This window comes from Eleutherodactylus coqui, chromosome 1 (assembly GCF_035609145.1).
Source record: "Eleutherodactylus coqui strain aEleCoq1 chromosome 1, aEleCoq1.hap1, whole genome shotgun sequence".
NCBI classification, from domain to species: domain Eukaryota; kingdom Metazoa; phylum Chordata; class Amphibia; order Anura; family Eleutherodactylidae; genus Eleutherodactylus; species Eleutherodactylus coqui.
The window spans coordinates 332,359,786-332,481,681 of NC_089837.1; the positions used below are offsets into that span (position 1 = coordinate 332,359,786).

General features: G+C 54.6%; 1 protein-coding gene across 3 annotated transcripts; it reads right to left on the minus strand.

Moving 5' to 3' along the window:
* Positions 1 to 31,089: 31,089 nt before the first annotated feature.
* Positions 31,090 to 117,666, minus strand: LOC136576280 (protein kinase C theta type-like). Of its 3 annotated transcripts, XM_066575457.1 has the most exons (7): positions 117,555 to 117,666; positions 37,765 to 37,845; positions 32,967 to 33,220; positions 32,708 to 32,770; positions 31,998 to 32,552; positions 31,768 to 31,811; positions 31,090 to 31,221 (listed from the first exon to the last, which is right to left on the minus strand). In XM_066575457.1, the coding sequence occupies exons 1-6, from the start codon at positions 117,636 to 117,638 to the stop codon at positions 31,787 to 31,789; spliced, it is 1,062 nt and encodes a 353-aa protein (XP_066431554.1). In that variant the 5' UTR covers positions 117,639 to 117,666; the 3' UTR covers positions 31,090 to 31,221; positions 31,768 to 31,786. The 3 variants fall into 3 exon arrangements, with proteins under 3 accessions (XP_066431554.1, XP_066431561.1, XP_066431570.1); XM_066575464.1 differs by lacking the exon at positions 37,765 to 37,845 and having other exon boundaries at positions 117,555 to 117,665; XM_066575473.1 differs by lacking the exons at positions 37,765 to 37,845; positions 117,555 to 117,666 and adding an exon at positions 45,923 to 46,041.
* Positions 117,667 to 121,896: the final 4,230 nt, after the last annotated feature.

The window sequence follows — 121,896 nt, forward strand, 5'->3', positions numbered from 1 at the left end:
CTTTTTGGCGGGACCGGCCCTTTTTCTAGCGACGGTCCCCCGCTTCCGCCCGCATCCCTATTTGCTTTTTGGCGGGACCGGCCCCTTTTCTGGCGACGGTCCCCCGCTTCCACCCGCATCCGTCTTTGCTTTTTGGCGGGGCCGGCCCTTTTTCTGGCGACGGTCCCCCGCTTCCGTCCATAACCTTGGGGCTCTTTTGTGCTCAGATAAAACTGCCTTCTTTCACATCTTCTCTTTTTTTTGTGTCATGAATTTCTTTTCAGAGTCTATCCTTACAGAGTCTCTTCATAGAAATGCAGAGCCAGGTGGCCAAGTCTTTGCTCGACAATGAACTTCGTGATGGTGCTTATCCGGACCTGTGAGGAATATGGTCAAGCTACAGGAGCCAAAGTCAACTGCGGGAGGTTGGAGTCCATAGTACGTCCCCTTTCTCCATCCAGCTGGACTTTATGAAGATCCTGGGAGTCACATTCGGAAAAGATCATGCAGTCCTAGAGTATTGGCAAAATCTCTTGCCCAAAGTCAACGTAAAGATGGACTATGGAGCCTCAGACAGCTGACCCTCGAGGGAGAGACTCTTGTACTGCGCAATGATATCCTGCCTGTGTCCCATTACATGGCGGACGCCTGGTTAACCCATTTCATCGTCAGTCCTGGTGCTGTCCTGACAATCTTTTGCTTCAGTTTTGCAATTTCTTTGCAATTTCCTGTTCTTCAACTATAGGCACTATTTGGCCAAGACCCAGCATGCATTTTTCTGGAGTTTTTTAATACAGTTTTTCCGCTCTCTTGAGGCTTAATGCCTTATGGTGTTCAGGTTGAAAAATGCATGGATGAATTAAACACTATTGTATTACCCTAATTTCTCATGATGAATTTCTTCTCATAAATTACCAAGCACAGGCGTTTTCATCCTTTTTACCTAGGTATTGTAGATATTATTCATATAAATTGCATTAACTCCTCCCTTTTTCCTTTGTATTAAATTTTTTTTTCAATGAGACCGCTTATACAGCAGCTCCATCGCAGTGCCGTGATTTTCGAGCGGTGGCTGTTCTATTTTTGCCTGTTTAGCGCACCTCATCAATGGTGAGATATGTTAAACTCCGCTGTCAGCCGCAGCTCCCTGAGGCTAAAAGCGAAAGTAAAATTGCGGCAAACCACCGTGATTTAAATCGCGGTGCTTACCGGAACGCATGTGTGAGGGAGACCTTAGGCTGCGGTCACACAGGATGGAAATCCCGCGGAAATCTCACGCGAATTTCCGCAGTGGGACAGCACGGAAATTCCACAAGATTTCCGCAGCTTGAAGTCCAGCGGGTTTTCAAGCGGCTTATTCCTCTGCGGCCAGCTCTTCCCCATTAAGAAGAGAGTTGACCGCAGCGGAAACTGCAATAATATTGACATGCTGCGGCTTGGATTTCCGTGCGCCATGTTAATTTCAGCGCAGCTTGGCCGCAGCATGTGGACTAGAATTTTGCAAATCTCGTCCAATTTGCTGCTTCATCCCGGGATTAGAATTGCCAGTGGAATTTCCTTGCAGAAAGTCTGCACCGAAATTCTGCGGCAATTCTGGATTGTGTGAACCCAGCCATAGGGTACACGTAACAGAATCGATGCAGGTTTTCCACAGCGGAATATTTACATCACATTCTGCACCATTGTTGATTTTTTTTGTATTTTATTAAACAGATTTGCAACAGATTTCGCCCTTTGACTTGGCACCGCAGCAGATGTCACCCCTTTGAAGTCCACACCAATTGTGCGGTTTTTTTACATGGAATTTGATGCAGATTTTGGTCCAAATTCTCCTTCCGGAAAATCCGCACTGGTTCCACTACGTGTGAATGTCCACGGTAATTCTGCCTGAAAAGTACGCGTCTGTTTGACGCATTTTTCATGTGAATTCATATTCAGAATTTGCCACCATATATATATGGAGGATACACTGAAAAATATAGTACAATTGTTTTTGGCCACCATTATTATGGCCGTGAGAAGCGGCGCGCTGCACAACAACTACACAGTGATGTTTGTTTGCTGCGTGATGCCAATCTCCAAACATTATAGTGCATGCTGCAGTTCTCTTTCACGTGAATGATGTGTTTTTTCACACACCTAAGTATGAGTGGCCCAATAAAAATCAATGGGCTACTGACATTGCATGTTGCGCAAATCTTGGCCACTTTGGTGTTTAAGCTCGGCCTTAAGATTGCCGGCGGAATTTCTGCCCCATCTGAACCCAGCCTTACAGTACAATCCAGAGGCAGGAATTTTCAAAAATATTCACACGGTGCGGAAATTTTCTGCGACAAATCTGCAGAATGTCCATTTATGTTACAGAATTCAATTTTTGAACTACAGGGGTTAGGATCTGCAATAAAAAACTGCAGCCAAATGGGCACCATTTAGCTGTGGATGTGGTGTGAATTGTGTCATAACTCGGCATCTCCTTACACAATCACAATTTATGGGTAAGTCCCATGGAGTTTTTTCACTGCATAATACGCTGCGTTTGCCATCATGTGGCGTCTCTCACCAGCATATACATGTCATGTGCAACGCCCCGATCTGGTGGCCATAAGGCACTTGTTTCATGGGCCTTCTGCAATCATCACTGACCCCTTCCACTCTGTAGGCGCTGCGTCCGAACACCACAGAACTCTAGGCGTCGTCGATGTCACCAGCACAAGGGTGTCACACAAGAAATATGCGGCACTACTGTTACCTTGGGCTTCCTCATCCATAGGACCAACCTCTCCTGCTCCGTAGGAGACGTGTCCTTAGCAAACAGGATCCCCGATGCCGTGGACACCATTTCTATTGAGGTGTTTTCCTGCAAAACAACTTTCTTCTACCCCTGGATAACGGTGCAGCAGCTCCTGTGAGGTCTGATTGTACTGAAAGTGGAAGTCAGGTGACCACTGCAGCCAATCAGAGGTCACAGTTTGTATTTTTTATTATTTTATTGCATGGACAGCTGTTGAAAAAAAAATTAAAGCGGTTGCCCGGCTTTAAAAAAAAATTTAATTTTCAATCGACATAGCTGCCTCGAGGTGTTGTTTTTTGCAGGACAAGCTGTAGTTTTCTATGGTACAACTTATCGTACTGAAAAACTTGTAAATATTTCTCCGTGGTATGAAATGTAAAAAACCCTTGTGCTAGTTTGGGGGGCATCTTGTGTTTACGGCGTACCTGGTGCAGCTGACTTTATTCTGTGGGTCAGGACGAATAAAGCATAAATTTGATACGGCCATATTTTCTTTCACTACTTTCAAAAAAAATATTTTTTGTAAAGAAAAAAAAGTTACGTACTAAAAGTTTCATTGTCATCTTCTAACCCCGTGACTTTACTTTTCTGTCAATGAGGCTGTAGGAGGGCTCATTTGTTTGCAGCACATCCTGCAGTTTCTATTGGTATTATTTTCAGATACATCATGACTCTTTAAATGCTTCTTAAATCTTTTCTTCGAGACAGGATGACCAAAAACAACACAATTTTAGTGTTGTGTATTTCTTTTCACTGTGTGGGATAAATCTTTTTGTTTGTTTTACAAATTCATTGATAGGACTTTAATAAATCCAATGTTAAAAATGAGAAGGGGGGGTTGAAACTTTCCTTTTTTTTCTTAAGGTAAACAGATTTCTAATTTTTACATTTTTTTGTTTGTTCCCACAGGGAACTTTAAACTTGCAATCATTTGAATGCTTATAACATACTGCAATTTCTCAGTATCACAGTATATTGTATTTTTGCAGACATTCTATAGGTGAAAATCCATTGCAGCTCTCGGGCCTCCACAATGAATGGCACCCCGAGATCTCAGAGATCGGCAGACAGTGGGAGCCCCTTCTGTTGGGCCACTTAAATGCTGCTGCCAGTACTGACCACAAGATGTAAAGGCTAGAGATAAGTGAGCACGCTCGGTAAGGTCAGTTACTTGAGCGAGCCTTGCTCATCTCAAGTAACTGCCTTCTTCTCCGAGCGTGCTCGGTGAGGTAGCGGGGTCGGCAGGGAAGAGCGGAGGGGAGCGGGATGTCTCTCTCTTCCACCCCCACCCCCACCGCGCGCGCACGCTCGGAGGAGAGGGCAGTTAGTCGAGATGAGCGAGGCTCGCCTGAGTAACTGACCTTGCCAAGCGTGCTTGCTCATATCTAGTAAAGGCCCATTTAAACACAATTACTATCACTCAAAAGATGTCTTTTGAGCAATAATCGGGTTTCCATTTATAGCGCAAGGTGATTGCTCAAACGTTGAGCGATCACCTTGCGCTCCAAGCAGGGGATGCAGAAGACAAGCGGGGCTGCATGTCTTCTGCATCCAGCTGTTCCCTGCTCAGAGCGACCGGCTGTTATACAGCCAAGCGCTCCGAGTGGGGGATGAAGAACACAGCTGGACAGCTGTGTTCTTTATATTCCCCCGCCTGTCTTCAGAGAGCGGGATACAACTGAAACAATAGTATCAGTTGTATTCTGCTGTGAATGCCTGATAACTGATCGCTATCTTTCAGCATGCTGAAAGTTCAGCGACTGCTTAACGAAAACTGGACAATGTCAGTGCAATTAGACACAACGATTATCACTCAAAAGACGGCTTTTGAGCGATAATCGTTGTCTAAACGGGCCTTTACTTGTTAATAGCCAGATAGGGCCCACTTCATACAAAGCCCATGCATATCCGATGCACATCAGCTGTCAGCCAAAGGTTAAAACAAATCAATATTAGTGCCCAATATGTGATGACTAATGAAAATTTAAATTAATTTTAATACTCAACATGTACATTTACAGTACAAAATACTATACATATATGATTTCATACAGAGGGATGTGACGATCATGGTTTTCCCAATTCAGTCTCTGAGTCTCTTTTTGACTCCTTTCCAAACAACAGGTTTACTACAGGCTGCCTTATCATCCTCCTCCTCCTCACTCTCCTCTCCAGAGGCTTCATCACTTCCTTTCGCAGCATCACTACTACCCTCTTCTTCTTCCTCATCAGACGACTCTTCTTCATCACTTTCATCATTTGTTAATCTGAAAAATTACAAACATCTTTTTAAGACTGCATAGATACCAAATGCCGGTGACAACGGAATAGAAAAGGTCATTGCCAATTATACAGCTAAAGGCTACATTCCCTCATCGTAAAGCATTCCGCTCTGGATTTTGGTGCAAATCAGGCCAACTTTGTCATGGATTTCAACTCCATTTATGAAACGGTGAAATCAGCGCTAAGAATCCGCAGCATGGATTGACAAGATGCAGAATTAAAATCTGCACTGTAGGTTATTTTACGCGACGGATTTCCACTGCAGCGTTTGCTTGAGATTCCTTGAAGTCTCATCCACACTGCTGATTCTGTAAAATCCTGTGGATTTTCTGCAGCCAATTCTGCTGTGGAAGGTTTGCAGCCTTTTCACGATCTATCAGCATATTTGCATCAGTATTGCAATTATTTTCTATTGGACAAATGCCGACAACATTTGCCCAGTAGATCGCAAAAGGCAAATACTGATGACAAACGGCTGTCACGTCATCTAAAACAGGGGTCCCCAACCACCGGTCCGCAGACCGGGGCCGGGCCGTTAGGAGGTCAGCGCCGGTCCGCGGAACTTTTCTTCTAAACACAAGGCCTGCGGGCAAAATCGGGCCCGCTGCCTTGTGCTATGTGGCCCGCAGCGTGCCGACGCCGCTGACCACTGAGGCGATTACCAGCGGGGGCGCCCCAGCTCCCCGCTGGTAATCGCGCTGGTCCCGGCACACACTGACCTCCGTGTGCAACCAGGAACCTCCTCCCCGAGTTCCCTGCTCATGAGTTCCGCAGGAGAGGACTCGGGGAGGAAGCGTGCCGGGCTGCACACTGACGTCTGGGCAAGCAGAGAGGGACCGACGATGACAGCGGGGAGGTAAGTATATGGGTTGAAGGGGGGGGGGGGGTTCTGGTTATTACTGAGGGGTGGGGGCTGCTTACTACTGGGGGGGGCTGCCTGTTACTGGGGGGGGGCTGCTTACAACTGGGGGGGCTGTTTCTTACGGGGGGGCTGCTTACAACTGGGCAGGGGGGGCTGCCTATTACTAAGGGAGGGGGCTGCCTATTACTGGGGGGGGGGCTGCTTATTACTGAGGGGGGGGGCTACTTATTACAGGGAGAAGCGCTGCTAATTACTGGGGGGGCTGCTAATTACTGGGGGGGGGATAAATTATATGCTGCCCTATGTGTGTGCTGGGGGGGTGGGGAATAAATTATATGCTGCCCTATGTGTGTGCTGGAGGGGAGGGGGGGAGATAAATTATATGTTGCCCTATGTGTGTGCTGGGGGGGGGATAAATTATATGTTGCCCTATGTGTGTGCTGGGGGAGGGATAGATTATATACTGCCCTATGTGTGTACTGCCAGGACATTCTAAATGTCATAATTAAATAAGAATGCACTAAACTCCAACCCCCTTCATAACCCCGCCCCATATAACCAAAGCCCCGCCCATGTCCCGCCCAACCTTGCCAGGCCTTGTAAAAATGTTCTTGCTTGAAGCCGGTCCCTGGTGCCAAAAAGGTTGGGGACCACTGATCTAAAACATGTCCATAATGCCCATCAGTGAAGGCCATTTCCGCCTTTACAATCATAGCAATAAAATGGCGCAGCTCTACAAATGGTTAAAAATCTACACTTTTGCGATGACAGGACCCAAAAGTGCTAGTGGTACCTGAAAGGACCAGTGATCTGCAACTGTAATGTCGCAGGGTAAGGCAGTGCCAACCACAGCGTCAGAGCCTAAAGGAGCGCCAGTGAGAGGTTCACCTCCTCTTATCTGCTTAGGAGGAGGAGGAGATGGAAGTAGGGAGGTGAGGGGTGGTAGTGCCATACTTACGAATCCCGTTTACTCACCGTGTCTTTATTTTCTTCATTTCAGCTCCCAGCTAGGGGATAAGAGCAGAGACCTAGAGAGCAGGAAGGCCCGCCTGCTATGGGCCTGCAGGAGGGGTAAACTGTATCTCAGTGCCTGCAGGAGGGGTATAGCTAGTGGGAGGGACAAACTCTTATTGTGCTCTGTGTCCATCTCCTAGCGGTAGCAGCTTTACCCAATGACACAGACAAGTAATTGTCTGCGTGCTGTTCACTCCAAAAAACCTTTACAGCAGCACTTCTAGTATGATGTCACAAGCACATGGAGGGTCAATGTAAGCAGAATGGTCCCTGTACAAACAGTCAATTGGGAAGGCTTTGGCTCCACCACAGTGACTCCGAGGGCCCAAGTAACAGATTGCACATGCAGCTGTGAAGGTATGTTTTTGGGGTTGAATCAGACAATTGCAATTTTAATAACTACATATGTAGAATGCTTGTAAAAATTGCTAGACCATCATGCTCCCTGTTTATCTCAAAAACTGGTGACGGGTTCCCTTTAAAATTTGAAAGGGGGTGCTGTTGCATTTGTGTCTACAGCCAGCATTTGCAAAAAAGCAGTACTGTAAGTGACAGTTTGGCACAAACAATTGTGTATCGAGAGTTTAAAGAAGGCCGTTTACTTCTAATGATCTCTGCAGCATTATATAATGTACATATGATAATATGCTATGTATACTAGGAGCCTCTTTAAGATATATGCTATATGTGATCGACTATCTGCAGATGATTTCTATGTCTAATGCTATAATATTCTATAGGTCTTAGTGATCCCTTCGTCATCATTGAGCTCTGTCCCCATCATATTTTCCCAATGGTGAAAGGTCAACGAACACAAGTTAAAGCTAAAACTTTACACCCAGTGTATGATGAGCTGTTTTACTTGTAAGTATATGAGTAACAGTTTTCTTCTATTTTAAAGGGAAAATGTCACTAAACTATTATAATGTACTAGCTGATATACACGGCTTCGCCCGAGTTAATTTGGTACTGGTGTTTATCTGGTGTTCACACGGAAAATCTTATGTAGTTGTGGTTACTTTAGAGATACCGGAAAAACATATGTTCACCATTTTGCATAGTTCTCTTGCGTTACCCAGGAAACACCACGTGGAGGTAACCATGCAACGTTTCCTTTATATAAAATGACATCAGGAAGTGAGAGAATTAGATTTCATACGTAAAATTTGGACGCTAATTCTTTTACACTTAGAATTGAATAATTGATTTGGGACCCATTAGCTTTTCCTATTTATCACATAATCAATGCCCGTGCCAAATTTCACGTTTCTATGACACCGGAAAGTGAGAAAATTACATTCCGTATGTAAAATTTGGACGCTAATTCTTTTGTGCATAGAATTGAATAATCGAGTTGGGACCCATTAGCTTTTCCTATTTATGACATAATCAATGGTCGTGCCAAATTTCAGGTTTCTATGACATTGGTAAGTGAGAAAATTACATTCCGTACATAAAATTTGGACGCTAATTCTTTTGCGCATAGAATTGAACAATCAAGTTGGGACCCATTAGCTTTTCCTATTTATGACATAATCAATGCTCGTGCCAAATTTCACGTTTCTATGACACCGGAAAGTGAGAAAATTACATTCCGTACGTAGAATTTGGACGCTAATTCTTTGGTGCTTAGAATTGAATAACCGAGTTGGGACCCATTAGCTTTTCCTATTTATGACATAATCAATGCTCCTGCCAAATTTCGAGTTTCTATAACACCCAGAAGTGAGAGAATTAGATTCCGTACGTAAAATTTGGACGCTAATTCTTTTGCGCATAGATTGAATAATCGAGTTGTGACCCATTAACTTTTCCTATTTATGACATATTCAATGCTCGTGCCATTGGGACCCATTAGCTTTTCCTATTTATGACATAATCAATGCTCGTGCCAAATTTCACGTTTCTATGACACCGGAAAGTGAGAAAATTACATTCCGTACGTAGAATTTGGACGCTAATTCTTTGGTGCTTAGAATTGAATAATCGAGTTGGGACCCATTAGCTTTTCCTATTTATGACATAATCAATGCTCCTGCCAAATTTCGAGTTTCTATGACACCCGGAAGTGAGAGAATTAGATTCCGTACGTAAAATTTGGACGCTAATTCTTTTGCGCATAGATTGAATAATCGAGTTGTGACCCATTAACTTTTCCTATTTATGACATATTCAATGCTCGTGCCAAATTTTAAGTTTCTATGACATTGGGAAGTGAGAGATTTAGATTATGTACATTAAATTTCGATTCCAATTCTTTTGCGCTAGAATTGAATAATCGAGTTGGGACCCAATTACTTTTCCTATTTTGGAGATAATCTATGCTTGTGCCAAATTTCATGTTTTTACGACATCGGGAAGTTGGAGAACTTTTGGCGAGTCAGTGAGTCAGTGAGTGAGTCAGTGAGTGAGTCAGTGAGTCAGTGAGCGAGTCAGTCAGTGAGTGAGTCAGTCAGTGAGTGAGTCAGTGAGGGCTTTCGTCTTTATATATATAGATGGGTAGCTGAAGAGAGATAATTTCATTGATGTAATGATTATCTCTGAATTCACTTTCACTCCCCCCGCAGCAAGTCTGCAAATAGCCTGTGCACTGTATTCTAATGAAGCATCTAGGAGTCCCCTGTGGTGTTTGTCAGAGTTTAGGAGTCTGGGGGATATATTATAATGCAGAGCACAAATTGTTTGCAGGTTTACTGCGGGGAGTGAAAGTGAGTTCAGATATAATAATGACATGACTGGAATCTGGCTCTTCTGCTTTCTACTCATTATAGTAGTTGCAAGGGAGTTTTCATTGTTACACATTCTCTTTATGGACCATGTAAGGAGTCTAGAAGTGCTTACTCCATGACCCATGCTCCACCTACGTTATGGTTTACCCTAGATCTGAATCCCATAGGCTAAAGTGCAATGCGAGGCAGATGAGGGCTCTTAGAGAAAGCATGGTTTTATTTTTCATCTCAGCATTGTTCCCTTATGTAAATGTAGTTCCTGTTGCTTATATGGCAGCGATATATTCTTCAGCACTCCACACCCTTAGGAGGGTCCCTTTCTAATGGCACAGATAGGTTGTGCTCCTTTCCCGTGAAGCCACAACTCCTAACCGGAAAAGTATTGATTCTTTTCTTTTTAATTGCATCCACTGAAAAAAAAATCACATCATAAGTGTGCCGTGTGCCAATGGTAATGTGATATAGAAGTGGTGTTCAATGTCAAGACACTGGGTTACAAGCAGTACATACTCGCTGTAGCCTGACCACCTCTAGGTACAGTATCTGGGTCTTGCTGTAAGTTGAATGTAGAAAACGTCTAAACACTAATGTTTCCAGAGATCAGTATGACGACGTACAGTACATTTTACATGTGGGATTACAATGTTTTATATCTGTATTTTACACTGAATTAATAAAATGTGAAATAAAAGAAGTCTACGTCTCTGTATCCAATATACCGCACCATGAAGGTGACTTCAGTGCTTCGGGATGCAATCTGTTCCCATAGGTAATAAGCATATTGGACTTAAGAAACACTACAAGATTTTTCTTTTATTGGTCCAATTCCCTCTTCCTTACCCCCCACTTACCCGTATGCCTCAATGTGAGTTTCTCAGACCTGCATAGAGCCTAACTTCTGGTCCACATGGCAAACGCAGTGGGATTTGGGTGCAGAGTCATGTGATCTGCCAGCAGCCAGGACTGCAGTTTTTAACATTAGAAAGTCCCATCGACAATCGCGAGCAAAAAGTGGGTGTTTACCCTCAATAGTAAAAGTATACAGATCGCATTGCACATGCATCTGCAGAATCTGGGGACAGACACTGGCCCCAGATTCTACAAATCAAATCCGACCGTGTGCAGGAGCCCTTAATGTTAAAGTACGCTGCAGATTTTCTGCAGCCAATTCTGCTGTGGACATGCCGCACGTTTTGCCCCGTGTAAACACACCCAGAGGTTTTCCTGGATTGAAAAATAGTAAATAATGGGCAGGGAATAGTGGAAAGTAAAAAAGCCATACGCCTCTCACTTAAATGCTTCTTCCCTCGTCCAGTGTAGCCCCGGTCCCTGCCGCTTTAATTCTTGAAAAAGCTGCAGCTGAAGCCTGTGATTGGCTGAGAAACATACAATTAAATGGTACAAGTGCTGTAGCTTCTTCCAGAATGAAGGCAGCAGGTATCAGGGTGATTACGCTGGACAAGGGAGGGCATTTAAGAGGTGAGCATGACTTATTTTACACCTTTCCTTGCCCTTTAGATGTTTTCTTTCAGTCCTGGAAAACCCCTTTCCAGGTTAAAGGGGTTGTCCGGTCAGAAACATTACATCTCATTACTTCTGTTTGCCCATTTCCATGCACTTTTTAATATACATTGTGCATGGAAAATGATGCAAACAGAAGTTATTGACTTACCTTTAGGGGTGCCACCCCTGTGTTGCTCCTCCGTCGTCCATGGTTACGACAAGTCTTCTGTTCTTCTTGTCGGGCCGGCTCCATGTCTTGACGGGACGTCGGGGACGCGCTTCTTGCTTCCTTGTTGTTCTCTCTACTGCGCATGTGCAGTAGAGCTTCAGCGGCTGGGAAGCTCTGGTCTGCCTGCAGGGGACGTGCTGCTGCTTGATCTTCTTGGTAAGGTAAGAACCTGAAAGGGGGGTTTGGGGGGATGGGGGGTGCTGGTGGGGGCCGGGCTGTCAGATGCAGCGGGGGAAAGGGGGAGGGGGGGTGCTAGTAGTGCCGGCGGCCGGGCTGTCAGATGCCGAGTGGGAGGGGGGGGGGGTGCATTGTGTGTGGGCACTGTGAAGGGGGGGCTGTGGGGGGGGGGGACTGGAGGGGGACACTGTGGAGGGGGGGGCAGTGTGGAGGGGGCACTGTAAGGGGCGTGGGCGTGTGTGTGTGTGTGTGTGTGTGTGTGTGTGTGTGTGTGTGTGTGGGGGGGGCACTGTAAGGGGGGTGGGGGGGGGGGGGGCACGTTTGGTGCTACTTTCACTTTCAATAGCAGACCATCGTCTGCTATTGAAAATGCCGCTAGAGATCAGGATCTGCTCCTACTGCTGTGACAGGTGTAGCAGGAGATTTCTTCATCTCCCCAGCATGTCCCCTCATCACTGGACACTGGGACACTGTTGTCACAGTGTCCAGTGATGAGGGGACATGCCGGGGAGATGAAGGAAACTCTTGCTACTGCTGTCAGAGCAGTAGGAGCAGATCGCACTGCTCTCCCTGCCCTCTCATTACTTTGAATGGGGCCGGCCGGCTCCATTCAAAGCAGTGAAGCGTGCATGACACTGGTCCTCCAGTCATGTGACCGGTGTCATCGGGAGCGCGCACAGAGGAGAGAAAGGCAGCAGTGCATCATGGGAACTACCCAGCGGCGCTATCTTTGAAAAATCCTTCAGGCAAGCTTTATAAAGGGAAGGAAAGGAATAAAAAGGTGAGCAAAATATAGTTTTTTATGGGTAAAGCTGTAGTGTGTGATGCTTCTCCTCTACAGGGCATTCATGGGGGGAAAAAATCAGTTTCGGCGGCGGACAACCCCTTTAAGTTCTCATTAGCGGTTTTTCAATTGATATAGTTTTACTAAAAGGTGGAAGTGAAACAGAAATAAGCCGGAAGCATTCTTTCCACTCTTTGGGCAGATTTATAAAACAAATCCGTACAGAAAAAACCCCAAAACGGCTGGAATGCTTTTCGTTTATTTCCGTTTCACGGCTCTGTGGTTAGAATTGTTGCCTTGAAGTGCTGCAGGTCATAGGGGTTTTGAAAAACCGCATACAGATATTTCCATTGGTCAGGTTTGAACCTAGGATCCCGTGGCTGCAAGGTAAAAGTCCTAACGGCTGAGCCACCATGCTCGTTATTTCTTCTCTGAAGGTGGAGGATGAAGAGGAGAACAAGAAGAACATTCAAAATCCATACAGATGTTGCCCTTTATCAGATTTGAACCTAGAACTCCAGCACTGCAAGACAACAGTGCTAACCACTGAGCCACCAAGCTTCTTTTCCCTCTTATTTCTCATCCTCCTCTGGAGGAGAAGCAAGAGGAAGGAGGAGGAGGAGGAGGAAGAAGAAGGAAGAAAAAGCATGGTGGCTTAGTTGTTTGCACTGTTACCTTGCAGTTCTGAAGCTCCAGGTTCAGATCTGACCGAGGGTAACAAGTATGGATATGGAGGGAAAAGGCCTTAATAAAAATTAGAAATAAAACTCAAATAAACAAAACTAGATTAAAGGGGTTGTCCTGCGCCGAAACGGGTTTTTTTTTTTTCAACCCCCCCCCCCCCGTTCGGCGCGAGACAACCCCGATGCAGGGGTTAAAAAAGAACACCGCACAGCGCTTACCTGAATCCCTACGCTCCGGTGACTTCTTACTTACCTGCTGAAGATGGCCGCCGAGATCTTCTCCCTCGGTGGACCGCAGGGCTTCTGTGCGGTCCATTGCCGATTGCAGCCTCCTGATTGGCTGGAATCGGCACGTGACGGGGCGGAGCTACACGGAGCCCCATTGAGAAAAGGAGAAGACCCGGACTGCGCAAGCGCGTCTAATTTGGCCATTAGACGCTGAAAATTAGACGGGCACCATGGAGACGAGGACGCCAGCAACAGAACAGGTAAGTGAATAACTTTTGATAACTTCTGTATGGCTCATAATTAATGCACAATGTACATTACAAAGTGCATTAATATGGCCATACAGAAGTGTATAGACCCACTTTGTTTCGCGGGACAACCTCTTTAAGTTACTTTATTTATGTATAAAACAAAAACACACACTTTTCATATTAGTGGCACACAGAAAAGGGCAATGTACAAGCTGAAATAAAGTTATAGCAGAAGAAGCATTCTTCAGACAGATTTATTCGATTCCCTCTTGTTTATCCTTAATGGCAACCTAAAGAAAAGAAGACATGGCAAAACATAAATAATGGTGGAAAAGACATGAACATATGAAATTAGCAGTTTTAGGCCACCTGTCCACGGGCGGCTCAGACCCCGCATGGGGAATTCCGCAGCAGAGTTCGACACGATGCCCAGCTGGGGACCCCTGCGAACCTGTCCAGCATCTTCTCTGTATTGCGGATGTGCCGGCCTGTGCTTCGGCGTGCACTCACAGTACAGAGGATGCCACAACGCCTCTATAGCGATGACCCGGCTCCTGCAGCGATTCTGCAATGATTATTGCAGAATGGCCGTTGGACGGACTGCTTCCATTGACTTCAAAAGGAAGACGTCTGTGCATAGCCTGCACAAAATTACAGCATGCTGCAATTTCTTCTCCGCGAGCAGAGAAATTGCAAACCATTTCCGCTCGTGGGCACGAAATCATGTTTTTACATTGAATGCTATAGGGCTGGATTTGGTGCGGAGTCCAAAGGCGGAATCCGTCTACAATGCAAATCCGTCCGTGAACAGGAGCCCTTAGGCCTCCTTCCCACGAACGGATTTACGCCGCGTAAATTCGCGGCAAAAATCCGCTGCGTTGCCCCCTGCTATTAGGTTCTATTGAACCTAATAGCACAATGCTCACGGTGCGGAATTCCACCGCGGAATTTCGCACCGTGAGATCTCCCGTCCTCACCCGCAGCATGTTCTATTTGCCGCGGGTGTACGCGCTGACGGCTTCCATTGCAGTCAATGGAAGCCGTCCGTTCACGCTATCTCCCGCTGCAACCAGCGGAAGATAGCGTGAAAAAACGCTTCCCCGCCTACCGCCGCGTGTCATATGACGCGGCCGGCGCGTCATATGATGCGGCCGGCGCTTCACGTGACACGGCCGGCCGCGTCATGAGACGCGGTGGGCGTGTCACATGATGCGACGGCGGTGGGCGGGGAAGCGTCTTCATGCTATCTTCCGCTGGTAAGTATGGGGTCTCTGGGGGGCGCCGTGACGGGCTTCACTGCGGAATATTACGCAGCGGAGCCCGTCACGCTCGTGTGAAGCCGGCCTTAGGAGATTTTTCTCGTTTTTACGCCGCTGCCTTCTAAGAGCCACTACTTTTTAATTTTTCCATTAATATAGCTGTATGTGGGCTTGATTTTTGCGGGACAAGTTGTATTTTAGAATGTTACTATTTAAATGTACCATGTAATGTATGGAAAAACTTTTAAGTGGGGAGAAATGAAAAAATTGCAAGTGCGCCATTTTTGAAGGGTGTAGTTTTTATAGCGCTTACCATTCAATAAAAATGACATATGAACTTGGTTCTATGGGTCAGTATAATTACAGAAAGACAAAATTTATAACTTTTTAAAATGCTTTTACTGTTTTAAAATGTGAATTTAATTTTTTTTTTTTAAGCAATAAAAATTGCTTACCGGCACCATATTCTGAGACCCGTAGCTTTCTTATTTTTTGTTGTCGATTGGGCTGTGTGAGAGCTTGCTTTTTGCATGGTAAGCTATGGTCTTTATTAGTATCAGGGCTTATTCAGATAGGCGTATATCAGTCGGGTTTTCACGCCCGGACGATATACACTGCCCATCTCTGCAAGGGGAGGCGGGACGGGAGCAGTGCACTGAGCTCCCGCCCCCCTCGCCACTGTTTGCAAGAAGCGGGTCAAGGTTCGAAACGCGTTCTCCGTTTCATTGAATCCTCTTTTATATACCACAAGCACAATAAAGCAAGCACTCCTTTTTGTACAAGAATTCCAGCTCCTCATTCTTTGGAAAATTGCTGTCACTAAATTATAGTAGCCAAGGCCAATAGTCTCTGAGATAGGATTGACCGTATTTTCCGGCGTATAAGAGGACCCCCAACTTTTCCAGTTAAAATATACAGTAGTCTCATACGCCGGACTAACTACCTGTAGAAAAAAAATTGATACTCACCTTCCGCGGCGTTCTGCGATGATCTGGGGCCCTGCTGCAGGCTGATGCTCCCTCCTCCACGCCGACAGAGCATTGCTTTCTGGATGCAGAGCTTTTATTGACTGACGCCGCACTGAGTTAGCCAATCAGAGCATTAGCTTTCTGGAGGCGGGGCATTCAAGCCCCGCCTCCAGAAAGCAATGCTCTGTCGGCGTGGAGGAGGGAGCGACAGCCTGCAGTAACGCCCCAGATCATCGCAGAATGCAGAGGGAGGAGAGTATTGATTTTTTTTTCTACAGGTAGTTAGTCCGGCGTATAAGACGACCCCCGAGAAGATTTTCCTGGGGTAAGAAGTAGTCTTATACGCCGGAAAATACGGTATCTGAAATGAAAAAATAAATCAAAGAAAATAAATGATAAAAAGGCCAGCTGCCCTAATTCAATATATTAAGGTATCAAAATTAGGCTGCCTGTCCACAGGCGATTCTTCATTGTGTTTCCCGTGGCGATAATCCAACCGTGGGGAACACAGTGAACGCTTGGAAAGTGCAGCCCCTTGTCCACGAGTGGAGAATCACAGCGATTCTCCGCTCGCGGGCGGCAAGTCACAGCATGCTGCGATTCTCCGCGATTAACCTGTCAGATAAGCTCAGTGCGGAGAACAGTCAGCTGGCTTCTGCTTCCCTGCCATGGGATATCACAACGCCCATGGGCAGGCAGCCTTAGTTTGTGATATTTATGTCTTAGTGTTCGTCTAGGTACCCTATATATGTATTTTAATATTCTAATAATAAAAATGTACTTTAGTTGCTCTAGTCTGTGAAGGGCTTTTCTTTTTCGGACCAATTCTGCTCCAGCGAAAAGGTTAAAACAAAAAAAAAAAAACACCATTTATTTATTTTTACACTTTTATTAGACCTAGGAGCTTTCAGTAGGTTCCGGGTTGGCACGCTAGCTTCGGCACCCCTGATTGTGCTGCAGATGGTCCCCCCTCTTGCTGACCATTTAGATGCTGCGGTCAAAGCTGACCACACATCTAAACAGTTACCTGCCGCAATCACAGCTAGCTCTGATCGTGGCAGTTATTGGCGGCTGCCAGCAACAGCTGATAGCCGCCGGGTGTTCCGTGGTCTTGGCTTTTGAGCCATTCCATACACACTTCATGACTGCAAGATGTTTAAATGTATTCCGTGGTCCTGAAGAGGTTAAGATAACCGATCACAGTACTATTTACAGTGTTTCTTCTGCATTTTTATTCTATTTTACAGTATTTCATGCACTGCAGTCTGAAAACTAGTATTCTGCTGTTAGGAAGTCCAGGGATCTTCTGTAATGGGAGAGTGTAAAGGCCCTTTTAGGGTATGTTCACACTCTGGGGGTTTTGGTGTAAATCTGTGGCATATTTTACACTGTGAATTTTGGTGCGGATCCACATTAAGCACCACGTTTCAATCTGCACCATTTGATGTGGGTTTTGATGCGGATCTGCAGCAGATGTCACCCCTCCAAGTGAATTAAATTTATTGTGCACCAATAATGTACTGGTGCCCAGTGTGTACCGAAGTACAAACTGCACGGAAAAAATATGTATTGGGTGGGGGACCATAGTAATATGGTGTTTAATGGCTGAAAAAAGACCTATGTCTATCTAATGACAGGCGATCACTGGGTGGGTGACCAAAGAACAGACGATCAGTGGGATGGGGACACTGCAGAACCTTTTGTAAAATTGTATTTTTTACACTGATTAAATAAGAGTGAGCACAAACTAAACTAACAGGTCAGATGCTACACTAAGAGGATCGCTGTAAAATGACTCTCTCTCCACAGGGCTTCCTCACAATCTCGTTCTCTAATCACCGCTGACGCACTGCGATGGTTGGAGAGTGAGATTGTAATTGTTCTCCTCTTCTGCACTGTAATCGGTCTGTCAGCATTGACTGACCAATCACAGTGATTGCTGGGGCAGGATCGCTCTGATTGATCTGCCAGCAACTTGTAGTGATTGGCTGCTAATGACGTCAGAAGTCATCACTATAATGTCACCACGATCTACACCATTTTAAAGTTTTTTCACTTTGCATTTTGTTAACTAACGAAAATAAACTTTTAACACTTCTACCGTATTTTGAAAGCATTCCTACCTCGCAGCACTTTACAGACTAACTGTGCCTACATACGCCGCAGTACTGTGCCTACATACGCCGCAGTACTGTGCCTACATACGCCGCAGTACTGTGCCTACATACGCCGCAGTACTGTGCCTACATACGCCGCAGTACTGTGCCTACATACGCCGCAGTACTGTGCCTACATACGCCGCAGTACTGTGCCTACATACGCCGCAGTACTGTGCCTACATACGCCGCAGTACTGTGCCTAACATTTTGCACAGTACCGTAGTGTATATTCTATAATTCAGGTTTTGTGTTTGTCAAAACGTGTAAAAAGTGTCCTGGCAGCAAAAGAGTTAAACCAGATTTGGTTCCAGCAAAACACAGCAGCTTCTACAGCATTGTACGCAGGGGTAGTTCTATATGACTGGTAAGAAAGCAGAACAACTAAATACAAAAAAGGACTATAAAAAAGAAGAAATACACTAAAACAGAAAGAACCATTTCCAGTATCTACTTGGTTGAATACGTACTCGGAATCTTTCTTCCAACAGGGATAGCTCACTAATCAAGTCAGTGATGGCATTGGTGAAGGCCTCCTGCGGGCTGTACTCGGGGGTCGTCTGCACTCTTATAATAATTTTATGTTCCAGGGGATGTGGTACTTTGTACCCAGCAAACAGCACCTGGGGGTCCTTCAACAGCTGCCTGCAAAATACATAGAAAACGGCATACAGTCTTCAGAGGCATGATGGAATATACATATATAGTATACATACATTCTGATCTAGATCAGTGGAGGTCTACTAAAAGAGATGGTCCTTGCATGTACCACTAGTGCTCCTCCCATTACACACGACGGCTCCTGATGCAACCGATCAAACAGGGGCGATGGTTACAGGTGGGAAGACAACACGGAGCAGACTGCATGGTGCAGAACAACTACTGGTGTGTAAGAGCCAATTAAGACAACAATTATCACTCAAAATTCGCTCAAAAGCCATCTTTTGAGTGATAATCGTTGTGTGTAAATGTGCCCATCTTTCACTTCTCTGCAGAACAATGAATTTCAGTTCAGCATGAAATCCATTGTTCGGCAGAAGAGCTGATAAGCAGGACCGCATGCTGTGCTCTGCCTGGGGAGCGCTGATTACATTGTCTCAGCTGTCACCCTTGCCTGCAGAACAAAGAGAATTCATTCAGAGAACAGCGGGTGGTCTGTCCCCTGATTGCTGCTCACATGCTACTAATTGGTACTAATAGGCATTAGTACCAAGTAGTAGTTTATGCAAAATGATCGCTCAAAAGCCATCTTATGAGCGATCATCTTTGTGTCTAAATGCACCTTAAGAGCTGCACACTGAGATCTGTTGGGGACCTTCTTCAAAAGAAGCACAGCTAGCAGTAAATGTACATCAGCAGAGCACTGGCCAGCATCAGGGAGACATAAGTCACTGTACTGGGCAGACTACAAGTATACTGGATCCATAGCAATTACTTCTGTCTGCAGCGGTCGCAGGTATCAGCCCAGAAACAATCCGTCCGGTTTCACATCTGTCGGACCTGGAGGTTCCATCACACGAGGCTCACAATACCGGAAGAAAAAGGGCTGCAGGCGACGCTGTTTGTTCTGTCCAAAAGCCGGGCAGCCGGGCGAAAGTGAGCGGACCCCATAATAGTCAATGGGATGCACCCAATGCTGTTCAGTTCCATCCAGACACGGAGGCATTCGGCTGCTCCCAAACCAGGAAAGTAAAACCCTGAGGGCAGATGTGAGACCACCCTTACCTGCTAATGCACAATAATGCAGCCCACCAGTTTAACCCCTTTGATACCACATCAACATTTCAGATTTTCAAAACAACGACATGCAGAATATGTTGTTTACATCCAAGCCTGACCTATGACTATATAGCGGCATGCATTGGCGCCTTCTGCTAGGGGTGTGCCAGGTGACATACATCTCCAACAGAAGGCGTGAACGGTCTCTGATATACAACCTACTTTTATCAGATTTTCATGACTGAAATTTACGACTTAAAGGGGTTGTCCCACCGTGACAAATGGCCCTATATACTTCTGTATGGCTATTACAAAGCACTTTGTAATATAATGTGTGCTTTGTAAATACGCCATACAGAAGATATATACTTACCTGCCCCCCCCCCTTATATTTACCTGTCCGTTGCCTTGGCTCCGAGCAGGGGCGTACCTAAAGCCTAAGGGGCCCAGGTGCAAAAGTTCAGCTGGGCCCCCCTCCATCTGTACCCGTACCTATACCTAAACCGTGCTAATTTACAAACATGATCTAGCCCCTTGGTGTAAGCCTTCTCATTATGACTCCTTTCCTTGACTACAAAAAACCTGTTGGTAATGTCTTAGGCCGCTTTCACACGGCCGCACAAATTGCGTGAGATTTGTGCGTTGCAAGATGTACAAATCGCACATGAATATGAACCCCATTGTTTTGAATACAATCATACACAGGAGCGATGTTTTTTTTGTTTTTCTCTGCATCGCACGAGAATATGATGATGTGATGCGAGCTGGTTTTAACACAACAACCGCTCCCATCCGCGGGGACGACACACGTTGGTGAGTGTGATAGGGGGCAGAGTTTCACGGCCTGATATCAGACTCACTCCTGTGAAATTAGCCTAAGGCCGGCTGCACATGGCTGGATCTGCATTGCGGAATATGGAGCGGACATCCGCCTAGGGATTCCGCAGCATGTACTGCCCATAGCATGTTATGGAAAAGCCTTTTTTTCTCTACACGAGCGGAAAGAAATTGCGGTTTTCCACTCACGGAAGAAAAAGCATGGCGTGCTATATTTTAATGCATGTATATACCCAGGTTATACCAGCTATACATATATAATTATATACAGGAGAGGTATAACCTATACCAGCTGTACATATATAATTATATACAGTATATACCCAGGTTATACCAGCTATACATATATAATTATATACAGGAGAGGTATAACCTATACCAGCTATACATATATAATTATATACAGGAGAGGTATAACCTATACCAGCAGCACATATATAATTATATACAGGAGATACACAGGTTACACCAGCATGGTACATATAGCTATATACAGGATGTGTATCCCCCTGTATATAGTGGTATGCCCCATGCTGGTGTAACCTGTGTATCTACTGTATATAATTATATATACACAGGAGAGGTATATGTTATAGCAGCTGCACATATATAATTATATACAGTAGATACACAGGTTACACCAGCATGGTCCATATCACTATATACAGGATGTGTATCCCCCTGTATATAGTGGCATGTCCTATGCTGGTGTAACCTGTGTATTCCCTATATATAATTATATATATATATATATATACAGCTGGTATAACTTATACCAGCTATACATATATAATTATAATTCCTTCTCTACTCACCTCTGCAGCAGTCTCTGGGCAGCCTGTAATGGAAAGTCCCCCGTCTTTTGATCACATGACCAGGCTGATCATGTGATCTGCAGCCACAGGTCCTCTCCCAGGTCCTGTGCATACAGCGCTCTGGAGGTGAGTAGAGCCGCAGTAGCCCCTCCCCCTGGTAATCGCTGACCGGCAGAGACTGTTGGAGGGCCGCGCCGTGGGAGTCTGCAGCCTGTAACAGCCCTCCCCTCTGCTCTTGCCGACCTGCGGCGCTGCCTCCCGTCTCTCTCCTCAGCCATCATGCGGCCGACAGCGCCGATCCCCCGGACCCCCTCAGCTCAAGGGCCGGGTATATGCACTGATTGTGCATGTGGGTATGGCGGAGGGCGGCCACGGGGCCCCCTGAGCGCAGGGGCCGGGTCGCCATGGCGACCCCAGCACCCTCTGACGCTACGCCTATGGCTCCGAGCATTCCTTGGCTCTTCTCCCATCAGTCGGTCTCCTCCCATCAGTCGCGCAGGCGCTCTTCTTCTGGCTGCTCAGGTCCCTGTGAACGCGCCTGATGCAGGCGCATGCGCAGTCTTTACCTGGCTTCTCCGGCAGACAGAAGAGGAGTAGCTTCCCCCGCGGACCTTCCTTCTGGGCTGGGTAAGTCAATGAGAAGGGGGTGTGGTTGGGCTGTGGGAGGGGGGCGGCCTGTCACTTGTGGCTGGGGGGGGGGGGAGGTAGATCAGGAGTCGGCCTTGGGCTGTCACTTTGCGGGGAGAGGGGTGGTCGGTGCTGGAGTCGGGCCGGCTGTCACTTTGCGGGGAGGTGGGTGCGGGAGTCGGCGGGCCAGCTGTCACTTTGCGGGGAGGTGGGTGCGGGAGTCGGCGGGCCAGCTGTCACTTTGCAGGGGCTGTCTTGTGGGGTGGGTGTGCGGTCACATAGACTTCTGGCGGGGGTGGGTGTGCGGTCACATAGACTTCTGGTGGAGGTGGGTGTGCGGTCACATAGACTTCTGGTGGAGGTGGGTGTGCGGTCACATAGACTTCTGGCGGAGGTGGGTGTGCGGTCACATAGACTTCTGGCGGAGGTGGGTGTGTGGTCACATAGACTACTTGCGGGGTGGGTGTGCGGTCACAGACTTCTGGCGAAGGTGGGTGTGCAGTCACATAGACCTCTGGTGGAGGTGGGTGTGCGGACACATAGACTTCTAATGGGGTGGGTGTGCGGTCACATAGACTTCTCGGGGAGGTGGGTGTGCGGTCACATAGACTTCTTGTGGGGTGGGTGTGCGGTCACATAGACTTCTGGCAGGGGTGGGTGTGCGGTCACATAGACTTCTGGCGGGGGTGGGTGTGCGGTCACATAGACTTCTGGCGGGGGTGGGTGTGCGGTCACATAGACGTCTAGCGGAGGTGGATGTGCTTTCGCATAGACTTCTGGCGGAGGTGGGTGTGCGGTCACATAGACTTCTAATGGGGTGGGTGTGCGGACACATAGACTTCTGGCGGGGGTGGGTGTGCGGACACATAGACTTCTGGCGGAGGTGGGTGTGCGGTCACATAGACTTCTAATGGGGTGGGTGTGCGGTCACATAGACTTCTGGCGGAGGTGGGTGTGCGGTCACATAGACGTCTGGCGGAGGTGGATGTGCTTTCGCATAGACTTCTGGCGGAGGTGGATGTGCTGACACATAGACTTCTGGCAGAGGTGGATGCAAGAGTGCACTTTGGGGGGGACTGTGGGAGGGCATTGTGGCGGGGGACTGTGGGAGGGCATTGTGGTGGGTGACACTGGAGGGGGGAACTGTGGTGGGGGCATTGTGGGGGGTGCACTGTGGAGGGGCATGTTTGTGGTGGGGGCACTGAGGGGGTGTACTTTGGAGGGCACTGTGGGGAGGTCATTGTGGGGGGGGGTGCACTGTGTGGGCACTGGAGGGGGCACTGTGTGTGGGCACTGTGGGGGGGCACGTGTGTGTGTGGACACTGAAGGGGGACTGTGGGGGGGGGCGCACTGGAGGGGGGGACTGTGGGGGGGGCATGTGTGTGGGCACTGGAGGGTCACTGTGAGGGGGGGCATGTGTGTGTGTGTGTGTGTCATTCTTGGTGCTACTTTCACTTTCAATAAGCAGAGGATCGCGATCCTCTGCTTATTGAAAGTGCTGCTACAGATCAGGATCTCTTGCTACTGCTGTGACAGCTGTAGCAGGAGATTCCTTCATCTCCCCAGCATGTCCTCTCATCACTGGAGGCTGTGACACTGTTGTCCCAGTGTCCAGTGATGAGGAGACATGCCGGGGAGATGAAGGAATCTGCTAACAGCTGTCAGAGCAGTAGCAGGAGATCGCACTGCCCTCTCATTGCTTTGAATGGAGCCGCCGGCTGCCGGCTCCATTCACAGCAGTGAAGTGTGCGTCTCCATGACGCCGGTCCTCCAGTCATGTGACCGGCATCATCGAAAGCGCGCACGCTGAGGAGAGAGAGGCAGCAGTGCATGATGGGAACTACCCAGCGGCGCCGGCTTTAAAAAGTTCAGGCAAGCTTTTTATAAGGGGAAGAAAAGGAATAAAAAGGTGAGGAAAATATTGTTTTTTATGGGAAAGGCTGTTGTGTGTGATGCTTCTCCTCTACAGGGCATTCAAGGGGGAAAATAAATAGTTTTGGGGGCGGGATAACCCCTTTAATGATATTCCCGATAGTATGATCCTCCTTGTTGATGGTGAACAGGCAGGCGTTCGGCACTTTAGTGTCCGCGGTGATCGTTATTCTACACAGAGAGAAAAGAAATACAAACCGCATTACCATTCAGCGCCAAACATAAAACCAGATTACCGTTTGTCCTCCTGTTTCTGCGAGCGCCGCCTCCACGTACCGTGTTCCTATGGGCAAGCACAAAACGCTGTACGCAGGAAGGGGGGATTAAGTACTGATTTGTATCAGAAATCCAGTATAGTTGAACATTGCAGAACTTTATGTTGCATAGCAACAATTAGCAGAGTTATGAATGCAGCTCTTGAGGCAGCAGCTCGGACTGAGTACCAGATCACTGGCACGCTGATCACACCTGGGTTCACTGGAGTTTCCCCTACAAGCAGACCTATGTGAGCATGGAGTCCCTGGTACGTGAACACCCCATAATGAAGCCAGAGTGAGAGGCTGCGGTAACAGCGTCAGAAAGTGGGAGCCTGAGGTCCGGCGTGGACCAGATTAGGACCCATCGCATGTCTCAATGGGGAAGATGCCCTCTAGACACCCCTGGTGGGGATAGTGACGGGGACCCTGCAGTTTAAAACACTGAAATTGTATGACTTTGCAGCATCTTTTCACTCCTGCCTAAAACTTAATCCGGTGGCCCTGAGTCTTGATGCGTGTGGTGCCATCTATCTTGAATGGAGAAGAGGGCGATCCCAGAGAGCAAGTAACCCCCAGGTTGTCTGTTTGTGTATATGTGTGTGTATGTATATGTGTGTGTGTGTGTGTGTGTGTGTGTGTGTGTGTGTGTGTGTGTGTGTGTATATATATATATATATATATATATATATATATATATATATATATATATAGTAGTAATTACAGAAGCCTGAGCCTCGTGGAGGTATACATCAAGAAAGGAAATATTGTTTCAGATGGGCGCTACTGTATCCATGAACCCTGTAAAGCAGCACTTCAGGGAACTTTTATTTTCTGTGTTCCTTTCAGGTAAAGTGTGTATTAGTGCAGTTACCGCACTTACTGATCACTTTATTCATGAAAGATCTGACATGTTATCGCACATGACCTCTAGCCGAATCCACCAGCGCCTTTTGTATGGCCCAGAATCCCTTTCTCTGTTTGGGTTCTATCCTCTATGTTTTGTGTCCGTAGATTTTGTGTGCGCAAAAAAAGTAGTTTTGACTCTACTTTCTTGCACTTTGCGCAGTGAAACTGCCATAGAAGTCTATTACAGGTGCGTAACCATGTAAGGGGAAAGCTGAAATACTGCGCAAAATACAGCAAAAGAACAATGGACATTATTTGGCTTTAATAGTCAATCAACCCCATGAAAAGGCAGTGACCTGTGCGTGTGTGAACTGTCCCTGAGTGTGCAAGAAGTCCAAATAATATGAGCTGGGACGTGCATCACCCTGATTACCAGGCTCTTCAAACATCAATCAGGTGCAAGTACACGGCTCTGCTGCGACAGTATTTACGCTAACGCTCGTCTTAAACCGCCCTTCAGGCTTATTCACACGTCAGGATTTTTTATCAGTATTTGTCAGCCAAAACCAGGAAGACCTGAAAATCTCTCTATTATACTTTTTCTCCACTCCTGGTTTTGGCTCAAATACTGATGAACAATACTGTCCTGTGAATAAGCCCTCCAGAAGATTGATTTTGCGCAGGTTTTTGTGCACATAAAATCTGTGCACTCTAAACAGAGAAAAGAACTCATTGATCTCACTAGGTTTGTTCTCATAAGTATGTTTTGCACGCGCAAATTTTGCTTTCACAAACAAATATGTCCTCTTTTTCCTGTGTTTTACGCAGCGAAATTGCCATAGAAGTCCATGGCAGGCATGCAAATAAGCAAGAGGATGCGTGAAACACTGCAAGAAACGCAGGAAAACAAGACTGCCGGACCTCGTTAGGCTTTCAATGGTTTTGTTTTCATTATCGGGATTCTTGCGCGTTAATAGTACATGGGAAAAAAGATAGGACCTCCCGTACCTTTCTCACACATACTTAATATTAGGGCTTATTCAGACGTCCATATATCAGCCTGGTTTTCACACCCGACCGATATACGCTGTCTCGCTCTGCAGGGGGAGGAGGTGGGACGGGCTGGGAGCAGAGCAATGAGTCTAAAAAAAAATGTTCATGATCTAATACAGGCTCCACCCCTGCCCCGCCCACTCCCATTGCAAATTGTTTGGAGGGGAGGAGAGAGGGTAAAGAGTCGGTGAGGGGGAGGGAAGGAAGGTACTGCTCAGATGGAAGCGTAGATCGGCCGGCCATGAAAACACAACCGATATACACTTGTGTAAATAAGCCCTAAATCACAGCCATGTATTTAAGCCCTGAGGAATCATTATCAGATTTCCTGTCGGGCTCCTTTCAGAGGGACATGAAACAGGTTTCCGTTTTATAACCAGTAATATTGTCTGGTTTCTTCTTCATTTCACCGGGTTTCCATCGCCTGTTTATACCGATATGGCAGCATCCTTCCAAGCCAATATGTTTCCTTGTACAGCTGAGCCTGAACACACATGTCCCACTTTATTATAAAGCTGTTCCTATAGCTGGGCCGCCTTATAAAAGTGAGAACTGCACTTCAGTTGTCTGTGTGCTACACTAGGGGGCAGTGGTGCGCAGCCTGTGGCTGAATATCTGTTGGGAGGCATTCAGTACACCCCAAAAGCCTACATATAAGGGCCCCTAATTTGCTCCATGAACGATCGCTTTTTGTGCATTTTTGTACATACTCTTGGACTTTTTCACTTGTAGGTCCAGTTCACCCCCACTGTGCTTTTAACTCATTAAGGACCAGGCACAGTAAATTTACAGAGCCTGGTCCTGGGCTTAAAGCACCGCCAATAGTAAAATTATGGCGGCGCTTTAAGACTCCTGGCTCTGCAATCAATCAGAGGCAGAAACGGGTTATCAGTAGAGATGAGCGAATCTACTCGTTTCGAGTATTTACTCAATCGAGCACCGCGATTTTCGAGTACTTCAGTACTCGGGTGAAAAGATTCGGGGGGCTGGGGAAGGCGTGGCGGCGTGGGGGGTAGCAGCGGGGAACAGGGGGGAGCTCTCTCCCTCTCACCCCCACTCCCCGTTGCAACCCCCCACTCACTCACGGCGCCCCCCGAATCTTTTCGGCCGAGTACGGAAGTACTCGAAAATCGCGGTGCTCGGGCGAAAAAGGGGCGTGGCAGAGAAGGCTCGCTCATCTCTAGTTATCAGCTCTTAGTGACAGCTGAAAATCCAGAGAAGAAGGCAGGAGGGTTTTTTAACCCTTTCTGCCTTCTGCTTCTCCGAGTACACAGTGCTCAATGAGCACTGTGTACTGAAAGTGAAAGTGGAAGGGAAGGGGGGGGGGGTGCCGTATGCAGCCTGTAAACCAAAACCATACATACTATATATCAAAAGCAAATAGAGGAACCCGTTCCCATACTTTATTTTAGCATAAATATACTAAATAGAAAAAAAGATCTATAAATGTAAAAAAAAAATCTTTTTTTTTTAGCATTTTACCCCCAATAAGACTAAAAAATGGGAAAAAAAGTGAAAAAGATACTTTAAAAGTCGCCCTATTTGTCATGGAAAAAAAAAACGCAGTAAAAATAATTTTGGTAGTTAAAGGAAATAAAATAGAGCAGTAAAACCGCCACATGGGTAAAATCTCTAAAAAGTGTCTGGTCCTTAAGGTGCAAAACAGCTTGGTCCTTAAGGGGTTAAAGGCGAATTAGACTAACGAGTTCCAGATATGTTCCCTTTCCCCAGGAATTGTGCAGCGCATTGTGCAATTGTGCACCTCTCATAGACTTCTATGGTGATTTTTGATGTGCAAAAGTGCACAAATATAGAGCATACTGTGGTAATAAAAAAAGAGTATTGAGAATGAACCTATTGAAATCAATGGGTTTTATTCTCGGCATATTTTTGGCGCACAAATACGCTCATGTGAAGGCGCCCTTAGAGTTATAGTGCCAGAACATCTGGATTCTGCAGGTTGGGCTCTGCTTCTCCATTGTGTAGAGTGAACTAATCCCTACAGACAAATATCCGAACTACAGCTGGTCACTTAGGGCTGAAACAGACTGGCGCATGCACAAATACGCTCACCGCTATGGAGGGTATTAGCGCCAGAACAAGGTAAAATCCTTTGGTTTTTTAAACATTTTTAAATTTTGCGCTATTGTGCACGGTAAAAAAAAAGGAGGACAATAGGTCCGGCCTTGTCTTTTCTCACAATAAGAGCTACGTGTGAGAAAGATAGAGCAAGTGCCATCTTTCCTTATACGTAGTATTAACACGCCAGAATCTGGCTAGTCAAAATGAAGCCGTGGAAATCAATGGTTTCATTTCATAATGTTTTGTGGCCATGATTTTCATTCCCCAAAACATAAGGAAATCACAGCCATCTACTTCAGCCCTTATAAGACACCTTGAGGTAGAGGTACGACTACAATGAACCCATCCTAAATAAGAGCACATTCACACATTTGTCACAGTTTGGCCACAATTTCACAAACACATAGAAACTCCTGGCCAAAGTATGCTGTGCGAATATACTATAAAAAGAGGAATCGGGTTCAATTTCTAAAACTGGGTGTAAGGGCTTCTTTACACAGGCGTACCTTGTTCATGCTCCCCGCTACACAGTGCGCTTCAGCATGAATAGAAGTAGAAATATTTTGTTTTTTTAACCTTTTGAACTCTGCACTATTCTATGCGAGTTTGAAAAAAAAAAATCGTGAAGATAGGTCCTGCCCAATATTACTGACACATAGTATCAACGGGCGAGAATACTGCTAGTGAAAACAAAACTATGAACTCAATAGTTTCGTTTCGCCCCGTTATGTGGCCGTGATTATAATGGCTGCAAAACGGGACAAAATCATGGCCATCTGTCTAAGCCCTAAACAGAATCAGTGCCCAGGACAGCAGCAGCTGTAGAACAGACTGGACACGACCCATGGAAAGGCGCTGGTTTTGTGGAGAGCATATACCTGACTTTTGTAGTAGAAACCATCGGGGAGCTTGGCCCATTCATGGGAAAACTACATAGACTTCCAGTGGAAATAAAGACACGGACACAAAGATATAAGGGGGGAAAGAAGATTTTATTTCAAGTTATAGGCAATAGTAGATTTTAGAATGGGGAATTTAGAGGCTGAGTTGATCGAGAGGAAGGAAAAAAATCCCCTTGAGGTATGAGCCAATCTTTGTCAAAGGTATGTTCACACGTAGCAGAAATTTGGCGGATTTTCCTTGGCAGAAAATCCATGAAAAAATGTGCAGCATTTCCACATCAGCAAAATCTGCACCATTGCGAATTTAGACTCAGTTTTATCTGCAGCTGATTTCAGTCTGCAACACCGCCGCTCTTACCTCGGAATACTGAGCCCTCACCGTAATGCACATTCCTCACCCAGAAACCGCTACTGAGCGCTGCTGGTCAGGTGATGTGGGAGTGGGCGCACTCCCTGACCAACGGCGATGGTGGCGACGGGCTCAGTAGTGGTTGCTGTGTGAAGGATGTGACTGTAGTAAGAGCTCAGTATTCCAAGGTGAGAGGGGCGGCGTTAGAGATGGAAATCAGTGGGGGATCTGCAGCTCAAGTCGAGTCAGAATCCACACTAAGGGCTTAAGCAGAAAAATGCATGAGCAAATACACTCGCCGCTACGGAGCATATTTGCGAATGAAAAGTCCACGGCCTTTTTTTTTTAACAGTTTAAACTCTGCTCTATTGCACGCATAAAAAAAAGCAGAGAGATAGGGCAGGATCGATCTTTTTTTCCCATATATAAAAAATATGTGCCAGAAAGATAGGGTAAGTCCTATATTTTCTTGCGCAAGAAACACGCTCATGAAAACAAAACCATTTAAATCAATGGCTTCGCTTCATCACATTCTGTGGCCGTGAATTTCACGCTCACAAAACCTTCCGCAAACACGGTCGTCTGTCGAAGCCCTAATGATGTGGATTTTGATGCAGAAATGTTCCATATTTTTCCACTTCAGAATATCCACAGCATTTCTGTTACGTGTGAACGTACCCTAGGGGAAAAAATCCTTCCTGACCCCAAATATGGCGATCAGAACAAGTCCCAGGATCAAAGCCGATATTTGACTTTTTAAAGTATATTGTTTTCTAGTTATAGATTTGAATATATAATCTGTTCTTACTATTTACTGTATGTTTGTGTGAACTATAAAGTGTAGGAACTAAACCTACTTATAGACTGTGTTGATCCAAAGGAAGGCGAAAACCCCCTTGAGGAAAGAGCCAATTATCCTGTTTTAAGGGGGGAAAAATTCCTTCCTGACCCCAAATATGGCGATCAGAACAAGTCCCAGGATCAAAACCGCCATCTGACCTATCTGACTCTCCAAAATATTATATTATTATTGTTTTCATAAATCTAAATAAATAAATCTGTTATTACTATTTACTGTATGTTTGTGTGAACTATAAAGTGTAGGAACTAAACCTACTTATAGACTGTGTTGATCCAGAGGAAGGCAAAAACCCCCTTTAGGAAAGAGCCAATTATCCTGTTTTAAGGGGGAAAAAAATTCCTTCCTGACCCCAAATATGGCAATCAGAATAAATCTCAGGATCAAACGCCAGCAGCTCACCTCCCTGGTACATGTCGTGTTAGCTAGAAATTCTACAAAGCTAAAGTTCTTTATTATTTTTTATATGTATGTATTACGTTATATATGTGGCTACTTCCCTATAAATAAAAGCTAAACCTATTTAAGGCTGTGAGTTGATCCAGAGGAAGGCAAAAACCTCCTTGAGGTATGAGCCAATTGTCCACAAGTTGGAAAAATTCCTTCCTGACCCCAAATATGGCAATCAGAACAAGTCCCAGGATCAAAGCCGACATCTACGCCTATCTGAGTGTACTTGTGTCTATGTATCTGTTTGTGTCTATGTATGTGTTTGTGTCTATACTTGTGTCTAATCCTAATGTATGCGGTGTGGGCTACTTACCCGGCCTGTGCTGAGGTCTTACTAGCAACCAGGAGTTCAGGGATAATAGCCGCTCTGGCTATTTTTCCTGAACTCACCAGTTACCAATCAAGCACAGGCCGCTCCGGGGGTGTAGAGTGTCTTCAGGAGAGGATGATGTCCGATGCCAGCTGGAGGATGTCAAGATTCAGGGGTTGGTGGAAGTATGCATCATACAGTTGGTGGAGAGAGGATGTTTTGGGCAAGCCGAGGTCTTCTACAGCAGCAGAGTCTTGGGTTCAGGAGACAGTTGGCGTAGGCTCAGCCTACAAGACATGAGAGAAATGTTACTTTTACCTGCTGTGGATATAAACAAGTGAACTACTCTAACATGACGACTTATATCAGGATCTGATTTGAACCTGATATAAATAGGAGTGAATTTCTGTATTATGAGTTGATATTAGGGGTTTTGTAATTCTGGTAGCCATAATTGAGGCCACATAACTTGTCAACCAGAAGCTGGTGTAAATTATGCCAGAAATGTATGCCTGATTGTACCTGGCATACATTTCTCTGTACGAAAACAGAGGAGCTGAGAGGCACCTAATATATGAAGAACGATGTGCTTCTTCATATATTAGGAGCATCTAGCACCAGTGCTAATAACAAGACCGGCATTTCAAATGCCGGTCTTAATATTTTTCCCAAAGCCTTTTCTTATTTTAGAGGAAACGTTTTTTTAATATTAAACTTTCTAATGTATGTGAAGTTTTGTTACAATGTATGGCTATAATGGTAGATGTCTTATGCGTATAGGTATGTCTAGGTGTACAGATATGCATGTGTAGGTGTGTATAGAAGGTACTTACCAGATGGTTGTCGCTTCCTTCACAATCGGATTCTTCTCATCATCCTAAGAAGAAGCAGAGACATAGTTAATAATAATTAAGCTGAGGGGAGAGAAGACCCTGGAACTGACATGGGGACATGAATATAGATTATTATATGACCTCCTGTGCTGTCTGACACCAGAGGAACAATGATGATGAACACAGAGGTCAGACTGAAGAATATCATCCCTAGAGAAGGAAGATCTTACCGGGTCCAGCTTGGTGAAGTGTACGAGAATCCGTCTATGGGGTGAAGGGGTGTCTTATTTTCCGGCCACTGCAGGTTTCGATTCTCCAGAACTTTCCTGTATGGTTTGAATGGCGGCCGTGCTTTCTTCCATTCCAGTTCTTCCCAATCTATGGTGTTGAAGAAAGGGTGACCTCTGATGTTCTTATAGACACCCAGCCTCTTCTCAGGATTCTTTCGCAGCAGTCTCTCCAGAAGATGCTTCACATCAGCATCAAGCCAAGATGGAAATTTGGGCTGCTTTCTGGTGACGGATTTGATGAGCTTTCTTCTGATGGGGCCGTGGTAGAAAGGGGACTGTCCTGCCGCCATCCAGGATACAACAATCCCCAGGCTCCACCAGTCGACTGCTGCGTCGTACTCCTCTTCAAGAAGCACCTCTGGAGCCATATATTGAAATGTGCCCGTCATTCCGTTGATCTTATTAGACGAGGTGACGCCGTCTTGGGCCAGCCCCAAGTCAATCAGGCGGATATGTCCAGATCTGTCCAGCATGATGTTCTCTGGCTTTATATCTCTGCAATAAAGAAAAGATGCAAATCAGTTCAGTGATGCAGGAGACTTAGGGATGGACCGCAGCAAAACCAGTCCTAATTCCGGACTCTGGGAAAGCTGCGTCCATTATCTCCACCTGTGCAAGGAAGCAGAGAAATGTGGGAAAGTTGTGCTTACCGGTGGACGATGCTGCGTCGGTGCAGGAACTGGAGGACGCATACAATCTCCGCTGTGTAGAATCTGACGGAGAGAAGAGTGTAGTATCAATGACATGATATCAGTTCCATGACATCATGTCACCATCAAAGTGTCTGTCAGCACTAGAAGAGAGGAGGCGCTGTTTGTCGCAGCCTGTACGCCCTCCATTCTTCTATGTCTGACCTGTCATGTCACCCTCAGAGTTTCCCTCCCGTCTCCTGATTAGTCATTTACTCACCTCACATTGCTGATGTCCAAGCAGCCGCACATCTTGATCATTGCCCCCAGGCTTCCGCCGGACAGATACTCCGTGATGAAGTAGACTCGGCTGGCAGACTGCTGTGCGGCATACAGTTGGCATATGAAGGGGCAGTCTTGGGCCTTCAGGAGTATCCGTCTCTCTCTCATTAAGATGTGTTCTTCGCTTCTTTCCTTGTTGATAACCTTGATGGCCATGAAGGTGTTTCTTTCGGGGAATGATGCCAGGACCACCTGAGGAGAGCAAGTAGGAAAAGATCACTGACAGCGGCCAGAGGGGAAATCATATCCATGTAATACATGGGGGATTTATCAGTAGGGGCTTCTGGCTATTCCTCGCCTCAAGGCTAGGTTCACACAGCAAATGTGCGTCAAAACCTGAATGTACGTTTTTTTGACTATCCAAACTCTGCGCTAGTGCATGCAGGTATAAAAAATGTGGGAAGATAGGTGCTGCACCATTTTTCTCACATTTAGTATTAATGTAAAAGGTTCCTCCATCGGGATCATTTTAATTTCCACACAACTGCAAGTTTTCTAAAACTTGAGCAGTTTGTGATGAACTATGGGCACCGCTGCCATCCCAGACATGAAGTGCCATCCCTGCCCCACAATGGAAACTAAACCATTGATATTGATGGTTTTGTTTCCTCCCGTTATGCATCTGTGATTTTCATGGCCACATAACAGGACTAAAACACGCCCATTTTTTTGATCTTTTTTATCTATATGTAGCAGATGGGTGAAAAATTCTGAAAACTTTTCCTCTCCGTAATACCGTTTTAAGATATCATCTGATACTGTAGTTGCTGCTCATCATTACAGGTGACTGATTTACTGTAAAAAAAAGGGCCAGGTAGCCGCAGCATCAGCTGGTGTCTTAAACTGTTGGCTGGTGCCTCCCCTTCTCAGTCCTGACTGCGCCCAGGACACATGCCCACCTGCCCCCTCTAGCTACAGTATGCCATTGTTTATTGTGTGGGGGCAACAAGGAGGGCTAATTACTGTGCGGAAACCATAAAGGGGGCTAGTTACTGTGTAAGAGCTCCATTACTGTGTAAAAGACAATATGAAGTCTATGGGAGGTTCAAAAGGTGCAAGGGGAAGGGTATGACACTGCGCAAAATGCATAGCTACCTACAATAACTTTCCCCATACAAATGTAATAATAAAATAGACTGTTCACCTAATGGTACCGTATGCTGTTCAAATAATACCGCCACAATGTTCCCATGTAATACTGCTATACTATGTTAACTAATACCATCATACCATGCAGAAAAGACAGCGCTATCCATTGCTCAAATAACGCCACAATACATCCTTCAAATAATACTATTATACCACGCAAAGACTATCATCATACTGGATATTGTTGAAATAATATCCCAAGCAAACAGCATTGGCATTCTATAACCCAATAAGGCTGATTTCACATCATATTTGGGAGATCCACTTTCAAATCCTTTTTTTTTTTTTTTTTTTTAAGTCCAGCGAGAACGGTCAAGGAAGATGGGAAATGTAGATCTCACAAAAATGATATTAAATTGGCCAAAAACCACCATAAAGAGCCAAAATAATGGACATATGAATATATACTACTATGTACACTGTCTGATTTATACTGTCATACCAGCCTAAAGACAGCATATAGCATTGGCACAATATGCTAATTATACGCTTTAATGAAAGATATGTATATATTTTTGTGTGTTTAAACAGGGAGTTGTCCATCTATGAGCGACTACCTGTTTACTCTGAATGGATCTGAGTGGCTAGAAGAGATCCCCAGCGCGCTCCACCTACATTTAGTAATCGTTGAGACGGCTGTTGGGTGCTTAAGTGCTCGATAGTCGTCCTGTAAAACTACATTAATGTTATGTTCACATGTAGTGGAATTGGAGCGGATTTGGATGCGTTTTTTTGGTGTAGATCAACACCAAAATTCATAATGTGTGAATGTATCCTGAGCCTCTCTATGTGGATTAAATGGCTGGTAACTGAAAATAAAACTCACCTTGCTGAAGCTTCCTCTACCCAATATCTGAAGGGCGGTGAAGCAGCTGATGTCAAATCTGTGGTGTGATGGCGCAGGGTCCTGGCTGGTGCCCAGTCTTGGCTCCTCATCCTCAGGCCTATCCTCTCCGCTCTTCCTCTTCTTTATCTCTGTGAGTCCGCTCACGCTCTCTTCTTCTCGTTTACGTTTTTCGCCATATCCTCTGTGTCCAGTGGACGCCATTTTTCACAATCTGCAGTTTTCTATCCAATCGCTGCCGTTGACAGTTGGAAGGAAATGGCAGTTGGCCGAGTGGAGGTCAAAGGTCATTGAAGCCGATGTTGACATCAGCTTGCCAGTACCCTGCTCTGCCATATACATAGTAATGTGGGCACCATGAGTGATGGTCTAGTGCCCAGAGAAAATGAGAAATTCATGGCTGGTTCTGCTAGTGCCACATATTAGTAGATGGGGCAGGGATGGCACTTCATGTCTGGGTTGGCAGCAGTGCCCATAGTTCATCACAAACTGCTCAAGTTTTAGGAAACTTGCAGTTGTGTGACAATTAAAATGGTCCCCATGGAGGAACAAACCACAAATTGTACTAATATTAGGAATAATAAAGCCTTGTGTGGGTCATTATCTGCTCCATTCTATAAGTGTTCATTATCCAGATATATGATGTGTATTACCATAGGTTACAATGGGCAGTGCCCTCGCCAGCACAGATCTGGGTGTACAGGGGGAGATGCTTCTATGGAGGTTAGGGTTTAAACAGATGAGCGTGTTTTAGTCCCATTATACAGCTATGAAAACCATGGCTGCATAACGGAATGAAATGAAACCATTAATTTCACTGGTTTCATTTTCACTATCAGGATTCTTGCGCGTTAATACTACTTGCGAGAAAGATAAGGCCGGACCTATCTTCCCACTATCTTTTTTCAAACTTATGTGTGTGTGAATAGTCCAAAGGGAAAAAAAACAAACCCGTGGTTCATGCACTAATACGCTCGCCTCTACGGGCAGGCATGGAGGCATACAGGTTCATTATGGTATCCTACGGCATATCAGTCCACATTTGCTATAACTGAGCCTCTGGATCGTGCAAACTCATAGGCTGTTGAAGTTGGTGTTCCAGATGGTCCCAAACATGTTCTCTATGCTATAAATCTGGCAATCAGGAAGACCACAGAAGTGTGACAATGTTATGGAGGCATTCCTGTGACACCCTTGCTGTGTGCGGCTGAGCACTGTAGGTGCTGACCGGTGGTCCGCGCTCACTAGAGGCTGCCAAGGGGTCTGTTCTGGAGTGTCTATTTTGAGGGGGAGCGATGTAGCTACTAACGTCAGCTGTGGATATTTTCCAGATTGGAAAAGCTGCCCAATTTGCAGTGGAATTTTTTGCAACGGACACTCCACAGCGTTTCCACCCCATGTGAACGTACCTTTAGTGATTTACTACAGACTGAGGATGTGCAAGCAGAAGGTTACAGTCATGTCCAATAAGCTTGTGGAATACTCGTCACACATTTTTATATCATGTGCAAATAAAATTACTGCAAATTAAAAACCGTGTGAGACGATGAATCAGAAGAGGCAGTTTGAGTACTTGTAGGGCTGATGCTGGAAGAAGTAGTGGTAGAGATTACACTTGTTGGCTTAAGGCCCAATGTCTATGGGTTGACTTGATTTGCGGAAGATCTGCAATTCAAGCTGCCCATAGAAAAGCATTGGCGTCCACACCTGAATTAGAGCATGCGGATTTGTTTGGCGGATCTTTTGATGCGGAAAACAAATTGCAGCATGTTCCATTTCACTGCGTTTACCGCATGGACGGCTTTCATTGAAGTCAATGGAAGCAGTCCGATTCGCGACCCATCTGCGGGACAAAAATTTGTACTGCGCGTTTTTAACAGTGAGCTGTGTGGACCATCTGCAGTACAGATGTTCCAGAAGAATACAGGTCCGCGCAGTTGCTGCCTGCAGATATAGGTACGCAGGGTCACCGGCCGTGGGCAGGTTTGGATTACGCTGCAGGCTCCTACATACGGAATCCGACCCGCCCATGGACATGAGGCCTTAAGGCCTCGTTCAAACGGGCTACGAAAATCGTACGATTTTGTAGCAATTCGACATCACTTCAAAAGTCATGTATGTGAAGCCCATGGTTTCCAATGGGTTCTTTCACATGAGATGTTTTGTAGTCTGGAAACCATGAGCTTCTCATACATGCGTTTTGTAGTGATGTTGCATTGCTACAAAATCGTGCAATTTTTTAACCCATGTAAAACAGGCCTTATGGTGCCAGATAAGTCAAGATTTGAAAAGAAGTAGCAGAAGGGGTGTTCAGGTAAGAAAGACAAGAAGATGGAGGAATTGAGGGGAAAGACTACATAGAGGAATTAAAGGAAGCTCCAGAAGATTAAAGACTAAATTCGATTCCATATGTGGACCATTAGATCTAAGGGATCAGCTCTGAGGTTGTTTAATGAAAAGATGTCTATTACGAAACACAGGACTGGGATTCATGCCCACTGATGATGTTCTGGCAGATAACTCAATCTCAATACAATCCCAATAATCCATCTCATTTACATGACAGTTCGTTGAAAGTGCTTCCGCCTCCACATTCTGCTGCCCAGGTTGTTGTCATCCTGACTCTGGACGTGAATTGGCATGAGATGTACTGGTTGCTGGCGCTGTGTTCTTGATCTTCTTTGCAGGATGGCTGAAGAGGGTGATGGGCCGGGCTGCTCAAAATCCATACTCTGTGACTTACCATCCCTTCTTTCTTCTGATAAAACTCCCCCAACCTTCTTGTGATTGTTGTTGGCTGGCCTGTGGTATGTTGGGACCTGTTCTATAATTTAAATGATGTATAGGTTTTTTTTTTTAAATTTAATATTTTATCATTTTTGGATAGTCACACCTATAATCCCCCCTCTACTCTTCCCCTCCATACTGTCACCCACCATCTCCCGCTTTACTCCTTCTATCACCTCTGTCACCCACCATCCCCCCCACTACTACCCATCATCCACGATCTCTCCCTCTGTTCCCCCCCTACTCAGTCACCCACTATGCCCTCTACTCCTCCTCTCTCTTCCTTTTCTACTCCATCATCCACCATTTCCCCTCTACTTCTCTCCCTCGGTACCCCCATCTTATCCCTATCACCTACCAATTTCCCCTATACTCCCTGTCACCCACCATCCCCTCTCTACTCCTCCATTCCTTATTCTTCACGCTTATACCTTTTCTCCCTCTGACCCCCCTCTACTACTTCTCTCCTTCCTATCCCCTAAATTCCCTATCACCCACCATTCCCCTGTATATGTAGAGGCAATTTCATTCTGAGTCAGGACCTCACTGGGAAAACCCGGCCTCATTAGACTCTCAATGTCACACTGTTTCGTGTCGAGCTCGGCAGAACGGAAAAATGACGAATGCACTGTGCAATCCTCCTGCAGTGTCTTATAGCACATAAAACAAGGATTATACACCTCGACTTCCCCAGCACATATGTATTAAAATGCCCCAACTATTGCTGAGCTGGCCTGACAGATAGGACCTCAAGATTCCCGATGCTTCTATGAAGGTGCATTTTATAAAATATGCTGCAGATTTCTGCAGCGGAAATTTACATGCTGCGGTTTTACAAATTCGGTTGCGGATTGTTTCCGCAACATGTGAATGGTATTCCATAAAATACCATTCACTGTAGGACTTCTGTGCCCGTCCGGGTTCTTCTTTGTCTGTACTGCAGGAGCGTCTGCCGTCATGCTGGCACGCATGGGCAGTAGAGAAAAGGCTGTGCAGTCGCTAGGCGATTAGGCAGATCCCGCGACTCTACTGCAGTGCTCACTGTAAAAGGGCCGCGGGACTGAAAATCGCATGCTGCATTTTTCCTGCCACAAGCGGAAATTTCCGGTCATGCGCAGAAAGCAGCGGCTCTTCATAGAAGACAATTAGCGTTATTAGCTGGGGAATCTGGGGACAGACACTGGCCCCAGATTCTACAAATCAAATCCGACCGTGTGCAGGAGCCCTTAATGTTAAAGTACGCTGCAGATTTTCTGCAGCCAATTCTGCTGTGGACATGCCGCACGTTTTGCCCCATGTAAACACACCCAGAGGTTTTCCTGGATTGAATAATAGTATATAATGGGCAGGGAATAGTGGAAAGTAAAAAAAGCCATACGCCTCTCACTTAAATGCTTCTTTCCTCGTCCAGCGTAGCCCCCCCCCTGCCGCTTTAATTCCGGAAAAAGCTGCAGCTGAAGCCTGTGATTGGCTGACAAGCATACAATTAAATGGTACAAGTGCTGTAGCTTCTACCAGAATGAAAGCAACAGGTATCAGGGTGATTACGCTGGACAAGGGAGGGCATTTAAGAGGTGAGCATGACTTATTTTACACCTCTTCCTGAATGCCGCGAGCTAACTAAGGAGGCGGCACATGACTGGGAACAGGCACGGTAGGGGTTAAGCAGAGCGAGCATAAGGGGTGGAGTCAGGAGTCAAGCAGTGATGAGAGAAGGACAGAGCAGAGACAGCAGCATAAGAAGTTTTCAAGGAGAAAAAGAGGATTTTTGAAGCAGCGAGAGTGCAACAGAGAGAAGGAGCAGCGAGAAGAAGGGAGGCGCGGAAAAGAGTAACTGCAAGTGGGAAGAAAGGAGCACCATCAAGTCCGTGGGATCCAGAAGCCCCAAGATTCGAGGATGGCTGACCGGCGTGCGCAGATCCAGGAGGCGATTCATCGGGACGGCGCTGAGTGGCTGGAGGAAATAATGGCAAGTTGCCGATCGGGCTCGGAGTCGGGGAGGCCAGTCGGGCCGGCTGCAGGGCTTCCGGCGGCAAGCGGAGGAGCGGAGCAAACGGGGGATGCCGGGCGAGGCCGCCCGAAGAGAAGAAAAAACCCCCCAGCGAGGCTTAGCCCAAGCCCCGCAGCTAAGAGGGTCGGCCGCAGGAGCGGTCGCGGCGGCGGGACGCGCCACAAGGTGTGTGGCGGGAGATTCAAACCGTGCGGCAGTTGGAGCGCCCGCGGAGGAGCAGCGGGAACAGCCGATTGGCAGTCCGCAAGGCAGAAGAGGCACAGCGGCAGCATTAAGCGTAGGCTCCGCGTCCAGGAGCCAGCGCGCAGTCAGGCGCACGGCTGCAGCAGAACATAGCACGGAGCAATTGAGGAGGCACGAGACACGTGTGGAGGCATGGCGGGAAAGCAGGCCGTCTCAAGATGGCGGCACAGCGATGCGGCAGCGTCAGGTACCGGGGAGAAGGGGGGGAGGAGAAGCCCCAGGGGAGCAGGTGGCCAGGCCCTTAAACCCATTGCCCGGGAGGGGAAACACAGGGGGGGGGGAGGGATAGGGATTATAGCCCGGCCACCAGCTCTGCTAGTAGTGTAGGCACTAGGGCAGGGAGCGCACAGGGATGCAGGGAAAGTGGGGAGATATCAGGAGATAGTGGGACGTCCGGGGTGGCACTCATTACGGAGGGCCCCCCAATAGGGGCCTATGTCGGTCACTCCGCACATAGGCGGCGCCATAGCCAGCACGTACCATATATCACACCCGCTGGCACCGGGTACGCAGGCAGCACCCAGGGTCGCGAGCATAGCAGCCGTGTGGCTCGCAGACATAATTTTTTACAGCAGCAAGCAATCGCAGGCACTAGCACGCATAGGCGCCGCTATGTCAATCCATGTTTCGTGGTGGCCCCATCTTCCGGGGGGGGGGGGGGTGATTCATCGCAGGGGTACGCCAGTCGCGCTAGCGGCAATAGACAAGGTGTGGGTGCAGAACGTAGATAGCAAGAGAGAGCCAGGAGGGAGATACCAGAAAAGGCGCGAAAGCGAGCTTGCTAGATTAGGGGCAGAGGCAAGCGAAAAGAGGAGGAGACCAAGCGGAGAGGCTCTGGGCGAAGGGGCAAGGGATCCAGGTCAGCGGTATCACCAGGAAACCTACCGCCAAGCAGCACCTCCGTCACCTTATACAGCAAGTATGCACAATATACGCCACGCGAGGCAGGATACACCACAAGAACGGCCGGAGCAGGGCCACCTTTGTACAGCAAATGGTTCTGCAACGAGAGAAGCTCCGCATGTGAGTACGCGGCAGCCATCGTATAGCAGAGGCAGGAGCCCCGGAGAAAGGATGGCAGGGACCTTGCCCTTGGCGGTGCCGGAGGACAGTCATGCCGGTGAGTTACATTGTTTAAATGCATGGAAGAATGTTATGGATCCCGCTAAGGCAGCGGAGAAAAATGATTTGGTTTTGGTGTTGAAATAGGTGTTGAATGAAATGGATAAAAGTGATGTGTTATCGGTGTCCTGTGGATCCCCAGGGGGCTCGGGCCCGCCTGCGGGGCGGGAGGGTGGTGGCTTAGCAGCCAGTGGTGATGTTGACTCGTATATACAAAAAAAAAAAAAGTGTCTTATGGTCATCCGGGGAGACGAGACTCACCCGTGGTTGGTAATGTGGCTCACGCTCCCGGGACTCGTCAGCGGTGGCGAGCGGGAAAAGCGAAGAGTCGGTAAAAGATGGTTTACGCTTTCTGATCCAATTTTTGGTGGCGGGGAGCCGAGGCTCGCCCGTGGTTGGTAATTTAACTCACACGCCCGGGACTCGTCAGCGGTGGCGAGCGGGAAAAGCGAAGAGTCGGTAAAAGATGGTTTACGATTTCTGATCCAATTTTTTAGTGGCGGGGAGCCGAGGCTCGCCCGTGGTTGGTAATTTTCCCGTGGTTGGTAATTTAACTCACGCGCCCGGGACTCGTCAGCGGTGGCGAGCGGGAGAAGCGAAGAGTCGGTCAAGGATGGTTTATGGTTTTCAGATTCCTCGGGACTCGCCTGTGGGTCGTGTGGTGGCGCTATGACGAGGACTTTCGTCGGCGCGTTTCGGCGTATGGTTGCAACTCATCTTAGCGCAACGCCCTCTAAACCTACTTTTCAAGGGTGAGGAAGCAAGAATCCTTAGACAGGGTTTTACCTACGGTTTTTTAATCCCGTTTTCCTTTCAGGCGGCTTCCATTATGTGCGCAAATTTAAAATCGGCTTTAAAAAAAAAAAATATAGAGCTAGTGAAAGAAAAGGACAATAAAGAGACGAACCACCATTTGTGAATTTGCGGGTCTCCCCATTGGGGTTAGTCCCTAAGAAGGAGACAGGCAAGTTTCGACTGATACATCATCTATCCTTCCTAAAAGGGGAGTCGGTAGATGATGGCATTACAAAAGAACAAGCATCGGTGGTTTATGCGTCCTTTGACCAAGCGGTCGCTCTGGTTAGAGCAGCAGGTAAGCGGGCACATTTAGCTAAAGCCGACATTGAGTCGGTTTTTTTAGGCAGCTGCCGATTCATCCTGAGGGTTCCACTTGTTGGGATGCAAGGTAGATAACCAGTTCTTCTACGACATGTGCCTGCCGATAGGCTGTTCGATTTCATGCTATTACTTCGAGCTTTTCAGTTCCTTCCGGGAATGGAGGCTCAGGTTTGAAACGGGCATCACATCGGTGACCCATTACCTGGATGATTTCCTGTTTATCGGTACGGTATCATCGGGCACCTGGGTTTTTTTGTTGCATACTTTCCGGTCGCTGATGCATGAGGCGGGGGTCCCATTGTCAGAGAAAAAAACGATGGGCCCGGTGACTAGGCTGATTTTCCTAGGGATCGAGATAGACACCGAGGAAATGGTTTTTAGACTACCGATAGAAAAAATGGCCCGCCTTCGGTAGACGGTAAACGATGTCGTACAATGTAAAAAAGTTACGTTGCGTCACATGCAGGCTCATGGGTCCCGTTTTTCTAGAAGATTGTCTCTATAAAGGAGCCACATTACTTCATTAGAGTCACACCAGGGATACGAGGGGATTTACACATATGGAAAATCTTCTTGGAAGCCTTTAATGGGCAGGCGGTGTGCCTCAAAGAGGAGTGGTCGGATACAGGTCTTAGCCTGTCCGCGGACGCAGCGGGATCAACAAGTTTTTGGTGTAATTTTCCGGAATCACTGGTGCAGGGAACCTTGGCCGGTATCCTGGTTGGAGAAACGATGGAATCAAAACATTACTCTGTTGGAGGTTTTTCCTGTTGGTGGTGGCAAGGAGTTACAAGACCACAAGGTGTGTTTTTTTTGGTTCGATAATGCTTCAGTGGTGCAAATTATTAACCGGCAGTCATCATCTTCCCACCGGTGTTGGCGCTTGTGAGACATGTGGTTCTGAGATGTTTACAGCTTAATATATATTTACTGGCAAAACATGTACCGGGTTATAAAAACGTGGCAGCTGATGCGTTCTCTCGTTCGCAGATGGAGCAGTTCAGAGAGCGGCACCCACAGGCGGATGCATTGGGGGTACGCTGCCCGCATTTCTTGTGGTAACTGGTAGAGCAGAGCTGCTGAAGCTTGTCGAGTCATCCGTAGCGGTGGGGAACCTGGAAAATTATAACGCGGTGTGGCAAAAATGGTTGTTTTTTTTGTGGACGGTTCTGTGGCTGGGGGCGAGAAGGCCCGTTCAGCGACCCTGGATATGTTGGCGTCTCTGCGGGTGAGACGGGCGTCGGTAGATTCGGCAAAAAGCACCTCGCGGGCGTGGCATTTTTATTAAAGTTGCACGGTTTTAAGGACGTTACAACAGAGTTCGTTTTTCGCCAGATAGTGCGCAGGTGGAAGAAAGAAAAGGTCGGTTCAGATTCCCCATCGCCCGATTACGTATCAGTTGTTGTGTAAATTATTGGACTCTTTACAAGTCACGTGTTACAACGACCACGAGGCATTGCTGTTCAGGACGGCATTCTTACTGGCGTTTTTTGCGGCGCTCAGGATCGGCGAGTTAGTGCCGAAGAGCAAGTTGTTATGCCGGGAGGATTAATGGTTGACGACGTGGTAGCAGTGGATGACGGTTTACGCATCAGGATTAAAAAATCAAAAACCGACGTGTACGGCAGGGGTGAGTGGGTGCCGATCACTCGATTAGGCTCAGGATGGTGCTCAGTAGATACGGCAGCCAGTTACATGGCATCAAGGCCGGCAGGGGAGCAATTTCTGGTCCATGCGTCCGGCCTCCCCCTCACTCGTTTTCAAGTTTCGGCGGGGTTAAAATCGTCTTTGAGGACTATGGGCCTCGACCCGAAGGAATTCGGGACCCATTCTTTTAGAATTGGAGCGGCAACGTCGGCAGATGCGGGAGGGATGAACAAAGATGGTGTGAAACGGCTTGGGAGATGGAAGTCACAAAAATATAAGTCATATGTGCGACCCGATCTAACTGTGGGAGATTTAAGTTAGCACCCGGTATCCCGGTTTCTGTTTTAGCGGTAGGCTCGTGTGTTTTCAAGTTTTTGCCCTCGTTTGGTTTTCATTTGTTCGCAGCAGCTGAGCCGTGGAAAGTGCATATAATCGGTCACTCCTACATTTACTGGGCGGAAAGGAGGGCAGCCGTTCAGCCTTTAGGATCGGAGCTAGGCCTGACCGGAACATCCGTAACCTGGCACGGAGTCCGGGGGCTGATATGGCCCGACATGTGGAAGTTGGTGGTGGACATTGCCAGAAGTACCCCCCGGAGAGTGGTTTTGGTTGTTCACGCCGGGGGAAACGATCTCGGGAAAGTAAAGACTCGCGACCTGTTGGTCATTATGAAACAGGATTTGTTGCGTTTTCGGGAATGTTTTAATGGAGGCATCATTGTTTGGTCAGACATAGTGGCACGGAGACACTGGAATGGAGCAAGAAACCTGGAAGCGGTGGATAGAGCCAGGAGGCTGGTGAACAGGAAAATAGCTCAGTTTGTTCAGTCTATTGGAGGGGTGGCGGTTCGCCATTGGGAGTTGGAAGAGAAGGAGAAGGGGGCATTGAGGAGGGACGGTGTTCACCTCAACGAGTTGGGGTTCGATACGTTCCTATCCGGCTTGCAGGATGGGGTCGAGAAAGCTCTAGCTCGGGTTGGTGGGGTGGGGACGGAATGAGCCGCAGTAACGCGGCACATCCCGTGTGGCCCGGAATTTGTCCATGCTGTTAAGGAATAGAGGAAGGTTTGCAAGCCGAAGGAATGGGGCTTACAAACGTCCTCAGTGGACGGTTTACGAACTGCAAGAATTAACACGGACAGCATGGATAGTGATCGATTGTTAAATTAAGTTATCGTTGAGACCGTTTAATAAATAAAGCTGTGGCCTACCCCACAATTTCAGCAAGAAGTTGTAAGACATTGGTTATTTATTAGGTAAGTGAGCGGGTAAGTGATTGAGTGTTTCCAGTCCTGAATGCCGCGAGCTAACTAAGGAGGCGGCACATGACTGGGAACAGGCACGGTAGGGGTTAAGCAGAGCTAGCATAAGGGGTGGAGTTTAGACAGGAAAGAAGGGGGGGGGAGCGGAAGGAGCTTCAGTCAGGAGTCAAGCGGTGAAGAGAGAAGGACAGAGCAGAGACACCCGCCCATAAGGTCAGGGAGGGAGAGGAGGTGGGCTAGTTAGAGAGGACAGTCATCGGAAGTTGTCACAGCTGGTTTTGGCCCGGAATTTGTCCATGCTGTTAAGGAATAGAGGAAGGTTTGCAAGCCGAAGGAACGGGGCTTACAAACGTCCTCAGTGGACGGTTTACGAACTGTAAGAATTAACACGGACAGCATGGATAGTGATCGATCGTTAAATTAAGTTATCGTTGAGACCGTTTAATAAATAAAGCTGTGGCCTACCCCACAATTTCAGCAAGAAGTTGTAAGACATTGGTTATTTATTAGGTAAGTGAGCGGGTAAGTGATTGAGTGTTCCCAGTCTTGCCCTTTAGATGTTTTCTTTCAGTCCTGGAAAACCCCTTTCCAGGTTAAAGGGGTTGTCCGGCCAGAAACATTACATCTCATTACTTCTGTTTGCCCATTTCCATGCACTTTTTAATATACATTGTGCATGGAAAATAATGCAAACAGAAGTTATTGACTTACCTTTAGGGGTGCCCCCCGTGTTGCTCCTCCGTCGTCCATGGTTACGACAAGTCTTCTGTTCTTCTTGTCGGGCCGGCTCCATGTCTTGACGGGACGTCGGGGACGCGCTTCTTGCTTCCTGGTTGTTCTCTCTACTGCGCATGTGCAGTAGAGCTTCAGCGGCTGGGAAGCTCTGGTCTGCCTGCAGGGGACGTGCTGCTGCTTGATCTTCTTGGTAAGGTAAGAACCTGAAGGGGGGGGGGGGGTTTGGGGGGATGGGGGGTGCTGGTGGGGGCCGGGCTGTCAGATGCAGTGGGGAAAGGGGGAGGGGGGGGTGCTAGTAGTGCCGGCGGCCGGGCTGTCAGATGCCGAGTGTGTGTGTGTGGGGGGGGGGGTGCTGGTGGCACTGTGGGGAGGTCATTGTGGGGGGGTGCATTGTGTGTGGGCACTGTGAAGGGGGGGCTGTGGGGGGGGGGGAACTGGAGGGGGACACTGTGGTGGAGGGGGCACTGTAAGGGGGGTGGGCATATGTGTGTGTGTGTGTAGGGCATGTTTGGTGCTACTTTCACTTTCAATAGCAGACCATCGTCTGCTATTGAAAGTGCCGCTAGAGATCAGGATCTGCTCCTACTGCTGTGACAGGTGTAGCAGGAGATTTCTTCATCTCCCCAGCATGTCCCCTCATCACTGGACACCGGGACACTGTTGTCACAGTGTCCAGTGATGAGGGGACATGCCGGGGAGATGAAGGAAACTCTTGCTACTGCTGTCAGAGCAGTAGGAGCAGATCGCACTGCTCTCCCTGCCCTCTCATTACTTTGAATGGGGCCGGCCGGCTCCATTCAAAGCAGTGAAGCATGCATGACACTGGTCCTCCAGTCATGTGACCGGTGTCATCGGGAGCGCGCACTGAGGAGAGAAAGGCAGCAGTGCATCATGGGAACTACCCAGCGGCACCATCTTTGAAAAATCCTTCAGGCAAGCTTTATATAGGGAAGGAAAGGAATAAAAAGGTGAGCAAAATATAGTTTTTTATTGGTAAAGCTGTAGTGTGTGATGCTTCTCCTCTACAGGGCATTCATGGGGGGGGGGGGGGGGGGAATCAGTTTCGGCGGCGGACAACCCCTTTAAGAAGTCTGAGAACCAAATAGAAAACTTGAGTGAATGCTGTAAATGAGTCGGGAGTGCATACCCCACGGATGGTCTATCAGATAACTGAGACTGAAGACATCTAAACTTCGAGGGAAGAGTGTCTCTTAAAAAGCCTGTAACATTGAAGGTGTGGAAGAGAAGTGAATATCTGTAAAGAAGATTGTTATGTCTGCACAATACAATACGACTTGTTGGAGAATCCAAGCTGAAAAGTTGTGAGTAAAGTAGAACCATGTACCTCCGGTTGATTTTCTGGAAAACGTATTGTTGGACTGTGGACTCTTTATTTTGCACCGTATGAATACAGCCCTAAAAGAGGTGCTGGCGTCACGTGACATTCAATTCTTTAATACTAGGTTTATGTACAGCTAGGCCAAGCTGGCACCGCTAATGGGAGAGATCACAGAGCCACCTGTGACATTCCATCTTGTTTCCCCATGGTTGTTGCGGCGGGCCTCCCGCTCGGGTCACCACAATAGTCTATTACTACAATAAGTCATTTGTCCCCCATCTTTACTACCCGCAGCATCAGAGCGCAGAGCAGCATTGAGCAGATGCTGAGGAGGAGCTGCCGGCAACATCTTGTCTCATAGCTTTGGCCTTCCTGCAACTACACAGAGACTTGCCGATGAACGGGGCGCCAAATCAGGGTCCTTTTCACATGGAACGATTATTGTTCAAATAAGCGTTGAGTCATGCGAAAACGTCCGTGTTTACACTGCACAATTATTGTTCAACAATTGAATAATGAACCGTAATTCGTTCACATATTGTTCATTTTACGTAAACGTACAAATTATTTATCGTTTGCCAGTCTTTTTGTGTAAAAGGCTATCATTTAGTCGTTCCCAGACCATTCTCAGCAGAGGCGTAACTTGAAGCTCATGGGCCCCGATGCAAAACCTGTAACAGGGCCCCCAACTATAATGCTTTATTCATAGTACTGGGCTCCCTATATGGAGAGGAGAGGTCTTATGGGCCCCCTAAAGCTCCTGGGCCCGGGTGCAACCGCATCCCCTGCATCCTCTATATAGTTACGCCCCTGATTCTCAGCCATTCCCAGACTTCCCAGACAAGACCAACAATTGACTGAACAATTTATGACGAGAAAATTACAAAAAAATTTTTAACGATGATCTGCGCCTGTAAACAGATGTTTGAAAGCAAATAACTCGGTCGTCATTCACTCATTCCAGCTAATAATCGCTCCATATAAAAGTACGCCAAGTCACAGACACATCCTGCAATACACCAGACTCTGACATCTCGGTACGGTTAGGCTGCTTTTCACTCTTAAAAAAGTTAGCCCACTTCTAGCTGTTTAGCTGCAGGAAGCAGACCGCTCTGTACATTGTGCAGCGGCCTAAGTTGGTACTGCAGGATGAGCCCTATTGAAGTGAATGAGTCTCAACCTGCAGTACCTACCTGGGCCACTGTACAATGTATGGAGCAGTCTGCTTCCTGCAGCAAACAGCTAGAATTGGGAACAACCCCTTTAAAGGGAACCTGTCATTACATTTCAGTAAAGTAATCCAAGAGCAACTCTATAATATTGACAGTCCTCTGTTTTCCACAGTTATATATCTTAGTAATTGGAGTTTAGCCCCTTAACACCACAGGGGGCAAAACTCCAAGTTTCCACCCTGACAGAGTGGCAGTTAACGCGACAGGATGTAAACTCCCGTCCTGTGGATGGCACGGGTTCAGAAGTAATCCCGTGCCATACCACAGTGGCAGCAAGCTGTGACTAATAGCCAGCTTCCCACTGCTACAGCAGAAATTTATGAGAATACCAGTCTCTTCTCTTGCCACACAACCCCAACCTCCAACCCCTTGCATGCCACAATCAATGTACATTGTGGCATCTAAAGAGTTCAGTGGGAAAACGGAGGGCTGATGGGTTGCTATGGTAAACAAACACCATACTCTAGTGCCTGGGCCTTTCATGGACTGTGCTTGCTATTCAAGTACTGCAAAGCATTATCATAGTGATCAGAGCTTTTATAGCTCTTGTTCCCTGCAAGGGCATAAAAATATGTAAAAAAAAAAAGTTAAAAATAATGTAAAAAACGATTAAAAACACTCGGCAAAAAGCCTTTTTGCGCACTTTCCCATTTGCATAAAACAATAAATTTTACATATTTGGTATCATCATATCCATAATGACCTGTACAAAAACCATAAAAAAATGAGGCAAGATGCTTAGTTTGTTCATTTTGCCTTCCAAAAAACACAGTAAAAGTGGTCAGAAAAGCTGTTTGACCCCAAAATGGTACCAATGAAAAAACAAGCTGTGGGCTTATTCAGACGACTGTATATCGGCTGCGTATTCACGCCGGCCGATATACGGCGTCCCTCTCTGCAGGGGGAGGAGGCTGGAAGAGTTGGGAGCAGTGCACTGAGCTCCCGCCCCCTCTCCACCAACTCTCCACCCCCTCTACGCCCCTCTGCAGTATTTGCAATGAGGGGAGGTGGGGCAGGGGTGGAGCTAATTCCCAGAGAGGAAGTAGAGAGGGGGCGGGAGCTCAGAGCACTGCTGCCGACTCTTCCAGCCTCCTCCACCTGCAGAGAGAGATGCCGTTTTTCGGCCAGCGTGAATACCCGGCCAATATACGGTCGTCTAAATAAGCCCTGTCACAGACCTCCGTCCATGGAAAATAAAAAAGTTATGGGACTCTGAATGCAACAAGGTAAAAAAAATGCAAAAGTGGAAAAACAAAACATAATAATTTTGGTATCTTTGTAATCGTGGACAGGTTTGTGTTACTCATTGCGCATGTACTGGTTAAAACCTCATGGTGCACTTGAGTGCCAGATCGAAGAATTGCAGCATGTCCTATTATGGGGCGATTCCACTGCTCATGCTTTTCTATGGGAGCGTGAAAAAAAAAGCATTACACTCACATGCTATGTTATTTGCATGTGAGTGCAATGCTTTTTTCCCATTTTAGCTATTTGAACACGTTGGTTTTTTTTTTTCACATGCTTAAAAACGTACGTGCAGTGATGCGATTATCAAATTTCTAACATGGAAACGTATCACAGAAGCCTGAAAATCACAGGTTTACTATTGAGATATAGATTTGATTTTCTCTGACCTATATCGCACTCGCCTGTGTAAATACAGTGTAAAGTACGTGGTGCGGAGCGCTGTGTGTAAGGGTATATTCACACCAAATCTGAGAATCCCATCAGTTTCACCGCAGATGTGAGACGTGGTTTTGGCCAAATAATTTTTACAGGTGAAACCAAAAGTAAATGATGACATCGCGAAACCACAGCAAAACTACACGCGGTCGTTGATGTGGTTCTCAGCCGCACTGTGACTGCGACATGTGAAGACACGTTAAGGACGCTTTTACACCAGCATAATAAAGGTGCATTTTCAGTGACATTTTTCTGGGTGATTTTTGCCATAAAACCTTGTGGCCGGATGTTAGCAGCAGATCAACAGCGAAGTATGGAACACCATAAAGAATACAGGGATCCTCTGTTGGGGTTTTTCTTCTTTAGTCATATGTTTCTTGGGTCAGAGGCTTTATTTTGTAATCGCAGCATCCTGCAGGTTTGGCCATTACTGCGGGTCGCCGCATCGTATGCGGGTATGTGGGCACCATAGTCGGGTTGTTCAATCCCAGGAATAAAGGACAGTCTACAATGGTGTAAAATAACAAGAGGATTAATACCCGCCGCTCCTCTGCCAATACGTCCCTTGTCCCCGGCCATTCTCTATTACTCTTACAGCATAGATGCAGAGGTCACGCGTGCTGTGGACATGTCACCAGTACAGCATGTATGCAGAGGACACATGTGGTGCAGACATGTTACCGCTACAGCATGGATGCAGAGGTCACGTGTGGTACGGACATGTCACCGCTACAGCATGGATGCAGAGGTCTTGTGTGGTGCAGACATGTTACCACTACAGCATGGATGCAGAGGACACGTGTGATATGGACATGTCACCGCTACAGCATGGGTGCAGAGGACACGTGTGGTACGGACATGTCACTGCTACAGCATGGATGCAGAGGTCTTGTGTGGTGCAGACATGTTACCACTACAGCAGGGATGCGGAGGACACGTGTGGTATGGACATGTCACCACTACAGCATGGATGCAGAGGACATGTGTGGTGTAGACATGCCATTGCTACAGCATGGATGCCGAGGACACGTGTGGTACGGACATGTCACCGCTACAGCATGGATGCAGAGGACACGTGTGGTGTAGACATGTTACCGCTACAGCATGGATGCAGAGGACACGTGTGATACGGACAAATCACCGGTACAGCGTGGATGCAGAAGACACGTGTGGTACGGACATGTCACCGGTACAGCATGGATGCAAAGGGCACGTGTGGTGTAGACATGCCATGGCTACAGCATGGATGCAGAGGTCTCGTGTAGTACGAACATGTCACCACTACAGCATGGATGCAGAGGTCACGTGTGGTGTGGACATGTCAAGAAGAACAGAGGGCCTCATTTATGTAATATATCTAGAAGACAAACAGGCCTTGTTGCCCATAGCAACCAATCAGAGCGCAGCTGTCATTTTACTAGAGCAGTTTCAGAAATCAAAACTGTGCTGTGATTGGTTGCTATGGGCAACCATGACAGAGTTTCTTTTAGACAGTTTTGATCCCAGAGAAGGGTGGAGGATGCTGGCAGCGCCGTCATCGGGGGCAGCAGAGTGGTGGAGGACACTGGTAGCACTGGCATCAGGGGACAAGAGAGCGGTAAAGGACGTTGGTAGTGCCGGCATCAGGGTGCAGGAGAGCGGTGGAGGACTTTGGTAGTGCCGGCATCGGGAGGCAACAGAGCGGTGGAGGAAGTTGGTAGCGCTGGCATCAGGGGGCAGGAGAGCGGTGGAGGACGCTTGTAGCACCGGAAGCGAAAACTCCACTGTTTTAATGTATCACCTGTTTGTGCTAAATTGCGCTGTGATCCCCCTGCAGCGTTGGCCTATGAGATTGCGTTACCCTGAATTGTCATGCGGATCTGATCTTGCAATGGTGAAAACCCCACAGTGTTGCGTTTTTTAGGATTCTGACAGAATTGGCGACATAAATTGCATAACGCTGGTCTACATATGGAACACTTCGTTAGTACTTCTAGACAAATATTGGATGAAGTCCGGTTTAACACATTGTGTGCTGGTTGCATCAATTTGGTTGCACAGTAAAATGCTGGTGAATGGGGATTTCACTCACAGGGTGGAAAATCTGCCGTGGATTGGCATCTTGCTGCGGTTCTCGCATTCCCAGCATGCTCTGTATGTAGTGGATATTTCAGGGTGTATTTTATTCATCTCAACACGAGTGAAATCTGCACCAAAATCCTCACAAAAATCATGTGCAGAATTTGTTATGGATTTTAGTGCAAAATTTTAATTTGTGTGAAATTTGCCTAAAATGTGTATAGAAATTTGCTGGTTTTGGGGGGTCTCCGGACAGTCCAGGCCCACTGTGCAGCTATTTCCATGGAGACCTTATGAGGTCACAGCGGTTTCCAGTTCTAGATGCAGATAGAACCCATCCACACAGGCAGTTCCTGCAGCATCGGCACTACAACAGTCACCTGAGCTCTGCTGCCTCTGCTACACCTTAACATCTCCTCATCGTTAGCTGTGTACATCATCCCTGTCCGAGAGGAGCTTCTGGACGCTCTAGGTGGACGTTACGTGGATATAACAGCTGATAGCTGCATACATCATCCCTGTCCGAGAGGAGCTTCTGGACGCTCTAGGTGGACGTTACGTGGATATAACAGCTGATAGCCGCATACATCATCCCTGGCGAGAGGAGCTCCTGGACACTCTAGGTGGATGTTCGCAGATAAGTGTTTTTCTTCCTGCGTCTTATTTTTCACATCTGTCTAGACTAATTGTGTCTTCATGTTTATATACTGAACAGCTGATTGTTAGATATTATGGGAAGCCCTTTTTATATGGGGGGATTGTACAGTAATTGCTTTATTCTGCAGTCACACTGAGCATTTTTTGTGTCTTGTTTCATGCGTTTCTGATATGCAGTAAAAAAAATTGCAGTAAAAAAAAAAACGTGTTTTTTAAAAAAGTTTTCTTAAAACAAAAAAGCATGTTTTTTTCTTCTACACTTCAGAAAAACACAGTGTGAATATAGCCTAAGGTACACATTTACACATGAAACGGTGAAGGTGTAGCAGGAATGACCACATGGCAAAAACTGTGCGTCTTTCCAGAATTTGTGCTTTTATCGCAGTTTTACAAATGTTGTTGCTGTCGTTGATAAAATATTGCCTGTAGCTACGTAAGAGTACCTGCATTCAAGGTGGATTTTCTACACTGGCTCTGAATATTAAATCAGAAGGTCCATATTCTAGCGACGGTCCCCGACTTCCATACGCAACCCTCTCTGTCTTTGGTGGGACTACCCTCTTTCCAGCGACAGTCCCCTATTTTCGTCCGAATCCCTCTTTGTTTTTGGCGGGACCTTCCCTTTTTTCTGGCGACGGTCCCCGCCTCTGTCTGCTTACCTTTTTGCGGGATCTGCCCTTTTTCTGGCGACGGTCCCTCTTTGCTTTTTGGCAGGACCGGCCCCTTTTCTGGCGACGGTCCACGCTTCCGCCCGCATCCCTCTTTGCTTTTTGGCGGGACCGGCCCTTTTTCTGGCGACGGTCCCACGCTTCCGCCCGCATCTCTCTTTGCTTTTTGGCGGGACCAGACCATTTTCTGGCGACGGTCCCCCGCTTCCGCCCGCATCCCTCTTTGCTTTTTGGCGAGACCGGCCCTTTTTCTGGCGACGGCCCCCCGCTTCCGCCTGCATCCCTCTTTGCTTTTTGGCGGAACCGGCCCTCTTTCTGGCGACGGTCCCCCGCTTCCGCCCGCATCCCTCTTTGCTTTTTGGCGGGACCGGCCCCTTTTCTGGCGACGGTCCCCCGCTTCCGCCCGCATCCCTCTTTGCTTTTGGCGGGACCGGCCCCCTTTCTGGCAACGGTCCCCCGCATCCCTCTTTGCTTTTTGGCGGGACCGGCCCTGTTTCTGGCGACGGTCCCCCGCTTCCGCCCGCATCCCTCTTTGCTTTTTGGCGGGACCGGCCCCTTTTCTGGCGACGGTCCCCCGCTTCCGCCCGCATCCCTCTTTGCTTTTTGGCGGGACCGGCCCCTTTTCTGGCGACGGTCGCCCGCATCCCTCTTTGCTTTTTGGCGGGACCGGCCCTCTTTCTGGCGACGGTCCCCCGCTTCCGCCCGCATCCCTCCTTGCTTTTTGGCGGGACGGCCCCTTTTCTGGCGACGGTTCTCCGCTTCCGCCCGCATCCCTCTTTGCTTCTTGGCGGGACCGGCCCCCTTTCTGGCGACGGTTCTCCGCTTCCGCCCGCATCCCTCTTTGCTTTTCGGCGGGACCGGCCCTCTTTCTGGCGACGGTCCCCAGCTTCCGCCCGCATCCCTCTTTGCTTTTTGGCGGGACGGCCCCTTTTCTGGCGACGGTTCTCCGCTTCCGCCCGCATCCCTCTTTGCTTCTTGGCGGGACCGGCCCCCTTTCTGGCGACGGTTCTCCGCTTCCGCCCGCATCCCTCTTTGCTTTTCGGCGGGACCGTCCCTCTTTCTGGCGACGGTCCCCAGCTTCCGCCCGCATCCCTCTTTGCTTTTTGGCGGGACCGGCCCCTTTTCTGGCGACGATCCCCCGCTTCCGCCCGCATCCCTCTTTGCTTTTTGGCGGGACCGGCCCTCTTTCTGGCGACGGTCCCCCGCTTCCGCCCGCATCCCTCCTTGCTTTTTGGCGGGACGGCCCCTTTTCTGGCGACGGTTCTCCGCTTCCGCCCGCATCCCTCTTTGCTTCTTGGCGGGACCGGCCCCCTTTCTGGCGACGGTTCTCCGCTTCCGCCCGCATCCCTCTTTGCTTTTCGGCGGGACCGGCCCTCTTTCTGGCGACGGTCCCCAGCTTCCGCCCGCATCCCTCTTTGCTTTTCGGCGGGACCGGCCCTCTTTCTGGCGACGGTCCCCCGCTTCCGCCGCATCCCTCTTTGCTTTTCGGCGGGACCGGCCCTTTTTCTGGCTACGGCCCCCCGCTTCCGCCCGCATCCCTCTTTGCTTTTCGGCGGGACCGGCCTTCTTTCTGGCGACGGTCCCCCGCTTCCGCCCGCATCCCTCTTTGCTTTTCGGCGGGACCGGGCCTCTTTCTGGCGACGGTCCCCCGCTTCCGCCCGCTTCCCTCTTTGCTTTTCGGCGGGACCGGCACTCCTTCTGGCGACGGTCCCCCGCTTCCGCCCGCTTCCCTCTTTGCTTTTCGGCGGGACCGGCACTCCTTCTGGCGACGGTCCCCCGCTTCCGCCCGCATCCAGGTTTGCTTTTCGGCGGGACCGGCCCTCCTTCTGGCGACGGTCCCCCGCTTCCGCCCGCATCCCTCTTTGCTTTTTGGCAGGACCGGCCCCTTTTCTGGCGACGGTCCCCCGCATCTCTCTTTGCTTTTTGGCAGGACCGGCCCCTTTTCTGGCGACGGTCCACGCTTCCGCCCGCATCCCTCTTTGCTTTTTGGCGGGACCGGCCCTTTTTCTGGCGATGGTCCCCCGCTTCTGTCCGCATCCCTCTTTGCTTTTTGGCGGGACCGGCCCTTTTTCTGGCGACGGTCCCACGCTTCCGCCCGCATCTCTCTTTGCTTTTTGGCGGGACCAGACCATTTTCTGGCGACGGTCCCCCGCTTCCGCCCGCATCCCTCTTTGCTTTTTGGCGAGACCGGCCCTTTTTCTGGCGACGGCCCCCCGCTTCCGCCTGCATCCCTCTTTGCTTTTTGGCGGAACCGGCCCTCTTTCTGGCGACGGTCCCCCGCTTCCGCCCGCATCCCTCTTTGCTTTTTGGCGGGACCGGCCCCTTTTCTGGCGACGGTCTCCCGCTTCCGCCCGCATCCCTCTTTGCTCTTGGCGGGACCGGCCCCCTTTCTGGCGACGGTCCCCCGCATCCCTCTTTGCTTTTTGGCGGGCCCGGCCCTGTTTCTGGCGACGGTCCCCCGCTTCCGCCCGCATCCCTCTTTGCTTTTTGGCGGGACCGGCCCCTTTTCTGGCGACGGTCCCCCGCTTCCGCCCGCATCCCTCTTTGCTTTTTGGCGGGACCGTCCCTTTTTCTGGGACGGACCCCCGCTTCCGCCCGCATCCCTCTTTGCTTTTTGGCGGGACCAACCCCTTTTCTGGCGACGGTCCCCCGCTTCCGCCCGCATTCCTCTTTGCTTTTTGGCGGGACCGGCCCCGTTTCTGGCGACGGTCCCCCGCTTCCGCCCGCATCCCTCTTTGCTTTTTGGCGGGACCTGCCCTTTTTCTGGCGACGGTCCCCCGCTTCCGCCCGCATCCCTCTTTGCTTTTTGGCGGGACTGGCCCCCTTTCTGGCGACGGTCCCCCGAATCCCTCTTTGCTTTTTGGCGGGACCGGCCCTCTTTCTGGTGACGGTCCCCCGCTTCCGCCCGCATCCCTCTTTGCTTTTTGGCGGGACCGGCCCCTTTTCTGGCGACGGTCCCCCGCTTCCGCCCGCATCCTTCTTTGCTTTTTGGCGGGACCGTCCCTTTTTCTGGGACGGACCCCCGCTTCCGCCCGCATCCCTCTTTGCTTTTGGGCGGGACCAACCCCTTTTCTGGCGACGGTCCCCCGCTTCCGCCCGCATTCCTCTTTGCTTTTTGGCGGGACCGGCCCCGTTTCTGGCGACGGTCCCCCGCTTCCGCCCGCATCCCTCTTTGCTTTTTGGCGGGACCTGCCCTTTTTCTGGCGATGGTCCCCCGCTTCCGCCCGCATCCCTCTTTGCTTTTTGGCGGGACCGGCCCTCTTTCTGGTGACGGTCCCTCGCATCCCTCCTTGCTTTTTGGCGGGACTGGCCCCTTTTTTGACGACGTTCCGCCCGCATCCCTCTTTGCTTTTTGGCGGGACCGGCCCCCTTTCTGGCGACGGTCCCCCGCATCCCTCTTTGCTTTTTGGCGGGAACCGCCCTTTTTCTGGCGACGGTCCCCCGCTTCCGCCCGCATCCCTCTTTGCTTTTTGGCGGAAGCGGCCTTCTTTCTGGTGACGGTCCCCCGCTTCCGCCCGCATCCCTCTTTGCTTTTTGGCGGGAGCGGCCCCTTTTCTGGCGACGGTCCCCCGCTTCCGCCCGCATCCCTCTTTGCATTTTGGCGGGACCGGCCTCTTTTCTGGCGACGGTCCCCCGCTTCCGCCCGCATCCCTGTTTGCTTTTTCGCGGGACCGGCCCTTTTTCTGGGACGGACCCCCGCTTCCGCCCGCATCCCTCTTTGCTTTTTGGCGGGACCGGCCCCTTTTCTGGCGACGGTCCCCCGCTTCCGCCCGCATCCCTCTTTGCTTTTTGGCGGGACCGCCCCTTTTTCTGGGACGGACCCCCGCTTCCGCCCGCATCCCTCTTTGCTTTTTGGCGGGACCGGCCCCTTTTCTGGCGACGATCCCCCGCTTCCGCCCGCATCCCTCTTTGCTTTTTGGCGGGACCGGCCCTCTTTCTGGCGACGGTCCCCCGCTTCCGCCCGCATCCCTCCTTGCTTTTTGGCGGGACGGCCCCTTTTCTGGCGACGGTTCTCCGCTTCCGCTCGCATCCCTCTTTGCTTTTTGGCAGGACCGGCCCCCTTTCTGGCGACGGTTCTCCGCTTCCGCCCGCATCCCTCTTTGCTTTTCGGCGGGACCAGCCCTCTTTCTGGCGACGGTCCCCAGCTTCCGCCCGCATCCCTCTTTGCTTTTCGGCGGGACCGGCCCTCTTTCTGGCGACGGTCCCCCGCTTCCGCCGCATCCCTCTTTGCTTTTCGGCGGGACCGGCCCTTTTTCTGGCTACGGCCCCCAGCTTCCGCCCGCATCCCTCTTTGCTTTTCGGCGGGACCGGCCCTCTTTCTGGCGACGGTCCCCCGCTTCCGCCCGCATCCCTCTTTGCTTTTTGGCAGGACCGGCCCCTTTTCTGGCGACGGTCCCCCGCATCTCTCTTTGCTTTTTGGCAGGACCGGCCCCTTTTCTGGCGACGGTCCACGCTTCCGCCCGCATCCCTCTTTGCTTTTTGGCGGGACCGGCCCTTTTTCTGACGACGGTCCCCCGCTTCTGTCCGCATCCCTCTTTGCTTTTTGGCGGGACCGGCCCTTTTTCTGGCGACGGTCCCACGCTTCCGCCCGCATCTCTCTTTGCTTTTTGGCGGGACCAGACCATTTTCTGGCGACGGTCCCCCGCTTCCGCCCGCATCCCTCTTTGCTTTTTGGCGAGACCGGCCCTTTTTCTGGCGACGGCCCCCCGCTTCCGCCTGCATCCCTCTTTGCTTTTTGGCGGAACCGGCCCTCTTTCTGGCGACGGTCCCCCGCTTCCGCCCGCATCCCTCTTTGCTTTTTGGCGGGACCGGCCCCTTTTCTGGCGACGGTCTCCCGCTTCCGCCCGCATCCCTCTTTGCTTTTGGCGGGACCGGCCCCCTTTCTGGCGACGGTCCCCCGCATCCCTCTTTGCTTTTTGGCGGGCCCGGCCCTGTTTCTGGCGACGGTCCCCCGCTTCCGCCCGCATCCCTCTTTGCTTTTTGGCGGGACCGGCCCCTTTTCTGGCGACGGTCCCCCGCTTCCGCCCGCATCCCTCTTTGCTTTTTGGCGGGACCGTCCCTTTTTCTGGGACGGACCCCCGCTTCCGCCCGCATCCCTCTTTGCTTTTTGGCGGGACCGGCCCCGTTTCTGGCGACGGTCCCCCGCTTCCGGAAGCCCGCATCCCTCTTTGCTTTTTGGCGGGACCTGCCCTTTTTCTGGCGATGGTCCCCCGATTCCGCCCGCATCCCTCTTTGCTTTTTGGCGGGACCGGCCCTCTTTCCGGTCGACGGTCCCTCGCATCCCTCCTTGCTTTTTGGCGGGACTGGCCCCTTTTTTGACGACGGTCCCCCGCTTCCGCCCGCATCCCTCTTTGCTTTTTGGCGGGACCGGCCCCCTTTCTGGCGACGGTCCCCCGCATCCCTCTTTGCTTTTTGGCGGGAACCGCCCTTTTTCTGGCGACGGCCCCCCGCTTCCGCCCGCATCCCTCTTTGCTTTTTGGCGGAACCGGCCTTCTTTCTGGTGACGGTCCCCCGCTTCCGCTCGCATCCCTCTTTGCTTTTTGGCGGGAGCGGCCCCTTTTCTGGCGACGGTCCCCCGCTTCCGCCCGCATCCCTCTTTGCATTTTGGCGGGACCGGCCTCTTTTCTGGCGACGGTCCCCCGCTTCCGCCCGCATCCCTCTTTGCTTTTTGGCGGGACCGGCCCTTTTTCTGGGACGGACCCCCGCTTCCGCCCGCATCCCTCTTTGCTTTTTGGCGGGAACCGCCCTTTTTCTGGCGACGGTCCCCCGCTTCCGCCCGCATCCCTCTTTGCTTTTTGGCGGAAGCGGCCTTCTTTCTGGTGACGGTCCCCCGCTTCCGCCCGCATCCCTCTTTGCTTTTTGGCGGGAGCGGCCCCTTTTCTGGCGACGGTCCCCCGCTTCCGCCCGCATCCCTCTTTGCATTTTGGCGGGACCGGCCTCTTTTCTGGCGACGGTCCCCCGCTTCCGCCCGCATCCCTGTTTGCTTTTTCGCGGGACCGGCCCTTTTTCTGGGACGGACCCCCGCTTCCGCCCGCATCCCTCTTTGCTTTTTGGCGGGACCGGCCCCTTTTCTGGCGACGGTCCCCCGCTTCCGCCCGCATCCCTCTTTGCTTTTTGGCGGGACCGCCCCTTTTTCTGGGACGGACCCCCGCTTCCGCCCGCATCCCTCTTTGCTTTTTGGCGGGACCGGCCCCTTTTCTGGCGACGATCCCCCGCTTCCGCCCGCATCCCTCTTTGCTTTTTGGCGGGACCGGCCCTCTTTCTGGCGACGGTCCCCCGCTTCCGCCCGCATCCCTCCTTGCTTTTTGGCGGGACGGCCCCTTTTCTGGCGACGGTTCTCCGCTTCCGCTCGCATCCCTCTTTGCTTTTTGGCAGGACCGGCCCCCTTTCTGGCGACGGTTCTCCGCTTCCGCCCGCATCCCTCTTTGCTTTTCGGCGGGACCAGCCCTCTTTCTGGCGACGGTCCCCAGCTTCCGCCCGCATCCCTCTTTGCTTTTCGGCGGGACCGGCCCTCTTTCTGGCGACGGTCCCCCGCTTCCGCCGCATCCCTCTTTGCTTTTCGGCGGGACCGGCCCTTTTTCTGGCTACGGCCCCCAGCTTCCGCCCGCATCCCTCTTTGCTTTTCGGCGGGACCGGCCCTCTTTCTGGCGACGGTCCCCCGCTTCCGCCCGCATCCCTCTTTGCTTTTTGGCAGGACCGGCCCCTTTTCTGGCGACGGTCCCCCGCATCTCTCTTTGCTTTTTGGCAGGACCGGCCCCTTTTCTGGCGACGGTCCACGCTTCCGCCCGCATCCCTCTTTGCTTTTTGGCGGGACCGGCCCTTTTTCTGACGACGGTCCCCCGCTTCTGTCCGCATCCCTCTTTGCTTTTTGGCGGGACCGGCCCTTTTTCTGGCGACGGTCCCACGCTTCCGCCCGCATCTCTCTTTGCTTTTTGGCGGGACCAGACCATTTTCTGGCGACGGTCCCCCGCTTCCGCCCGCATCCCTCTTTGCTTTTTGGCGAGACCGGCCCTTTTTCTGGCGACGGCCCCCCGCTTCCGCCTGCATCCCTCTTTGCTTTTTGGCGGAACCGGCCCTCTTTCTGGCGACGGTCCCCCGCTTCCGCCCGCATCCCTCTTTGCTTTTTGGCGGGACCGGCCCCTTTTCTGGCGACGGTCTCCCGCTTCCGCCCGCATCCCTCTTTGCTTTTGGCGGGACCGGCCCCCTTTCTGGCGACGGTCCCCCGCATCCCTCTTTGCTTTTTGGCGGGCCCGGCCCTGTTTCTGGCGACGGTCCCCCGCTTCCGCCCGCATCCCTCTTTGCTTTTTGGCGGGACCGGCCCCTTTTCTGGCGACGGTCCCCCGCTTCCGCCCGCATCCCTCTTTGCTTTTTGGCGGGACCGTCCCTTTTTCTGGGACGGACCCCCGCTTCCGCCCGCATCCCTCTTTGCTTTTTGGCGGGACCGGCCCCGTTTCTGGCGACGGTCCCCCGCTTCCGGAAGCCCGCATCCCTCTTTGCTTTTTGGCGGGACCTGCCCTTTTTCTGGCGATGGTCCCCCGATTCCGCCCGCATCCCTCTTTGCTTTTTGGCGGGACCGGCCCTCTTTCCGGTCGACGGTCCCTCGCATCCCTCCTTGCTTTTTGGCGGGACTGGCCCCTTTTTTGACGACGGTCCCCCGCTTCCGCCCGCATCCCTCTTTGCTTTTTGGCGGGACCGGCCCCCTTTCTGGCGACGGTCCCCCGCATCCCTCTTTGCTTTTTGGCGGGAACCGCCCTTTTTCTGGCGACGGCCCCCCGCTTCCGCCCGCATCCCTCTTTGCTTTTTGGCGGAACCGGCCTTCTTTCTGGTGACGGTCCCCCGCTTCCGCTCGCATCCCTCTTTGCTTTTTGGCGGGAGCGGCCCCTTTTCTGGCGACGGTCCCCCGCTTCCGCCCGCATCCCTCTTTGCATTTTGGCGGGACCGGCCTCTTTTCTGGCGACGGTCCCCCGCTTCCGCCCGCATCCCTCTTTGCTTTTTGGCGGGACCGGCCCTTTTTCTGGGACGGACCCCCGCTTCCGCCCGCATCCCTCTTTGCTTTTTGGCGGGACCGGCCCTTTTTCTGGGACGGACCCCCGCTTCCGCCCGCATCCCTCTTTGCTTTTTGGCGGGACCGGCCCCTTTTCTGGCGACGATCCCCCGCTTCCGCCCGCATCCCTCCTTGCTTTTTGGCGGGACGGCCCCTTTTCTGGCGACGGTTCTCCGCTCCCGCCCGCATCCCTCTTTGCTTCTTGGCGGGACCGGCCCCCTTTCTGGCGACGGTCCCCCGCATCCTTCTTTGCTTTTCGGCGGGACCGGCCCTCTTTCTGGCGACGGTCCCCCGCTTCCGCCCGCATCCTTCTTTGCTTTTCGGCGGGACCGGCCCTCTTTCTGGCGACGGTCCCCCGCTTCCGCCCGCATCCCTCTTTGCTTTTTGGCGGGACCTGCCCTTTTTCTGGCGACGGTCCCCCGCTTCCGCCCACGTCCCTCTTTGCTTTTTGGCGGGACTGGCCCCTTTTCTGGCGACGGTCCCCCGCTTCCGCCCGCATCCCTCTTTGCTTTTCGGCGGGACCGCCCCTCTTTCTGGCAACGGTCCCCCGCTTCCGCCCGCATCCCTCTTTGCTTTTCGGCGGGACCGGCCCTCTTTCTGGCGACGGTCCCCAGCTTCCGCCCGCATCCCTCTTTGCTTTTCGGCGGGACCGGCCCTCTTTCTGGCGACGGTCCCCCGCTTCTGCCCGCATTTCTCTTTGCTTTTTGGCGGGACCTGCCCTCCTTCTGGCGACGGTCCCCCGCTTCCGCCGCATCCCTCTTTGCTTTTTGGCGGGACCGGCCCTCTTTCTGGCGACGGTCCCCTGCTTCCGCCCGCATCCCTCTTTTCTTTTTGGAGGGACCGGCCCTCTTTCTGGCGACGGTCCCCCGCTTCCGTCCGCATCCCTCTTTGCTTTTCGGCGGGACCGGCCCTCCTTCTGGCGACGGTCCCCCGCTTCCGCCCGCATCCCTCTTTGCTTTTCGGCGGGACCGGCCCTCCTTCTGGCGACGGTCCCCCGCTCCGCCCACTTCCCTCTTTGCTTTTCGGCGGGACCGGCCCTCTTTCTGGCAACGGTCCCCCCGCCCGCATCCCTCTTTGCTTTTCAGCGGGACCGGCCCTCCTTCTGGCGACGGTCCCCCGTTTCCGCCCGCAACCCTCTTTGCTTTATTGCGGGACCGGCCCTCTTTCTGGCGACGGTCCCCCGCTTCCGCCCTCAGCCCTCTTTGCTTTTTGGCGGGACCGGCCCTTTTTCTGGCGACGGTCCCCCGCTTCCGCCCGCATCCCTCTTTGCTTTTTGGGGGACCGGCCCTCTTTCTAGCGACGGTCCCCCGCTTCCGCCCTCAGCCCTCTTTGCTTTTTGGCGGGACCGGCCCTTTTTCTGGCGACGGTCCCCCGCTTCCGCCCGCATCCCTCTTTGCTTTTTGGAGGGACCGGCCCTCTTTCTGGCGACGGTCCCCCGCTTCCGCCCGCATCCCTCTTTGCTTTTTGGCGGGACCTGCCCTTTTTCTGGCGACGGTCCCCCGCTTCCGCCCACGTCCCTCTTTGCTTTTTGGCGGGACTGGCCCCTTTTCTGGCGACGGTCCCCCGCTTCCGCCCGCATCCCTCTTTGCTTTTCGGCGGGACCGCCCCTCTTTCTGGCAACGGTCCCCCGCTTCCGCCCGCATCCCTCTTTGCTTTTCGGCGGGACCGGCCCTCTTTCTGGCGACGGTCCCCAGCTTCCGCCCGCATCCCTCTTTGCTTTTCGGCGGTACCGGCCCTCTTTCTGGCGACGGTCCCCCGCTTCTGCCCGCATTTCTCTTTGCTTTTTGGCGGGACCTGCCCTCCTTCTGGCGACGGTCCCCCGCTTCCGCCGCATCCCTCTTTGCTTTTCGGCGGGACCGGCCCTCTTTCTGGCGACGGTCCCCTGCTTCCGCCCGCATCCCTCTTTTCTTTTTGGAGGGACCGGCCCTCTTTCTGGCGACGGTCCCCCGCTTCCGTCCGCATCCCTCTTTGCTTTTCGGCGGGACCGGCCCTCCTTCTGGCGACGGTCCCCCGCTTCCGCCCGCATCCCTCTTTGCTTTTCGGCGGGACCGGCCCTCCTTCTGGCGACGGTCCCCCGCTCCGCCCACTTCCCTCTTTGCTTTTCGGCGGGACCGGCCCTCTTTCTGGCAACGGTCCCCCCGCCCGCATCCCTCTTTGCTTTTCAGCGGGACCGGCCCTCCTTCTGGCGACGGTCCCCCGTTTCCGCCCGCAACCCTCTTTGCTTTATTGCGGGACCGGCCCTCTTTCTGACGACGGTCCCCCGCTTCCGCCCTCAGCCCTCTTTGCTTTTTGGCGGGACCGGCCCTTTTTCTGGCGACGGTCCCCCGCTTCCGTCTGCATCCCTCTTTGCTTTTTGGGGGACCGGCCCTATTTCTGGCGACGGTCCCCCGCTTCCGCCGGCATCCCTATTTGCTTTTTGGCGGGACCTGCCCTCCTTCTGGCGACGGTCCCCTGCTTCCGCCGCATCCCTCTTTGCTTTTTGGCGGGACCTGCCCTCCTTCTGGCGACGGTCCCCCGCTTCCGCCGCATCCCTCTTTGCTTTTTGGCGGGATCGGCTCTTTTTCTGGCGACGGTCCCCCGCTTCCGCCCGCATCCCTCTTTGCTTTTCGGCGGGACCGGCCCTCTTTCTGGTGACGGTCCCCCGCTTCCGCTGGTACTCTTTGCTTTTCGGCGGGACCGGCCCTCTTTCTGGCGACGGTCCCCCGCTTCCGCCCGCATCCCTCTTTGCTTTTCGGCGGGACCGGCCCTCTTTCTGGCGACGGTCCCCCGCATCCCTCTTTGCTTTTTGGCGGGACCGGCCCTCTCTCTGGCGACGGTCCCCCGCTTCCGCCCGCATCCCTCTTTGCTTTTCGGCAAGACCGGCCCTCTTTCTAGCGACGGTCCCCCGCTTCCGCCCTCAGCCCTCTTTGCTTTTTGGCGGGACCGGCCCTTTTTCTGGCGACGGTCCCCCGCTTCCGCCCGCATCCCTCTTTGCTTTTTGGAGGGACCGGTCCTTTTTCTGGCGACGGTCCCCCGCTTCCGTCCGCATCCCTCTTTGCTTTTTGGGGTACCGGCCCTTTTTCTGGCGACGGTCCCCTGCTTCCGCCGCATCCCTCTTTGCTTTTTGGCGGGACCTGCCCTCCTTCTGGCGACGGTCCCCCGCTTCCGCCCGTATCCCTCTTTGCTTTTCGGCGGGACCGGCCCTCTTTCTGGTTACGGACCCCCGCTTCCGCCCGCATCCCTCTTTGCTTTTTGGCGGGAACCGCCCTTTTTCTGGCGACGGTCCCCCGCTTCCGCCCGCATCCCTCTTTGCTTTTTGGCGGAAGCGGCCTTCTTTCTGGTGACGGTCCCCCGCTTCCGCCCGCATCCCTCTTTGCTTTTTGGCGGGAGCGGCCCCTTTTCTGGCGACGGTCCCCCGCTTCCGCCCGCATCCCTCTTTGCATTTTGGCGGGACCGGCCTCTTTTCTGGCGACGGTCCCCCGCTTCCGCCCGCATCCCTGTTTGCTTTTTCGCGGGACCGGCCCTTTTTCTGGGACGGACCCCCGCTTCCGCCCGCATCCCTCTTTGCTTTTTGGCGGGACCGGCCCCTTTTCTGGCGACGGTCCCCCGCTTCCGCCCGCATCCCTCTTTGCTTTTTGGCGGGACCGCCCCTTTTTCTGGGACGGACCCCCGCTTCCGCCCGCATCCCTCTTTGCTTTTTGGCGGGACCGGCCCCTTTTCTGGCGACGATCCCCCGCTTCCGCCCGCATCCCTCTTTGCTTTTTGGCGGGACCGGCCCTCTTTCTGGCGACGGTCCCCCGCTTCCGCCCGCATCCCTCCTTGCTTTTTGGCGGGACGGCCCCTTTTCTGGCGACGGTTCTCCGCTTCCGCTCGCATCCCTCTTTGCTTTTTGGCAGGACCGGCCCCCTTTCTGGCGACGGTTCTCCGCTTCCGCCCGCATCCCTCTTTGCTTTTCGGCGGGACCAGCCCTCTTTCTGGCGACGGTCCCCAGCTTCCGCCCGCATCCCTCTTTGCTTTTCGGCGGGACCGGCCCTCTTTCTGGCGACGGTCCCCCGCTTCCGCCGCATCCCTCTTTGCTTTTCGGCGGGACCGGCCCTTTTTCTGGCTACGGCCCCCAGCTTCCGCCCGCATCCCTCTTTGCTTTTCGGCGGGACCGGCCCTCTTTCTGGCGACGGTCCCCCGCTTCCGCCCGCATCCCTCTTTGCTTTTTGGCAGGACCGGCCCCTTTTCTGGCGACGGTCCCCCGCATCTCTCTTTGCTTTTTGGCAGGACCGGCCCCTTTTCTGGCGACGGTCCACGCTTCCGCCCGCATCCCTCTTTGCTTTTTGGCGGGACCGGCCCTTTTTCTGACGACGGTCCCCCGCTTCTGTCCGCATCCCTCTTTGCTTTTTGGCGGGACCGGCCCTTTTTCTGGCGACGGTCCCACGCTTCCGCCCGCATCTCTCTTTGCTTTTTGGCGGGACCAGACCATTTTCTGGCGACGGTCCCCCGCTTCCGCCCGCATCCCTCTTTGCTTTTTGGCGAGACCGGCCCTTTTTCTGGCGACGGCCCCCCGCTTCCGCCTGCATCCCTCTTTGCTTTTTGGCGGAACCGGCCCTCTTTCTGGCGACGGTCCCCCGCTTCCGCCCGCATCCCTCTTTGCTTTTTGGCGGGACCGGCCCCTTTTCTGGCGACGGTCTCCCGCTTCCGCCCGCATCCCTCTTTGCTTTTGGCGGGACCGGCCCCCTTTCTGGCGACGGTCCCCCGCATCCCTCTTTGCTTTTTGGCGGGCCCGGCCCTGTTTCTGGCGACGGTCCCCCGCTTCCGCCCGCATCCCTCTTTGCTTTTTGGCGGGACCGGCCCCTTTTCTGGCGACGGTCCCCCGCTTCCGCCCGCATCCCTCTTTGCTTTTTGGCGGGACCGTCCCTTTTTCTGGGACGGACCCCCGCTTCCGCCCGCATCCCTCTTTGCTTTTTGGCGGGACCGGCCCCGTTTCTGGCGACGGTCCCCCGCTTCCGGAAGCCCGCATCCCTCTTTGCTTTTTGGCGGGACCTGCCCTTTTTCTGGCGATGGTCCCCCGATTCCGCCCGCATCCCTCTTTGCTTTTTGGCGGGACCGGCCCTCTTTCCGGTCGACGGTCCCTCGCATCCCTCCTTGCTTTTTGGCGGGACTGGCCCCTTTTTTGACGACGGTCCCCCGCTTCCGCCCGCATCCCTCTTTGCTTTTTGGCGGGACCGGCCCCCTTTCTGGCGACGGTCCCCCGCATCCCTCTTTGCTTTTTGGCGGGAACCGCCCTTTTTCTGGCGACGGCCCCCCGCTTCCGCCCGCATCCCTCTTTGCTTTTTGGCGGAACCGGCCTTCTTTCTGGTGACGGTCCCCCGCTTCCGCTCGCATCCCTCTTTGCTTTTTGGCGGGAGCGGCCCCTTTTCTGGCGACGGTCCCCCGCTTCCGCCCGCATCCCTCTTTGCATTTTGGCGGGACCGGCCTCTTTTCTGGCGACGGTCCCCCGCTTCCGCCCGCATCCCTCTTTGCTTTTTGGCGGGACCGGCCCTTTTTCTGGGACGGACCCCCGCTTCCGCCCGCATCCCTCTTTGCTTTTTGGCGGGACCGGCCCTTTTTCTGGGACGGACCCCCGCTTCCGCCCGCATCCCTCTTTGCTTTTTGGCGGGACCGGCCCCTTTTCTGGCGACGATCCCCCGCTTCCGCCCGCATCCCTCCTTGCTTTTTGGCGGGACGGCCCCTTTTCTGGCGACGGTTCTCCGCTCCCGCCCGCATCCCTCTTTGCTTCTTGGCGGGACCGGCCCCCTTTCTGGCGACGGTCCCCCGCATCCTTCTTTGCTTTTCGGCGGGACCGGCCCTCTTTCTGGCGACGGTCCCCCGCTTCCGCCCGCATCCTTCTTTGCTTTTCGGCGGGACCGGCCCTCTTTCTGGCGACGGTCCCCCGCTTCCGCCCGCATCCCTCTTTGCTTTTTGGCGGGACCTGCCCTTTTTCTGGCGACGGTCCCCCGCTTCCGCCCACGTCCCTCTTTGCTTTTTGGCGGGACTGGCCCCTTTTCTGGCGACGGTCCCCCGCTTTCGCCCGCATCCCTCTTTGCTTTTCGGCGGGACCGCCCCTCTTTCTGGCAACGGTCCCCCGCTTCCGCCCGCATCCCTCTTTGCTTTTCGGCGGGACCGGCCCTCTTTCTGGCGACGGTCCCCAGCTTCCGCCCGCATCCCTCTTTGCTTTTCGGCGGGACCGGCCCTCTTTCTGGCGACGGTCCCCCGCTTCTGCCCGCATTTCTCTTTGCTTTTTGGCGGGACCTGCCCTCCTTCTGGCGACGGTCCCCCGCTTCCGCCGCATCCCTCTTTGCTTTTTGGCGGGACCGGCCCTCTTTCTGGCGACGGTCCCCTGCTTCCGCCCGCATCCCTCTTTTCTTTTTGGAGGGACCGGCCCTCTTTCTGGCGACGGTCCCCCGCTTCCGTCCGCATCCCTCTTTGCTTTTCGGCGGGACCGGCCCTCCTTCTGGCGACGGTCCCCCGCTTCCGCCCGCATCCCTCTTTGCTTTTCGGCGGGACCGGCCCTCCTTCTGGCGACGGTCCCCCGCTCCGCCCACTTCCCTCTTTGCTTTTCGGCGGGACCGGCCCTCTTTCTGGCAACGGTCCCCCCGCCCGCATCCCTCTTTGCTTTTCAGCGGGACCGGCCCTCCTTCTGGCGACGGTCCCCCGTTTCCGCCCGCAACCCTCTTTGCTTTATTGCGGGACCGGCCCTCTTTCTGGCGACGGTCCCCCGCTTCCGCCCTCAGCCCTCTTTGCTTTTTGGCGGGACCGGCCCTTTTTCTGGCGACGGTCCCCCGCTTCCGTCTGCATCCCTCTTTGCTTTTTGGGGGACCGGCCCTATTTCTGGCGACGGTCCCCCGCTTCCGCCGGCATCCCTATTTGCTTTTTGGCGGGACCTGCCCTCCTTGTGGCGACGGTCCCCTGCTTCCGCCCGCATCCTTCTTTGCTTTTCGGTGGGACCGGCCCTCTTTCTGGCGACGGTCCCCCGCTTCCGCCCGCATCCCTCTTTGCTTTTTGGCGGGACCTGCCCTTTTTCTGGCGACGGTCCCCCGCTTCCGCCCACGTCCCTCTTTGCTTTTTGGCGGGACTGGCCCCTTTTCTGGCGACGGTCCCCCGCTTCCGCCCGCATCCCTCTTTGCTTTTCGGCGGGACCGCCCCTCTTTCTGGCAACGGTCCCCCGCTTCCGCCCGCATCCCTCTTTGCTTTTCGGCGGGACCGGCCCTCTTTCTGGCGACGGTCCCCAGCTTCCGCCCGCATCCCTCTTTGCTTTTCGGCGGTACCGGCCCTCTTTCTGGCGACGGTCCCCCGCTTCTGCCCGCATTTCTCTTTGCTTTTTGGCGGGACCTGCCCTCCTTCTGGCGACGGTCCCCCGCTTCCGCCGCATCCCTCTTTGCTTTTCGGCGGGACCGGCCCTCTTTCTGGCGACGGTCCCCTGCTTCCGCCCGCATCCCTCTTTTCTTTTTGGAGGGACCGGCCCTCTTTCTGGCGACGGTCCCCCGCTTCCGTCCGCATCCCTCTTTGCTTTTCGGCGGGACCGGCCCTCCTTCTGGCGACGGTCCCCCGCTTCCGCCCGCATCCCTCTTTGCTTTTCGGCGGGACCGGCCCTCCTTCTGGCGACGGTCCCCCGCTCCGCCCACTTCCCTCTTTGCTTTTCGGCGGGACCGGCCCTCTTTCTGGCAACGGTCCCCCCGCCCGCATCCCTCTTTGCTTTTCAGCGGGACCGGCCCTCCTTCTGGCGACGGTCCCCCGTTTCCGCCCGCAACCCTCTTTGCTTTATTGCGGGACCGGCCCTCTTTCTGACGACGGTCCCCCGCTTCCGCCCTCAGCCCTCTTTGCTTTTTGGCGGGACCGGCCCTTTTTCTGGCGACGGTCCCCCGCTTCCGTCTGCATCCCTCTTTGCTTTTTGGGGGACCGGCCCTATTTCTGGCGACGGTCCCCCGCTTCCGCCGGCATCCCTATTTGCTTTTTGGCGGGACCTGCCCTCCTTCTGGCGACGGTCCCCTGCTTCCGCCGCATCCCTCTTTGCTTTTTGGCGGGACCTGCCCTCCTTCTGGCGACGGTCCCCCGCTTCCGCCGCATCCCTCTTTGCTTTTTGGCGGGATCGGCTCTTTTTCTGGCGACGGTCCCCCGCTTCCGCCCGCATCCCTCTTTGCTTTTCGGCGGGACCGGCCCTCTTTCTGGTGACGGTCCCCCGCTTCCGCTGGTACTCTTTGCTTTTCGGCGGGACCGGCCCTCTTTCTGGCGACGGTCCCCCGCTTCCGCCCGCATCCCTCTTTGCTTTTCGGCGGGACCGGCCCTCTTTCTGGCGACGGTCCCCCGCATCCCTCTTTGCTTTTTGGCGGGACCGGCCCTCTCTCTGGCGACGGTCCCCCGCTTCCGCCCGCATCCCTCTTTGCTTTTCGGCAAGACCGGCCCTCTTTCTAGCGACGGTCCCCCGCTTCCGCCCTCAGCCCTCTTTGCTTTTTGGCGGGACCGGCCCTTTTTCTGGCGACGGTCCCCCGCTTCCGCCCGCATCCCTCTTTGCTTTTTGGAGGGACCGGTCCTTTTTCTGGCGACGGTCCCCCGCTTCCGTCCGCATCCCTCTTTGCTTTTTGGGGTACCGGCCCTTTTTCTGGCGACGGTCCCCTGCTTCCGCCGCATCCCTCTTTGCTTTTTGGCGGGACCTGCCCTCCTTCTGGCGACGGTCCCCCGCTTCCGCCCGTATCCCTCTTTGCTTTTCGGCGGGACCGGCCCTCTTTCTGGTTACGGTCCCCCGCTTCCGCCCGCATCCCTCTTTGCTTTTCGGCGGGACCGGCCCTCTTTCTGGCGACGGTCCCCCGCATCCCTCTTTGCTTTTTGGCGGGACCGGCCCTCTCTCTGGCGACGGTCTCCCGCTCCGCCCGCATCCCGCTTTGCTTTTTGGCGGGACCGTCCCCTTTTCTGGCGACGGTCCCCCGCTTCCGTCCGCATCCCTCTTTGCTTTTTGGCGGGACCGGCCCTCTTTCTGGCGACGGTCCCCCGCTGCCGCCCGCATCCCTCTTTGCTTTTTGGCGGGACCGGCCCCTTTTCTGGCGACGGTCCCCCGCTTCCGCCCGCATCCCTCTTTGCTTTTTGGCGGGACCGGCCCTCCTTCTAGCGACGGTCCCTCGCTTCCGCCCGCATCGCTTTTTGATTTTTGGCGGGAGCGGCCCCTTTTCTGGCGACGGTCCCCCGCTTCCGCTCGCATCCCTCTTTGCTTTTTGGCGGGACCGGCCCTTTTTCTGGCGACGGTCCCCCGCTTCCACCCGCATCCCTCTTTGCTTTTTGGCGGGACCGGCCCTTTTTCTGGCGACGGTCCCCCGCTTCCGCCCGCATCCCTCTTTGCTTTTTGGCGGGACCGGCCCTCCTTCTAGCGACGGTCCCCCGCTTCCGCCCGCATCGCTTTTTGCTTTTTGGCGGGACCGGCCCTTTTTCTGGCGACGGTCCCCCGCTTCCGCTCGCATCCCTCTTTGCTTTTCGGCGGGGCCGGCCCTCTTTCTGGCGACGGTCCCCCGCTTCCGCCCGCATCCCTCTTTGCTTTTCGGCGGGACCGGCCCTCTTTCTGGCGACGGTCCCCCGCATCCCTCTTTGCTTTTTGGCGGGACCGGCCCTCTCTCTGGCGACGGTCCCCCGCTTCCGCCCGCATCCCTCTTTGCTTTTCAGCAAGACCGGCCCTCTTTCTAGCGACGGTCCCCCGCTTCCGCCCTCAGCCCTCTTTGCTTTTTGGCGGGACCGGCCCTTTTTCTGGCGACGGTCCCCCGCTTCCGCCCGCATCCCTCTTTGCTTTTTGGAGGGACCGGTCCTTTTTCTGGCGACGGTCCCCCGCTTCCGTCCGCATCCCTCTTTGCTTTTTGGGGTACCGGCCCTTTTTCTGGCGACGGTCCCCTGCTTCCGCCGCATCCCTCTTTGCTTTTTGGCGGGACCTGCCCTCCTTCTGGCGACGGTCCCCCGCTTCCGCCCGTATCCCTCTTTGCTTTTCGGCGGGACCGGCCCTCTTTCTGGTTACGGTCCCCCGCTTCCGCCCGCATCCCTCTTTGCTTTTCGGCGGGACCGGCCCTCTTTCTGGCGACGGTCCCCCGCATCCCTCTTTGCTTTTTGGCGGGACCGGCCCTCTCTCTGGCGACGGTCTCCCGCTCCGCCCGCATCCCGCTTTGCTTTTTGGCGGGACCGTCCCCTTTTCTGGCGACGGTCCCCCGCTTCCGTCCGCATCCCTCTTTGCTTTTTGGCGGGACCGGCCCTCTTTCTGGCGACGGTCCCCCGCTGCCGCCCGCATCCCTCTTTGCTTTTTGGCGGGACCGGCCCCTTTTCTGGCGACGGTCCCCCGCTTCCGCCCGCATCCCTCTTTGCTTTTTGGCGGGACCGGCCCTCCTTCTAGCGACGGTCCCTCGCTTCCGCCCGCATCGCTTTTTGATTTTTGGCGGGAGCGGCCCCTTTTCTGGCGACGGTCCCCCGCTTCCGCTCGCATCCCTCTTTGCTTTTTGGCGGGACCGGCCCTTTTTCTGGCGACGGTCCCCCGCTTCCACCCGCATCCCTCTTTGCTTTTTGGCGGGACCGGCCCTTTTTCTGGCGACGGTCCCCCGCTTCCGCCCGCATCCCTCTTTGCTTTTTGGCGGGACCGGCCCTCCTTCTAGCGACGGTCCCCCGCTTCCGCCCGCATCGCTTTTTGCTTTTTGGCGGGACCGGCCCTTTTTCTGGCGACGGTCCCCCGCTTCCGCTCGCATCCCTCTTTGCTTTTTGGCGGGACCGGCCCTCCTTCTGGCGACGGTCCCCCGCTTCCGCCCGCATCCCTCTTTGCTTTTCGGCGGGACCGGCCCTCTTTCTGGCGACGGTCCCCCGCTTCCGCCCGCATCCCTCTTTGCTTTTTGGCGGGACCGGCCCTCTTTCTGGCGACGGTCCCCTGCTTCCGCCCGCATCCCTCTTTGCTTTTTGGGCGGGACCGGCCCTCTTTCTAGCGACGGTCCCCTGCTACCGCCGCATCCCTCTTTGCTTTTTGGCGGGATCGGCCCTTTTTCTGGCGACGGTCCCCCGCTTCCGCCCGCATCCCTCTTTGCTTTTCGGCGGGACCGGCCCTCCTTCTGGCTACGGTCCCCGCTTCCGCCCGCATCCCTCTTTGCTTTTCGGCGGGATCGGCCCTCTTTCTGGCGACGGTCCCCCGCTTCCGCCCGCTTCCCTCTTTGCTTTTCAGCGGGACCGGCACTCCTTCTGGCGACGGTCCCCCGCTTCCGCCCGCATCCCTCTTTGCTTTTCGGAGGGACCGGCCCTCCTTCTGGCGACGGTCCCCTGCTTCCGCCCGCATCCCTCTTTGCTTTTCGGTGGGACCGGCCCTCTTTTTGGCGACGGTCCCCTGCTTCCGCCCGCATCCCTCTTTGCTTTTTTGCGGGACCGGCCCTTTTTCTGGCGACGGCCCCCCGCTTCCGCCCGCATCCCTCTTTGCTTTTTGGCGGGACCGGCCCTTTTTCTGGCGACGGTCCCCCGCTTCCGCCCGCATCCCTCTTTGCTTTTTGGCAGGACCGCCCCTTTTTCTGGCGACGGTCCCCCGCTTCTGCCCGCATCCCTCTTTGCTTTGTGGCGGGATCGGCCCTCTTTCTGGCGACGGTCCCCCGCATCCCTCTTTGCTTTTTGGCGGGACCGGCCCTTCTTCTGGCGACGGCCCCCCGCTTCCGCCCGCATCCCTCTTTGCTTTTTGGCGGGACCGGCCCTTTTTCTGGCGACGGTCCCCCGCTTCCGCCCGCATCCCTCTTTGCTTTTTGGCGGGACCGGCCCTCTTTCTGGCGACGGTCCCCCGCTTCCGCCCGCATCCCTCTTTGCTTTTCGGCGGGACCGGCACTCTTTCTGGCGACGGTCCCCCGCTTCCGCCCGCATCCCTCTTTGCTTTATGGCGGGACCGGCCCTTTTTCTGGCGACGGTCCCCCGCTTCCGCCCGCATCCCTCTTTGCTTTTTGGCGGGACCGGTCCTTTTTCTGGCGACGGTCCCCCGCTTCCGCCCGCATCCCTCTTTGCTTTTTGGCGGGACCGGCCCTCCTTCTGGCGACGGTCCCCCGTTTCCGCCCGCATCCCTCTTTGCTTTTTGGCGGGACCGGCCCTCTTTCGGGTGACGGTCCCCCGCTTCTGCCCGCATCCCTCTTTGCTTTTCGGCGGGACCGGCCCATTTTCTGGCGACGGTTCCCAGCTTCCGCCCACATCCCTCTTTGCTTTTCGGCGGGACCGGCCCTCCTTCTGGCGACGGTCCCCCGCTTCCGCCCGCATCTCTCTTTGCTTTTCGGTGGGACCGGCCCTCTTTTTGGCGACACTCCCCTGCTTCCGCCCGCATCCCTCTTTGCTTTTTGGCGGGATCGACCCTCTTTTTGGCGACGGTCCCCTGCTTCCACCCGCATCCCTCTTTTCTTTTTGGAGGGACTGGCCCCTTTTCTGGCGAAGGTCCCCCGCTTCCACCCGCATCCCTCTTTGGTTTTTGGCAGGACCGGCCCCCTTTCTGGCGACGGTCTCCCGCATCCCTCTTAGCTTTTTGGCGGGACCGGCCCTCTTTCTGGCGACGGTCCCCCGCTTCCGCCCGCATCCCTCTTTGCTTTTTGGCGGGACTGGCCCTTTTTCTGGCGACGGTCCCCTGCTTCCGCCCGCATCCCTCTTTGCTTTTCGGCGGGATCGACCCTTTTTCTGGCAACGGTCCCCCGCTTCCGCCCGCATCCCTCTTTGCTTTTCGGCGGGATCGACCCTTTTTCTGGCAACGGTCCCCCGCTTCCGCCCGCATCCCTCTTTGCTTTTCGGCGGGACCGGCCCTCTTTCTGGCGACGGTCCCCCGCTTCCGCCCGCATCCCACTTTGCTTTTTGGCAGGATCGGCCCCCTTTCTGGTGACGGTCCCCCGCATCCCTCTTTGCTTTTTGGCGGGACCGGCCCTCTTTCTGGCGACGGTCCCCCGCTTCCGCCCGCATACCTCTTTGCTTTTTGGCGGGACCGGCCCTTTTTCTGGCGACGGTCCCCCGCTTCCGCCCGCATCCCTCTTTGCTTTTTGGCGGGACCGGCCCTTTTTCTGGCGACGGCCCCCCGCTTCCGCCCGCATCCCTCTTTGCTTTTTGGCGGGACCGGCCCTCTTTATGGCGACGGTCCCCCGCTTCCGCCCGCATCCCTCTTTGCTTTTTGGCGGGACTGGCCCTTTTTCTGGCGACGGTCCCCCGCTTCCGCCTGCATCCCTCTTTGCTTTTTGGCGGGACTGGCCCTTTTTCTGGCGACGGTCCCCCGCTTCCGCCTGCATCCATCTCTGCTTTTTGGCGGGACCGGACCTCTTTCTGGTGACGGTCCCCCGCTTCCGCCCGCATCCCTCTTTGCTTTTTGGCGGGACTGGCCCTCTTTCTGGCGACGGTCCCCCGCTTCCGCCCGCATCCCTCTTTGCTTTTTGGCGGGACCGGCCCTTTTTCTGGCGACGGCCCCCTGCTTCCGCCCGCATCCCTCTTTGCTTTTTGGCAGGATCGGCCCCCTTTCTGGCGACGGTCCCCCGCATCCCTCTTTGCTTTTTGGCGGGACCGGCCCCCTTTCTGGCGACGGTCCCCCGCTTCCGCCCGCATCCCTCTTTGCTTTTTTGCGGGACCGGCCCTTTTTCTGGCGACGGCCCCCCGCTTCCGCCCGCATCCCTCTTTGCTTTTTGGCGGGACCGGCCCTTTTTCTGGCGACAGTCCCCCGCTTCCGCCCGCATCCCTCTTTGCTTTTTGGCGGGATCGGTCCTATTTCTGACGACGGTCCCCCGCATCCGCCCGCATCCATCTTTGCTTTTCGGCGGGACCGGACCTCTTTCTGGCGACGGTCCCCCGCTTCCGCCCGCATCCCTCTTTGCTTTTTGGCGGGACCGGCCCTCCTTCTGGCGACGGTCCCCCGCTTCCGCCCGCATCCCTCTTTGCTTTTTGGCGGGACCGGCCCTTTTTCTGGCGACGGTCCCCCGCTTCCGCCCGCATCCCTCTTTGCTTTTTTGCGGGACCGGCCCTTTTTCTGGCGACGGCCCCCCGCTTCCGCCCGCATCCCTCTTTGCTTTTTGGCGGGACCGGTCCTATTTCTGACGACGGTCCCCCTCATCCGCCCGCATCCATCTTTGCTTTTCGGCGGGACCGGACCTCTTTCTGGCGACGGTCCCCCGCTTCCGCCCGCATCCCTCTTTGCTTTTTGGCGGGACCGGCCCTCCTTCTGGCGACGGTCCCCCGCTTCCGCCCGCATCCCTCTTTGCTTTTTGGCGGGACCGGCCCTTTTTCTGGCGACGGCCCCCTGCTTCCGCCCGCATCCCTCTTTGCTTTTTGGCAGGATCGGCCCCCTTTCTGGCGACGGTCCCCCGCATCCCTCTTTGCTTTTTGGCGGGACCGGCCCTCTTTCTGGCGACGGTCCCCCGCTTCCGCCCGCATCCCTCTTTGCTTTTTGGCGGGACCGGCCCTTTTTCTGGCGACGGTCCCCTGCTTCCGCCCGCATCCCTCTTCGCTTTTTTGCGGGACCGGCCCTTTTTCTGGCGACGGCCCCCCGCTTCCGTCCGCATCCCTCTTTGCTTTTTGGCGGGACCGGCCCTTTTTCTGGCGACGGTCCCCCGCTTCCGCCCGCATCCCTCTTTGCTTTTTGGCAGGACCGGTCCTATTTCTGACGACGGTCCCCCGCATCCGCCCGCATCCATCTTTGCTTTTCGGCGGGACCGGACCTCTTTCTGGCGACGGTCCCCCGCTTCCGCCCGCATCCCTCTTTGCTTTTTGGCGGGACCGGCCCTCCTTCTGGCGACGGTCCCCCGTTTCCGCCCGCATCCCTCTTTGCTTTTTGGCGGGACCGGCCCTCTTTCGGGTGACGGTCCCCCGCTTCTGCCCGCATCCCTCTTTGCTTTTCGGCGGGACCGGCCCATTTTCTGGCGACGGTTCCCAGCTTCCGCCCGCATCCCTCTTTGCTTTTCGGCGGGACCGGCCCTCCTTCTGGCGACGGTCCCCTGCTTCCGCCCGCATCCCGCTTTGCTTTTCGGCGGGACCGGCCCATTTTCTGGCGACGGTTCCCCGCTTCCGCCCGCATCCCTCTTTGCTTTTTGGCGGGACCGGTCCTATTTCTGACGACGGTCCCCCGCATCCGCCCGCATCCATCTTTGCTTTTCGGCGGGACCGGACCTCTTTCTGGCGACGGTCCCCCGCTTCCGCCCGCATCCCTCTTTGCTTTTTGGCGGGACCGGCCCTCCTTCTGGCGACGGTCCCCCGCTTCCGCCCGCATCCCTCTTTGCTTTTTGGCGGGACCGGCCCTTTTTCTGGCGACGGCCCCCTGCTTCCGCCCGCATCCCTCTTTGCTTTTTGGCAGGATCGGCCCCCTTTCTGGCGACGGTCCCCCGCATCCCTCTTTGCTTTTTGGCGGGACCGGCCCTCTTTCTGGCGACGGTCCCCCGCTTCCGCCCGCATCCCTCTTTGCTTTTTGGCGGGACCGGCCCTTTTTCTGGCGACGGTCCCCCGCTTCCGCCCGCATCCCTCTTTGCTTTTTTGCGGGACCGGCCCTTTTTCTGGCGACGGCCCCCCGCTTCCGCCCGCATCCCTCTTTGCTTTTTGGTGGGACCGGTCCTATTTCTGACGACGGTCCCCCGCATCCGCCCGCATCCATCTTTGCTTTTCGGCGGGACCGGACCTCTTTCTGGCGATGGTCCCCCGCTTCTGCCCGCATCCCTCTTTGCTTTTTGGCGGGACCGGCCCTCCTTCTGGCGACGGTCCCCCGTTTCCGCCCGCATCCCTCTTTGCTTTTTTTTCGGGACCAGCCCTCTTTCGGGTGACGGTCCCCCGCTTCTGCCCGCATCCCTCTTTGCTTTTCGGCGGGACCGGCCCTCCTTCTGGCGACGGTCCCCCGCTTCCGCCCGCATCCCTCTTTGCTTTTTGGCGGGACCGGCCCTTTTTCTGGCGACGGCCCCCTGCTTCCGCCCGCATCCCTCTTTGCTTTTTGGCAGGATCGGCCCCCTTTCTGGCGACGGTCCCCCGCATCCCTCTTTGCTTTTTGGCGGGACCGGCCCTCTTTCTGGCGACGGTCCCCCGCTTCCGCCCGCATCCCTCTTTGCTTTTTGGCGGGACCGGCCCTTTTTCTGGCGACGGTCCCCCGCTTCCGCCCGCATCCCTCTTTGCTTTTTTGCGGGACCGGCCCTTTTTCTGGCGACGGCCCCCCGCTTCCGCCCGCATCCCTCTTTGCTTTTTGGCGGGACCGGTCCTATTTCTGACGACGGTCCCCCGCATCCGCCCGCATCCATCTTTGCTTTTCGGCGGGACCGGACCTCTTTCTGGCGACGGTCCCCCGCTTCTGCCCGCATCCCTCTTTGCTTTTTGGCGGGACCGGCCCTCCTTCTGGCGACGGTCCCCCGTTTCCGCCCGCATCCCTCTTTGCTTTTTGGCGGGACCGGCCCTCTTTCGGGTGACGGTCCCCCGCTTCTGCCCGCATCCCTCTTTGCTTTTCGGCGGGACCGGCCCATTTTCTGGCGACGGTTCCCAGCTTCCGCCCGCATCCCTCTTTGCTTTTCGGCGGGACCGGCCCTCCTTCTGGCGACGGTCCCCCGAATCCCTCTTTGCTTTTTGGCGGGACCGGCCCTCTTTCTGGCGACGGTCCCCCGCTTCCGCCCGCATCCCTCTTTGCTTTTTGGCAGGATCGGCCCCCTTTCTGGCGACGGTCCCCCGCATCCCTCTTTGGTTTTTGGCGGGACCGGCCCTCTTTCTGGCGACGGTCCCCCGCTTCCGCCCGCATCCCTCTTTGCTTTTTGGCGGGACCGGCCCTTTTTCTGGCGACGGTCCCCCGCTTCCGCCTGCATCCCTCTTTACTTTTTGGCGGGACTGGCCCTTTTTCTGGCGACGGTCCCCCGCTTCCGCCTGCATCCCTCTTTGCTTTTTGGCGGGACCGGACCTCTTTCTGGTGACGGTCCCCCGCTTCCGCCCGCATCCCTCTTTGCTTTTTGGCGGGACTGGCCCTCTTTCTGGCGACGGGCCCCCGCTTCCGCCCGCATCCCTCTTTGCTTTTTGGCGGGACCGGCCCTTTTTCTGGCGACGGCCCCCTGCTTCCGCCCGCATCCCTCTTTGCTTTTTGGCAGGATCGGCCCCCTTTCTGGCGACGGTCCCCCGCATCCCTCTTTGCTTTTTGGCGGGACCGGCCCTCTTTCTGGCGACGGTCCCCCGCTTCCGCCCGCATCCCTCTTTGCCTTTTGGCGGGACCGGCCTTTTTTCTGGCGACGGCCCCCCGCTTCCGCCCGCATCCCTCTTTGCTTTTTGGCGGGACCGGTCCTATTTCTGACGACGGTCCCCCGCATCCGCCCGCATCCCTCTTTGCTTTTCGGCGGGACCGGACCTCTTTCTGGCGACGGTCCCCCGCTTCCGCCCGCATCCCTCTTTGCTTTTTGGCGGGACCGGCCCTCCTTCTGGCGACGGTCCCCCGTTTCCGCCCGCATCCCTCTTTGCTTTTTGGCGGGACCGGCCCTCTTTCGGGTGACGGTCCCCCGCTTCTGCCCGCATCCCTCTTTGCTTTTCGGCGGGACCGGCCCATTTTCTGGCGACGGTTCCCAGCTTCCGCCCGCATCCCTCTTTGCTTTTCGGCAGGACCGGCCCTCCTTCTGGCGACGGTCCCCCGCTTCCGCCCGCATCCCGCTTTGCTTTTCGGCGGGACCTGCCCTCTTTCTGGCGACGGTCCCCCGCTTCCGCCCCCGCATCCCTCTTTGCTTTACGGCGGGACCGGCCCTCCTTCTGGCGACGGTCCCCCGAATCCCTCTTTGCTTTTTGGCGGGACCGGCCCTCTTTCTGGCGACGGTCCCCCGCTTCCGCCCGCATCCCTCTTTGCTTTTTGGCGGGACCGGCCCTTTTTCTGGCGACGGCCCCCCGCTTCCGCCCGCATCCCTCTTTGCTTTTTGGCGGGACCGGCCCTCTTTCTGGCGACGGTCCCCCGCTTCCGCCCACATCCCTCTTTGCTTTTTGGCGGGACCGGCCCCTTTTCTGGCGAAGGTCCCCCGCTTCCACCCGCATCCCTCTTTGGTTTTTGGCAGGGCCGGCCCCCTTTCTGGCGACGGTCCCCCGCATCCCTCTTAGCTTTTTGGCGGGACCGGCCCTCTTTCTGGCGACGGTCCCCCGCTTCCGCCCGCATCCCTCTTTGCTTTTCGGCGGGATCGACCCTTTTTCTGGCAACGGTCCCCCGCTTCCGCCCGCATCCCTCTTTGCTTTTCGGCGGGACCGGCCCTCTTTCTGGCGACGGTCCCCCGCTTCCGCCCGCATCCCACTTTGCTTTTTGGCGGGACCGGCCCTCTTTTTGGCGACGGTCCCCTGCTTCCACCCGCATCCCTCTTTTCTTTTTGGAGGGACTGACCCCTTTTCTGGCGAAGGTCCCCCGCTTCCACCCGCATCCCTCTTTGCTTTTTGGCAGGACCGGCCCCCTTTCTGGCGACGGTCCCCCGCATCCCTCTTAGCTTTTTGGCGGGACCGACCCTCTTTCTGGCGACGGTCCCCACGCTTCCGCCCGCATCCCTCTTTGCTTCTTGGCGGTACTAGCCCTTTTTCTGACGACGGTCCCCTGCTTCCGCCTGCATCCCTCTTTGCTTTTTGGCGGGACTGGCCCTCTTTCTGGCGACGGTCCCCCGCTTCCGCCCGCATCCCTCTTTGCTTTTTGGCGGGACCGGCCCTTTTTCTGGCGACGGCCCCCCGCTTCCGCCCGCATACCTCTTTGCTTTTTGGCAGGATCGGCCCCCTTTCTGGCGACGGTCCCCCGCATCCCTCTTTGCTTTTTGGCGGGTCCGGCCCTCTTTCTGGCGACGGTCCCCCGCTTCCGCCCGCATACCTCTTTGCTTTTTGGCGGGACCGGCCCTTTTTCTGGCGACGGTCCCCCGCTTCCGCCCGCATCCCTCTTTGCTTTTTGGCGGGACCGGCCCTTTTTCTGGCGACGGCCCCCCGCTTCCGCCCGCATCCCTCTTTGCTTTTTGGCGGGACCGGCCCTCTTTATGGCGACGGTCCCCCGCTTCCGCCCGCATCCCTCTTTGCTTTTTGGCAGGACCGGCCCCCTTTCTGGCGACGGTCCCCCGCAACCCTCTTAGCTTTTTGGCGGGACCGGCCCTCTTTCTGGCGACGGTCCCCCGCTTCCGCCCGCATCCCTCTTTGCTTTTTGGCGGGACCGGCCCTCTTTATGGCGACGGTCCCCCGCTTCCGCCCGAATCCCTCTTTGCTTTTTGGCAGGACCGGCCCCCTTTCTGGCGACGGTCCCCCGCAACCCTCTTAGCTTTTTGGCGGGACCGGCCCTCTTTCTGGCGACGGTCCCCCGCTTCCGCCCGCATCCCTCTTTGCTTTTTGGCGGGACTGGCCCTTTTTCTGGCGACGGTCCCCCGCTTCCGCCTGCATCCCTCTTTGCTTTTTGGCGGGAGTGGCCCTTTTTCTGGCGACGGTCCCCCGCTTCCGCCTGCATCCCTCTTTGCTTTTTGGCAGGACCGGACCTCTTTCTGGTGACGGTCCCCCGCTTCCGCCCGCATCCCTCTTTGCTTTTTGGCGGGACTGGCCCTCTTTCTGGCGACGGTCCCCCGCTTCCGCCCGCATCCCTCTTTGCTTTTTGGCGGGACCGGCCCTTTTTCTGGCGATGGCCCCCTGCTTCCGCCCGCATCCCTCTTTGCTTTTTGGCAGGATCGGCCCCCTTTCTGGCGACGGTCCCCCGCATCCCTCTTTGCTTTTTTGCGTGACCGGCCCTCTTTCTGGCGACGGTCCCCCGCTTCCGCCCGCATCCCTCTTTGCTTTTTGGCGGGACCGGCCCTTTTTCTGGCGACGGTCCCCCGCTTCCGCCCGCATCCCTCTTTGCTTTTTTGCGGGACCGGCCCTTTTTCTGGCGACGGCCCCCCGCTTCCGCCCGCATCCCTCTTTGCTTTTTGACGGGACCGGCCCTTTTTCTGGCGACGGTCCCCCGCTTCCGCCCGCATCCCTCTTTGCTTTTTGGCGGGACCGGTCCTATTTCTGACGACGGTCCCCCGCATCCGCCCGCATCCATCTTTGCTTTTCGGCGGGACCGGACCTCTTTCTGGCGACGGTCCCCCGCTTCCGCCCGCATCCCTCTTTGCTTTTTGGCGGGACCGGCCCTCCTTCTGGCGACGGTCCCCCGCTTCCGCCCGCATCCCTCTTTGCTTTTTGGCGGGAACGGCCCTTTTTCTGGCGACGGCCCCCTGCTTCCGCCCGCATCCCTCTTTGCTTTTTGGCAGGATCGGCCCCCTTTCTGGCGACGGTCCCCCGCATCCCTCTTTGCTTTTTGGCGGGACCGGCCCTCCTTCTGGCGACGGTCCCCCGTTTCCGCCCGCATCCCTCTTTGCTTTTTGGCGGGACCGGCCCTCTTTCGGGTGACGGTCCCCCGCTTCTGCCCGCATCCCTCTTTGCTTTTCGGCGGGACCGGCCCATTTTCTGGCGACGGTTCCCAGCTTCCGCCCGCATCCCTCTTTGCTTTTCGGCGGGACCGGCCCTCCTTCTGGCGACGGTCCCCCGCTTCCGCCCGCATCCCGCTTTGCTTTTCGGCGGGACCTGCCCTCTTTCTGGCGACGGTCCCCCGCTTCCGCCCCCGCATCCCTCTTTGCTTTTAGGCGGGACCGGCCCTCCTTCTGGCGACGGTCCCCCGAATCCCTCTTTGCTTTTTGGCGGGACCGGCCCTCTTTCTGGCGACGGTCCCCCGCTTCCGCCCGCATCCCTCTTTGCTTTTTGGCAGGATCGGCCCCCTTTCTGGCGACGGTCCCCCGCATCCCTCTTTGCTTTTTGGCGGGACCGGCCCTCTTTCTGGCGACGGTCCCCCGCTTCCGCCCGCATCCCTCTTTGCTTTTTGGCGGGACCGGCCCTTTTTCTGGCGACGGTCCCCCGCTTCCGCCTGCATCCCTCTTTGCTTTTTGGCGGGACTGGCCCTTTTTCTGGCGACGGTCCCCCGCTTCCGCCTGCATCCCTCTTTGCTTTTTGGCGGGACCGGACCTCTTTCTGGTGACGGTCCCCCGCTTCCGCCCGCATCCCTCTTTGCTTTTTGGCGGGACTGGCCCTCTTTCTGGCGACGGGCCCCCGCTTCCGCCCGCATCCCTCTTTGCTTTTTGGCGGGACCGGCCCTTTTTCTGGCGACGGCCCCCTGCTTCCGCCCGCATCCCTCTTTGCTTTTTGGCAGGATCGGCCCCCTTTCTGGCGACGGTCCCCCGCATCCCTCTTTGCTTTTTGGCGGGACCGGCCCTCTTTCTGGCGACGGTCCCCCGCTTCCGCCCGCATCCCTCTTTGCCTTTTGGCGGGAACGGCCCTTTTTCTGGCGACGGTCCCCCGCATCCGCCCGCATCCCTCTTTGCTTTTTAACGGGACCGGCCCTCCTTCTGGCGACGGTCCCCCGTTTCCGCCCGCATCCCTCTTTGCTTTTTGGCGGGACCGGCCCTCTTTCGGGTGACGGTCTCCCGCTTCTGCCCGCATCCCTCTTTGCTTTTCGGCGGGACCGGCCCATTTTCTGGCGACGGTTCCCAGCTTCCGCTCGCATCCCTCTTTGCTTTTCGGCGGGACCGGCCCTCCTTCTGGCGACGGTCCCCCGCTTCCGCCCGCATCCCGCTTTGCTTTTCGGCGGGACCTGCCCTCTTTCTGGCGACGGTCCCCCGCTTCCGCCCCCGCATCCCTCTTTGCTTTTCGGCGGGACCGGCCCTCCTTCTGGCGACGGTCCCCCGAATCCCTCTTTGCTTTATGGCGGGACCGGCCCTCTTTCTGGCGACGGTCCCCCGCTTCCGCCCGCATCCCTCTTTGCTTTTTGGCGGGACCGGCCCTTTTTCTGGCGACGGCCCCCCGCTTCCGCCCGCATCCCTCTTTGCTTTTTGGCGGGACCGGCCCTCTTTCTGGCGACGGTCCCCCGCTTCCGCCCACATCCCTCTTTGCTTTTTGGCGGGACCGGCCCCTTTTCTGGCGAAGGTCCCCCGCTTCCGCCCGCATCCCTCTTTGCTTTTTGGCGGGACCGGCCCTTTTTCTGGCGACGGCCCCCTGCTTCCGCCCGCATCCCTCTTTGCTTTTTGGCAGGATCGGCCCCCTTTCTGGCGACGGTCCCCCGCATCCCTCTTTGCTTTTTGGCGGGACCGGCCCTCTTTCTGGCGACGGTCCCCCGCTTCCGCCCGCATCCCTCTTTGCCTTTTGGCGGGACCGGCCCTTTTTCTTGCGACGGCCCCCCGCTTCCGCCCGCATCCCTCTTTGCTTTTTGGCGGGACCGGTCCTATTTCTGACGACGGTCCCCCGCATCCGCCCGCATCCCTCTTTGCTTTTCGGCGGGACCGGTCCTATTTCTGACGACGGTCCCCCGCATCCGCCCGCATCCCTCTTTGCTTTTCGGCGGGACCGGACCTCTTTCTGGCGACGGTCCCCCGCTTCCACCCGCATCCCTCTTTGGTTTTTGGCAGGACCGGCCCCCTTTCTGGCGACGGTCCCCCGCATCCCTCTTAGCTTTTTGGCGGGACCGGCTCTCTTTCTGGCGACGGTCCCCCGCTTCCGCCCGCATCCCTCTTTGCTTTTTGGCGGGACTGGCCCTTTTTCTGGCGACGGTCCCCTGCTTCCGCCCGCATCCCTCTTTGCTTTTCGGAGGGATCGACCCTTTTTCTGGCAACGGTCCCCCGCTTCCGCCCGCATCCCTCTTTGCTTTTCGGCGGGACCGGCCCTCTTTCTGGCGACGGTCCCCCGCTTCCGCCCGCATCCCACTTTGCTTTTTGGCGGGACCGGCCCTCTTTTTGGCGACGGTCCCCTGCTTCCACCCGCATCCCTCTTTTCTTTTTGGAGGGACTGGCCCCTTTTCTGGCGAAGGTCCCCCGCTTCCACCCGCATCCCTCTTTGCTTTTTGGCAGGACCGGCCCCCTTTCTGGCGACGGTCCCCCGCATCCCTCTTAGCTTTTTGGCGGGACCGACCCTCTTTCTGGCGACGGTCCCCCCGCTTCCGCCCGCATCCCTCTTTGCTTTTTGGCGGTACTAGCCCTTTTTCTGACGACGGTCCCCTGCTTCCGCCTGCATCCCTCTTTGCTTTTTGGCGGGACCGGACCTCTTTCTGGTGACGGTCCCCCGCTTCCGCCCGCATCCCTCTTTGCTTTTTGGCGGGACCGGCCATTTTTCTGGCGACGGTTCCCCGCTTCCGCCCGCATCCCTCTTTGCTTTTTTGCGGGACCGGCCCTTTTTCTGGCGACGGCCCCCCGCTTCCGCCCGCATCCCTCTTTGCTTTTTGGCGGGACCGGCCCTTTTTCTGGCGACGGTCCCCCGCTTCCGCCCGCATCCCTCTTTGCTTTTTTGCGGGACCGGCCCTTTTTCTGGCGACGGCCCCCCGCTTCCGCCCGCATCCCTCTTTGCTTTTTGGCGGGACCGGCCCTTTTTCTGGCGACGGTCCCCCGCTTCCGCCCGCATCCCTCTTTGCTTTTTGGCGGGACCGGTGCTATTTCTGACGACGGTCCCCCGCATCCGCCCGCATCCATCTTTGCTTTTCGGCGGGACCGGACCTCTTTCTGGCGACGGTCCCCCGCTTCTGCCCGCATCCCTCTTTGCTTTTTGGCGGGACCGGCCCTCCTTCTGGCGACGGTCCCCCGTTTCCGCCCGCATCCCTCTTTGCTTTTTGGCGGGACCGGCCCTCTTTCGGGTGACGGTCCCCCGCTTCTGCCCGCATCCCTCTTTGCTTTTCGGCGGGACCGGCCCATTTTCTGGCGACGGTTCCCAGCTTCCGCCCGCATCCCTCTTTGCTTTTCGGCGGGACCGGCCCTCCTTCTGGCGACGGTCCCCCGAATCCCTCTTTGCTTTTTGGCGGGACCGGCCCTCTTTCTGGCGACGGTCCCCCGCTTCCGCCCGCATCCCTCTTTGCTTTTTGGCAGGATCGGCCCCCTTTCTGGCGACGGTCCCCCGCATCCCTCTTTGCTTTTTGGCGAGACCGGCCCTCTTTCTGGCGACGGTCCCCCGCTTCCGCCCGCATCCCTCTTTGCTTTTTGGCGGGACCGGCCCTTTTTCTGGCGACGGTCCCCCGCTTCCGCCTGCATCCCTCTTTGCTTTTTGGCGGGACTGGCCCTTTTTCTGGCGACGGTCCCCCGCTTCCGCCTGCATCCCTCTTTGCTTTTTGGCGGGACCGGACCTCTTTCTGGTGACGGTCCCCCGCTTCCGCCCGCATCCCTCTTTGCTTTTTGGCGGGACTGGCCCTCTTTCTGGCGACGGGCCCCCGCTTCCGCCCGCATCCCTCTTTGCTTTTTGGCGGGACCGGCCCTTTTTCTGGCGACGGCCCCCTGCTTCCGCCCGCATCCCTCTTTGCTTTTTGGCAGGATCGGCCCCCTTTCTGGCGACGGTCCCCCGCATCCCTCTTTGCTTTTTGGCGGGACCGGCCCTCTTTCTGGCGACGGTCCCCCGCTTCCGCCCGCATCCCTCTTTGCCTTTTGGCGGGACCGGCCCTTTTTCTCGCGACGGCCCCCCGCTTCCGCCCGCATCCCTCTTTGCTTTTTGGCGGGACCGGTCCTATTTCTGACGACGGTCCCCCGCATCCGCCCGCATCCCTCTTTGCTTTTCGGCGGGACCGGACCTCTTTCTGGCGACGGTCCCCCGCTTCCGCCCGCATCCCTCTTTGCTTTTTGGCGGGACCGGCCCTCTTTCGGGTGACGGTCCCCCGCTTCTGCCCGCATCCCTCTTTGCTTTTCGGCGGGACCGGCCCATTTTCTGGCGACGGTTCCCAGCTTCCGCCCGCATCCCTCTTTGCTTTTCGGCGGGACCGGCCCTCCTTCTGGCGACGGTCCCCCGCTTCCGCCCGCATCCCGCTTTGCTTTTCGGCGGGACCTGCCCTCTTTCTGGCGACGGTCCCCCGCTTCCGCCCCCGCATCCCTCTTTGCTTTTCGGCGGGACCGGCCCTCCTTCTGGCGACGGTCCCCCGAATCCCTCTTTGCTTTTTGGCGGGACCGGCCCTCTTTCTGGCGACGGTCCCCCGCTTCCGCCCGCATCCCTCTTTGCTTTTTGGCGGGACCGGCCCTTTTTCTGGCGACGGCCCCCCGCTTCCGCCCGCATCCCTCTTTGCTTTTTGGCGGGACCGGCCCTCTTTCTGGCGACGGTCCCCCGCTTCCGCCCACATCCCTCTTTGCTTTTTGGCGGGACCGGCCCCTTTTCTGGCGAAGGTCCCCCGCTTCCACCCGCATCCCTCTTTGGTTTTTGGCAGGACCGGCCCCCTTTCTGGGGACGGTCCCCCGCATCCCTCTTAGCTTTTTGGCGGGACCGGCCCTCTTTCTGGCGACGGTCCCCCGCTTCCGCCCGCATCCCTCTTTGCTTTTTGGCGGGACTGGCCCTTTTTCTGGCGACGGTCCCCTGCTTCCGCCCGCATCCCTCTTTGCTTTTCGGCGGGATCGACCCTTTTTCTGGCAACGGTCCCCCGCTTCCGCCCGCATGCCTCTTTGCTTTTCGGCGGGACCGGCCCTCTTTCTGGCGACGGTCCCCCGCTTCCGCCCGCATCCCACTTTGCTTTTTGGCGGGACCGGCCCTCTTTTTGGCGACGGTCCCCTGCTTCCACCCGCATCCCTCTTTTCTTTTTGGAGGGACTGACCCCTTTTCTGGCGAAGGTCCCCCGCTTCCACCCGCATCCCTCTTTGCTTTTTGGCAGGACCGGCCCCCTTTCTGGCGACGGTCCCCCGCATCCCTCTTAGCTTTTTGGCGGGACCGACCCTCTTTCTGGCGACGGTCCCCCCGCTTCCGCCCGCATCCCTCTTTGCTTTTTGGCGGTACTAGCCCTTTTTCTGACGAAGGTCCCCTGCTTCCGCCTGCATCCCTCTTTGCTTTTTGGCGGGACTGGCCCTCTTTCTGGCGACGGTCCCCCGCTTCCGCCCGCATCCCTCTTTGCTTTTTGGCGGGACCGGCCCTTTTTCTGGCGACGGCCCCCCGCTTCCGCCCGCATACCTCTTTTCTTTTTGGCAGGATCGGCCCCCTTTCTGGCGACGGTCCCCCGCATCCCTCTTTGCTTTTTGGCGGGACCGGCCCTCTTTCTGGCGACGGTTCCCCGCTTCCGCCCGCATACCTCTTTGCTTTTTGGCGGGACCGGCCCTTTTTCTGGCGACGGTCCCCCGCTTCCGCCCGCATCCCTCTTTGCTTTTTGGCGGGACCGGCCCTTTTTCTGGCGACGGCCCCCCGCTTCCGCCCGCATCCCTCTTTGCTTTTTGGCGGGACCGGCCCTCTTTATGGCGACGGTCCCCCGCTTCCGCCCGCATCCCTCTTTGCTTTTTGGCAGGACCGGCCCCCTTTCTGGCGACGGTCCCCCGCAACCCTCTTAGCTTTTTGGCGGGACCGGCCCTCTTTCTGGCGACGGTCCCCCGCTTCCGCCCGCATCCCTCTTTGCTTTTTGGCGGGACTGGCCCTTTTTCTGGCGACGGGCCCCCGCTTCCGCCTGCATCCCTCTTTGCTTTTTGGCGGGACTGGCCCTTTTTCTGGCGACGGTCCCCCGCTTCCGCCTGCATCCCTCTTTGCTTTTTGGCGGGACCGGACCTCTTTCTGGTGACGGTCCCCCGCTTCCGCCCGCATCCCTCTTTGCTTTTTGGCGGGACTGGCCCTCTTTCTGGCGACGGTCCCCCGCTTCCGCCCGCATCCCTCTTTGCTTTTTGGCGGGACCGGCCCTTTTTCTGGCGACGGCCCCCTGCTTCCGCCCGCATCCCTCTTTGCTTTTTGGCAGGATCGGCCCCCTTTCTGGCGACGGTCCCCCGCATCCCTCTTTGCTTTTTTGCGTGACCGGCCCTCTTTCTGGCGACGGTCCCCCGCTTCCGCCCGCATCCCTCTTTGCTTTTTGGCGGGACCGGCCCTTTTTCTGGCGACGGTCCCCCGCTTCCGCCCGCATCCCTCTTTGCTTTTTTGCGGGACCGGCCCTTTTTCTGGCGACGGCCCCCCGCTTCCGCCCGCATCCCTCTTTGCTTTTTGGCGGGACCGGCCCTTTTTCTGGCGATGGTCCCCCGCTTCCGCCCGCATCCCTCTTTGCTTTTTGGCGGGACCGGTCCTATTTCTGACGACGGTCCCCCGCATCCGCCCGCATCCATCTTTGCTTTTCGGCGGGACCGGACCTCTTTCTGGCGACGGTCCCCCGCTTCCGCCCGCATCCCTCTTTGCTTTTTGGCGGGACCGGCCCTCCTTCTGGCGACGGTCCCCCGCTTCCGCCCGCATCCCTCTTTGCTTTTTGGCGGGACCGGCCCTTTTTCTGGCGACGGCCCCCTGCTTCCGCCCGCATCCCTCTTTGCTTTTTGGCAGGATCGGCCCCCTTTCTGGCGACGGTCCCCCGCATCCCTCTTTGCTTTTTGGCGGGACCGGCCCTCCTTCTGGCGACGGTCCCCCGTTTCCGCCCGCATCCCTCTTTGCTTTTCGGCGGGACCGGCCCATTTTCTGGCGACGGTTCCCAGCTTCCGCCTGCATCCCTCTTTGCTTTTCGGCGGGACCGGCCCTCCTTCTGGCGACGGTCCCCCGCTTCCGCCCGCATCCCGCTTTGCTTTTCGGCGGGACCTGCCCTCTTTCTGGCGACGGTCCCCCGCTTCCGCCCCCGCATCCCTCTTTGCTTTTCGGCGGGACCGGCCCTCCTTCTGGCGACGGTCCCCCGAATCCCTCTTTGCTTTTCGGCGGGACCGGTCCTCCTTCTGGCGACGGTCCCCCGCTTCCGCCCGCATCCCTCTTTGCTTTTTGGCAGGATCGGCCCCCTTTCTGGCGACGGTCCCCCGCATCCCTCTTTGCTTTTTGGCGGGACCGGCCCTCTTTCTGGCGACGGTCCCCCGCTTCCGCCCGCATCCCTCTTTGCTTTTTGGCAGGATCGGCCCCCTTTCTGGCGACGGTCCCCCGCATCCCTCTTTGCTTTTTGGCGGGACCGGCCCTCCTTCTGGCGACGGTCCCCCGCTTCTGCCCGCATCCCTCTTTGCTTTTCGGCGGGACCGGCCCATTTTCTGGCGACGGTTCCCAGCTTCCGCCCGCATCCCTCTTTGCTTTTCGGCGGGACCGGCCCTCCTTCTGGCGACGGTCCCCCGCTTCCGCCCGCATCCCGCTTTGCTTTTCGGCGGGACCTGCCCTCTTTCTGGCGACGGTCCCCCGCTTCCGCCCCCGCATCCCTCTTTGCTTTTCGGCGGGACCGGCCCTCCTTCTGGCGACGGTCCCCCGAATCCCTCTTTGCTTTTTGGCGGGACCGGCCCTCTTTCTAGCGACGGTCCCCCGCTTCCGCCCGCATCCCTCTTTGCTTTTTGGCAGGATCGGCCCCCTTTCTGGCGACGGTCCCCCGCATCCCTCTTTGCTTTTTGGCGGGACCGGCCCTCTTTCTGGCGACGGTCCCCCGCTTCCGCCCGCATCCCTCTTTGCTTTTTGGCGGGACCGGCCCTTTTTCTGGCGACGGTCCCCCGCTTCCGCCTGCATCCCTCTTTGCTTTTTGGCGGGACTGGCCCTTTTTCTGGCTACGGTCCCCCGCTTCCGCCTGCATCCCTCTTTGCTTTTTGGCGGGACGGGACCTCTTTCTGGTGACGGTCCCCCGCTTCCGCCCGCATCCCTCTTTGCTTTTTGGCGGGACTGGCCCTCTTTCTGGCGACGGGCCCCCGCTTCCGCCCGCATCCCTCTTTGCTTTTTGGCGGGACCGGCCCTTTTTCTGGCGACGGCCCCCTGCTTCCGCCCGCATCCCTCTTTGCTTTTTGGCAGGATCGGCCCCCTTTCTGGCGACGGTCCCCCGCATCCCTCTTTGCTTTTTGGCGGGACCGGCCCTCTTTCTGGCGACGGTCCCCCGCTTCCGCCCGCATCCCTCTTTGCCTTTTGGCGGGACCGGCCCTTTTTCTGGCGACGGTCCCCCGCTTCCGCCCGCATCCCTCTTTGCTTTTTGGCGGGACCGGCCCTTTTTCTGGCGACGGCCCCCCGCTTCCGCCCGCATCCCTCTTTGCTTTTTGGCAGGATCGGCCCCCTTTCTGGCGACGGTCCCCCGCATCCCTCTTTGCTTTTTGGCAGGACCGGCCCCCTTTCTGGCGACGGTCCCCCGCAACCCTCTTAGCTTTTTGGCGGGACCGGCCCTCTTTCTGGCGACGGTCCCCCGCTTCCGCCCGCATCCCTCTTTGCTTTTTGGCGGGACTGGCCCTTTTTCTGGCGACGGTCCCTAGCTTCCGCCTGCATCCCTCTTTGCTTTTTGGCGGGACTGGCCCTTTTTCTGGCGACGGTACCCCGCTTCCGCCTGCATCCCTCTTTGCTTTTTGGCGGGACTGGCCCTCTTTCTGGCGACGGGCCCCCGCTTCCGCCCGCATCCCTCTTTGCTTTTTGGCGGGACCGGCCCTTTTTCTGGCGACGGCCCCCTGCTTCCGCCCGCATCCCTCTTTGCTTTTTGGCAGGATCGGCCCCCTTTCTGGCGACGGTCCCCCGCATCCCTCTTTGCTTTTTGGCGGGACCGGCCCTCTTTCTGGCGACGGTCCCCCGCTTCCGCCCGCATCCCTCTTTGCCTTTTGGCGGGACCGGCCCTTTTTCTGGCGACGGTCCCCCGCTTCCGCCCGCATCCCTCTTTGCTTTTTGGCGGGACCGGCCCTTTTTCTGGCGACGGCCCCCCGCTTCCGCCCGCATCCCTCTTTGCTTTTTGGCGGGACCGGTCCTATTTCTGACGACGGTCCCCCGCATCCGCCCGCATCCATCTTTGCTTTTCGGCGGGACCGGACCTCTTTCTGGCGACGGTCCCCCGCTTCCGCCCGCATCCCTCTTTGCTTTTTGGCGGGACCGGCCCTCCTTCTGGCGACGGTCCCCCGTTTCCGCCCGCATCCCTCTTTGCTTTTTGGCGGGACCGGCCCTCTTTCGGGTGATGGTCCCCCGCTTCTGCCCGCATCCCTCTTTGCTTTTCGGCGGGACCGGCCCATTTTCTGGTGACGGTTCCCAGCTTCCGCCCGCATCCCTCTTTGCTTTTCGGCGGGACCGGCCCTCCTTCTGGCGACGGTCCCCCGCTTCCGCCCGCATCCCGCTTTGCTTTTCGGCGGGACCTGCCCTCTTTCTGGCGACGGCCCCCCGCTTCCGCCCCCGCATCCCTCTTTGCTTTTCGGCGGGACCGGCCCTCCTTCTGGCGACGGTCCCCCGAATCCCTCTTTGCTTTTTGGCGGGACCGGCCCTCTTTCTGGCGACGGTCCCCCGCTTCCGCCCGCATCCCTCTTTGCTTTTTGGCGGGACCGGCCCTTTTTCAGGCGACGGCCCCCCGCTTCCGCCCGCATCCCTCTTTGCTTTTTGGCGGGACCGGCCCTCTTTCTGGCGACGGTCCCCCGCTTCCGCCCACATCCCTCTTTGCTTTTTGGCGGGACCGGCCCCTTTTCTGGCGAAGGTCCCCCGCTTCCACCCGCATCCCTCTTTGGTTTTTGGCAGGACCGGCCCCCTTTCTGGCGACGGTCCCCCGCATCCCTCTTAGCTTTTTGGCGGGACCGGCCCTCTTTCTGGCGACGGTCCCCCGCTTCCGCCCGCATCCCTCTTTGCTTTTCGGCGGGATCGACCCTTTTTCTGGCAACGGTCCCCCGCTTCCGCCCGCATCCCTCTTTGCTTTTCGGCGGGACCGGCCCTCTTTCTGGCGACGGTCCCCCGCTTCCGCCCGCATCCCACTTTGCTTTTTGGCGGGACCGGCCCTCTTTTTGGCGACGGTCCCCTGCTTCCACCCGCATCCCTCTTTTCTTTTTGGAGGGACTGGCCCCTTTTCTGGCGAAGGTCCCCCGCTTCCACCCGCATCCCTCTTTGCTTTTTGGCAAGACCGGCCCCCTTTCTGGCGACGGTCCCCCGCATCCCTCTTAGCTTTTTGGCGGGACCGACCCTCTTTCTGGCGACGGTCCCCCCGCTTCCGCCCGCATCCCTCTTTGCTTTTTGGCGGTACTAGCCCTTTTTCTGACGACGATCCCCTGCTTCCGCCTGCATCCCTCTTTGCTTTTTGGCGGGACCGGACCTCTTTCTGGTGACGGTCCCCCGCTTCCGCCTGCATCCCTCTTTGCTTTTTGGCGGGACTGGCCCTCTTTCTGGCGACGGTCCCCCGCTTCCGCCCGCATCCCTCTTTGCTTTTTGGCGGGACCGGCCCTTTTTCTGGCGACGGCCCCCCGCTTCCGCCCGCATACCTCTTTGCTTTTTGGCAGGATCGGCCCCCTTTCTGGCGACGGTCCCCCGCATCCCTCTTTGCTTTTTGGCGGGACCGGCCCTTTTTCTGGCGACGGTCCCCCGCTTCCGCCCGCATACCTCTTTGCTTTTTGGCGGGACCGGCCCTTTTTCTGGCGACGGTCCCCCGCTTCCGCCCGCATCCCTCTTTGCTTTTTGGCGGGACCGGCCCTTTTTCTGGCGACGGCCCCCCGCTTCCGCCCGCATCCCTCTTTGCTTTTTGGCGGGACCGGCCCTCTTTATGGCGACGGTCCCCCGCTTCCGCCAGCATCCCTCTTTGCTTTTTGGCAGGACCGGCCCCCTTTCTGGCGACGGTCCCCCGCAACCCTCTTAGCTTTTTGGCGGGACCGGCCCTCTTTCTGGCGACGGTCCCCCGCTTCCGCCCGCATCCCTCTTTGCTTTTTGGCGGGACTGGCCCTTTTTCTGGCGACGGTCCCTAGCTTCCGCCTGCATCCCTCTTTGCTTTTTGGCGGGACTGGCCCTTTTTCTGGCGACGGTACCCCGCTTCCGCCTGCATCCCTCTTTGCTTTTTGGCGGGACCGGACCTCTTTCTGGTGACGGTCCCCCGCTTCCGCCCGCATCCCTCTTTGCTTTTTGGCGGGACTGGCCCTCTTTCTGGCGACGGTCCCCCGCTTCCGCCCGCATCCCTCTTTGCTTTTTGGCGGGACCGGCCCTTTTTCTGGCGACGGCCCCCTGCTTCCGCCCGCATCCCTCTTTGCTTTTTGGCAGGATCGGCCCCATTTCTGGCGACGGTCCCCCGCATCCCTCTTAGCTTTTTGGCGGGACCGGCCCTCTTTCTGGCGACGGTCCCCCGCTTCCGCCCGCATCCCTCTTTGCCTTTTGGCGGGACCGGCCCTTTTTCTGGCGACGGTCCCCCGCTTCCGCCCGCATCCCTCTTTGCTTTTTGGCGGGACCGGCCCTTTTTCTGGCGACGGCCCCCCGCTTCCGCCCGCATCCCTCTTTGCTTTTTGGCGGGACCGGTCCTATTTCTGACGACGGTCCCCCGCATCCGCCCGCATCCATCTTTGCTTTTCGGCGGGACCGGACCTCTTTCTGGCGACGGTCCCCCGCTTCCGCCCGCATCCCTCTTTGCTTTTTGGCGGGACCGGCCCTCCTTCTGGCGACGGTCCCCCGTTTCCGCCCGCATCCCTCTTTGCTTTTTGGCGGGACCGGCCCTCTTTCGGGTGACGGTCCCCCGCTTCTGCCCGCATCCCTCTTTGCTTTTCGGCGGGACCGGCCCATTTTCTGGCGACGGTTCCCAGCTTCCGCCCGCATCCCTCTTTGCTTTTCGGCGGGACCGGCCCTCCTTCTGGCGACGGTCCCCCGCTTCCGCCCGCATCCCGCTTTGCTTTTCGGCGGGACCTGCCCTCTTTCTGGCGACGGTCCCCCGCTTCCGCCCCCGCATCCCTCTTTGCTTTTCGGCGGGACCGGCCCTCCTTCTGGCGACGGTCCCCCGAATCCCTCTTTGCTTTTTGGCGGGACCGGCCCTCTTTCTGGCGACGGTCCCCCGCTTCCGCCCGCATCCCTCTTTGCTTTTTGGCGGGACCGGCCCTTTTTCTGGCGACGGCCCCCCGCTTCCGCCCGCATCCCTCTTTGCTTTTTGGCGGGACCGGCCCTCTTTCTGGCGACGGTCCCCCGCTTCCGCCCACATCCCTCTTTGCTTTTTGGCGGGACCGGCCCCTTTTCTGGCGAAGGTCCCCCGCTTCCACCCGCATCCCTCTTTGGTTTTTGGCAGGACCGGCCCCCTTTCTGGCGACGGTCCCCCGCATCCCTCTTAGCTTTTTGGCGGGACCGGCCCTCTTTCTGGCGACGGTCCCCCGCTTCCGCCCGCATCCCTCTTTGCTTTTTGGCGGGACTGGCCCTTTTTCTGGCGACGGTCCCCTGCTTCCGCCCGCATCCCTCTTTGCTTTTCGGCGGGACCGACCCTTTTTCTGGCAACGGTCCCCCGCTTCCGCCCGCATCCCTCTTTGCTTTTCGGCGGGACCGGCCCTCTTTCTGGCGACGGTCCCCCGCTTCCGCCCGCATCCCACTTTGCTTTTTGGCGGGACCGGCCCTCTTTTTGGCGACGGTCCCCTGCTTCCACCCGCATCCCTCTTTTCTTTTTGGAGGGACTGGCCCCTTTTCTGGCGAAGGTCCCCCGCTTCCACCCGCATCCCTCTTTGCTTTTTGGCAGGACCGGCCCCCTTTCTGGCGACGGTCCCCCGCATCCCTCTTAGCTTTTTGGCGGGACCGACCCTCTTTCTGGCGACGGTCCCCCCGCTTCCGCCCGCATCCCTCTTTGCTTTTTGGCGGCACTAGCCCTTTTTCTGACGACGGTCCCCTGCTTCCCCCTGCATCCCTCTTTGCTTTTTGGCGGGACCGGACCTCTTTCTGGTGACGGTCCCCCGCTTCCGCCCGCATCCCTCTTTGCTTTTTGGCGGGACTGGCCCTCTTTCTGGCGACGGTCCCCCGCTTCCGCCCGCATCCCTCTTTGCTTTTTGGCGGGACCGGCCCTTTTTCTGGCGACGGCCCCCCGCTTCCGCCCGCATACCTCTTTGCTTTTTGGCAGGATCGGCCCCCTTTCTGGCGACGGTCCCCCGCATCCCTCTTTGCTTTTTGGCGGGACCGGCCCTCTTTCTGGCGACGGTCCCCCGCTTCCGCCCGCATACCTCTTTGCTTTTTGGCGGGACCGGCCCTTTTTCTGGCGACGGTCCCCCGCTTCCGCCCGCATCCCTCTTTGCTTTTTGGCGGGACCGGCCCTTTTTCTGGCGACGGCCCCCCGCTTCCGCCCGCATCCCTCTTTGCTTTTTGGCGGGACCGGCCCTCTTTATGGCGACGGTCCCCCGCTTCCGCCCGCATCCCTCTTTGCTTTTTGGCAGGACCGGCCCCCTTTCTGGCGACGGTCCCCCGCAACCCTCTTAGCTTTTTGGCGGGACCGGCCCTCTTTCTGGCGACGGTCCCCCGCTTCCGCCCGCATCCCTCTTTGCTTTTTGGCGGGACTGGCCCTTTTTCTGGCGACGGTCCCCCGCTTCCGCCTGCATCCCTCTTTGCTTTTTGGCGGGACTGGCCCTTTTTCTGGCGACGGTCCCCCGCTTCCGCCTGCATCCCTCTTTGCTTTTTGGCGGGACCGGACCTCTTTCTGGTGACGGTCCCCCGCTTCCGCCCGCATCCCTCTTTGCTTTTTGGCGGGACTGGCCCTCTTTCTGGCGACGGTCCCCCGCTTCCGCCCGCATCCCTCTTTGCTTTTCGGCGGGACCGGCCCTCTTTCTGGCGACGGTCCCCCGCTTCCGCCCGCATCCCACTTTGCTTTTTGGCGGGACCGGCCCTCTTTTTGGCGACGGTCCCCTGCTTCCACCCGCATCCCTCTTTTCTTTTTGGAGGGACTGGCCCCTTTTCTGGCGAAGGTCCCCCGCTTCCACCCGCATCCCTCTTTGCTTTTTGGCAGGACCGGCCCCCTTTCTGGCGACGGTCCCCCGCATCCCTCTTAGCTTTTTGGCGGGACCGACCCTCTTTCTGGCGACGGTCCCCCCGCTTCCGCCCGCATCCCTCTTTGCTTTTTGGCGGCACTAGCCCTTTTTCTGATGACGGTCCCCTGCTTCCCCCTGCATCCCTCTTTGCTTTTTGGCGGGACCGGACCTCTTTCTGGTGACGGTCCCCCGCTTCCGCCCGCATCCCTCTTTGCTTTTTGGCGGGACTGGCCCTCTTTCTGGCGACGGTCCCCCGCTTCCGCCCGCATCCCTCTTTGCTTTTTGGCGGGACCGGCCCTTTTTCTGGCGACGGCCCCCCGCTTCCGCCCGCATACCTCTTTGCTTTTTGGCAGGATCGGCCCCCTTTCTGGCGACGGTCCCCCGCATCCCTCTTTGCTTTTTGGCGGGACCGGCCCTCTTTCTGGCGACGGTCCCCCGCTTCCGCCCGCATACCTCTTTGCTTTTTGGCGGGACCGGCCCTTTTTCTGGCGACGGTCCCCCGCTTCCGCCCGCATCCCTCTTTGCTTTTTGGCGGGACCGGCCCTTTTTCTGGCGACGGCCCCCCGCTTCCGCCCGCATCCCTCTTTGCTTTTTGGCGGGACCGGCCCTCTTTATGGCGACGGTCCCCCGCTTCCGCCCGCATCCCTCTTTGCTTTTTGGCAGGACCGGCCCCCTTTCTGGCGACGGTCCCCCGCAACCCTCTTAGCTTTTTGGCGGGACCGGCCCTCTTTCTGGCGACGGTCCCCCGCTTCCGCCCGCATCCCTCTTTGCTTTTTGGCGGGACTGGCCCTTTTTCTGGCGACGGTCCCCCGCTTCCGCCTGCATCCCTCTTTGCTTTTTGGCGGGACTGGCCCTTTTTCTGGCGACGGTCCCCCGCTTCCGCCTGCATCCCTCTTTGCTTTTTGGCGGGACCGGACCTCTTTCTGGTGACGGTCCCCCGCTTCCGCCCGCATCCCTCTTTGCTTTTTGGCGGGACTGGCCCTCTTTCTGGCGACGGTCCCCCGCTTCCGCCCGCATCCCTCTTTGCTTTTTGGCGGGACCGGCCCTTTTTCTGGCGACGGCCCCCTGCTTCCGCCCGCATCCCTCTTTGCTTTTTGGCAGGATCGGCCCCCTTTCTGGCGACGGTCCCCCGCATCCCTCTTTGCTTTTTTGCGTGACCGGCCCTCTTTCTGGCGACGGTCCCCCGCTTCCGCCCGCATCCCTCTTTGCTTTTTGGCGGGACCGGCCCTTTTTTTGGCGACGGTCCCCGTTTCCGCCCGCATCCCTCTTTGCTTTTTTGCGGGACCGGCCCTTTTTCTGGCGACGGCCCCCCGCTTCCGCCCGCATCCCTCTTTGCTTTTTGGCGGGACCGGCCCTTTTTCTGGCGACGGTCCCCCGCTTCCGCCCGCATCCCTCTTTGCTTTTTGGCGGGACCGGTCCTATTTCTGACGACGGTCCCCCGCATCCGCCCGCATCCATCTTTGCTTTTCGGCGGGACCGGACCTCTTTCTGGCGACGGTCCCCCTCTTCCGCCCGCATCCCTCTTTGCTTTTTGGCGGGACCGGCCCTCCTTCTGGCGACGGTCCCCCGCTTCCGCCCGCATCCCTCTTTGCTTTTTGGCGGGACTGGCCCTTTTTCTGGCGACGGCCCCCTGCTTCCGCCCGCATCCCTCTTTGCTTTTTGGCAGGATCGGCCCCCTTTCTGGCGACGGTCCCCCGCATCCCTCTTTGCTTTTTGGCGGGACCGGCCCTCTTTCTGGCGACGGTCCCCCGCTTCCGCCCGCATCCCTCTTTGCTTTTTGGCGGGACCGGCCCTCCTTCTGGCGACGGTCCCCCGTTTCCGCCCGCATCCCTCTTTGCTTTTTGGCGGGACCGGCCCTCTTTCGGGTGACGGTCCCCCGCTTCTGCCCGCATCCCTCTTTGCTTTTCGGCGGGACCGGCCCATTTTCTGGCGACGGTTCCCAGCTTCCGCCCGCATCCCTCTTTGCTTTTCGGCGGGACCGGCCCTCCTTCTGGCAACGGTCCCCCGCTTCCGCCCGCATCCCGCTCTGCTTTTCGGCGGGACCGGCCCTCCTTCTGGCGACGGTCCCCCGCTTCCGCCCGCATCCCTCTTTGCTTTTTGGCGGGACCGGCCCTCTTTCTGGCGACGGTCCCCCGCTTCCGCCCGCAACCCTCTTTGCTTTTTGGCAGGATCGGCCCCCTTTCTGGCGACGGTCCCCCGCATCCCTCTTTGCTTTTTGGCGGGACCGGCCCTCTTTCTGGCGACGGTCCCCCGCTTCCGCCCGCATCCCTCTTTGCTTTTTGGCGGGACCGGCCCTTTTTCTGGCGACGGTCCCCCGCTTCCGCCTGCATCCCTCTTTGCTTTTTGGCGGGACTGGCCCTTTTTCTGGCGACGGTCCCCCGCTTCCGCCTGCATCCCTCTTTGCTTTTTGGCGGGACCGGACCTCTTTCTGGTGACGGTCCCCCGCTTCCGCCCGCATCCCTCTTTGCTTTTTGGCGGGACTGGCCCTCTTTCTGGCGACGGTCCCCCGCTTCCGCCCGCATCCCTCTTTGCTTTTTGGCGGGACCGGCCCTTTTTCTGGCGACGGCCCCCTGCTTCCGCCCGCATCCCTCTTTGCTTTTTGGCAGGATCGGCCCCCTTTCTGGCGACGGTCCCCCGCATCCCTCTTTGCTTTTTGGCAGGACCGGCCCTCTTTCTGGCGACGGTCCCCCGCTTCTGCCCGCATCCCTCTTTGCTTTTTGGCGGGACCGGCCCTTTTTCTGGCGACGGTCCCCCGCTTCCGCCCGCATCCCTCTTTGCTTTTTGGCGGGACCGGCCCTTTTTCTGGCGACGGCCCCCCGCTTCCGCCCGCATCCCTCTTTGCTTTTTGGCGGGACCGGTCCTATTTCTGACGACGGTCCCCCGCATCCGCCCGCATCCATCTTTGCTTTTCGGCGGGACCGGACCTCTTTCTGGCGACGGTCCCCCGCTTCCGCCCGCATCCCTCTTTGCTTTTTGGCGGGACCGGCCCTCCTTCTGGCGACGGTCCCCCGTTTCCGCCCGCATCCCTCTTTGCTTTTTGGCGGGACCGGCCCTCTTTCGGGTGACGGTCCCCCGCTTCTGCCCGCATCCCTCTTTGCTTTTCGGCAGGACCGGCCCTTTTTCTGGCGACGGTTCCCAGCTTCCGCCCGCATCCCTCTTTGCTTTTCGGCGGGACCGGCCCTCCTTCTGGCGACGGTCCCCCGCTTCCGCCCGCATCCCGCTTTGCTTTTCGGCGGGACCTGCCCTCTTTCTGGCGACGGTCCCCCGCTTCCGCCCCCGCATCCCTCTTTGCTTTTCGGCGGGACCGGCCCTCCTTCTGGCGACGGTCCCCCGAATCCCTCTTTGCTTTTTGGCGGGACCGGCCCTCTTTCTGGCGACGGTCCCCCGCTTCCGCCCGCATCCCTCTTTGCTTTTTGGCGGGACCGGCCCTTTTTCTGGCGACGGTCCCCCGCTTCCGCCCGCATCCCTCTTTGCTTTTTGGCGGGACCGGCCCTTTTTCTGGCGACGGCCCCCCGCTTCCGCCCGCATCCCTCTTTGCTTTTTGGCGGGACCGGCCCTTTTTCTGGCGACGGTCCCCCGCTTCCGCCCGCATCCCTCTTTGCTTTTTGGCGGGACCGGTCCTTTTTCTGACGACGGTCCCCCTCATCCGCCCGCATCCCTCTTTGCTTTTCGGCGGGATCGGACCTCTTTCTGGCGACGGTCCCCCGCTTCCGCCCCCGCATCCCTCTTTGCTTTTCGGCGGGACCGGCCCTCTTTCTGGCGACGGTCCCCCGCTTCCGCCCCCGCATCCCTCTTTGCTTTTCGGCGGGACCGGCCCTCCTTCTGCCGACGGTCCCCCGCTTCCGCCCGCATCCCTCTTTGCTTTTCGGCGGGACTGGCCCTCTTTTTGGCGACGGTCCCCTGCTTCCGCCCGCATCCCTCTTTGCTTTTTGGCGGGACCGGCCCTCTTTCTGGCGACAGTCCCCTGCTTCCGCCCGCATCCCTCTTTGCTTTTCGGCGGGACCGGCCCTCTTTCTGGCGACGCTCCCCCGCTTCCGCCCGCATCCCTCTTTGCTTTTCGGCGGGACCGGCCCTCTTTCTGGCGACGGTCCCCCGCTTCCGCCCGCATCCCTCTTTGCTTTTTGGCAGGACCGGCCCCCTTTCTGGCGACGGTCCCCCGCATCCCTCTTTGCTTTTTGGCGGGACCGGCCCTCTTTCTGGCGACGGTCCCCCGCTTTCGCCCGCATCCTTCTTTGCTTTTTGGCGGGACCGGCCCTTATTCTGGCGACGGTCCCCCGCTTCCGCCCGCATCCCTCTTTACTTTTTGGCGGGACCGGCCCTTTTTCTGGCGACGGCCCCCCGCTTCCGCCCGCATCCCTCTTTGCTTTTTTCCGCGACCGGCCCTCTTTCTGGCGACGGTCCCCCGCTTCCGCCCGTATCCCTCTTTGCTTTTCGGCGGGAACGGCACTCTCTCTGGCGACGGTGCCCCGCTTCCGCCCGCATCCCTGTTTGCTTTTTGGCGGGACCGGCCCTTTTTCTGGCGACGGTCCCCCGCTTCCGCCCGCATCCCTGTTTGCTTTTTGGCGGGACCGGCCCTTTTTCTGGCGACGGTCCCCCGCTTCCGCCCGCATCCCTCTTTGCTTTTTGGCGGGACCGGTCCTTTTTCTGACGACGGTCCCCCGCATTCCGCCCGCATCCCTCTTTGCTTTTCGGCGGGACCGGCCCTCTTTTTGGCGACGGTCCCCTGCTTCCGCCCGCATCCCTATTTGCTTTTCGGCGGGACCGGTCCTCTTTCTGGCGACGGTCCCCCGCTTCCGCCCCCGCATCCCTCTTTGCTTTTCGGCGGGACCGGCCCTCTTTCTGGCGACGGTCCCCCGCTTCCGCCCCCGCATCCCTCTTTGCTTTTCGGCGGGACCGGCCCTCCTTCTGCCGACGGTCCCCCGCTTCCGCCCGCATCCCTCTTTGCTTTTCGGCGGGACTGGCCCTCTTTTTGGCGACGGTCCCCTGCTTCCGCCCGCATCCCTCTTTGCTTTTTGGCGGGACCGGCCCTCTTTCTGGCGACAGTCCCCTGCTTCCGCCCGCATCCCTCTTTGCTTTTCGGCGGGACCGGCCCTCTTTCTGGCGACGCTCCCCCGCTTCCGCCCGCATCCCTCTTTGCTTTTCGGCGGGACCGGCCCTCTTTCTGGCGACGGTCCCCCGCTTCCGCCCGCATCCCTCTTTGCTTTTTGGCAGGACCGGCCCCCTTTCTGGCGACGGTCCCCCGCATCCCTCTTTGCTTTTTGGCGGGACCGGCCCTCTTTCTGGCGACGGTCCCCCGCTTTCGCCCGCATCCTTCTTTGCTTTTTGGCGGGACCGGCCCTTATTCTGGCGACGGTCCCCCGCTTCCGCCCGCATCCCTCTTTACTTTTTGGCGGGACCGGCCCTTTTTCTGGCGACGGCCCCCCGCTTCCGCCCGCATCCCTCTTTGCTTTTTTCCGCGACCGGCCCTCTTTCTGGCGACGGTCCCCCGCTTCCGCCCGTATCCCTCTTTGCTTTTCGGCGGGAACGGCACTCTCTCTGGCGACGGTGCCCCGCTTCCGCCCGCATCCCTGTTTGCTTTTTGGCGGGACCGGCCCTTTTTCTGGCGACGGTCCCCCGCTTCCGCCCGCATCCCTGTTTGCTTTTTGGCGGGACCGGCCCTTTTTCTGGCGACGGTCCCCCGCTTCCGCCCGCATCCCTCTTTGCTTTTTGGCGGGACCGGTCCTTTTTCTGACGACGGTCCCCCGCATTCCGCCCGCATCCCTCTTTGCTTTTCGGCGGGACCGGCCCTCTTTTTGGCGACGGTCCCCTGCTTCCGCCCGCATCCCTATTTGCTTTTCGGCGGGACCGGTCCTCCTTCTGGCGACGGTCCCCCGCTCCACCCGCATCCCTCTTTGCTTTTCGGTTCCCTCTTTGCTTTTCGGCGGAACCGACCCTCTTTTTGGCGACGGTCCCCTGCTTCCGCTCGCATCCCTCTTTGCTTTTTGGCGGGACCAGCCCTCTTTCTGGCGACGGTCCCCTGCTTTCGCCCGCATCCCTCTTTGCTTTTCGGCAGGACCGGCCCTCTTTCTGGCGACGGTACCCCGCTTCCGCCCGCATCCCTCTTTGCTTTTCGGCGGGACCGGCCCTCTTTCTGGCGACGCTCCCCCGCTTCCGCCCGCATCCCTCTTTGCTTTTCGGCGGGACCGGCCCTCTTTCTGGCGACGGTCCCCCGCTTCCGCCCGCATCCCTCTTTGCTTTTTGGCAGGACCGGCCCCCTTTCTGGCGACGGTCCCCCGCTTTCGCCCGCATCCTTCTTTGCTTTTTGGCGGGACCGGCCCTTTTTCTGGCGACGGTCCCCCGCTTCCGCCCGTATCCCGCTTTGCTTTTTGGCGGGACCGGCCCTTTTTCTGGCGACGGCCCCCCGCTTCCGCCCGCATTCCTCTTTTGCTTTTTTGCGCGACCGGCCCTCTTTCTGGCGACGGTCCCTCGCTTCCGCCCGCATCCCTCTTTGCTTTTCGGCGGGACCGGCACTCTCTCTGGTGACGCTCCCCCGCTTCCGCCCGCATCCCTCTTTGCTTTTCGGCGGGACCGGCCCTCTTTCTGGCGACGGTCCCCCGCTTCCGCCCGCATCCCTCTTTGCTTTTTGGCAGGACCGGCCCCCTTTCTGACGACGGTCCCCCGCTTTCGCCCGCATCCTTCTTTGCTTTTTTGCGGGACCGGCCCTTTTTCTGGCGACGGTCCCCCCGCTTCCGCCCGCATCCCTCTTTGCTTTTTGGCGGGACCGGCCCTTTTTCTGGCGACGGCCCCCCGCTTCCGCCCCGCATCCCTCTTTGCTTTTTTGCGCGACCGGCCCTCTTTCGGGTGACGGTCCCCCGCTTCTGCCCGCATCCCTCTTTGCTTTTCGGCAGGACCGGCCCTCTTTCTGGCGACGGTCCCCCGTTTCCGCCCGCCTCCCTCTTGGCTTTTTGGCGGACCGGCCCTCTTTCTGGCGACGGTCCCCCGCTTTCGCCCGCATCCCTCTTTGCTTTTTGGCGGGACCGGCCCTCTTTCTGGTGACGGTCCCCCGCTTCCGCCCGCATCCCTCTTTGCTTTTTGGCGGGACCGGCCCCTTTTTTGGCGATGGTCCCCTGCTTCCGCCCGCATCCCTCTTTGCTTTTTGGTGGGACTGGCCCTTTTTCTGGCGACGGTCCCCCGCTTCCGCCCGCATCCCTCTTTGCTTTTTGGCGGGACCGGCCCTCTTTCAGGCGACGGTCCCCCGCTTCCGCCCGCATCCCTCTTTGCTTTTCGCGGGACCGGCCCTCTTTCTGGCGACGGTCCCCCGCTTCCGCCCGCATCCCTCTTTGCTTTTCGGTGGGACCGGCCCTCTTCTTGGCGACGGTCCCCCGCTTCCGCCCGCATCCCTCTTTGCTTTTTGGCGGGACCGGCCCTTTTTCTGGCGACGGCCCCCCGCTTCCGCCCGCATCCCTCTTTGCTTTTTTGCGCGACCGGCCCTCTTTCTGGCGACGGTCCCCCGCTTCCGCCCGCATCCCTCTTTGCTTTTCGGCGGGACCGGCACTCTCTCTGGCGACGCTCCCCCGCTTCCGCCCGCATCCCTCTTTGCTTTTCGGCGGGACCGGCCCTCTTTCTGGCGACGCTCCCCCGCTTCCGCCCGCATCCCTCTTTGCTTTTTGGCAGGACCGGCCCCCTTTCTGGCGACGGTCCCCCGCTTTCGCCCGCATCCTTCCTTGCTTTTTTGCGGGACCGGCCCTTTTTCTGGCGACGGTCCCCCCGCTTCCGCCCGCATCCCTCTTTGCTTTTTGGCGGGACCGGCCCTTTTTCTGGCGACGGCCCCCCGCTTCCGCCCGCATCCCTCTTTGCTTCTTTGCGCGACCGGCCCTCTTTCGGGTGACGGTCCCCCGCTTCTGCCCGCATCCCTCTTTGCTTTTCGGCGGGACCGGCCCTCTTTCTGGCGACGGTCCCCCGCTTCCGCCCGCATCCCTCTTGGCTTTTTGGCGGACCGGCCCTCTTTCTGGCGACGGTCCCCCGCTTTCGCCCGCATCCCTCTTTGCTTTTTGGCGGGACCGGCCCTCTTTCTGGCGACGGTCCCCCGCTTCCGCCCGCATCCCTCTTTGCTTTTTGGCGGGACCGGCCCCTTTTCTGGCGATGGTCCCCTGCTTCCGCCCGCATCCCTCTTTGCTTTTTGGTGGGACTGGCCCTTCTTCTGGCAACGGTCCCACGCTTCCGCCCGCATCCCTCTTTGCTTTTTGGCGGGACCGGCCCTCTATCAGGCGACGGTCCCCCGCTTCCGCCCGCATCCCTCTTTGCTTTTCGCGGGACCGGCCCTCTTTCTGGCGACGGTCCCCCGCTTCCGCCCGCATCCCTCTTTGCTTTTCGGCAGGCCCGGCCCTCTTTCTGGCGACGGTCCCCCGCTTCCGCCCGCATCCCTCTTTGCTTTTTGGCGGGACCGGCCCTCTTTCGGCTGAAGGTCCCCCGCTTCTGCCCGCATCCCTCTTTGCTTTTCGGCGAGACCGGCCCTCTTTTTGGCGATGGTCCCCTGCTTCCGCCCGCATCCCTCTTTGCTTTTCGGCGGGACCGGCCCTCTTTTTGGCGACGGTCCCCTGCTTCCGCCCGCATCCCTCTTTTCTTTTCCGCGGGAACGTCCCTCCTTCTGGCGACGGTCCCCCGCTTCCGCCTGCATCCCTCTTTGCTTTTCGGCGGGACAGGTCCTCCTTCTGGCGACGGTCCCCCGCTCCGCCCGCATCCCTCTTTGTATTTCGGTTCCCTCTTTGCTTTTCGGCGGGACCGACCCTCTTTTTGGCGACGGCCCCCTGCTTCCGCCCGCATCCCTCTTTGCTTTTCGGCGGGAGCGGCCCTCTTTCTGGCGACGGTCCCCCGCTTCCGCCCGCATCCCTCTTTGCTTTTTGGCGGGACCGGCCCTCTTTCTGGCGACGGTCCCCCGCTTCCGCCCGCATCCCTCTTTGCTTTTCGGCGGGACCGGCCCTCTTTCTGGCCACGGTCCCCCGCTTCCGCCCGCATCTCTCTTTGCTTTTTGGCGGGACCGGCCCTCTTTCAGGCGACAGTCCCCTGCTTCCGCCCGCATCCCTCTTTGCTTTTTGGCGGGACCGGCTCTCCTTCTGGCGACGGTCGCCCGCTTCCGCCCGCATCCCTCTTTGCTTTTTGGCGGGACCGGCCCTTTTTCTCGCGATGGTCTCCTGCTTCCGACCGCATCCCTCTTTGCTTTTTGGCGGGACCGGCCCTTTTTCTGGCGACGGTCCCCCGCTTCCGCCCGCATCCCTCTTTGCTTTTTGGCGGGACCGGACCCTTTTCTGGCGACGGTCCCCCGCTTCCGCCCGCATCCCTCTTTGCTTTTTGGCGGGACCGTCCCCTTTTCTGGCGACGGTCCCCCGCTTCCGCCCGCATCCGTCTTTGCTTTTTGGCGGGGCCGGCCCTTTTTCTGGCGATGGTCCCCCGCTTCCGTCCATAACCTTGGGTCTCTTTTGTGCTCAGATAAAACTGCCTTCTTTCACATCTTCTCTTTTTTTTATGTCATGAATTTCTTTACAGAGTCTATCCTTACAGAGTCTATTCATAGAAATCCAGAGAACCAGGTGGCCAAGTATTTGCTCGACAATGAACTTCGTGATGGTGATTATCCGGACCTGTGAGGAATATGGTCAAGCTACAGGAGCCAAAGTCAACTGCGGGAGGTTGGAGTCCATAGTACATCCCCTTTCTCCATCCAGCTGGACTTTATGAAGATCCTGGGAGTCACATTCGGAAAAGATCATGCAGTCCTAGAGTATTGGCAAAATCTCTTGCCCAAAGTCAACATAAAGATGGACTGTGGAGCCTCAGACAGCTGACCCTCGAGGGAGAGACACTTGTACTGCGCAATGATATCCTGCCTGTGTCCCATTACATGGCGGACGCCTGGTTAACCCATTTCATCGTCAGTCCTGGTGCTGTCCTGACAATCTTTTGCTTCAGTTTTGCAATTTCTTTGCAATTTCCTGTTGTTCAACTATAGGCACTATTTGGCCAAGACCCAGCATGCATTTTTCTGGAGTTTTTTAATACAGTTTTTCCGCTCTTTTGAGGCTTAATGCCTTATGGTGTTCAGGTGGAAAAATGCATGGATGAATTAAACACTATTGTATTACCCTAATTTCTCATGATGAATTTCTTCTCATAAATTACCAAGCACAGGCGTTTTCATCCTTTTTACCTATGTATTGTAGATATTATTCATATAAATTGCATTAACTCCTAGAGATGAGCGAACGTGCTCGGCCCCGCCCCTTTTTCACCCGAGTACCGCGATTTTCGAGTACTTCCGTACTCGGGCGAAAAAGTTCGGGGGGCGCCGTGGCGGCGCGGGGTGTTGCGGCGGGGAGTGGGGGGGCGAGGGAGAGGGAGAGAGAGAGAGGGCTCCCCCTGTTCCCCGCTGCTACCCCCCGCACCGCCGCGCCTCTCCCCGCCCCCCGGCGCCCCCCGAATCTTTACGCGCGAGTACTGAAGTACTCGAAAATGGCGGTACTCGGGTGCGTAAGTACTCATTACGAGTACGTTAACTCCTCCCTTTTTCCTTTGTATTAAAATTTTTTTTCAATGAGACCGCTCATACAGCAGCTCCATCGCAGTGCCGTGATTTTCAAGCGGTGGCTGTTCTATTTTTGCCTGTTTAGCGCACCTCATCAATGGTGAGGTATGTTAAACTCCGCTGTCAGCTGCAGCTCCCTGAGGCTAAAAGCGAAAGTAAAATTGCGGCAAACCACCGTGATTTAAATCGCGGTGCTTACCGGAACGCATGTGTGAGGGAGACCTTAGGCTGCGGTCACACAGGATGGAAATCCCGCGGAAATCTCACGCGAATTTCCGCAGTGGGACAGCACGGAAATTCCACAAGATTTCCGCAGCTTGAAGTCCAGCGGCTTTTCAAGCGGCTTATTCCTCTGCGGCCAGCTCTTCCCCATTAAGAAGAGAGTTGACCGCAGCGGAAACTGCAATAATATTGACATGCTGCGGCTTGGATTTCCGTGCGCCATGTTAATTTCAGCGCAGCTTGGCCGCAGCATGTGGACTAGAATTTAGCGAATCTCGTCCAATTTGCTGCTTCATCCCGGGATTAGAATTGCCAGTGGAATTTCCTTGCAGAAAGTCTGCACCGAAATTCTGCGGCAATTCTGGATTGTGTGAACCCAGCCATAGGGTACACGTAACAGAATCGATGCAGGTTTTCCACAGCGGAATATTTACATCACATTCTGCACCATTGTTGATTTTTTTTTTTGTATTTTATTAAACAGATTTGCAACAGATTTCGCCCTTTGACTTGGCACCGCAGTAGACGTCACCCCTTTTGAAGTCCACACCAATTGTGCGTTTTTTTTACATGGAATTTGATGCAGATTTTGGTCCAAATTCTCCTTCCGGAAAATCCGCACTGGTTCCACTACGTGTGAATGTCCACGGTAATTCTGCCTGCAAAGTACGCGTCTGTTTGACGCATTTTTCATGTGAATTCATATTCAGAATTTGCCGCCATATATATATGGAGGATACACTGAAAAATATAGTACAATTGTTTTTGGCCACCATTATTATGGCCGTGAGAAGCGGCGCGCTGCACAACAACTACACAGTGATGTTTGTTTGCTGCGTGATGCCAATCTCCAAACATTATAGTGCATGCTGCAGTTCTCTTTCAAGTGAATGATGTGTTTTTTCACACACCTAAGTATGAGTGGCCCAATAAAAATCAATGGGCTACTGACATTGCATGTTGCGCAAATCTTGGCCACTTTGGTGTTTAAGCTCGGCCTTAAGATTGCCGGCGGAATTTCCGCCCCATCTGAACCCAGCCTTACAGTACAATCCAGAGGCAGGAGTTTTCAAAAATATTCACACGGTGCGGAAATTTTCTGCGACAAATCTGCAGAATGTCCATTTATGTTACAGAATTCAATTCTTGAACTACAGGGGTTAGGATCTGCAATAAAAAACTGCAGCCAAATGGGCACCATTTAGCTGTGGATGTGGTGTGTATTTCCTGCGGAAAGCCGCAGCGACTCTGCCATGTGTGAAGGTGGCCTTAAGGTGCATTCCCACGTGGAAAACACCCACAGCATTTATAGTACAGGAATTGTGGATGGGATTTTAAGAAACGCCGTCCGCATGCTGTGGGGAAGACCTGCAGCATAAAATGACAAGCGACGCAGAATTTAAATCCGCAACATTTTTTTTGAGCTGCGAATTTTCACAGCGAGTTTCTACTCTTCAAATGAGGGGGTTAAATCTGTGGCAAATGCGCATCATTGCAGATTTTAGTGTGGATTTTTCTCTGCAGCAGAAAATCTGCAACATGTGAACATGTCCGAAGGTTGTATTCACATGGCTGTAAAAGCACAGCAGAATGCCAAGGCTATTCTGTCGCGGATCTGCATGTGGGTATAACTCTGTCAGTAGGCAAATACATATGTGTACCCATCGCTTCCACATGCTGTATAGAATTGTGTCATAGCCCTGCATCTCCTTACACAATCACAACTTATGGGTAAGTCTCATGGAATTTTTTCACTGCATAATACGCTGCGTTTGCCATCATGTGGCGTCTCAGACCAGCATATACATGTCATGTGCAACGCCCCGATCTGGTGGCCATAAGGCACTTGTTTCATGGGCCTTCTGCAATCATCACTGACCCCTTCCACTCTGTAGGCGCTGCGTCCGAACACCACAGAACTCCAGGCGTCGTCGATGTCACCAGCACAAGGGTGTCGCACAAGAAATATGCGGCACTACTGTTACCTTGGGCTTCCTCATCCATAGGACCAACCTCTCCTGCTCCGTAGGAGCCGTGTCCTTAGCAAACAGGATCCCCGATGCCGTGGACACCATTTCTATTGAGGCGTTTTCCCGCAAAACAACTTTCTTCTACCCCTGGATAACGGTACAGCAGCTCCTGTGAGGTCTGATTGTACTGAAAGTGGAAGTCAGGTGACCACTGCAGCCAATCAGAGGTCACAGTTTGTATTTTTTATTATTTTATTGCATGGACAGCTGTTGAAAAAAAAATTTAAGCGGTTGCCCGGCTTTAAAAAAAAATTTAATTTTTCAATCGACATAGCTGCCTCGAGGTGTTGTTTTTTGCAGGACAAGCTGTAGTTTTCTATGGTACAACTTATCGTACTGAAAAACTTTTAAATATTTCTCCGTGGTATGAAATGGAAAAAACCCTTGTGCTAGTTTGGGGGGCATCTTGTGTTTACGGCGTACCTGGTGCAGCTGACTTTATTCTGTGGGTCAGGACGAATAAAGCATAAATTTGATACGGCCACATTTTTTGTAAAGAAAAAAAAGTTACGTACTAAAAGTTTCATTGTCATCTTCTAACCCCGTGACTTTACTTTTCTGTCGATGAGGCTGTAGGAGGGCTCATTTGTTTGCAGCACATCCTGCAGTTTCTATTGGTATTATTTTCAGATACATCATGACTCTTTAAATGCTTCTTAAATCTTTTCTTCTAGACAGGATGACCAAAAACAACACAATTTTAGTGTTGTGTATTTCTTTTCACTGTGTGGGATAAATCTTTTTGTTTGTTTTACAAATTCATTGATAGGACTTTAATAAATCCAATGTTAAAAATGAGAAGGGGGGGTTGAAACTTTCCTTTTTTTTCTTAAGGTAAACAGATTTCTAATTTTTACATTTTTTTGTTTGTTCCCACAGGGAACTTTAAACTTGCAATCATTTGAATGCTTATAACATACTGCAATTTCTCAGTATCACAGTATATTGTATTTTTGCAGACATTCTATAGGCGAAAATCCATGGCAGCTCTCAGGCCTCCACAATGAATGGCACCCCGAGATCTCAGAGATCGGCAGACAGTGGGAGCCCCTTCTGTTGGGCCATTTAAATGCTGCTGCCAGTACTGACCACAAGATGTAAAGGCTAGAGATAAGTGAGCACGCTCGGTAAGGTCAGTTACTTGAGCGAGCCTTGCTCATCTCAAGTAACTGCCTTCTTCTCCGAGCGTGCTCGGTGAGGTAGCGGGGGTCGGCAGGGAAGAGCGGAGGGGAGCGGGATGTCTCTCTCTTCCACCCCCACCCCCACCGCGCGCGCACGCTCGGAGGAGAGGGCAGTTAGTCGAGATGAGCGAGGCTCGCCCGAGTAACTGACCTTGCCAAGCGTGCTTGCTCATATCTAGTAAAGGCCCATTTAAACACAATTACTATCACTCAAGAGATGTCTTTTGAGCAATAATCGGGTTTCCATTTATAGCGCAAGGTGATTGCTCAAACGTTGAGCAATCACCTTGCGCTCCAAGCAGGGGATGCAGAAGACAAGCGGGGCTGCATGTCTTCTGCATCCAGCTGTTCCCTGCTCAGAGCGACCGGCTGTTATACAACCAAGCGCTCCGAGTGGGGGATGAAGAACACAGCTGGACAGCTGTGTTCTTTATATCCCCCGCCTGTCTTCAGAGAGCGGGATACAACTGAAACAATAGTATCAGCTGTATTCTGCTGTGAATGCCTGATAACTGATCGCTATCTTTCAGCATGCTGAAAGTTCAGCGACTGCTTAACGAAAACTGGACAATGTCAGTGCAATTAGACACAATGATTATCACTCAAAAGACGGCTTTTGAGCGATAATCGTTGTCTAAACGGGCCTTTACTTGTTAATAGCCAGATAGGGCCCACTTCATACAAACCCCATGCATATCCGATGTACATCAGCTGTCAGCCAAAGGTTAAAACAAATCAATATTAGTGCCCAATATGTGATGACTAATGAAAATTTAAATTAATTTTAATACTCAACATGTACATTAACAGTACAAAATACTATACATATATGATTTCATACAGAGGGATGTGACGATCATGGTTTTCCCAATTCAGTCTCTGAGTCTCTTTTTGACTCCTTTCCAAACAACAGGTTTACTACAGGCTGCCTTATCATCCTCCTCCTCCTCCTCACTCTCCTCTCCAGAGGCTTCATCACTTCCTTTCGCAGCATCACTACTACCCTCTTCTTCTTCCTCATCAGACGACTCTTCTTCATCACTTTCATCATTTGTTAATCTGAAAAATTACAAACATCTTTTTAAGACTGCATAGATACCAAATGCCGGTGACAACGGAATAGAAAAGGTCATTGCCAATTATACAGCTAAAGGCTACATTCCCTCATCGTAAAGCATTCCGCTCTGGATTTTGGTGCAAATCAGGCCAACTTTGTCATGGATTTCAACTCCATTTATGAAACGGTGAAATCAGCGCTAAGAATCCGCAGCATGGATTGACAAGATGCAGAATTAAAATCTGCACTGTAGGTTATTTTACGCGACGGATTTCCACTGCAGCGTTTGCTTGAGATTCCTTGAAGTCTCATCCACACTGCTGATTCTGTAAAATCCTGTGGATTTTCTGCAGCCAATTCTGCTGTGGAAGGTTTGCAGCCTTTTCACGATCTATCAGCATATTTGCATCAGTATTGCAATTATTTTCTATTGGACAAATGCCGACAACATTTGCCCAGTAGATCGCAAAAGGCAAATACTGATGACAAACGGCTGTCACGTCATCTAAAACAGGGGTCCCCAACCACCGGTCCGCAGACCGGGGCCGGGCCGTTAGGAGGTCAGCGCCGGTCTGCGGAACTTTTCTTCTAAACACAAGGCCTGCGGGCAAAATCGGGCCCGCTGCCTTGTGCTATGTGGCCCGCAGCGTGCCGACGCCGCTGACCACTGAGGCGATTACCAGCGGGGGCGCCCCAGCTCCCCGCTGGTAATCGCGCTGGTCCCGGCACACACTGACCTCCGTGTGCAACCAGGAACCTCCTCCCCGAGTTCCCTGCTCATGAGTTCCGCAGGAGAGGACTCGGGGAGGAAGCGTGCCGGGCTGCACACTGACGTCTGGGCAAGCAGAGAGGGACCGACGATGACAGCGGGGAGGTAAGTATATGGGTTGAAGGGGGGGGGGTTCTGGTTATTACTGAGGGGTGGGGGCTGCTTACTACTGGGGGGGGGCTGCCTGTTACTGGGGGGAGCGGCTGCTTACAACTGGGGGGGCTGTTTATTACGGGGGGGCTGCTTACAACTGGGCAGGGGGGGCTGCTTATTACTGGGGGGGTCTGCTTACTACTGGGGGGGCTGCTTACTACTGGGGGAGGCTGCTTACTACGGGGGGGGGGCTGCTTACTACCGAGGGGGGCTGCCTATTACTAAGGGAGGGGGCTGCCTATTACTGGGGGGGGCTGCTTATTACTGAGGGGGGGGGCTACTTATTACAGGGAGAAGCGCTGCTAATTACTGGGGGGGCTGCTAATTACTGGGGGAGGGATAAATTGTATGCTGCCCTATGTGTGTGCTGGGGGGGGGAGATAAATTATATGCTGCCCTATGTGTGTGCTGGAGGGGAGGGGGGGAGATAAATTATATGTTGCCCTATGTGTGTGCTGGGGGGGGGGGGATAAATTATATGTTGCCCTATGTGTGTGCTGGGGGAGGGATAGATTATATACTGCCCTATGTGTGTACTGCCAGGACATTCTAAATGTCATAATTAAATAAGAATGCACTAAACTCCAACCCCCTTCATAACCCCGCCCCATATAACCAAAGCCCCGCCCATGTCCCGCCCAACCTTGCCAGGCCTTGTAAAAATGTTCTTGCTTGAAGCCGGTCCCTGGTGCCAAAAAGGTTGGGGACCACTGATCTAAAACATGTCCATAATGCCCATCAGTGAAGGCCATTTCCGCCTTTACAATCATAGCAATAAAATGGCGCAGCTCTACAAATGGTTAAAAATCTACACTTTTGCGATGACAGGACCCAAAAGTGCTAGTGGTACCTGAAAGGACCAGTGATCTGCAACTGTAATGTCGCAGGGTAAGGCAGTGCCAACCACAGCGTCAGAGCCTAAAGGAGCGCCAGTGAGAGGTTCACCTCCTCTTATCTGCTTAGGAGGAGGGGGAGATGGAAGTAGGGAGGTGAGGGGTGGTAGTGCCATACTTACGAATCCCGTTTACTCACCGTGTCTTTATTTTCTTCATTTCAGCTCCCAGCTAGGGGATAAGCGCAGAGACCTAGAGAGCAGGAAGGCCCGCCTGCTATGGGCCTGCAGGAGGGGTAAACTGTATCTCAGTGCCTGCAGGAGGGGTATAGCTAGTGGGAGGGACAAACTCTTATTGTGCTCTGTGTCCATCTCCTAGCGGTAGCAGCTTTACCCAATGACACAGACAAGTAATTGTCTGTGTGCTGTTCACTCCAAAAAACCTTTACAGCAGCACTTCTAGTATGATGTCACAAGCACATGGAGGGTCAATGTAAGCAGAATGGTCCCTGTACAAACAGTCAATTGGGAAGGCTTTGGCTCCACCACAGTGACTCCGAGGGCCCAAGTAACAGATTGCACATGCAGCTGTGAAGGTATGTTTTTGGGGTTGAATCAGACAATTGCAATTTTAATAACTACATATGTAGAATGCTTGTAAAAATTGCTAGACCATCATGCTCCCTGTTTATCTCAAAAACTGGTGACGGGTTCCCTTTAAAATTTGAAAGGGGGTGCTGTTGCATTTGTGTCTACAGCCAGCATTTGCAAAAAAGCAGTACTGTAAGTGACAGTTTGGCACAAACAATTGTGTATCGAGAGTTTAAAGAAGGCCGTTTACTTCTAATGATCTCTGCAGCATTATATAATGTACATATGATAATATGCTATGTATACTAGGAGCCTCTTTAAGATATATGCTATATGTGATCGACTATCTGCAGATGATTTCTATGTCTAATGCTATAATATTCTATAGGTCTTAGTGATCCCTTCGTCATCCTTGATCTCTGTCCCCATCATATTTTCCCAATAGTGAAAGGTCAACGAACACAAGTTAAAGCTAAAACTTTACACCCAGTGTATGATGAGCTGTTTTACTTGTAAGTATATGAGTAACAGTTTTCTTCTATTTTAAAGGGAAAATGTCACTAAACTATTATAATGTACTAGCTGATATACCCGGCTTCGCCCGAGTTAATTTGGTACTGGTGTTTATCTGGTGTTCACACGGAAAATCTTATGTAGTTGTGGTTACTTTAGAGATACCGGAAAAACATATGTTCACCATTTTGCATAGTTCTCTTGCGTTACCCAGGAAACACCACGTGGAGGTAACCATGCAACGTTTCCTTTATATAAAATGACATCAGGAAGTGAGAGAATTAGATTTCATACGTAAAATTTGGACGCTAATTCTTTTGCACTTAGAATTGAATAATTGATTTGGGACCCATTAGCTTTTCCTATTTATGACATAATCAATGCCCGTGCCAAATTTCACGTTTCTATGACACCGGAAAGTGAGAAAATTACATTCCATACATAAAAGTTGGACGCTAATTCTTTTGCACATAGAATTGAACAATCGAGTTGGGACCCATTAGCTTTTCCTATTTATGACATAATCAATGCTCGTGCCAAATTTCACGTTTCTATGACATTGGTAAGTGAGAAAATTACATTCCGTACATAAAATTTGGACGCTAATTCTTTTGCGCATAGAATTGAACAATCGAGTTGGGACCCATTAGCTTTTCCTATTTATGACATAATCAATGCTCGTGCCAAATTTCACGTTTCTATGACACCGGAAAGAGAGAAAATTACATTCCGTACGTAGAATTTGGACGCTAATTCTTTGGTGCTTAGAATTGAATAATCGAGTTGGGACCCATTAGCTTTTCCTATTTATGACATAATCAATGCTCCTGCCAAATTTCGAGTTTCTATGACACCCGGAAGTGAGAGAATTAGATTCCGTACGTAAAATTTGGACGCTAATTCTTTTGCGCATAGATTGAATAATCGAGTTGTGACCCATTAACTTTTCCTATTTATGACATATTCAATGCTCGTGCCATTGGGACCCATTAGCTTTTCCTATTTATGACATAATCAATGCTCGTGCCAAATTTCACGTTTCTATGACACCGGAAAGTGAGAAAATTACATTCCGTACGTAGAATTTGGACGCTAATTCTTTGGTGCTTAGAATTGAATAATCGAGTTGGGACCCATTAGCTTTTCCTATTTATGACATAATCAATGCTCCTGCCAAATTTCGAGTTTCTATGACACCCGGAAGTGAGAGAATTAGATTCCGTACGTAAAATTTGGACGCTAATTCTTTTGCGCATAGATTGAATAATCGAGTTGTGACCCATTAACTTTTCCTATTTATGACATATTCAATGCTCGTGCCAAATTTTAAGTTTCTATGACATTGGGAAGTGAGAGATTTAGATTATGTACATTAAATTTCGATTCCAATTCTTTTGCGCTAGAATTGAATAATCGAGTTGGGACCCAATTACTTTTCCTATTTTGGAGATAATCTATGCTTGTGCCAAATTTCATGTTTTTACGACATCGGGAAGTTGGAGAACTTTTGGCGAGTCAGTCAGTCAGTGAGTGAGTCAGTGAGTGAGTCAGTGAGTGAGTCAGCGAGTCAGTCAGTGAGTGAGTGAGTCAGTCAGTGAGTGAGTCAGTGAGGGCTTTCGTCTTTATATATATAGATGGGTAGCTGAAGAGAGATAATTTCAGTGATGTAATGATTATCTCTGAATTCACTTTCACTCCCCCCGCAGCAAGTCTGCAAATAGCCTGTGCACTGTATTCTAATGAAGCATCTAGGAGTCCCCTGTGGTGTTTGTCAGAGTTTAGGAGTCTGGGGGATATATTATAATGCAGAGCACAAATTGTTTGCAGGTTTACTGCGGGGAGTGAAAGTGAGTTCAGATATAATAATGACATGACTGGAATCTGGCTCCTCTGCTTTCTACTCATTATAGTAGCTGCAAGGGAGTTTTCATTGTTACACATTCTCTTTATGGACCATGTAAGGAGTCTAGAAGTGCTTACTCCATGACCCATGCTCCACCTACGTTATGGTTTACCCTAGATCTGAATCCCATAGGCTAAAGTGCAATGCGAGGCAAATGAGGGCTCTTAGAGAAAGCATGGTTTTATTTTTCATCTCAGCATTGTTCCCTTATGTAAATGTAGTTCCTGTTGCTTATATGGCAGCGATATATTCTTCAGCACTCCACACCCTTAGGAGGGTCCCTTTCTAATGGCACAGATAGGTTGTGCTCCTTTCCCGTGAAGCCACAACTCCTAACCGGAAAAGTATTGATTCTTTTCTTTTTAATTGCATCCACTGAAAAAAAAATCACATCATAAGTGTGCCGTGTGCCAATGGTAATGTGATATAGAAGTGGTGTTCAATGTCAAGACACTGGGTTACAAGCAGTACATACTCGCTGTAGCCTGACCACCTCTAGGTACAGTATCTGGGTCTTGCTGTAAGTTGAATGTAGAAAACGTCTAAACACTAATGTTTCCAGAGATCAGTATGACGACGTACAGTACATTTTACATGTGGGATTACAATGTTTTATATCTGTATTTTACACTGAATTAATAAAATGTGAAATAAAAGAAGTCTACGTCTCTGTATCCAATATACCGCACCATGAAGGTGACTTCAGTGCTTCGGGATGCAATCTGTTCCCATAGGTAATAAGCATATTGGACTTAAGAAACACTACAAGATTTTTCTTTTATTGGTCCAATTCCCTCTTCCTTACCCCCCACTTACCCGTATGCCTCAATGTGAGTTTCTCAGACCTGCATAGAGCCTAACTTCTGGTCCACATGGCAAACGCAGTGGGATTTGGGTGCAGAGTCATGTGATCTGCCAGCAGCCAGGACTGCAGTTTTTAACATTAGAAAGTCCCATCGACAATCGCGAGCAAAAAGTGGGTGTTTACCCTCAATAGTAAAAGTATACAGATCGCATTGCACATGCATCTGCAGAATCTGGGGACAGACACTGGCCCCAGATTCTACAAATCAAATCCGACCGTGTGCAGGAGCCCTTAATGTTAAAGTACGCTGCAGATTTTCTGCAGCCAATTCTGCTGTGGACATGCCGCACGTTTTGCCCCGTGTAAACACACCCAGAGGTTTTCCTGGATTTAAAAATAGTAAATAATGGGCAGGGAATAGTGGAAAGTAAAAAAGCCATACGCCTCTCACTTAAATGCTTCTTCCCTCGTCCAGTGTAGCCCCGGTCCCTGCCGCTTTAATTCTTGAAAAAGCTGCAGCTGAAGCCTGTGATTGGCTGAGAAACATACAATTAAATGGTACAAGTGCTGTAGCTTCTTCCAGAATGAAGGCAGCAGGTATCAGGGTGATTACGCTGGACAAGGGAGGGCATTTAAGAGGTGAGCATGACTTATTTTACACCTTTCCTTGCCCTTTAGATGTTTTCTTTCAGTCCTGGAAAACCCCTTTCCAGGTTAAAGGGGTTGTCCGGTCAGAAACATTACATCTCATTACTTCTGTTTGCCTATTTCCATGCACTTTTTAATATACATTGTGCATGGAAAATGATGCAAACAGAAGTTATTGACTTACCTTTAGGGGTGCCCCCCCTGTGTTGCTCCTCCGTCGTCCATGGTTACGACAAGTCTTCTGTTCTTCTTGTCGGGCCGGCTCCATGTCTTGACGGGACGTCGGGGACGCGCTTCTTGCTTCCTGGTTGTTCTCTCTACTGCGCATGTGCAGTAGAGCTTCAGCGGCTGGGAAGCTCTGGTCTGCCTGCAGGGGACGTGCTGCTGCTTGATCTTCTTGGTAAGAACCTGAAAGGGGGGTTTGGGGGGATGGGGGGTGCTGGTGGGGGCCGGGCTGTCAGATGCAGCGGGGGAAAGGGGGAGGGGGGGGTGCTAGTAGTGCCGGCGGCCGGGCTGTCAGATGCCGAGTGGGGGGGGGGGGTGCATTGTGTGTGGGCACTGTGAAGGGGGGGCTGTGGGGGGGGGACTGGAGGGGGCACTGTAAGGGGGGTGGGCGTGTGTGTGTGTGTGTGTGTGTGTGTGTCACGTTTGGTGCTACTTTCAATAGCAGACCATCGTCTGCTATTGAAAGTGCCGCTAGAGATCAGGATCTGCTCCTACTGCTGTGACAGGTGTAGCAGGAGATTTCTTCATCTCCCCAGCATGTCCCCTCATCACTGGACACTGGGACACTGTTGTCACAGTGTCCAGTGATGAGGGGACATGCCGGGGAGATGAAGGAAACTCTTGCTACTGCTGTCAGAGCAGTAGGAGCAGATCGCACTGCTCTCCCTGCCCTCTCATTACTTTGAATGGGGCCGGCCGGCTCCATTCAAAGCAGTGAAGCGTGCATGACACTGGTCCTCCAGTCATGTGACCAGTGTCATCGGGAGCGCGCACTGCGGAGAGAAAGGCAGCAGTGCATCATGGAAACTACCCAGCGGCGCCATCTTTGAAAAATCCTTCAGGCAAGCTTTATAAAGGGAAGGAAAGGAATAAAAAGGTGAGCAAAATATAGTTTTTTATGGGTAAAGCTGTAGTGTGTGATGCTTCTCCTCTACAGGGCATTCATGGGGGGAAAAAAATCAGTTTCGGCGGCGGACAACCCCTTTAAGTTCTCATTAGCGGTTTTTCAATTGATCTAGTTTTACTAAAAGGTGGAAGTGAAACAGAAATAAGCCGGAAGCATTCTTTCCACTCTTTGGGCAGATTTATAAAACAAATCCGTACAAAAAAAACCCCAAAACGGCTGGAATGCTTTTCGTTTATTTCCGTTTCACGGCTCTGTGGTTAGAATTGTTGCCTTGAAGTGCTGCGGGTCATAGGGGTTTTGAAAAACCGCATACAGATATTTCCATTGGTCAGGTTTGAACCTAGGATCCCGTGGCTGCAAGGTAAAAGTCCTAACGGCTGAGCCACCATGCTCGTTATTTCTTCTCTGAAGGTGGAGGATGAAGAGGAGAACAAGAAGAACATTCAAAATCCATACAGATGTTGCCCTTTATCAGATTTGAACCTAGAACTCCAGCACTGCAAGACAACAGTGCTAACCACTGAGCCACCAAGCTTCTTTTCCCTCTTATTTCTCATCCTCCTCTGGAGGAGAAGCAAGAGGAAGGAGGAGGAGGAGGAAGAAGAAGAAGGAAGAAAAAGCATGGTGGCTTAGTTGTTTGCACTGTTACCTTGCAGTTCTGAAGCTCCAGGTTCAGATCTGACCGAGGGTAACAAGTATGGATATGGAGGGAAAAGGCCTTAATAAAAATTAGAAATAAAACTCAAATAAACAAAACTAGATTAAAGGGGTTGTCCCACGCCGAAACGGGTTTTTTTTTTTTTCAACCCCCCCCGTTCGGCGCAAGACAACCCCGATGCAGGGGTTAAAAAAGAACACCGCACAGCTCTTACCTGAATCCCTACGCTCCGGTGACTTCTTACTTACCTGCTGAAGATGGCCGCCGGGATCTTCTCCCTCGGTGGACCGCAGGGCTTCTGTGCGGTCCATTGCCGATTCCAGCCTCCTGATTGGCTGGAATCGGCACGTGACGGGGCGGAGCTACACGGAGCCCCATTGAGAAAAGGAGAAGACCCGGACTGCGCAAGCGCGTCTAATTTGGCCATTAGACGCTGAAAATTAGACGGGCACCATAGAGACGAGGACGCCAGCAACAGAACAGGTAAGTGAATAACTTTTGATAACTTCTGTATGGCTCATAATTAATGCACAATGTACATTACAAAGTGCATTAATATGGCCATACAGAAGTGTATAGACCCACTTTGTTTCGCGGGACAACCTCTTTAAGTTACTTTATTTATGTATAAAACAAAAACACACACTTTTCATATTAGTGGCACACAGAAAAGGGCAATGTACAAGCTGAAATAAAGTTATAGCAGAAGAAGCATTCTTCAGACAGATTTATTCGATTCCCTCTTGTTTATCCTTAATGGCAACCTAAAGAAAAGAAGACATGGCAAACCATAAATAATGGTGGAAAAGACATGAACATATGAAATTAGCAGTTTTAGGCCACCTGTCCACGGGCGGCTCAGACCCCGCATGGGGAATTCCGCAGCAGAGTTCGACACGATGCCCAGCTGGGGACCCCTGCGAACCTGTCCAGCATCTTCTCTGTATTGTGGATGTGCCGGCCTGTGCTTCGGCGTGCACTCACAGTACAGAGGATGCCACAACGCCTCTATAGCGATGACCCGGCTCCTGCAGCGATTCTGCAATGATTATTGCAGAATGGCCGTGGGACGGACTGCTTCCATTGACTTCAAAAGGAAGACGTCTGTGCATAGCCTGCACAAAATTACAGCATGCTGCAATTTCTTCTCCGCGAGCAGAGAAATTGCAAACCATTTCCGCTCGTGGGCACGAAATCATGTTTTTACATTGAATGCTATAGGGCAGGATTTGGTGCGGAGTCCAAAGGCGGAATCCATCTACAATGCAAATCCGTCCGTGAACAGGAGCCCTTAGGCCTCCTTCCCACGAACGGATTTATGCTGCGTAAATTCGCGGCAAAAATCCGCTGCGTTGCCCCCTGCTATTAGGTTCTATTGAACCTAATAGCACAATGCTCACGGTGCGGAATTCCACCGCGGAATTTCGCACCGTGAAATCCCGTCCTCACCCGCAGCATGTTCTATTTGCCGCGGGTGTACGCGCTGACGGCTTCCATTGCAGTCAATGGAAGCCGTCCGTTCACGCTATCTCCCGCTGCAACCAGCGGAAGATAGCGTGAAAAAACGCTTCCCCGCCTACCGCCGCGTGTCATATGACGCGGCCGGCGCGTCATATGATGCGGCCGGCGCTTCACGTGACACGGCCGGCCGCGTCATGAGACGCGGTGGGCGTGTCACATGATGCGACGGCGGTGGGCGGGGAAGCATCTTCATGCTATCTTCCGCTGGTAAGTATGGGGTCTCTGGGGGGCGCCGTGACGGGCTTCACTGCGGAATATTACGCGGCGGAGCCCATCACGCTCGTGTGAAGCCGGCCTTAGGAGATTTTTCTCGTTTTTACGCCGCTGCCTTCTAAGAGCCACTACTTTTTAATTTTTCCATTAATATAGCTGTATGTGGGCTTGATTTTTGCAGGACAAGTTGTATTTTAGAATGTTACTATTTAAATGTACCATATAATGTATGGAAAAACTTTTAAGTGGGGAGAAATGAAAAAATTGCAAGTGCGCCATTTTTGAAGGGTGTAGTTTTTATAGCGCTTACCATTCAATAAAAATGACATATGAACTTGGTTCTATGGGTCAGTATAATTACAAAAAGACAACATTTATAACTTTTTAAAATGCTTTTACTGTTTTAAAATGTGAATTTAATTTTTTTTTTTTAAGCAATGAAAATTGCTTACCGGCACCATATTCTGAGACCCGTAGCTTTCTTATTTTTTGTTGTCGATTGGGCTGTGTGAGAGCTTGCTTTTTGCGTGGTGAGCTGTGGTCTTTATTAGTATCAGGGCTTATTCAGATAGGCGTATATCAGACGGGTTTTCACGCCCGGACGATATACACTGCCCATCTCTGCAAGGGGAGGCGGGACGGGAGCAGTGCACTGAGCTCCCGCCCCCCTCGCCACTGTTTGCAAGAACCGGGTCAAGGTTCGAAACGCGTTCTCCGTTTCATTGAATCCTCTTTTATATACCACAAGCACAATAAAGCAAGCACTCCTTTTTGTACAAGAATTCCAGCTCCTCATTCTTTGGAAAATTGCTGTCACTAAATTATAGTAGCCAAGGCCAATAATCTCTGAGATAGGATTGACCGTATATTCCGGCGTATAAGAGGACCCCCAACTTTTCCAGTTAAAATATACAGTAGTCTCATACGCCGGACTAACTACCTGTAGAAAAAAAAATGATACTCACCTTCCGCGGCGTTCTGCGATGATCTGGGGCCCTGCTG

Excerpts from the sequence above, each read along its gene's own strand:
- LOC136576280 (XM_066575457.1), bottom strand. The coding sequence starts at position 117,638 with ATGGAGCCGGCCCGACAAGAAGAACAGAAGACTTGTCGTAACCATGGA. Across the intron at positions 33,221-37,764 it reads ATCAGAAGAAAGAAGGGATG|GTGGTCCTGGCATCATTCCC; the intron begins GTAAGTCACAGA and ends TGCTCTCCTCAG. Across the intron at positions 31,812-31,997 it reads ACTTCACCAAGCTGGACCCG|GATGATGAGAAGAATCCGAT; the intron begins GTAAGATCTTCC and ends GCTTCTTCTTAG.